The sequence below is a fragment of the Eschrichtius robustus genome, chromosome 3 (assembly GCF_028021215.1).
Source record: "Eschrichtius robustus isolate mEscRob2 chromosome 3, mEscRob2.pri, whole genome shotgun sequence".
In the NCBI taxonomy this organism is placed as follows: Eukaryota; Metazoa; Chordata; class Mammalia; order Artiodactyla; family Eschrichtiidae; genus Eschrichtius; species Eschrichtius robustus.
In genome coordinates, this window is record NC_090826.1 from 141,280,017 (window position 1) to 141,396,254 (window position 116,238).

The 116,238-nt window shown below is 41.2% G+C and overlaps 2 protein-coding genes across 2 annotated transcripts; both read left to right on the top strand.

The window, feature by feature from the left end:
* Nucleotides 1-1,296: 1,296 nt before the first annotated feature.
* Nucleotides 1,297-2,070, top strand: LOC137761485 (transmembrane epididymal protein 1-like). Its single transcript, XM_068538409.1, has one exon. The coding sequence runs from the start codon at nucleotides 1,297-1,299 to the stop codon at nucleotides 2,068-2,070; it is 774 nt and encodes a 257-aa protein (XP_068394510.1).
* A 1,291-nt stretch (nucleotides 2,071-3,361) lies between these two features.
* Nucleotides 3,362-104,124, top strand: LOC137760724 (regulator of G-protein signaling protein-like). The gene is given in 21 exon segments (XM_068537633.1): nucleotides 3,362-3,515; nucleotides 23,525-23,607; nucleotides 27,456-27,530; nucleotides 28,817-28,946; nucleotides 30,436-30,540; nucleotides 31,562-31,723; nucleotides 32,795-33,762; nucleotides 43,426-43,488; nucleotides 43,937-44,159; nucleotides 46,932-47,039; nucleotides 77,359-77,464; nucleotides 86,077-86,270; nucleotides 88,575-88,692; nucleotides 89,108-89,222; nucleotides 91,411-91,540; nucleotides 95,105-95,276; nucleotides 98,086-98,224; nucleotides 98,376-98,500; nucleotides 101,025-101,134; nucleotides 102,887-102,979; nucleotides 104,054-104,124. Coding segments are annotated over 21 exon segments (3,444 nt in total).
* Nucleotides 104,125-116,238: the final 12,114 nt, after the last annotated feature.

Genomic DNA, 116,238 nt, shown 5'->3' on the forward strand with positions numbered 1-116,238 from the left:
AGCACCCTTGTCAGTGAAAGCGCAGAGTACTAACCACTGGGCCGCCAGGGAATTTCCAAGGGAAGCTTTCATAATCAAAATGACAATAGATTTCTATCAGGACATTTCATTGAGAAAAGGCAATTAGAAAAGACAAAAATATATCTAAAAGGACATAATTAAAATCATTTGAAAATTAGTAAGAACAGTATATAAATGCAACAAGATGATTAATATAAAGAGCAATATAAAATTATAGTCTCATATCAGTAAAAATAATATAATAAAATGTAAGATCCATTCATAGTAGCAACAAAAGACAAATAAACCAATATGGAAATCTGTAGGATCAATATAAAACATAATTAATTAGAGACATTTCCTGTACTTGACAGTCATGAAGCGTAACATGACCATCACACTGTAAATAAATGCTTTTTTCATGAGAGAAAATATTTGATGTTTAATTCACATGAAGGTTACTAGCTGAATAGGATCTTCTTTGATACCAGTACCTACATTTTACTCAGTGATTCTCAAAATTTAGTGTGCATAAGAAAATTCCCTGGGAATGTTTACTGAAGTGCTTATTGCAAGACACTACCCCAAGAGATTTCAAATCGGTATCTCTGAGTGGAACCTATTTGCCTGCATAAGTTGGAAAAACACTGAAACTCAAAGGAAGGAACCTCAGATGGAGGCATTTCAGTTCTATCTGGAGATGAGGGGAAGAGATTGTCAGGAGTGAATATTTTTCTGGCCATCATCAAATAACATCAGAGTAATTGGGCTGTGTATGTTTATTTGTGGCTCTTAAGACTATTTATACCCGGAAGAGCATATTTGTACCTAGTATTTCTATGAGGTTATATGTGAGGAATCTTAAGGGATTTACCCTATATTGTGTGTTCTCCTTGCTGTCTCTGAGTACTCGCTTGTGTTCTGTGAATTTGGGAAGGAAGTAAGGAAGGTAGAAATGGGGAGAAGGGGGAGGAGAGGCAATGGAGGGCCTATGGCATTGTCTCTGAGAAAGAGAGACGCTCAAGGATGGTGCTGGTGAATATGCTTATTTCTTCATCTGGCAATGGTTGGTTAGCTATCAATGAACCAGAGCAGAAGACCAGAACGGAAACCATGACACCCACTCCACCGTAAGCTTGGGTTTTCTCCAAAACCATTTTCCTTCTGTATGTGGATGCAATGAGCTGAATAGAGAATATAAGTAGACGTCAAGAACCCCCCTCCACACTCTAGAGCCTGACGTGGCCACTCCAGAGCCTCTTGCCTCTGCCAGTGCTCAGACCTACCTTCAGTCTCATGGGAGGCTTTGAGGGTCATCTGTACCCAGGACTGTCTCTCTTCTTCTATGGACTTTATCACGCACGACTCGTCTCCAGGGCCTTGATATGCAACTACCCCGTCCAGTATCTGCCACGCCGTCCCTGGAGCAAAGGAAGATGGGCGAGGCTGCAGCAAATATACTATGTGGGACTGGCGAAGATATTGAGCTCCTTCATTTTAGTAGCCCAAGAACTGCATAACATTCAAGGGCAGTTTGTACTGATCAGCAAGATATATCACCAGAGAAACTTTTTGTACCACAAACAGTGGCAACATCTCACTCTCTACACGACCTTCTTCCTGAGTGGGTGTGTAGATGTGGTGAGCCAGAACCTGCTGCCCCAGAGGTCTCCTGCCCTGGAACAAGGTGCCCAAGCCCTGGGCATGTTTCTGATTCTGCCCCTGATGGTGTCTCACTTGCAGGACTCAGAAGGAGTGGAGCTGCGGTGTCACGTCCTGCTCATCCAGGCCTTGTTCCTGCTGCTGCTGGTGGTGATCGCAGAGCTGTGGGCTCCCAACGTGCGGCAGCTCTGGGTGATGAAGGCCTTTTTATATATGATTATAGGCTCTTGGCTCATCCAGATAGGCTTTATGCTTTACAAACCAATCTCTGGCCATAAATGGATGGATGATGACAAAAATGATATTTTATTTGTCACCATCTTCTTCTGCTGGCATGTGGCTTCCCTTGTCATTTTGATGATCTGGATCTATGGTGTCTCCTTTTTGTGGTATTGTTACATTTGCTGATGTCTGAACCAGGTGAGCCCGGAAGGGTACCTCTCACCTGCACATTCTGGAACAACTGGAGGAGAAGTTGTGGGGCGAGGAGCTGTCAGAGAGGGAGACCAAGTGTCTTTCCTTCAGAGGTGCCACCGAGGCAGCTCACTCCGCTGGGAGGGGCATACAGCTCTCTCCTCTTTTGGCTTCTTTCAGTCTTGTTTGCTAAGCAGTGAGCAGAGAAAAGGCAAATGAACCCAGGAGGCATGTTACTATGACCTTCACTTTCAACTCCCCAAGTATTTCCCCCATCTCCCCTCGACTCACCTCAGCTCCAGCCAAAGCAATCTGCTTGCCCTGCTCCTCTCTGCATTCCTCACCCACCACCCCAACCCAGTAGAAAGTGAAAATAAATGTACTATAATGTGCCTTTGGGTTTTTATAAATATCCCTCACCCACCACATAGAATACTTACCACGAGTCACTGACATTTAGTAATTATAATGATTTACAGTCTTTGGTGCAGCATAATATTTTACCCATCATAATAACCACCTCCTCATCCTTATTCTTTCTGGATCGCTTCTATACTCATACTAAATCTGAACTGTTATTTTGACCATCTAGAACTCATAGAACTGTTATTGAGGTCTTTCTTTTGATTACTTTATGGTTTATCAAACAGAAAGTCAGATACTTTTTTTATTCAGCTTTGTTGAGGTGTACTTAATATATAAAAAAATTGGACATAAGTTATACATTTTGATGAGTTTGGGCATAAATATATTGTGATACCATCACTACAATCCTTAAAGGCAATTTCCTCTTCAGGGTCTAGAAGAACAGAGCAGCAACCTGCACATAGTGAGGGCTCAAAAGTGTTTGTCTGCTTCCAGAATTTCTCCAGCCCCTTCTCGCCAAGTGTAGTGTCTGTCAGATTCTTCTACCTGGGTAGATCAACCCATTGCTGTGTACACACCTCAACGAATTTCCAAATAAGACTCACCTGCACCCAATCTTTTCTGGTTCTCATATAAAATAAAATCCAATGGCTTAGGGCTGAGTCAAGATGGCAGACTAGGAGGACACGGAGTTTGCCCCTCCTTACAACTAGGGCATCTACCAGGCACTGGTGGGGGACCACTGACACTTAAGGGGACAGGACAGGAGGAAACCCCAGGCCACCCAGTAGGATGTTTAGGAGAGGGAGTGGGGAGGAGAAGTGGAGGTGGGATGGGACCAGTGCCCCTGAGGGGTGACTGGGGGAGGGGAGGGTCCCACACCCAGAGAGGCCCACCCACGGTGAGGTTGTCAAGCGGGATGGGGAGAGATCCTCGGAAGATCGGATTGGAAGGGAACGCGGCCAGCATTTCCCCTGTCCACTTAGGCCCCAGGGAGCCTGCTGAGGTCCCAGGCCTGATCCTCTGCCCTCCGAGGCCCCTTCTGGCTGCATGGCTCCTGAGGGTGTGGGAGGGTGGGAGGCGGGGAGGGAAAGTAGATGCTGGATGCGAGCAGTGCCACTGAGGGGCTGCTGGGCGAGGGGAGGGGTTCCCACGCTCAGGAGGGGCATACCCACAGTGAGAGGATCAATGAGGATGGGGAGAGACCCTCAGGAGATCGGAAGATCAGAAGGGAATGCGGCCAGTGTTTCCCCTGCCCAATTGGGCTGCAGGGAGTCTGCTGAGGTCCCAGGCCTAATCCTCTACCCTCCAAGGCTCCCTCTAGCCACGCTGAGCCTAAGCTCCACACCCACACCCCCACCCAGGTCTTTACCTCCAGACTCGGCGCTCCGAGGCCCCCTCCCACCATGCTGCCGTTTCCAGCTGCGCATGTCCTCAGTCTAGACCCCGCCCCCGCCTAAACCCCACCCCCACCTAGACCCCGCCCCCAAAGCCATGTGTAAAATAGCTAGCTAGTGGGAACTACTGTATAGGACAGGGAGATCAGCTCAGTGCTTTGTGATGACCTAGATGGGTGGGATGGGAGGGGAGGGAGGTCCAAAAGGGAAGGGATATATATATATATCTGATATTCTTCACTGTACAGCAGAAACTAACACAACATTGTAAAGCAATCATACTCCAATAAAAAAATCCAATGGCTTGTTTATTCTGCATATTTTTCTTTTTAATCCTCACTACTATTCTATGAGGTAGACTTATAGATGATAACCTAAAACTCAAAAGTCTTAACAAAGTGGCTTAATGGAGGTAGACATTTAGCCATGTCACATAATGCTATAGCTGCGAGTCAAAGGGAATGGAATTCTGTGCGAGTAGAGTTAAAGTATTGGGGACTTGCAAAAGAATGTCTTTATGCCACCCGTTCTGCTTTTCTCCCTGCTGTCCCCAGGATGTGGAGAATCTAAGCTTCTCTACTTGCGGTCACAACTAAAATATTTATGCTTAGAACAGAGTGAGGCTGGGACAAGGATTCTAGAGAGCCATTATCCTTCTAGTTTCCCCCTTGCTTCTAGTTCCTAGGAAAACAAGATGTAACCCTTTTCCTTTGGTTCTGGCGCTATTCTTCCTTGTTTATTTTCTTGTTCAAAAGTTAAGGTGTAGCAGGGGTAAATTGTTGTCTGGCTGTTAAGAGCCTCTACTCTCTGGTTTTGGGAACTTGTGAGCATTCTGACGATTGCAAAGGAGGGAGGTACTTCCCAGTGTTATTTACAGGGGGCTCAGCAGTGTCTCAGAATGCAGGCTGGCATGCATGTGCTGAACGCCCAGTGTGTCAGCAGCGGGCAGCTCTCCATGGGAGGCTTACACCTTGCACCGGTGGGATGATCAGGTAATGATGCTGTCCACAGGACAGGAGCCATGGTCCCCGGGGTGGAAATAAAATATTCCCCAGACATTAGTTCAGCTTCTGTGCTTCTCCTTGCTCCTGGTGACCGTGGAGCTCTGCACTTTCCGCTGGAGGTTCTACTCTGTTCCTGGTTGTTACCTCTGGGTCCCATCCCCTTGTTTCTTACCCAGAACCTTAGGTATCTTTTCAGACCTTGCCCAGCCTTGCAGCTCCTCCTTCCTGTGGCCTCATTCAAACTCCTCTAGTGCCTTGAGTTTGGGGTGGCAGGGAGTCTGGTTTTCCTCTATATTCGTTCCTAGTGATTTGACAAAACTCTCTGTTTTCTACTTCATTCAGGCCTCCTTTTCTTCATATTAAAAGCATATTTTCAATTTTTTTTAACCTAAAAATTGAATTTTTTTTTTTTTTTGGTATTACAATCTGACCTCATCTTGAGGCAATGTCTTTCACTATAGGGAGAAAAGTTATATACAAGGGCAGAAAAGAACAGACAAAATATTACTATTTTAAGGTATTTTCTCTCTACAAATGTAAAAGTTGAAGAGATACCTAAGCCACTTTTTGACAGATCTCTCTTGCTTTTGAGTAGTTTTGAGATCAGATACTGATGAGCTCATCTCTTGTAGTAAATTAATGCCTCAAAATATTATTATGTCTCACAATGTGTACCTTTGAGGTAAAATAATAAATAGTAGCAGAGACCTTCAAAGCCACAAAGGATTATTACTGAGGCCTGATATCATGGTGGAATGGGCAGGGCTGCTGTTTGGGTGATAAGGAACTTTCTGCATTCCTCATATCACAGTAGTATGAGCACTCTGACAGTAATCCTAATGACACTGGAATGTAAAATCAACTGAAGAGAAATCTGGGAAAAAAAGAAAACTAAAAAGCCCAAACAGAATTCTGGAGACAAAGGTGTAATCTTTACCACCATCCACCAGAGGGCACCATCTTTGCATGAGCTAGGAAAGGGCCCTTGCTCTCCATTTGTGCTGAGGTATCAATTTTAAAAGAAATGAGGGAAGGATGAAGAGGAAGGTAGAAAAATACATAAGCAAGTGTTTTCTAAGCATCTAGTAAGCATAATGAAGGTCTGTTTGTTTCCTATTAAACTTAGATGTGTGGACATGAATAAGCATAAAATGCAGCTAATAGATATAGAGTATATATGTATAGATCTTTATCTATACGTAGATATATAGAGTATATATGTATGTATCTTTATCTATATATCTATATCTATATCTATATATCCGTATATAGATATAGATATATAGATAAAGATAGCTGTATATACATAAATATATAGATATATATGTTTGTGTGTCTCAAAAACACAGCAGTGTCAAAACACTTGAGCTAAAATGGCTGTTTTTTAGCAACTCTATAAAAGTCATCAAAATGCTCATTTAGCTCATCACATAGGCATACAATGAATAGTTGGTGAATGAGTAAATAAAGCATCTAGTACAGGTGTAACATGGATGAAATGTCAATTTAATTCTGATTTGGGTTTTGAGGGATACGCAGGAGTTTGTTAGAGGAGTCCAGGGCAGGCACTTTGAGGTCATACGTTCCTGTACTCATAAGCCCAGCAGTGCAGTTCCAGGGATGGGATTTCACGGCCCGATGGTACCAGAGAAAACTCTTGAGTTCCTGCCCCCTAGGAAGGGTGGCTAAGGAAGAGCCACACAAATTGTTTCATGGAAAGCTCATTAATTTGCATTTCAGGTGAAAGGTAGAAGATTATTAACGGGCTCTTCCAATGGAGCGCGGTGCCTACAACAAAATGCTTGCAATTGCTTGTGTTATAATCAATATTCAATATATTATGGTACACATTTATAAACTAATTGTTAAACTTTTAAACTTGGCATATAGAATTACTTTTAAATGTAATTGTATTTTAAATTGCTTTCACTTTTTCCTCTTTTTTCAATAAAATCATACATTTGATAAATCAAATTTTCCTAAACAGATACCACTTCCATATTTTGTTAACTAAAATTCCTTAGGCATTTCATATTATGAGCTGAAAATATGATTTTAAAAAATGCTTTACATACCTAACAAGGCAGATTTACAAACCTAACAAAGAAGTTTCTCCTAAGAACTTAAAAAGGCTCTTGTAAATTTAATGTCAGATTTTTAAATGCAAAACAAAATTTAAGCATTTTATTGTACAAAAAACAACATACACAAAACAGCACACATTTTTTTAAAAGTACAATATATTTGCATGTGTGTCTTGATGTTTCATGTGTTCCAAGATGAGTTTGTAGCCTACCATGTTTCTTCAATCATAAATTACCTCATTCATTAATCAGTGTAACACACACACATGCACACATCTTAAGACAATTCAGGGTGAAGCTCTGAATAGTTTAATAATCACATTTTATTCTTTAGATTATCTCTTCCTTTGGAAAAGAGAGATCATAGCCTGGGCAAAGGAAATTCTTTTAGTTCTCTTCCTAGAAGAGTGGTCTATACAGCACTGATATATACCCACATTCCTTAAGACACTATGCTTTTATTTCTATTTTTATGTTTTTAACATCTTTATTGGAGTATAATTGCTTTACAATGGTGTGTTAGTTTCTGCTTCATAACAAAGTGAATCAGTTATACATATACATATATCCCCATACCTCCTCCCTCTTGCATCTCCCTCCCACCCTCCCTATCCCACCCCTCTTGGTGGTCACAAAGCACTGAGCTGATCTCCCTGTGCTATGTGGCTGCTTCCCACTAGCTATCTGTTTTACATTTGGTAGAGTATATATGTCCATGCCGTTCTCTTACTTCATCCCAGCTTACCCTTCCCGCTCCCCGTGTCCTCAAGTCCATTCTCTACATCTGCATCTTTATTCCTGTCCTGCCCCTAGGTTCTTCAGAACCTTTTTTTTTTTAGATTCCATATATATGTGTTAACATATGGTATTTGCTTTTCTCTTCCTGACTTACTTCACTCTGTATGACAGACTCTAGGTCCATCCACCTCACTACAAATAACTCAATTTCTTTTCTTTTTATGGCTGAGTAATATTCCACTGTATATATGTGCCACATCTTCTTTATCCATTCATCTATCGAAGGGCACTTAGGTTGCTTCCATGCCCTGGCTATTGTAATTAGAGCTGCAATGAACATTGTGCTACCTGAATCTTTTTGAATTATGGTTTTCTCAGGGTACATGCCTAGTAGTGGGATTGCTGGGTCATATGGTAGTTCTATTTTTAGTTTTTTAAGGGACCTCCATACTCTTCTCCATAGTGGCTGTATCAATTTACATTCCCACCAAGAGTGCAAGAGGGTTCCCTTTTCTCCACACCCTCTCCAGCATTTATTGTTTGTAGATTTTTTATTGATGGCCATTCTGACAGGTGTGAGGTGATACCTCATTGTAGTTTTGATTTGCATTTCTCTAATGATTAGTGATGTTGAGCATCCTTTCATGTGTTTGTTGGCAATCTGTATATCTTCTTTGGAGAAGTGTCTATTTAGGTCTTCTGCACATTTTTGGATTGGGTTGTTTGTTTTTTTGATATTGAGCTGCATGAGCAGCTTGTAAATTTTGGAGATTAATCCTTTGTCAGTTGCTTCATTTGCAAGTATTTTCTCCCATTCTGAGGGTTGTCTTTTGGTCTTGTTTATGGTTTCCTTTGCTGTGCATAAGCTTTTAAGTTTCATTAGGTCCCATTTGTTTATTTTTGTTTGTATTTCCACCTAACCTTACAGCTAAAGCAATTAGAGAAAGAAGAACAAAAAAACCCCCAGGGTTAGCAGAAGGAAAGAGATCATAAAGATCAGACCAGAAATAAATGAAAAAGAAATGAAAGAAACAACACCAAAGATTAATGAAACTAAAAGCTGGTACTTTGAGAAGATAAACAAAATTGATAAACCATTAGCCAGACTCATCAAGAAAAAAAGGGAGAAGACTCAAATCAATAGAATTAGAAATGAAAAAGGAGAAGTAACAACTGACACTGCAGAAATACAAAGCATCATGAGAGATTACTACAAGCAACTATGTTGCAATAAAATGGGCAAACTGGAAGAAATGGACAAATTCTTAGAAAAGCACAACCTTCCGAGACTGAACCAGGAAGAAATAGAAAATATAAACAGACCAATCACAAGCACTGAAATTGAGACTGTGGTTAAAAATCTTCCAACAAACAAAAGCCCAGGACCAGATGGCTTCACAGGCAAATTCTATCAAGCATTTAGAGCAGAGCTAACACCTATCCTTCTCAAACTCTTCCAAAATATAGCAGAGGGAGGAACACTCCCAAACTCACTCTATGAGGCCACCATCACCCTGATACCAAAACCAGACAAGGATGTCACAAACAAAGAAAACTACAGGCCAATATCACTGATGAACATAGATGCAAAAATGCTCAGCAAAATACTAGCAAACAGAATCCAAGAGCACATTAAAAGGATCATACACCATGATCAAGTGGGGTTTATCCCAGGAAGGCAAGGATTCTTCAATATACACAAATCAATCCAAGTGATAAACCATATTAACAAATTGAAGGAGAAAAACCATATGATTATCTCAATAGATGCAGAAAAAGCTTTCGACAAAGTTCAACACCCATTTATGATAAGACACTATGCTTTTAGACTTGTCTTCAGTGAAGTTATGTGAAGCCACCCTCTACTCCTAATCACTGCCCCACTATCTTCCCTGCAGCTCAAAGAGGCTGATTACTGGAGCTATTAGCAACCAAATGGAGTGTTGTCACCCCAATAATAGCAAGGACTAAAAGCCAACAATGCTGGATAGAGGCTTGAATTACATGATGGTTAGATCCCTGATCCTTTCAAGACCTTCTAGTTCCCAAAGTGAAAGGGTACCGGATGTCTCCCGTACTTGTGTGATGATAAGAATCACCTGGGGTGCTTGCTAAACACATCCATTGGGCTTCCCTTGTAGTGCAGTTGTTAAGAATCCGCCTGCCAGTGCAGGAGACACAGGTTCAAGCCCTGGTCCGGGAAGATCCCACATGCCACGGAACAACTAAGCCCGTGAGCCACAACCACTGAGCCTGTGCTTTAGAGCCTGCGAGCTACAACTACTGAGCCCGCATGTCTAGAGCCCATGCTCTGCAACAAGAGAAGCCACAGCAATGAGAAGCCTGTGCACCGCAAGGAGGAGTAGCCCCCGCTTGCCACAAAAAGAGAAAGCCCGCGCGAAGCAACAAAGACACAACACGGCCAAAAATAAATAAATAAATAAATAATAAAACAAAACAAAACAAACAAACACATACATTACCATGTCCATGCTCTGACAACTCTAGCTTAGAAGAGCCTGGGTGAGGCTCAAGGGTATTGTATATTTTACAAGTGCCCCAGATGATTATTATTATCAGGCAAATATAAACTATATTGTTTTTTTAAAACTTATACCTAAGTTCACGTCTCAGCTCTACCACTTACCAGTTGTGTGTTGGAGCAGATCCAGTGTGCAATGATTTCCCAAAGCTCTGGGCATCTCCGTTACTCCAGTACACACTTACCTTGGAAATGGCAGATCTCTTTGGCAAAAGTTAGGAAGAGACTCCCAGGAAATACTTGCAAAAATATCGCAAGGTTCTTCCTAAGGGGCAAAATGCTTTCTTTTCATTTAAGAGCTTCTAGGTCCGACTCAGGACTGAAAATTGGATGAGGGGCCTGGAATGCTACATGACGGCTCATTTTTGGTTCGTATTCATATTAATTCATTCACTCAAATATTTATTGAGCACTTCCACGTGACAGAAACTTCTCTAGATGTTTGGGATGCATCATTTTAAAAAAGAGTACAAAATTCCTGTCACCATGTAGCTTATGTTCTCAAGTAGAATCTTAGTGAGTCTGCCACACATTGTTTCCAAGGGACCCTATGATCAATAGCCACCACAAAGAATCTGTGGGTTGGATCATTCTGATATCCATACACCATCCCTGCTATTATATCCACATATACTTTGGTGGTTAGCACCACCTCCCATTGCAATCAAAGGCAATTTTCAACTACAGCATCTCCTTTCAGCCTTTGTGGACATCTCCACTGGGCCACTACTGCTGGCACCATCACCAATGAGCCTTTGCTGTAATAAGCACCACCATGCATAATCTCCCATTGCCCCTGAGCTTTTTTCTTTTGCTTTTTAAAATTATTATAATTATTATTGTTTATTGGAGTATAACTGCTTTGAGTCACCCCTTCAAGATGAAGAGTTCTGGATGGAGGATCTGACTGCTGAGTCTAGGACAGGTGCCCGTGTCCTTGCGGCCAGGACAGGAGAGGGATTGTCTGGCCCCTCTGGGGGCCTCCCTCCAAGACTCACACAATTTTTCACCCCAAATAAGAAGGACGGTCAGAGACTGAGTGACCAAAACAAAGCTACACAAAACGCTAATAAATGCACTTGCTCCTGACCCACTCGGTGTTCAGGATCCTCTTTGGGCTGATTTACAGGTATCCTAGGACAGTGTAAGGAGGGATCTAAATGTGGCCAATCAGACCCAAACCCAGGACTACCCAAAATCATTTGCCTCTCCTTCAAGTGAACAAGAACTTAGTCTTCAAACCCATTTGAAGGCAATAAAAAATGAGTAACAAAAGTTAATTTCCACATTAAAATCTTCTGAACACTTGTCTTACAACAAGCTGTTCTCTGTGAGTAAACTCATGCTGAGTTCCAAATTTCCAACTTGCAAAACATGTTTTAGACCTTGCTAGAAATTACTTCTGCCTCCTTTCTCATTGGTTATTATTGTTCTTCATCTCTAATAAGATTCTTTCTATGTGGATAAAAAGTTTTCTGCTCTTTTCTTTGAGCTGCTCATGACCCCAGAAGTAGGCCTGGCCTGGTTTACAATAGAAAATCGTTATACCATCCTGAGAAAAATTAAAATGAAAGAATTATAACTTCTTTCCCGTATTGCCTCTTGCTTGCCTCTATTTTTCTGGAGTGATTGGTCTAGATGAATGAGGGATTGATCAGGATTAGAACATTTCTGGTCAAAGTTGGTCACAGAAAATCTGCAGTTCTTTTGTGTGTTATGATTTGATGAAAATATTAAATGACTTTTTCTCAGTTTTATGGTAAAATTCTTAGATATGTGGGGTACCTTTTTCTAAGTAGCTCCTTTCCATATAGATATTGTTTATGTCTTCCTTTATAACATTTGTGGGAAAGAAAGTCTAATTAAACATATAAGGATACACACAAGAAGTGGCAGGAGAAATTATACAGAAAAATACATCATCGTGAGAAAGTCCAAGAGAGTTATTTCTAAGCCCATTAAAATATGTTTTTCATGTGAAAGGGAGGTTTGATTTACTGGCACATTTGAAATGGCATGGGCTCTTGAATCAAATAGGCAGAGTTCAATCTCAGTGTTGCACTTATTAGCTTTCATTGAAAAGGAGGTGATGATAATCCCTATTTTGCATGGCTGAGAATTGAATGAGAATCAAGTATAAACACCTAGTCTAATTCTTCCTCATGGAAGGCATTCAGCTAATGTTTATTCAATCTTTTTTCAAAGCCAATGGATAGTAACCCACAGCCAACCAGAGGAAGCTATCTAGGAAGGAAGAGAAGGGGTAGAAAACAGCATGGATATTAGGTTGAATTTTCCAGCTTCTCTGAGAGACAAGTCAAGTCATTAAACATTCACTGTGTACCTGTTAAATTTCTAGAAGGATATTGGATCCAAAAGACACATGAGAAATAAATGAACAGATTCCTACTCCCTCGAAGCATAAAATCAAGTTAAAAAGACAGAACTTAAAATCAGGATCTAGAATTAGACAACAATTATAAAGAAACTGTTGAACCACACCAAATAGTATGGACTAAAGCCCTAAGTATGGGAAGAGTCTGTATGGTTAAGAGAATCCAGAAGATCAGGTAACATAAAGACTTATTTTCAGATTGAGGTCTCTACCAGAGGTATAGAATCTGGAACCCCTAGGAGAAGGTGTCATTGTGCATTCATAAGGAGCAGGGTTCTGTTGACTGGGGACTAATTCTGCTCCTAACCAATCACAGTAGCAGGAAGAGCAAGGCAACATGAGCAATGCTGGTGAGTCTCTGAGAGGGATGTCTCTGCGGCTTTGAGCCCCCCAAATAAGGCAAACCACTCACCTTCGTGGTCGTTAACAGGAATGAGTCATTCAGGGACACCACATGTAGATTTTATGTTATTCATACCAGTTGTTTTTCTTCTCTCTTCTCCCCTTCACCCACTTTATGCCACCGCATCTTTTAGGATCAGAAAGGGTCCCATTCATAAGACAACTAAGGTAACTAGGAGGGATAACTAAGAGGGAAGAATTAAAATGCATATTGGGCCATTGTATATCATACCTCCTCCAGGTAGAAGGCTAGCATGAGGTCTGGGGTTATCCAACAATTTCTTTGTTAGCACATCAGTATCACTATTGTGTGGAATGAATGTTGAAAGCCTGCTCAGATTATAATGAAGTTTGAAGCCAAAACAGGTGAGAATGGAAAAACAAGAATGGAGAAATAGGACAGGGAAGTGGAGGATATGGAGAGCCTTGTTCCTATATCCCATGAAGACTGTATTGTTAATGCCAAGCACTGTCACAGTCAAGCCCCTTGTCCCCAATAGTATGTGTGACTATAGAAAACAATCGATTGAGAAATTTATCCAAAACCTCACTTTCCTGCACTCAGATCATCTCAATAATCTTATGCAGCAAATCCATGCCAGGATTTATGAATAACAGCAAATGAACAAAAGTCCAAACGATTGAAGATCTTTTCTTGAAAGAACAATTCATTCAACATTTACAGAACTTAGACACTGTGCAAACACTCTTAGTGTCTAGAGGAAGAAAGATGAAAAGACAAAAATCCCTCCTCTCATGGAGCTCAGTCTGTTGAGGAAGACAGATGCATCAATGAGTGAAAACAGTGACTTGTTAATTGTTGTGATGGAAGTTGAACATGACCATGTGAGGTGGGGAGGAGGAGTGATCAATTTTACTATTGTGTAGATTCTACCATTCTTGGCTCACCAGGAAGATTAATGTAAACCGGTTCTTGACAGATAACTAATAATTTGCAAAGCAGACCAGAGCTGAGAGAACATTTCAGGGGATGGGAATGTGGGAACAAAGATATGGAGGTTGGATGTGAGAATGCATGGCATGTGCAGGAAAGAGCAATGTCTTGGCCGGTCGACAGGAGGCAGCATGATGTGGAGTGATGGCAGGTCAGAAAGAACCCAAAAGCTTGATTGGGTGAAGCCTCACATACTGTACTAAGAAATTTAGGCTTTACCTTGTAGGACATTAAAGAGTCTCTGAAGGGTTTTAGCAACAATGTGGTGGCAGTGACTAGAAACAGGGAGAACATTTGAAGAAACAGATGCAATAGTCTAGATGAGAGATGATACGGGCCTAAAATAAGAGAATGACTATATGGATGGAGATGCGAGAGTAGATTCCATAGATATGTAAAAGGAGAAACCACCTGCCCCTCCATTGAAAAGGGGAGTATTAAGAGAGAGAGAGAGAGAAACAGAGCAAGAGGAATCAAAGAAGATTTTCAAGTTTCTGGTTTAGACAATCGGATGGTGGTTCCAGTAACTGAGACTGGGAAAACAGGAAAAGGAGCAGGTTGGGAAGGTAAATTATCAGTTCAGCTTTGAAGACATTGAGATGAAAGTGGTTGATGGGTGTTCATGTGGAGATGTCCCATAGTTCACTGGATATTTAAAACTAGAGCCAAAGAATGAAGTCTGGACTGAGAACATAGATTTTGAAATTATCCATGTGGAATAGATTAATTAAATCAGGGAATTCTCGGGGAGGAGCTTCAAGATGGCGGAAGAGTAAGACGCAGAGATCAGCTTCCTCCCCACAAATACATCAGAAATACATGTACATGTGGAACAGCTCCTACAGAACACCGACTGAACGCTGGTAGAAGACCTCAGACCTCCCAAAAGGCAAGAAACTCCCCACATACCTGGGTAGGGCAAAAGAAAAAAGGAAAAACAGAGGCAAAAGAATAGGGATGGGACCTGCACCAGTGGGAGGGAGCCGTGAAGGAGGAAAGGTTTCCACACACTAGGCAGGCCCTTCGTGGGCGGAGACTGTGGGTGGCGGAGGGGGGAAGCTTCGGAGCCACGGAGGAGAGCGCAGCCACAGGGGTGCGGCGGGCAAAGCGGAGAGATTCCCGCACGGAGGATCGGCGCCGAGCAGCACTCACCAGCCCGAGAGGCTTGTCTGCTCAGCCGCCGGGGCGGGCGGGGCTGGGAGCTGAGGCTCGGGCTTCGGACGGATCGCAGGGAGAGGACTGGGGTTGGCGGAGCGAACACAGCCTGAAGGGGGCTAGTGCGCCACAGCTAGCTGGGAGGGAGGCCGGGAAAAGGTCTGGAGCTGCCGAAGAGGCAAGAGACTTTTTCTTGCCTCTTTGTTTCCTGGTGCGCGAGGAGAGGGGATTCAGAGCGCCGCCTAAATGAGCTCCAGAGACGGGCGCAAGCCGCGGCTATCAGCGCGGACCCCAGAGACGGGCGTGAGACGCTAAGGCTGCTGCTGCCGCCACCAAGAAGCCTGTGTGCGAGCACAGGTCACTCTCCACACCGCCCCTCCCGGGAGCCGGTGCAGCCTGCCACTGCCAGGGTCCCGTGATCCAGGGACAACTTCCCCGGGAGAACGCACAGCACGCCTCAGGCTGGTGCAACGTCACGCTGGCCTCTGCCACCGCAGGCTCACCCCACGTCCGTACCCCTCCCTCCCCCCGGCCTGAGTGAGCCAGAGCCCGCGAAGCAGGTGCTCCTTTAACCCCGTTCTGTCTGAGTGAAGAACAGACGCCCTCAGGCGACCTACATGCAGAGGCAGGTCCAAATCCAAAGCTGAACCCCGGGAGCTGTACGAACAAAGAAGAGAAAGGGAAATCTCTCCCAGCAGCCTCAGGAGCAGCAGATTAAAGCTCCACAATCAACTTGATGTACCCTGCATCTGTGGAATACCTGAATAGACAACGTATCATCCCAAATTGAGGAGGTGGACTTTAGGAGCAATGACATATATATATTTTTCCCTTTTTCTCTTTTTGTGAGTGTGTATGTGTATGCTTCTGCGTGTGATTTTGTCTGTATAGCTTTGCTTTTACCATTTGTCCTAGGATTCTGTCTGCCCATTTTTGTTGTAGTTGTTGTTTTTATTACTTCTCAAAAAATTTTTCTTAATAAGTTTTTTTATTTTAATAACTTTATTTTATTTTACTTTATTTTATTTTATCTTCTTCTTTCTTTCTTTCTTTCTTTCTTTTTTTTCTCCCTTTTATTCTGAGCCATGTGGATAACAGGCTCTTGGTGCTCCAGCCAGGCATCAGGGCTGTGCCTCTGAGGTGGGAGAGCCAAGTTCAGGACACTGGTCCATAAGAGACCTCCCAGTTCCACGTAATATCAAACGGTGAAAATCTCCCAGAGATCTCCATCTCAATGACAAGACACAGCTCCACTCAATGACCAGCAAGCTACAGTGCTGGACACCCTATGCCAAACAACTAGCAAGACAGGAACACAACCCCATCCATTAGCACAGAGGCTCCCTAAAATCATAATAAGGCCACAGACACCCCAAAATACACCACCAGACGTAGACCTGCCCACCAGAAAGACAAGATCCAGCCTCATCAACCAGAACACAGACACTAGTCTCCTCCACCAGGAAGCTTACACAACCCACTGAACCAACCTTAGCCACTGGGGACAGACACCAAAAACAACGGGAACTACGAACCTGCAGCCTGCAAAAAGGAGATCCCAAACACAGTAAGTTAAGAAAAATGAGAAGACAGAGAAACACACAGCAGATGAAGGAGCAAGGTAAAAACCCACCAGACCTAACAAATGAAGAGGAAATAGGCAGTCTACCTGAAAAAGAATTCAGAATAATGATAGTAAAGATGATCTAAACTCTTGGAAATAGAATGGAGAAAATACAAGAAACGTTTAACAAGGACTTAGAAGAACTAAAGAGCAAACAAACAGTGATGAAGAACACAATAAATGAAATTTAAAATTCTCTAGAAGGGATCAATAGCAGAATAACTGAGGCAGAAGAACGGATAAGTGACCTGGAAGATAAAATAGTGGAAATAACTACTGCAGAGCAGAATAAAGAAAAAAGAATGAAAAGAATTGAGGACAGTCTTAGAGACCTCTGAGACAACACTAAACACACCACCATTCGAATTATAGGGGTCTCAGAAGAAAAAGAGAAAAAGAAAGGGACTGAGAAAATATTTGAAGAGATTATAGTTGAAAATTTCGCTAATATGGGAAAGGAAATACTTAATCAGGTCCAGGGAACACAGAGAGTCCCATACGGGATAAATCCAAGGAGAAACACGCCAAGACACATATAAATCAAACAATGAAAAATTAAATACAAAGAAAAAATATTAAAATCAGCAAGGGAATAACAACAAATAACACACAAAGGAATCCCCATAAGGTTAACAGCCAATCTTTCAGCAGAAACTCTGCAAGCCAGAAGGGAGTGGCAGGACATATTTAAAGTGATGAAGGGGAAAAACCTACAACAAAGATTACTCTACCCAGCAAGGATCTCATTCAGATTTGATGGAGAAATTAAAACCTTTACAGACAAGCAAAAGCTAAGAGAATTCAGCACCACCAAACCAGCTTTACAACAAATGTTAAAGGAACTTCTCTAGGCAGGAAACACAAGAAAAGGAAAAGACCTACAATAACAAACCCAAAACAATTAAGAAAATGGTAATAGTAACATACATATCGATAATTACCTTAAATGTAAATGGATTAAATGCTCCAACCAAAAGACATAGACTGGCTGAATGGAAACAAAAACAAGACCCATATATATGCTGTCTACAAGAGACCCACTTCAGACCTAGGGACACATACAGACTGAAAGTGAGGGGATGGAAAAAGATATTCCATGCAAATGGAAATCAAAAGAAAGCTGGAGTAGCAATTCTCATATCAGACAAAATAGACTTTAAAACAAAGACTATTACAAGAGACAAAGAAGGACACTACATAATGATCAAGGGATCAATCCAAGAAGAGGATATAACAATTGTAAATATTTATGCACCCAACATAGGAGCACCTCAATACATAAGGCAAATACTAACAGCCATAAAGGGGAAATCAACAGTAACACAATCATACTAGGGGACTTTAACACCCCACTTTCACCAATGGACAGATCATCCAAAATGAAAATAAATAAGGAAACACAAGCTTTAAGTGATACATTAAACAAGATGGACTTAATTGATATTTATAGGACATTCCATCCAAAAACAACAGAATACACATTCTTCTCAAGTGCTCATGGAACATTCTCCAGGATAGATCATATCTTGGGTCACAAATCAAGCCTTGGTAAATTTAAGAAAATTGAAATCATATCAAGTATCTTTTCCGACCACAATGCTATGAGACTAGATATCAATTACTGGAAAAAATCTGTAAAAAATACAAACACATGGAGGCTAAACAATACAATACTTAATAACCAAGAGATCACTGAAGAAATCAAAGAGGATATCAAAAAATACCTAGAAACAAATGACAATGAAAACACGAAGACCCAAAACCTATGGGATGCAGCAAGGGCAGTTCTAAGAAGGAAGTTTATAGCAATACAATCCTACCTTAAGAAACAAGAAACACCTCAAATAACCTAACCTTACACCTAAAGCAATTAGATAAAGAACAAAAAAAACCCCCAAAGATAGCAGAAGGAAAGAAATCATAAAGATCAGATCAGATAAATGAAAAAGGAATGAAAGAAATGATAGAAAAGATCAATAAAACTAAAAGCTGCTTCTTTGAGAAGATGAACAAAATTGATAAACCATTAGCCAGACTCATCAAGAAAAAAGGGAGAAGACTCAAATCAATAGAATTAGAAATGAAAAAGGAGAAGTAACAACTGACACTGCAGAAATACAAAGCATCATGAGAGATTACTACAAGCAACTATATGCCAATAAAATAGACAACCTGGAAGAAATGGACAAATTCTTAGAAATGCACAACCTTCCGAGACTGAACCAGGAAGCAATAGAAAATATGAACAGACCAATCACAAGCACTGAAATTGAAACTGTGATTAAAAATCTTCCAACAAACAAAAGCCCAGGACCAGATGGCTTCACAGGCGAATTCTATCAAACATTTAGAGAAGAGCTAACACCTATCCTTCTCAAACTCTTCCAAAATATAGCAGAGGGAAGAACACTCCCAAACTCATTCTATGAGGCCACCATCACCCTGATACCAAAACCAGACAAAGATGTCACAAAGAAAGAAAACTACAGGCCAATATCACTGATGAACATAGATGCAAAAATCCTCAACAAAATACTAGCAAACAGAATCCAACGGCACTTTAAAAGGACCATACACCATGATCAAGTGGGGTTTATCCCAGGAATGCAAGGATTCTTCAATATATGCAAATCAATCAATGTGGTAAGCCATATTAACAAATTGAAGGAGAAAAACCATATGATCATCTCAATAGATGCAGAAAAAGCTTTTGACAAAATTCAACACCCATTTATGATAAAAACCCTCCAGAAAGTAGGCATATAGAGAACTTACCTCAACATAATAAAGACCATATATGACAAACCAACAGCCAACATCGTCCTCAATGGTGAAAAATTGAAAACATTTCCACTAAGATCAGGAAAAAGACAAGGTTGCCCACTCTCACCACTATTATTCAACATAGTTCTGGAGGTTTTAGTCACAGCAATCAGTGAAGAAAAAGAAATAAAAGGAATCCAAATCAGAAAAGAAGAAGTAAAGCTGTCACTGTTTGCAGATGACATGATGTTCTACATAGAGAATCCTAAAGATGCTATCAGAAAACTACCAGAGCTAATCAATGAATTTGGTAAAGTAGCAGAATACAAAATTAATGCACAGAAATCTCTTACATTCCTATACACTAATGATGAAAAATCTGAAAGTGAAATTAAGAAAACACTCCCATTTACCACTGCAACAAAAAGAATAAAATATCTAGGAATAAACCTACCTAAGGAGACAAAAGACCTGTATGCAGAAAATTATAAGACACTGATGAAAGAAATTAAAGATGATACTAATAGATGGAGAGATATACCATGTTCTTGGATTGGAAGAATCAACATTGTGAAAATGACTACCCAAAGCAATCTACAGATTCAATGCAATCCCTGTCAAACTACCACTGGCATTTTTCACAGAACTAGAACAAAAAATTTCATAATTTGTATGGAAACACAGAAGACCCCGAATAGCCAAAGCAATCTTGAGAAAGAAAAACGGAGCTGGAGGAATCAGGCTCCCTGACTTCAGGCCATACTACAAAGCTACAATAATCAAGACAGTATAGTACTGGCACAAAAACAGAAATATAGATAAATGGAACAGGATAGAAAGCCCAGAGATAAACCCACACACATACGGTCACCTTATCTTTGATAAAGGAGGCAAGAGTATACAGTGGAGAAAAGATAGCCTCTTCAATAAGTGGTGCTGGGAAAACTGGACAGCTACATGTAAAAGAATGAAATTGGAACACTCCCTAACACCGTATACAAAAATAAACTCAAAATGGATTAAAGACCTAAATGTAAGGCCAGACACTATCAAACTCTTAGAGGAAAACATAGGCAGAACACTCTATGACATAAATCACAGCAAGATCTTTTTTGACCCACCTCCTAGAGAAATGGAAATAAAAACAAAAATAAACAAATTGGGCCTAATGAAACTTAAAATCTTTTGCACAGCAAAGGAAACCATAAACAAGATGAAAAGACAACCCTCAGAATGGGAGAAAATATTTGCAAATGAAGCAACTGACAAAGGATTAATCTCCAAAATTTACAAGCAGCTCATGCAGCTCAATATCAAAAAAACAAACAAACCAATCCAAAAATGGGCAGAGACATTTCTCCAAAGAAGATATAAAGATTGCCAACAAGCACATGAAAGAATGCACAACATCATTAATCATTAGGGAAATGCAAATCAAAACTACAATGAGATATCATCTCACACCAGTCAGAATGGCCATCATCAAAAAATCTACAAACAATAAACGCTGGAGAGGCTGTGAAGATAACAGAACCCTCTTGCACTGTTGGTGGGAATGTAAATTGATACTATGGAGTCACTATGGAGAACAGTATGGAGGTCCCTTAAAAAACTAAAAATAGAACTACCATATGTCCTAGCAATCCCACTACTGGGCATATACCCAGAGAAAACCATAATCAAAAAGACACATGCACCCCAATATTCATTGCAGCACTATTTACAATAGCCAGGTCATGAAAGCAACCTAAATGCCCATCAACAGACGAATGTATAAAGAAGTTGTGGTACATATATACAATGGAATATTACTCAGCCATAAAAAGGAATGAAACTGGGTCATTTGTTGAGACGTGGTTGGATCTAGAGACTGTCATACAGAGTGAAGTCAGTCAGAAAGAGAAAAACAAATACCGTATGCTAACACATATATATGGAATCTAAAAAAAAAAGAAAAAAAACATGGTCATGAAGAACCTAGGGGCAAGATGGGAATAAAGACACAGACCTGCTAGAGAACGGACTTGAGGATATGGGGAGAGGGAAGGGTAAGCTGGGACAAAGTGAGAGAGTGGCACGGACATATATACACTACCAAATGTAAAATAAATAGCTAGTGGGAAGCAGCCGCATAGCACAGGGAGATCAGCTCGGTGCTTTGTGACCACCTAGAGGGGTGGGATAGGGAGGGGGGGAGGGAGGGAGATGCAAGAGGGAAGAGATATGGGGACATATGTACCTGTATAACTGATTCACTTTGTTATAAAGCAGAAACTGACACACCATTGTAAAGCAATTATACTCCAATAAAGATGTTAAAAAAAAGAATCAGGGAATTCTCATAAAAAGATGAGCAGGGGGCTGAGGAGGAAGACAGAAAAAAACACATAAATATTTACAACACTAGGTACCGAAAAAAAAGACATCTATGGAGCAGAGGGCAGGAACTGGCATAAGTTCTGTTATAATAGTGTTTGACTGTCTGGGTTTCTATTTCTATTTCTATTATAAGAAGACAATAACCACCAAAGTGTCATTAGGAAAAGTAATGAAAGGGATTGTTTAGTTTTCTTATGTTATTATAACTTCACCCTAGAGGAGTGGCACGTACTCTTCTCACCAGACGTTTAGCTGGACTGAGAGATAGGACTAGTGTATAATATTTAGGTCTCTCATTTTATAAGTGCTTTGGGTTTTTTAAAATAAATTTATTTATTTATTTATTTTGGGGTGTGTTGGGTCTTTGTTGCTGCGCGGGCTTTCTCTAGTTGTGGCAAGCAGGGGCTACTCTTTGTTGCGGTGAGTGGGCTTCTCAATACAGTGGCTTGTCTTGTTGCAGAGCACGAGCTCTAGGCGCACGGGCTTCAGTAGTTGTGGCACGCAGCCTCAGTAGTTGTGGCTCACAGGCTCTAGAGCACAGGCTCAGTAGTTGTGGCGTACAGGCTTAGTTGCTCCGCAGCATGTGGGATCTTCCCGGACCAGGGCTCAAACCCATGTCCCCTGCATTGACAGGCAGATTCTTAACCACTGTGCCACCAGGGAAGCCCTATAAGTCTTTCATTATACACTTTAGGTATGATGGGAAAATACTGGGCCATTGATAGAACAATTAAATTACTATTCAAGAGTTGACATTATACACTAAAAAGCAGAGACAGTGAATTAGAGTAAACTTAGAGAGACCAGCTAGTCTACCTGTGGTCTCTATGGTTGGCTTTGAGACAGTCAACACTTATTTCCTTAGATTAACTTGGGCAGCACAATGATCAAGCTTGAGAGAAATAATAAATATGTTACATTACCAATATATTCAAAAAACCTCTTTTGGGGCTTTAATGTTGGGCCCAAACCTACAAGATGAAATTTGACTTGGTTTCTGAAAAGTGACTGCATAAATTAAAGATGGTGGAGTTAATAGTGTAACGTGAGAAAAGCTAACCCCATTTCCGGCCATGCTAATATAACACAGAACATAGGCAATAGTTGTCTTATGCTCCTCGCTGGGAAGGATGTGGAATGCTTGAGTTGTGGGTGCCCCTACAGCCAAGAAGAGAACCAGACGGAAGGTAGGCCATTTGATGAATTATTGAAGAAATGCTTAGTGACTAGCCAGAGGGGGTGGAGGTAGGCAGAAGGTTGTAATGACTTTATAAATATGGGATCTTTGTCCATTAAAAGAGGACTTAGAAGAATTCAGTCAAGCTTCAGAGGGCAGAGTTTCAACAAACGGAAAGAAGGTAAAGGAAGGCAGTTCACAGTAGGAAAGATCTTGCGAAACTATTTTCTCTCTTCATAAACGGAATGGGCAGTCCTGTGAGGCGGGGAGCTCCCCACAGCTGGGAGTGTTTAAGCAGAGCGATGTTGCAGACGAGGGTCCTGGAGAGGGGAGAAATTGAGTTAGATGACCCTAAAAGCCATCGCCGTGCTGAGATTTACCCCTGTGAAATGATCTATTCCATTGCTTAATTTTCCCATCCTAAATGCAATCCTGCTTATGAGAGTTTTTTTTTCCTCCCCATATAGAGATAATTGGTTCTACAAATCTTATAATTCTGCTAGAGGATGAAGTCTTTGCTGATTTTTTCAACACATTTCTTTCTCTCCCGGTAAGCATTCTCAGACTTAAATCCAAATGTTTCATCAACAGCTGAATAGTGACTCTTACTGAGCTGAGTGCCTTTTTAAAAAATTTTATTTTGTTTATTTTTTATACAGCAGGTTCTTATTAGTTATCCATTTTATACATATTAGTGTATACACGTCAATCCCAATCTCCCAATTCATCCCACCACCTCCACCACCCTGCTACCGCTTTCCCCCTTTGGCGTCCATGTGTTTGCTCTCTACATCTGTGTCTCTATTTCTACCCTGTAAACAGGTTCCTCTGTACCATTTTTCTAGATTGCACATATATGCGTTAATATACGATATTTGTTTTTCTTTTTGACTTACTTCACTCTGTATGACAGTCTCTATATCCATCCACGTCTCTACAAATGACCATATTTCGTTCCTTTTTATGGCTGAGTAATATTCCATTGTGTATATGTACCACATCTTCTTTATCCATTTGTCTGTCGATGGGCATTTAGGTTGCTTCCATGACCTGACTATTGTAAATAGTGCTGCAATGAACACTGTGGTGCATGTGTCTTTTTGAATTATGGTTTCCTCTGGGCATATGCCCAGTAGTGGGATTGCTGGGTCATATGGTTATTCCATTTTTAGTTTTTTAAGGAACCTCTATACTGTTCCTCATAATGGCTGTATCAGTTTACATTCCCACCAACAGTGCAAGAGGGTTCCCTTTTCTCCACACCCTCTCCAACATTTTTTTTAAAATAAACTTCTTACTAAATCAAAACTATTTCAATTTGAGCAAATAAATATGAAGTAGAAAATCCTCTAAAATCTCCAGGAGTTCCCATTACTGATATAATGGAATCCTAAATGCCTAGTCTCCTTGATCGCCTTTGCCTGTCCACAATTATCTCTCATCACATCCTTTGCTGGTACCCAGTGCTGCAGTGATGGCCGCTCTACCCTTACAAAGCACACCTGGCATTTCCCCACCTCTACGCTTCTCCTTGGCTGTGTTCTTAGTTTCCATAGTTTCACCCACCAAACTCTTAACCATTTTTCAGATCTCTAGTTAAATCCTGCTCTGCTTAAGGAGTTCCTAGGTCCTCCCAATAGGAACTTATTTCTCCCTGCCTCTGTGCCCCTTGGCACTTTGCAACTCTCTTGTGTTATATGTGTGTATCTCCCCCACTGGACTGTGAAGTTGTGAATTCCTCCAGGAAAAGGACCATGGATTATTCACTCTGCTCTACTCCCCTCACCCGGTGTTTGGCAGATAGCAATTGCTGAGTTGTTAACTGGAACCAAATCTATATATGTTCTCAATCTATGCAACTAAAACAAACCTCAAACATCAAAATATTCTTAAACCCAAACTTACACTAATCCTGCTTCTTTTTTGGTTTAAATATTTGGTTACATCTGAATGCTGGTGCCTTATAAATAGTTGCTCATCTCAGTGCACCCTTTTCCATGGATGCTACCTGTTAAAATGTGAAATTTCACAAAACTAGGAAAAAACACTATTATTCCACAAACACCTATTGGGTGGCCGCTTTGTGCTAGACACTGGGCTTAGTCCTGGGGACACAGATATTAATGATACCATCTGTGTCTTCAAGGAATTCCAGTCTAATGTGAGAGACCAATATTTGAGGTGAGTGCGCAAAGGGTTGTGGGTAACATGATTGAAGTCTCTAGGAGGTAGTGGGGTACATCGGAGGAAGAGGCCACTCCTACCTGGAAGAGTCAGAAAGGTGCCAGTGAAGAGGTCACACAAACCAAGCCTGGAAAGAAGACTAGTTATTTGACAATTGGCTGGGGACGAAGATGGGGAGGGAAGGGTGGATAAAGAAGCAAGAGGAAAAGACTGGGGGGTTGAGTATCAAGAGAAGCAGAGGCCTTAGGGACAGAACAGAGTAAGTAAAGGCACCATGGAATACAGTCCTATGGCACCTTGGGGGAAACTCTAAGTAACTCAGTAAGGCTGAAGAAAAAGTTGTGAGAAGCAGACATAGCAGGAGATGAGGCTGCAGAGCCAGGCCTCCGAGAGCAGGGAGGCCGAGCTTAGGAGTTTGGACATCATTCTGCGGGCAATAGAAAATCATCAGAGGTTTAGGTAAAGGAGTGACACGATCAGACTTTCATCCAGGAAAATTATTTCTGCAGAAGTCTGGCCATGGATAGCGCTGTCAGGGGGCCACAGTGGAGGCAGGGAAACTAGTCAGGAGGTTGTTTCAAGAGTCTAGGTGAGAGGTGGTGAGAGTCTAAAGGCAAAATGATGAAGAGGATGGATGAATAGGAGAGATTTTTCCAAAGCGAAATGCAGGACCTATCACTTTGAATGTCACACAGAGGTGGTAACAAGAAGAGAGGGATCAGGGTAGCAGGCTTGGGTGCCTGGGTGGATGGCGGTGCCAGCGACATGGTAAAAGAGGGAAGGAGGAAAAGGCCTCGAAGAGCAGGTGTTTGGGGGTGATCCTCACTCATACTCCAGCATCTGCCACTGTCTTAACGAAAGGTTTCAGAAGTAACCTTAAGGCATTTTAGCTAATCAGTTTGTCAACTTAATTATGCAGCCCACAATAATGTCATGGAAATGGCGAATGTAATGTGGGAAGTAGAATCCTGAGAAAGTCCTGGCCATTTAGGTAGCTGTGGTCTATTTAGGAAGACAGTGGTATTTCATGTTGAATGCTGCTGTCAAGTTACAAATTTCTACCATTTAATTTCCATAATCACCCTGTAAGGTCAACATCACTCCCTCCTTACAGATGGGTCTCAGAAGTTAAATGACTTGTCTAAGATCACTTGACAAATCTGGGGCAGTCCTAGAGTTAACCAGGTCCTGTGGCTCCAGGCCCAGCGTGTTTTCCACATCAGCCTCCTGCCCTCAATGGCACAAATGTCACATGGTGAAAATGCTCCCACGCACTACTCCCACAAAATCTCGTGATTTCACAGTACCACCGCACATCCCATAAAGGTAACTTCACATGTCAGGCAGGGCGTGTCTTGTCCAACACTTAGTACAGAGCAGGGAGGGGTCACTAAGGATTGAGTCTCCTTCATAGACCGATATTTGTGAAGTGCAGGCAACACCATCACCTTCCATCAATACAGCCAAGGACAAAGGGAAGAGAAGGAGGAGGCTGCAGACTGACAAAAGTTTGGGGCTGCCAGTCTCGGGGAGATGGTCAGAATGATGTGATGTGCTGAGAGTTCACTTTAGCCCCTCTGGTTTATCACAAATACTTTAGGGGCACTTTGAGACATTTTGATGCCTACGGTGTGACGGCTAAGCATAGCTACCTGTGAACATAGAAGCCCTTTCACATTAATCTCAAAGCTGCCTAGGTCACAGACCCTTCTCTCTGACAAAAGAGGACAGGAGCCTAGAATTTTCTATCAATTTTGGACAGTCTTAATGCCCCCCTAAGTAATTTGTACCTTTAATCCTCACATCCTCTGTTCTCTCTACTTTCTCCAGTTAAAGAATTTAGGCAAATCCAAAGGTATTTCTCTTTATGAAAGGCTTTAAGGCTTTGTTCTTTCTAAGTCCTGTAGAAATGAATAATGCAATATACAAAATAAATACCTTTTAATGTCATGAGCTTTGGCCTTTGCACACAGGCAAGATAACTCCCAGGTCGGGGCAGGATGGAGCCAAAAGATAAATGAATCTTGCAATTTAATCTTTCTTGGTTGTTCTGCACAAAGCAAGTTGATTCAGTGGAATAAAGTTAAGAATTAATGTCCCTTGAAATAGGAAAACAATGGAACCTCTCTTCGCCTGTGGCTGCAGATGAACTGTGACATTTTCATGAAGAGAAACTCTAGACCCCTTTGGCTGTTTCTTACCTTTCTTTTGCAGGTCTTTGGTCAGACACCATTTTACACTCTTGAAAATTCACAGTGGAGCTTGTGGCCAGAAATACCCCATGACTTGGTGAGTATGATTCTTGAATGGTGTATGGTTTGGGATGGGGGAAGAGGCAGCTGAATTTGATGTGTGGATTGGAAGACGGGGAGGGACAGGAGCTCCTGAGGGTGACTATGGAAGAAACTATAAAGAAGGTAAGTAGGACAAACAGCATCAAGCCAAGTAGACATTTCTGCTTTTTGCATTTTTACCAATTGGGCAAGCAACTGCTGGTGAGTTCTTTCCTCTATATTTTAGTACATGGTTAGCAAAAGGGATTAACCTCTCGTGTCCACTGTGGTCATTTGGTAGTAGATGCTTGGAGCACTGTGTTGAGAAGAACTCTGAGGCCACACCGAAGCCAGAAAGAGTCTGAGAATTGATTGGCGATGCTTGCCATGGGTGTGGGATAGGCAGTGCATCCCATGGGCCACATAGCAATTATTTGCATAGTAAGGTGTAGCTCAAATCAAGATGACACTCAACAGTTCCTAGTTACTACTTGACCATGAGGCATATCTTTCTCCCAATTTTTTTTCCCTTTATATGTTTTTTCCTTGTCCTTTTCCACTGTCTTTCTCTTCTCCTTGTCCCCCCTTCCTGTTCTCCTTTTCCACTCTGTAGACCTTGGACTCATCAATGGCTTCCTCGTGCCCTACCTGTGACATGTGGCATCAGAAAGGTCACTCAGCCATTCTCACAACAAGGTTTTATTTTTCTCTGGGATCTGGAGAGCTGAGAAAGACACTCCACTCATATTCTTATATTTTGTTTTCTTAGGAGAACCCCAAGACTTAAAATTTTATTTTCTTTTCCTTTCTCTGGTAGTTACATCCTTCAGGGATCCGTTCCGTCTTCTAAATGATGTTATGTGTGAGTGTTTGTGCATTTTTGTACACGTTGTGTAGGTGATATGGGTTGGGAGCTTGTGAGAAATTGTAAGTGTGCTTACAAAGAAGCAAGTTGAGTAGAGTTATGACTTGACACAACAGACCAAAATCTCTCCTGCTTCTCTTCTCTCAAGCAAAACTTAGATTTTTTTTTTTTTACTTTGATCTTTTCTTAAACGACCTCACCCAGGAATGAGAGAGATTTTTCTGATGAAAAAACAAGCCTTTCCTTTCCTACCAATCAGCCCTTTGTGAGCCTCAACCCCAGTCTCCGCCTCCCTTAGAGACTATTTTTAATCAACACACTTCTCCTCTGGGCCAAATACTACAAACATGAGGTTATTTATTGCCCCTTGCTAAGCTGCATTTCTTAACAATTCAGCTCCATTTCTCTTTTCTGTTCCTTATTTGTTTGGACTCTAGGTTGCAAAGTACAAAGGATTATTGACCTGGTTGGAAAAATACCGGTTACCTTTCTTCTGTAAAACCGACTTGTGTTTCCATTACATTCTCTGTCAGGAGTTCCTCACTTTCGTTAAGTCCCCAGAAGGAGGTAAGCACGCGGGTGTGTGTGGGGAGAAACCTGGGCAGCTAGGTTGCACGGAATCCTGTGCCTGTCAGCCCTACAGTAAGGTACAAATATGGGCTGCCTTCATGGCCTTAGATGTACGGTTGGCTCAGGCTGTGTTGTGGAGAAATCTTAGGCTGAAAAATCAGAACCAAGAGCAACAAGCCGGAGTCTGATGGGCTGAGCTGTTTGTCTCACTGCAGCCAGAAATGAGAGTTAATGATGGCCAAATTCCTTACAATATGTTCAGAATCAAAGGTAGCACCACCTTCATTGTTGTCACCTGGCCTAAGCCACCATCATTTCTCACCTGGCTATTGAAATCATCTCTGAATCAGTCTCCTCACTGCTGCTCTTGTTCTCCTGCTCCCAGCAGCCAGGGTGAGCTTTTTAAAACTTTCGTTAGTTCATGTCACTCCTCTGCGTGCTGACCCTCCCCACCACCACCACCAATGGCTCCCATCTCAGTGTGACATCCAGCGCCCCTAAAATGCCTTTCCAGGTCCTGGAGACCTGGCTCCATTGCCTTTCCGACCTCATCTCCTGCTTCTCTCTTGCTCACTCCATTCCAGCCAGATTGGCCTCCCTGCAGTTCCTCAGACATAGGGACACATTCCCATTTCGAGGCTCTGCACTGGCTGTTCACTCTGCCTGGAACGCTCCTCCTCCATGTATTCACATGCACCTCCCTTCACCTCAAGTCTCTGGGCAGCTCTCACCTCCTCATTGAAGGCTACCCTGATGGCCCACAGCCCACTCATCCAACCCCTGCCCTAGCTCTCCCTACATCCTCCTTTCCTGTTTCATTCTTTCCTGTAATGCTTATAACTTTCATTCTCACTAGGGAATGTATTTACTATACTTATTGTTTATTGTCTGTCTCCTCTGCTAGAGTACAAGCTCCTTGAGGGTGGGGATTTTTGTTCTCTTTATGGATGTATCCTGAACACCCAGAATGGTACTCGGCACTTAGTAGGCATATAATAAATATTTGTTGAAAGAATGAATGAATAAGATTTCCATCTAGGGTTGATTGGACAACTTGATTCTCAGCTCAAGTAGCCAAAGGAAAAAGGAAACCAGGGAACATTAAGATTCCGGAGATCCCACTGAGTAAAATGTTGTAACAAATCTCCCATTACACTCACCTCCCTCCTTCAATATATTGATATATATTGGGAACATCGCTGTCAGGGGGGGACCATAGAAGGCAAGGGGCCTTCGTTGGAGGGTAACTTTGACCTGTGGATTGTACACATACTTCTATGTCCATCCCATGTCATTGATGAATGTCACTAGAGGGTCTGGTGCCTAGCTTCAAAAGCACCACATAATCAGGACCCAACTCATCTCACCGGTCACCATTTTTCCTCACTCACACTGAGCTAATGGGGGTCTGGCCATGTGCAAGGCTGAGAGAGGGACCGGGGGAAGAGCTCATTCTCAGTTTCTCACCATGGACTTTTCCTGACAGCCAAGATGATGAGATGGAAAAAGGCAGACCAGTGGCTACTCCAGAAATGCCTTGGCGGGGTCAGAGGGATGTGGCGCTTCTGTACCTACCTCAAGGGCAGTGCAGGTGGGTTCTTGGGGTTGTTCCTGGGGCCTTTGCAAGTTTTTAACAGCTTCCAGGATCCTCCGGAGCACTGCTAACAGTTCTGTATGTCTGTGGTGAATACAAAAAATATATTATAATGCAGTTTGGGTAAAAGTCTTTGAAAACTGGGGTCCATCGTGCAGGTTAGGGCAAAAGCAATCAGAGTCCCTTTCATTCATTCATTCATTCATTTAACAATGTTTACTGAGAACCACTGTATGGCAGCCACTGTGCTTGCAGGTGGGGATAGAAAGGTGAACAAGAGCCATAAAGTCCCTGCTTCCCAAAGCTGCCATGACAGTGGGGAGACAGACAAGGAACAAGTCCATAAGTAAATCCCTGTAGCAAAAGGTTGGGGTGTCCTGCTTTCTGTTCTATTGGGTCCAGTAGTTGGTGAGTCTAGGAGGCTGGCAGTGAGCACTGGCTGACATTCCAGTTCAGCATCATTAAATTTCAGGGGGGAACAAATCCTAGTTTAAAGGTGAAATTCTGGATCTCCAGGGATCAGGCAGGGAAGAACTAGACTGACTGTCTTACAGTTTGTCACTCAGACTTCAACCCTGGCAAAGTTGTGAAACAGGGAATGTAGTCTTTGGCACCTTTTGGCTCCAGTGTCCTTCTGCAGGCTGCTCTGGGCCATGATCTAGGAAATGTTCTTTTACCCCTGATCTTTATTTTTTGGACAAAACCTAAATGTCTAATGATTTATTCCCAGAGTCTCGTGGTTTTCCCTAAACTGACAGTTTTTCTAACAACCAAAAAAAACTCATGAAAGACTCCTATCCGTTAAGTCCCTTTTTTCCGTGCCTCCCATCAGTTCCTGCATTAGGACGTTTCTGGAGATGATGCCTTAAGCCAAAGGAGTGGCTGAAGGTGATGTTGGAGGCACTAGAGCAAGCTGGTGGGTGGGGGTCGGGGGATCAGAGGTCACATGCAGATGCAGCCGCTGAGGGGCAAGATTGGGGTGCAGCTCGGTGCCTATCCTATCCTGTCCGACCCGTAGGTGAAGAGCTGGTGGATTTCTGGATTCTTGCTGAGAAGATTCTGAGCATAAATGAGATGGACCTGGAAGTGAGAGACCACTACCTGTCCCTCCTCTTCATGCTGAAGGCCACCCATCTGCAGGAAAGCTCGCGGGTGGTGACACTCTGCAACATGAACATCAGTAAGAATTATAAAGCATATCTGAAGTGAAATCCCTGGGAGATATAAGAAAAAATCAGTCCAGTGTCTGATAGTCCTCAGTCTCTTGCCTTGCAGACTGCTACCCTCTCCATCAGGGATATCAGTGGGAACCCCAACCCTAAACAGGGAAGGGCTTGAGAGAGACCAGTTGTCTGAAGCTGGTATGTGCCTGTTCCTGAGATAGTACTTGTCAGTGAAGAATGGCTGGCAAGAATGAAGGGGAATTGGGACAGGGTAATTGAACAGCTCCTGCACTTCTAAGCCTGCATGGCATGTTTTTTTTTTGTTGTTGTTGTTGTTTTGTTTTATTTTTCAATTGGGATTCTTGAGAACAAACTACAGTCCACAGGCCAAATGCAGTACATGTGGCCTATGAGCTAAGAGTGTATTTGTATTTTCAAAGGCTTAAAGAAGAAGACTGTGCAACAGAGACTATATATGGCTCACAAAGCTTAAAATATTTACTATCTGGCTCTTTACAGAAAAACATTTGCCAACCCCTTCTCTAGAACATCAGATTCATTCCAATGTATTCATTTATTAAGTGAGAAGGCGTTCCTAACCCAAATACAAACGTGTTCCAGAAGATTCACTGTTTGGGCTTAGTCACACTCCTCTTTATTCAAATAGATAATTGAGAACTGATGACATTAAAACCAGGGCTAGTTGGGATTTTTTCAATTTGTCCAGTCCAAACTCTTTCCTTCAGTCAGATCTAACTTTGAGAAATCTCATTCAGAGGTACATGTTTCCTGTTCTTGAACATGTTTTCGTGTACCTCTTGCTTTTCTTTACAATAACTTTCAGTAGTCTAAAAAGTAACTAGAGGAATCCCACAAAATGGTTATTTCTCTGGGGAAGAAGGAAGGTAATCAGAGTAAGGGGTCACTGTGTGCTGAACAAACCCTAAAAATGTGTTCACTATATATCTGACCTGTCTACACCCCAGGATTGCGTGAGGAATGAATGAAAGGCTATACACAAAAACATTTGGAAAAATTCAAAAACTTCACCATCCCACATCATTTTCATCCTGTATCTTTCTTTCCAGAGGCCCTTCTGAACCTTTCTATCTGGCATCCCAACCAGTCAACGACCAGGAGGGAGATCCTGAGCCACATGCAAAAAGTGGCTCTGTTCAAACTCCAGAGCTATTGGCTCCCTAACTTTTACACCCACGCTAAGACCATCATGGCCAAGGAGGAATCCTGCCAGGCTGTAATGCAAGAATACGAGACTCGCCTGTACAGTATCTGCTATACCCACGTAAGAGGGCTCCCTCTGAGTATGAGCGTCAAGAAGGGCCACCACCCCCAGAAGCGGTACTCGAGCAGGAAGGCCAAGAGGAAGATGTGGCACTTGATAGACCATGGCTCTTGGTCTCTGGAAGTGGATACCAATCCAGATACCAACACTTTGCTCCCCCAGGAGCTGTTTCCTCAAGGCAAGTTGGTTATACAAACGCCTTCCCCGAAAGAGACCTCTTCAAAGGAGAGAATCATCAGTTCCCAGGAAAAGGATATTCTCTGTGCCAAGAAGTCCAACGTGAAGAACAAAGCCAAGAGCCACCTCCACATGGAGGGCCTTATTGAGACATCATTCTCTACCCACCTGAGGACTGTCACCCCCATCATCAATTACGCCCCCCACACGACAATCAAGAAGGCCGTGAAGCAAAACCTCTCCTTGGGGTACACCCACTGGGCCTTGTGTGCTGATGCCTGTGCAGGGAGTCCCTTCCGGGACCATCTGAAGAAGCAAAATTTGAAAGTGGAGGTCCAACTCCTGGACCTCTGGCAGGACCTGCACCATTTCCTCAGTGTCCTGATGAGTAACAGGAAGACTGGGAAAGCCATCTTTCGGCACATGCTGGGCAACCGGATCTGTGAGCTCTACCTGAATGAACAGATTTGTCTACGCCTACCACTAAAATCCCAAACCGTCAAAGGCCTGAAGGAGCTGCTGCCATCTGGGGATGTGAACCCCTGGATTCCCAGAGCCCAGAAGGAGATCTGCAAGGTAGGCCATACCTCACAGAAATGGGTTGGTATCTGGAAGATTAGGTCTTCTGACTGACCAAAAATCCTATCTGGTCCTCTATCCTGGCTAACTTAATGATATAAGTACCCACACAACCCTTTACATATTGAAGAGCTGGTTGGTTGATCTCTTAGGAACAAGTTATATAAATTCCCAAGAAGCAGCCAAAACTCCAAAGTAGGATGAAGGCGGAGGAGTAGTCTTCATTTCCCCCTTATACAGAGTCTCCCAAAACTGTGAACCTCGAACTGTTCTATTGAGGGAAGTTTTAAGAACTCTTTTCTAAACCTCATGTACTGAAATACAGGGTCTCCCTTTCCTAGACTAGCCATCACGGAAATGGCCAAGTGGGAGGGTTTATTCTTATCCCCAAACATTAGATAAAAGCACGGGACTATCCTGGTGACTCACAGGAAGTAATAGTTTGATGATTGTAAGTCAAGATATTGGCAGATAACAAATGGTGGAGCCAAATTGGGTAACAGATGAGAGCTTAATAAAAAGGCACTACTTACAAAGGAGGGTAGGGAAACCACAGTGGATACCCCGTGCAATACCGCAGGGCCAGTAAGGGTGGGCCACCTTCACCACTCTTAGGTCTGAAGAGTGGAAGAGTGGGAGCGGTTACCAGAACCAGGAGATAAAGAGCTGTGTAGAGTGGAGCACTTGGCAGGAGCTGTGATTGTCAGTAGAGGGACGTCTGGAAGGATCGGGGGGAATAGGTACTCCAAGCTCACTCTCCACCTTTTGTTTCCCTTTTCCTACCAGCTCCGGATATATCCAATGAGAGGTCAAGGGAGTGTGTTGATGTGTCCATACACGTTAATTTCCCCAGGCACAAGCAGGGTGAAGAAGGGTAGAGAGTGGATCTGGAGGGCAATGGCTATAAACAAAAAGCTATTTGGCACATTATAACATATTTACCTGATAAGCACACTCATTACCTCCTTTGGGCTTCTTAGCACCTCCAAGCAGCAGACAGGGTAGTGTTATTGACACTACTGTACAAATGAGGAAAATGAGACTTAGAAAGGGTGTGTGGATTAGCCCAAAGGCACGCAGCAGGCTAGCGGAGGAATCAGGGTCAGAATCCAGGAGTCCTTGGCTCTACGTCCAGCACAATTCCTAATGCACTTCAATTATCCAGGGTTGCACATCTGGGATGTGTAGGGATGAGATCAGTCCAGTGGGTCCACAGCCAAAGCTGTTTGCACAGTTCTTGAGTAGTAGAAGCTCCAGAGCCGTCCTCCCTCCCCTCCCTTCCCCACCCTTTGTAGAGGCATTTGGGGCTAAAGGCTTAGATAGGCTTTGCTTCCTGGAACAGCAAATCCACACAGCAAAGCTCTCTCTCTAGGCCTTTGGTCTTCAGCAAAGATATTGAAGGTATTTGTGTTATCGATAATGCTGGACTATCACAGTTTCTAAGATTAAAAATCTTGATATCATCTATGACTCTCCTCTTTGTCTCACACTCACGTCTAGTCTACCAGTGAATCCAGTTGGTTCAACCTTAAAAATGTATCCAGAGTCTGGTATTCCTCCCCTCACCCGTTACAACCACTCTCATCCAAGCCCCGTCCAAACTCTCCTGGATCACTACAGTGGCCTCCTATCTGATGCCTCTGGGTCTGCTTTTGGCCCTCAGCAGGTTTCTTCCCAGAGTGACTGCAGTGATTCTGCTAAAACATAAACTATGTAATTTAACTGAAAGTAAGTAAAAGAAAGTCAGTGAGGAGCTTGAAAAGAGATGGCTGTCTCCAGTAAAAGCCAAAGCCCTTGCTAAAACCAACAAGGTCTACACTATCTGTCCTCTGCCTCTCCTCTCTGGCTTCATCTTCCTCTGCCTCCGTGCTCATCACTTTGGCTAAGCCAGACACACCCCTAGCTCGGTTGTGCTGCTCCTGCTGTATGTAACGTGCAGATGCCTGCATGGCTGAGTCCCCCACTCCCTCAGGTCTTTACTCAAGTCATCTCAGTGAGGCCTTCCCTGCCCACTTTATATAAAACTTCAACCCCATCTCCATTTTACTTTTCTCCTGAGCACTTATCACGATCTGGATCCATGCATCCATCCTTCCATACATACATACATAGATACACACACTTTGTGTGCATTCATGTATAATACATGTATAATGCTTACAATGCACATGTATGCATTTGTGTATGCAATGTACATCTATCACATATACATATAATATACTTGTACTATATTTCAAATAAATACACTATATATATGTTATGTATGTTATATATATTGTGTTATATATATGTATATATAAATACATATATATTTAACTTAATTTGCTTATTTTCCTTCTCCCTATGAGGGCAGAAGTTTTTGTCTGATTCGTCAGTACTGTCTCCACAGCATCTAGAAAACTACTGGCAGTGCAGTGTTTAGTTCTCGATAGGGCTGATAGACAGGCAAATGTCAACAAACATTTGTTGAATCAATCAGTCCTATTTGGAGATGACCCTTCTATGGGCTTTGCCACAATCTTGTCTGGTCTGAGACACCTGTCTCGGTGAGAACTCTGATTTTCATCCACCTGTTCAACCATCCTCCAATTATACAATCAGCTTTTGTTGAATACTGATAGCATGCCAGCTAATAGGTCTATATCCTGACTTCTGACTCACTGATGTGGAAACAGAGTCCACGTGGAATAGAGGAAAAAGTTTTAAGTCCTGGCTCTGTCACCATTTGGCTAGGTGGTCTTGAACAAACTTGAAGTCAAAATTCTTTAGTTTCTCTATGTCTCTTTGTCCTCAGATGTAAAATGAGAATCGGGACAAAATCATATTTTGTTATTATATTTGTGAATTCAATAAGTTTATACTTATGTTGAGGATACTATACTGTAAAAAGTAAATAAGTAGAGAGAAAAGGGTGTGAACCTGGAAGACAGAACATCAGCCTTAAATTCTGCTCTTGGTTCTGTCCAAAGAGGGGAAGATTGAGAGATGGTGCTGAAGATGTCTGGGGTAAGGAGTTTCATAGACACTGGCAGGAGACCAGGTAGGATGACAAGAAATTAAACTAAAATTTCCTTAATTAAATAAAATCTAATGGAAAATAGATTCATTGTTACCAGGGGCTGGGAGGAAGGAAAATGGGGAGTTGTTGCCTAATTAGTACAGAGTTTCCATTTGGGGTGATAAAAAGTTTTGGAAATAGACCGTGGTGATGGTTGCATAATGATGCATGTAATTAATGCCACTGAATTGTACACTTAAAAATGGTTAAAATGGCAAATTCATGCTATATATATTTTACAACAATAAAAAAGTTTCTTTTTGACCGAGGGAAAGTAAGATTAAAGATACAAAGGACACTGAGTTTTAGTGAGGAGAGCAGACAGCAGTGAATTTGAATTCTAGTTTCTCCACTTTCACATCGTTTGATCTTAGGTAGAAGGCTGCTGGGCCCCTTTGATGCTTGTCTCCTCATCAGTACAATGGGGATTATAATGGCTCCCTCAAAGAAAGACACTGTGTGTATGGTGTTTGGCAAGTGGTAGTACACAAATGTTCATCCTCTTACAACCCTTAATCAGAACCATCGAACCTTAGAATAGGACGACGGCCTCGAGGTTCCCTCAGCCTCCCCTCTGTTTTTACAGATGATAGAGCAGGGTCTAAGGTCCCACTGCTGTTTCCTGACAAGTGTGGAGCCAGCATCCAGATTCCCTCAGCCTACTGCAGAGTCAGCAAACTTCAGTCCGGGAGCCAAATCAGCTTACCTCCTGTATTTGCATAGCCAGTGAGCTAACAGTGGTTTTGCATTTTTTTAATGGTAGAAAAATATCAAAAGAAGAATGCAACATGCCACATGGGTATTATATGAAATTCAAATTTCAGTGTCCATAAATAAAGTTTTATTGCAACACAGCTGTGCCCGTTTGTTTACATGTTGTCATGTGCTATAACTACACAGTTGAATCGTTGCAACAGAGACCATTTGGTCTGTGGCCCACACAGACTAAAATATTTACTATCTAGCTCTTTACACACTGTTCTGAGGAGAGGCCAAGATGGTTTACCAAGTGATGGACAAACTCAATTCTGAAGGAAACTCTAATACATTCTAACAAAAAAGTTATAGAAAAATAAAAAATAAAAATAGGTCAAATTTTAAAAAGCAATCATGGGGTTTTTAGATATTGTTTTATTTATTATTTATTCCTATCATTTTGCTTCATGTCTGATTATTTCTTCTAATGGAAAATGCTCTATTAAGCATTGTTTTTTGTGAAATCAACTTGATCATTTATTCATTAGTTGTTAGATAGAATCATAAATCTTTTATTTCCTTCCTTCAACTGACTTCGGGTTCTGTTTGTTCTTCTTTTTCTAGTTTCTTTATGTACAAAATTATATTGTTTATTTGAGATTTTTCTTGTTTCTTGAGGTAGGCCTATATTACTATAAACTACCCTCTTAGTACCACTTTTGCTACATCCTATAGATCTTGGTATGTCATACTTTCATTTTCACTTGTCTTCAGGTTTTTTAAATTTCTCCTTTGATTTCTTCATTGACTCAATAGTTGTTCAGTAGGATGTTGTTTAGTCTGCACACATTTGTGATTTTTCCAGCTTTCTTCTTGTAGTTGATTTCTAATTTTATACCATTGTGTTGGAAAAGATGCTTGCTATGATTTTAATCTTCTTAAATTTATGGAGACTTGTTTTGTGTTTCAACATATGGTCTATGATTGAGAATGCGCCACGTGCCCTTGAGAAGAATGTGTATTCTGCTCATTTGAATGGAATATTCTGTACAAATCTATCAAATCCATCTGTTCAGTGTTTCATTTAAGGCCATTGTTTCCTGGTTGACTTTCTGTCTGGGTGACTTACCTACTGATGTAAGTGGGGTATTAAAGTTCCCTACTGTTACTGTGTTGCTGTCAATTTCTCCCTTTGTGTCTGGTAATGATTGCTTTATATATTTTAGTGCTCTTATTTTAGGTGCATATATAATCATTGTTATGTCCTCTTGGTGAATTGTCCCCTTTATCATTATACAGTGTCCATGTTTGTATCTTGTTACCCCTTTTGGCTTGAAGTCTATTTTGTCTGATATGAGTACAACTACATCTGCTTTCTTTTGGCTGCCATTTGCTTGGAGTATCATCTTCCATCCCTTCACTTTGAGCCTGTGTTTGTCTTTAGAGCTAAGACGAGTCTCCTGGAAGCAGCATATAGTTGGGGCTTGTTTTTTAATCTGTTCAGCTACTCTGGGTCTTTTGATTAGTGAATTCAATCCATTTACATTTAGGGTGATTATTGATAAATAAAGACTTAGTACTGCCTTTTATCTTTTTTTTTTCTTGTTGCTCTGTATCTCCATTGTTTCTTTTTCTGTATTTTTCTGTCTGCTCTTTTAGTTTGGTGGTTTTCTATGATGCTTTCCTCAGTTTTCTCTCTTTCTTTTTTTTTTGTTTCATGTCTCTGCTCTAAAATAATGTTTTGTGGTCACCATTAGGTTTGTATAAAACGTCTCATAGATGATATAGTCTTTTTTCTGCTGATAGCATCCTATCTTGCTTATAAGGTTTCTGTCCTTTTCCTCTTCCCTTTTTATGTTTTTGTTGTCTCAAATGATCCCTTTTTATGTTGAGTTTATTACCAAACTGAAGTAGCTATAGTTATTTTTACTGATTTTTCCCTTTGACCTTTATGCTATAATTGTGTTTAACAACATATTATGATATAGAGTTGCAATTTTCTGATTCTGTCTATTTATCACCTCATACAAAGTTTTTTGTACTTTTACCTTTTCGTTTCAGGTAGAAGAGCTCCTTTCAACATTTCTTGTAAGGCAGTTCTCGTGGTGATGAAATCAGTTTTTGTTTGTCTGGGAAATCCCTTATTTTCCTTCATATCTGAAGGATAACTCTGCTGTATAGCATATTTTTGGCTGGCAGTTTTTAAGCTTTCAATATTTTGAATACGTCATTACACTCTCTCCTGGCCTATAGATTTTCTGCTGAGAAATCTGCTGGTCACCTGATGGGGGTTCCTCTGTAGGTTACCATCCATTTTTCCCCTGGCTGCCTTTAAAATTCTTTGTCATTGAGGTTGATTTTTGGTTTTTGGTTTTTTTAACATCTTTATTGGAGTATAAATTGCTTTACAATGATGTGTTAGTTTCTGCTTTATTACAAAGTGAATCAGCTATACATATACATATATCCCCATATCTCTTCCCTCTAGTGTGTCTTGGAGAAAGTCTTTTTGTGTTGAGGTAATTAGGTGTTCTCTTAACTTCATGGACTTGTATATCCAGCTCTTTTCCCAGGTTTGTATTATTTCTTTAAATAAACTCTCTGCTCCCTTCTCCCTCTTTTCTCCTTCTGGGATACCCATTATCCTTATGCTGCCCTTTCTAATGGATCAGATAATTCTTGTAGACTTTCTACTTCCTCTTCTCCTTCTCCTTCCTCCTCTTCTTTTTCTTCCCCTTCTTCTTCTTTTTCTCCTTCTTCTTCTTCTTCTTCTTCTTCTTCTTCTTCTTCTTCTTCTTCTTCTTCTTCTTCTTCTTCTTCTTCTTCTTCTTCTTCTTCTTCTTCTTCTTCTTCTTCTTCTTCTTCTTCTTTCTTCTTCTCCTCCTCCTCCTCCTCCTCCTCCTCCTCCTCCCCCTCCTCCTCCCCCTCCTCCTCCTTCTCCTTCTTCCTCTTCTCCCCCTCCTCCTCCTCCTCCTTCTTCTTCATCATCTTCTTCTTCTTCTTCTTCTTCTTCTTCTTCTTCTTCTTCTTCTTCTTCTTCTTCTTCTTCTGCTTCTGCTTCTGCTTCTGCTTCTTGTTCTGCTTCTGCTTTTCTCCTTTTTCTGCTTCCCCTTCATCTTTTTCTCCTTCTAGATCTTAGTTATCTTTCCTCTTCTCCCTGTATCATTTCTAGATTTCTGTCTCCGACCTTGCTAGTTCTCTTTTCCATCTGGTTGGCTCTATTTCCAGTGCCTCCTAATGTATTCTTCACCTCATTTACTGAGTTCTTCCGGTCCCGAATTTTTGATTGGTTCTTTTTTAGAGTTTCAACCTCTTTGGTAAAGTATTCCTTCTGTTTATTAATTTTATTCCTGAACTCATTGAACTGCTTTTCTTAGTCTTGTTGCAGCTCACTGAGTTTCTCCATGACAGCTATTTTGAATTCTCTATCAGTTAAATGGCAATATTTCATGACTTTAAGTTTGGTTTCTGGAGAATTGTCGTCTTCTTTTTGTGACACCGTGTCATTGTGTTTTTCATCGTGCTTGATGAGTTGTTCCTCTGCCAGTGCATTTGAAGCACCAAGCAACTTTTTTCTTTAGGTAAAGCTTTTTAACTTGATTCTAACAACTCAAAAAGTTAGTAATTAGAGGCTTTTCTTTTGTTTTTTAGTAGGTGGTGCTATAGCACAAGTTTTTGTTTTCCTTTACCTGAGCAGCCTCTACCTGTGTTTGAGAATTGGCACTTTTCATCCTCCACCACTTATGCTAGAGTTGTCACTGGTGCCCTCATGGTTGCTGCTTGTGACTCTGAGGTTGCTGATGCTTTGCTGCTGTCAGTGCCATTGCTGTCATGGGCCTCACCCCCTGAGGCACTGGGATGTTGGGCACCTCCACTGTGTCTGGGAGAACCTGGATCATGGGCTTAGCGACTGGGAAGGAGGGGAGAAAATGGGGTAAGAGCTGGGGATGTGGGTGCCTCTGCCAGTCCACCCACACCCCCAGCTCTAAAGATCTGTACATCTTTAGATGTACAGATGTGTGGAACCCTTCAGCATCCTGATGTGTTGGGCAGAGAAATATTTGTTGAATTATGGATGTTTTACTGGTTGTAAATTGAAGGAGAGAGGTAAAGAGAGCGTCTCATAATGCCATGATGCTGCTGTCACCACTCATAAATCTTTGAAAACAGAATAGACATTTCACAAGTCTATTTTTCATATTTAGTGTAGATACTTAGAGCTTATCCATTAGTCAATAACACTATATTACATTTTATATTGCTATTATTCAATCACTGAGTTGAATTCTTTCAGGAATATACTTCACTTTGGTTACCCCAGGAGTCTAGGAGATCTGATAAAGTTGCTAACTCATACTCTTGAACTCACTTTTAGCAGCATGACTTGGGCAGTTTGTGGAGACAATCTTACAATCCTTTAAAATTATTATTGGCAACTTATTGCCTGCAAAATAATGTCCAGACTACTTACCAAAGCATTCAAGTCCCTTATGTATGGTCCCAACCAACTTTCCCTGCCTCATCCCTTGCCACTGCCCCATCCCTGAGCTCTTTGCAGGAATGCTACACCTCAGCCATGCTGGAGTACTCATCATTCTCATACTTACATACATACATACATCCCTTCTCTGTGTCTTTGCTTCAGTTCTTCCCACTGCCTGGCATGCCCTTTACTCCATGTCCACGTGGTGAGCTCCTACTTATCCTGCAAGGCATAAATTCTGGTTTAAATCTCCTTGCCTTTATGAATTTTTCCTGGATTTCCTGAACTCAAAACATAGATAATTTTTCCTCCACTATGTTCCCAAAGAGCTTTGTTCTCACCTCTATCATAGCATAAGTCATACAGCTGTTCATCATGCTAGAAGGTGAGCTCCTTGAGAACCAGTCTTGTAGCATATTGATCTGTATATTTCCAGTCATGTGCACAGTGCCAGGCACATGGGAGGCACTCAGGAAATATTTGTCAGATAAATAAATGAATAGGGCTTCCCTGGTGGTGCAGTGGTTAAGAATCTGCCTGCCAATGCAGGGGACACGGGTTCGAGCCCAGGTCGGGGAATATCCCACATGCCACAGAGAAACAAAGCCTGTGCGCCACAACTACTGAGCCTGTGCTCTAGAGCCCATGAGCCACAACTACTGAAGCCCGTGCACCTAGACCCCATGCTCCACAACAAGAGAAGCCACTGCAATGAGAAGCCCATGCACCACAGCAAAGAGTAGCCCCCGCTCGCCGCAACTAGAGAAAAGCCCGCGCGCAAAAACAAAGACCCAGTGGAGCCAAAAATAAAATAAATAAAAAATAAATAAATTACAGACAAAAAAGAATCTACCTGCCAATGCAGGGGACAAGGGTTCGAGCCCTGGTCCGGGAAGATTTAAAAAAAAAAAAAAAAAAGAATAAAAGTGAGTACAGATAAACAAACTTAGCTAAGCACTGACTTGTAGGGGATTTTTTTGGTTGTTTGTTTGTTTGTTTTAAACTAATGAAATATTCATGTGGGTAAGTTCTTCAAGTGGGAGATATTAAGAGTAGACATACCAAAAGGAGATGCTTGGTTTCCAGGATCATTTTAAAAATCACATGAGATAGTACTTTGCAAAGGAAAAAAGAAGTATGTAGATGTCAAATAATTGTCCTTCAGTAAATGATTTGTTATATCCCTTCTTAAGTAAATATTGATTATTGTTCTCTGAGATTCAGAGAGGCTGTGGTGGGAGTTGTCATACTCACAGAGGCAAAGGAATACCTCCTGGGTGGTCATGGCTAATGTTTGTTGTTCCATTATATCTCCAAATTAGAGAATCCAGAACCTGCAGCCTACTCTTCTCCCACATGAATACTAACAGGAGAGATACAGCAAGCACCTCCTCATAATGCTTATGTTGTGTTTGGGTTTCAGATGCTTAGCCCCTTGTATGCTGAATTCCTGGATGAAGAGGACTACTGGTTTCTCATTTTTACAGTAAGAGGGACTTTGAGTTGGGGAGGAATCATGAGGTTGAGGAAAGAAAAGGCAGTAACTGCTCTTTTAAAAGTGCTGTTTGTTAAAGTAAATGAAATTTTGATTTTTCCTATGACATCTGGGGGTTGACATGGTCCCTGATGTTCTAAAGATAATCCTCTCAAGGAAAAAGATTCAAGTGCATAAGCTGAATTTGAAGAAGCCACATTCATATAGAATTTCTGCCTTATAGAAAATGAGTTTGATTTGAAGAGGGATGGGTGTGTGTGTGTGTGTGCATGTGTGCATGTGTGTGCGTGTGTGTGTGTGTAAAGGAGCAATAGTTCTTAACAAATTGTAAATAATCAGACTCCATGTGCCAGGGAGGCACAGAAGGACTGGTGTAAAAATCTTGCTTCTGGTCTAGTTCCTGTAGCAAATGCTGTCTGGCCCCATCCCCTTCTCTTAGACTCAGAGCAGGCTCACCAGAACCAGGTGGCATCAAAGAGAATCTATAAGCAAAGAAGAGACCATTCTTCTTTATAAGAGATTTGAGGAATCTCTGGAGTTAAGCCAGGGTTTGGCTATCATGGAAGAAATGGAATCTATGCAGTGGCAAAAGATAGCTACTGAGGACTTGAAGCAAGGCGGGTCTCTCCGGCTAGAAAGGACGACTCCAGTGTTTCTGGCAGGTAAGGTCAGTCCCATAATTTTTTTATCTTACACGTAAGCCACTGGAAATATTAGTATTTAACATTTAGTGAGTATTTACTATGTGTCGGCACTGTGCAATGCCAAGATGACCTCGTTTGATCTTCAAGATAATTTATGAAGTAGGTACAGAGTAACTGAGGCACAGAGAGGATAAATTACATTCCCAAGGTCACACAGGAAGCGGCAGAGCCAGGACCTGGATCCAGACTGACTGACTGCCGAGGCCCCCACTGGATCTGAAAGGAGCCAGAGCTCTCAAGTTTGGCCAGACTCCTGCCCACCAAGCAAAACCACAGTTACACTGACTACTTCATTTCATGCATCTGAAAAGCACGTTCCACCTCAGCACACCTCCCCCAGAATCAGGTCCAAAACACTTTCTTGAATATATTTTTAACGGCCACCTTCCTCTCCCAACATAACACACCAGTCACCCAGGCAGTGGAAAGAAGTGATTAGGAGCACAGGCTCTCCTGTCCCAGAGATCTGGGTTACATCCTAGCTCTACTAGCAGCTGTGTGAACCTGAGCAATGTATCTAACCTCTCTTGAAGCCCCAGTTCTCTCATCTGTAAGATGGGAATAATAGGCTTGTTGTGAAGATGACCCAAGATCATCTATGAAAGTCATTAGCACAACATTTGGCAACAGTAAGAGTAGCCATTATTATTCAGATTGAACAAACAGCTTTAATTATCAATGCTGAGGTAGTCAGAGTACCGCAATATTTCTCAAACTTCAATGCACAATAAATACATTTGACTTCATGATCCAGAGAACATATACCAGTGTATATATGTGAGCGTATATATAAAAAAAAAAATTTCACAAAGCAAAACCTGCACTTATCACATAAGATGATATACTCTCATACTCTGTATTTTATTCCATTTTATTTTGTAAAAGCTGGTGATGACTCTATTTTTTGGCATACTATTGAGTCATGACCTTCACTTTGAAAAATATGGATACATATTAGTAAGCAAAAGCTTTGAATATTCATTTCCACCACTTCCTTGCTCTGTGAGCTTACTTGGCAAGTCACTTTATCTCCCTGAGCCTCCTTTCCTCATCTATAGAATGGGGATGATGGCACCATTGAAAGGACTGGAGGTAATCCATTTACACAGCAAGCAGGTCCTCAATAAGTAGTACTTGTTAGATTACACTAAAAAATGTAACCCTCAACTCTTAAAACTTTGATGTGCACTCTGTATACAAAACAGGATGCTTCGGATGCTTGTTCCTCAGAGCATGTTTGGGCATGAGTTATTTAAATCTAGCATGAACAGGCCTTCTGTTTTACCTCAGGATTTCACCTTTTCTCTAATTCCCAAACATTCCAAATCCTCTCCTAGGAATCAAGAGAAAAGTGAAAGAATGGATGGCTGGTAAATTTGACCACATACATACTGGGCAAGGGACATTCCCTTGGTAGCCATGGAATGCCAGGGGTGGTCAGGAAGAGTGGGAATCACCTCCATGGAGATGCCCCCTCCCTCCCCCCAGCACACCCCATTACTTTCTCCACCAGTGCTTTTTGGAAATGCAAGTCTAACCCGATAAAAGGCCTCCTGTGCATTTGTCCAAGCTGGGGCCCTGACTCCCAGGTAGGCTGACGCCTCCACTCAGACTATCCCATAAACTCACTGAGCATCAGAGCTAGAATACTCTCATCTTTCATGTGGAGAAACTGAGCCTCAGAGTGGTAAGAAGACTTGCTCATGGTTTCTCCACAAGGGAGGGATTGAGGCAGGACTAGAAACCTGGATTCTTTACAGCAATAATCCACTGCTCTTACCACCACAGATTCCCCTGGTGAGAGATGGTAATGATGGCAATGACAATGCTGGCATAGGGACAAATGACATTCACAGGGCCACACCCCGTATTCCTTCTAGACTCCACCAGTATAACCTCAAAAAGTACTGGACTGCCCTGGAGAGCTCCAGGGGAGCTGTGTGTGATTAGACTTACTCTAAACCCCAGAACTCACAACACAAATGAGTGTTTTGACCTTGGTAGGCAAGGCGCTGCTATTCTGCCATTGCCCAATACGTCATTAAAACTTCTCTTGCTGCCTCAGTCTTACTGCCCCATCTCATTTTGGATACAAAAAGGCTTTCCCTCTCAATTCACCATGCATGCCTAGGAACGATGTATAGCTACCCCTAGAAAAAATAATTCACTCTCAAGGGACAATGATTCACAACTATGTATGATATTCAGTTATATATACGAGTTGTCAATTCTGAAAGTAATTCCCAAAGACAGAGCCAAGAAAGAGAAAAAGGTCTTAGCATGTTATTTGCCATCTGCTATCCATAAGTGCATCAAATTCTTTGATGCAATAGCAGAATATGTGAAATGCATTTGCAGCTCCTCCCTATAATAGACGGGGTTTGAAGGGGCCAATATTCATTTGGATGAATTACTTCTTGTGTATGTGTTAACAATAAGTGCTTCTTTCAAAGTCATATCAGTTACCCGAGTATACCTTAGGCAGAAAATCTCCATGGGTCAGGTGTCTCCAAGAAGGGCAGAAGCCCCCATTCTGGAGGACAGGGGAGGCTGTGTTTTCTTATTTCTAATTTGGCCTAGGAAACTTGTGTCCCTGTGTAAACATTCCATTAAAACACTATTGTCCTACTAAAATAACATTTTAAAAGCAATGCCTTCAAAAAAAGTACATGAATCTTTGAAATCAGAGTGGGCAACTAGATTCCATTCCTGTTTTTCCCTACTTGATAGACATAGAGAAAATGTCCTTTGAGGAACTCTGCTGTAAGTATCCAAAGGTGGCCATAGAGAAGATCAGTGATGACTACAAAATATATTGTGAAAAAGGACCTCAAATAGGTAAGTGTTTAAACTCAGGGATAGATTTGAGACAACCAGGTAAGAGAGAATCTCCAAACTCAAGAGGCATAAGCCAAAAGAAGGATGGTCAGCAGAGAATGACCATGTCTTTATTCTCTCCTACAAAGCCAAAGAAGGGCATCATGAAAATCAGATGCAATTATAAATGAAGGAGGATGAGGATGAAATCATTAATTCCTACCTTCTTACCTAGTTATCACTCTGGGGTTTTAAATAATGCAGATTTGTCTTCTGCCAAGATTCCTGGAGTCAGAGATTTGTGGAAGGAGGTTTGTTGGGGCGTGTCTTAGAAATAACAGCCATAGGGAGTGAGGAAAGCAGAACTGGGCAGATGTAGATGCTGAACTGTGAGGTAGTTATAATAAATGTCAGCAGATCCTATAGGAAGCTGTAAAGCTAGGATGGGCCTTCAGAGTTGTCCCTCACTGAGGCAAGAAACTTTTGTATCTTCTCATTGACTCAAATGTGGCTGCCTTTGGGAGGACATAACCTCAGGCTGGGCAGTGCCCTTTGGCCAAGACCACTTCCAGAGGGGACCTGAGCTGTGAGTGTCAGCAGCCAATGACTCCAGGCAGCTGGGGGAATGAGTGCTTTGCTCCTAAAGAAAGGAGCTAAGCCATGCCCACAGAACTCAGTACTGTCCACTTGCTTTGTAAGGAAATTTTACCCATCTTGGAACAGTTCTTCCAGGAGTCTGATTGGTTTCTTTTCCTAGGCAACTTATACAAGAAAGGCTGGCAAACTTTACTACAGCTTGTCTGGAGATCACAACAAATACTTCTCCCTGCTTTGATACCCATGATAGATTCCTTTTATGCTCAGCTAGTGGCTCTGCTGGTCTTGGGGGTCTAACGTGGCAAGATAACATAGACTTTCATCCCTGAGAACATGAGCCCCTGGTTATCATGACTTCTCAGGCTGTGACTGCTCACTTGTTAATTTATCATTAAAATTGGACAAGGGAATACTAAGAGTGCCAAATGAAAGCTCCCCTGCCGCTGCTGCATAACTGATGACCCTAATGATTATAGTCAATTGCCCTGCCAGGGCGGTGACTCCTTTGCTTGTCTGCTAGCCTCTTGGCATAAGAAACTTGAAGTGATTGAGCTCCTACTGTGTCCCTAGTAGAAGCATTCCCACTCTGGGAACCAGGACCTCTAGGCTGGTTCTGTCCTACACAGGAGCCACTAGCCCCATGTGGCCATTGAGCTCTTGATGTGTAGCTGGTACCAATAGGTTAAATAAAATATACGGCTAAAATTAATTTCACTCTTTTCCTTTTAGCTTTTTAAATTTGACTACTAGAAATTTTTAAATTGTATACATGGTGCACATTATATTTCTATTGGACAGTGCTGGTCTAGACCCACAGAACCTAAAGTTGTAAGGATTAAAAATTTCCCTAAGTAAATCACTGTTACTGATGGTAAATGGATCTCTTCTACTTTCATCCCTTGATTCTCATACTCAATATTCAACTTACTGGGGCCACAGCACCATATAATGTTCTTCAGTTTATCCTGGAGGACGTGGCCCAAGGTATCATCTCCAAGCTGGTTTCACAGCTAGACCTTCAAAAAAATGGTTGTTACTCTACCAGGCTAGCAGCTCTCACAGGTGACAAAACTAGTGGACCCCGTTACCATATGCCCATTGCCGACCCCCTTTACTGTAAGTGTATCCCTTGATCAGAGGCAATGTTATGTGGGATCCTATTCAGGAGATCAAACACTTGTAAGCCCCCAAACATCAATGCTGACTGAAGCCTTGAAGTTAGAAATACATGTCAGTTCCAGTCCAGGTGAACAGCTCCCCCCTCTGGAGTAAAAATGTCCAATGTCATCAACTTGTTACCAAGTGGGTAGTTGGTTTTCTACAAGCAACGTTGAAAAATGTGAGTTTAGCATTTGTCTTTGTTGCTGGCAAGTTGAACGTTTGGCCACCTTGGTAGCTAAGTCAGCCTTGGTGAGTGTGGGGCTCATGCTACTGGGTCCATACGCAACCTCCATCCCTGCAACCTACATGCTCTGTTCATGAGCTCATTGTGCCAATGCTAGGGTGGATTATGACAGAGACTTGCTGATCTCAACTGGCTAAGTCACTCTGTCTTCTTGGCTGTTTGGTGCCTCTTTCATAGTTGTTGTTTATTGATGGGCTTTATGATATAATACAAGGGTCTTCATACTTCAAATACATATATATTCAGATCATCTATTTCTTCTTGTATGATTTTTGGCAAACTGTGTCTTTCAAGGAATTGATCCATTTCATCTATGTTATCAAATTTGTGGGATAGAATTGTTCTGAGTATTCTTTTCTTACCCTTTTAATGTCCAGGGTATCTGTAGTGATATTCTTGCTTTCATTTCTGATATTACTAATCTGTGTCCTCTCTCTGTTTTTCTTAGTCTAGCTAGAGACTTACTGATATTATTGATCTTTTCAAAAAGCCAGGTTTTGTTTTCATTGATTTTCTCCATTGATTTCCTGCTTACAATTTCATTGATGTCTGCTCTAAGTTCTATTATTTCTTATATTCTGCTTGCTTTGGATTTTAATTGCTCTTCTATTTTGGGTTTCCTAAGGTGGAAACTTAGATGATTGATTTAGATGATCTTTCTTTTATTCTAATATATGCATTCAATGCTCTAAATTTCCCTCTAAGTACTGCTTTTACTGCATCTCCCAAGTTTTGATAACTTTTAATTTTTATTTAGTTTAAAATATTTGTAAGATTTCTTCTTTGACCCACGTGTTATTAGATGTCTATTTTTAAGTCTCCATGTGTTTTGAGATTTTCCAACTATCTTTCTGTTATTGATTTCTAGTTTAATTGCATTATAGTCTGACAGCAGATGTATAATTTCTATTCATTTAAAAATTTTAAAGTATGCTTATGGCCCAGAATGTGGTCTGTGTTGGTGAATGTCTTATGTGAGCTTGAGTGAAATGTGTATTCTGCTGTTGTTTGGTAAAGTAGGTTGTAATTATCTAGTTGATTGATCTATTTGATTGATGGTGTTGTTGAGTTCAGCTAGGTGCTTATCTATATTCTGCCTGCTGGATCTGCCCATTTATCATAGAGGGGTGTTGAAGTCTCCAACTATGAAAGTGGATTTACATATTTCTCCTTGCAGTTTTATCACACCTAGAGCTCTTGTTCTGGTCACATAATTTGACACTCCATTATACATATATACGTTAAAAATTGTTATATCTTCTTAGAGAATTGACCCCTTTATCATTATGTAATACTCTTCTTCATCCCTGATAACATTCCTTTCTCTGAAGGCTGTTCTGTATAAAATTAATACTCTTTTTTTCTTCTGATTAGTATTAGCTTGGTGTACTTTCTCTATCCATTTACTTAGAATCTATGAGTTTTTATTTGTAAAGCTGGTATCTTGTAGCTAATATATAGTCGTATCTTGTGTTTTGACTCACCCTGACAATCTCTGTTCTTACTTGATGCATTTAGACTGTTAACATTCAAAGTGATTATTGATATAGTTGGTTCAATATCTACAATATTTGTTACTGTTTTCTATTTCTTGACCTTGTTCTTTGTTATTATTTTTTTCTTCCACAGTTTTTCTGCCTTTTGTGATTTTAATTAAGCATCTTATATTATTACATTTCCTCTCCTTTCTTAGCATATTGGTTATACTTTTTTTTTTTTTTTTTACTTTTTTAGTAGTTGCCCTAGAGTTTGCAATATACATTTGCAACTAATGTAAGTCCACTTTTAAATAACACTATACCACTCACAGGTAGTGTGAGTACTTTATAATAACAAAACAATCTAATTCCTTCCTTCAGTCCCTGATATCATTGCTGTCATTCATATATATTTGGCCCACCTAGGCATATATATAATTGAATACATTATTGCTATTATTATTTTGAACAAACTGTTATCTATTAGGTCAATTAAGGAAAAGAAAAACAGTTTTTATCTGCATTATTCCTTCTTTGATGCTCTCCCTTTCTTTATGTGATCTGAATTTCTTATCTCTATTACCTTCTTCTTTCTAATGAGTTTCTTTTAACGTTTTTTGCAAGGCTAATCTACTGGCAACAAATTTCCTCGTTTTTGGTTTGTCTGAGAAATTCTTTATTTCTCTTTACTTTTGAAGGATAATTTTACAGGATACAGAATTCTAGGTTGGTGGGTTGTTGGGTTTTTTTTCTCAAAACTTTAAATATGTCGCTCCACTATCTTGCCTGCATGGTTTCTGAGAAGTCAGATGTATTGGGTTGGCCAAAGGATTCATTCAGTGTTTTGCCCATAAGATGGCTCTAGTAGCACATAGATGTCTTTAACTTCATTCAAAACAATTTTGTTAGATTGTATATGACAGCTGTCATATCAGCGTGCATTTTAAAAAAGACATCAATATTGATGAATTTTTGTGTAGCCGTTTTAATATTGAAGATGGAATTTTAAAAGCAACATTTTCAGCATATTTAGCTTTATTATTTCAAGAAAGGTAAAAACGCAACCGAAAAGCAAAAAAAGATTTGTGCAGTGTATGGAGAAGGTGCTGTGACTGATCAAACGTGTCAAAAGTGGTTTGCAAAGTTTCATGCTGGAGATTTCTCACTGGACGATGCTCCACGGTCGGGTAGACCAGTTGACATTGATAGCGATCAAATTGAGACACTGATTGAGAACAAATCAACGTTATACCACACAGAAGATAGCCAACATACTCAAAATATCCAAATCGAGCGTTAAAAATCATTGCACCAGCTTGGTTATGTTAATCGCTTTGATGTTTGGGTTCCACATAAGTTAAGTGAGAAAAACCTCCTTGACAGTATTTCTGCCTGCAATTCTCTACTTAAACGTAATGAAAATGTTCCGTTTTTAAAACAAGTTGTGACAGGTAATGAAAAGTGGATACTGTACAATAATGTGGAACGGAAGAGATTGTGGGGCAAGTGAAATGAACCACCAACTACACCAAAGGCCAGTCTTCATCCAAAGAAGGTGATGTTGTGTATAGGGGACTGGAAGGGAGTCCTCTATTATGAGCTCCTTCCGGAGAACCAAATGATTAATTCCAAAAAGTACTGCTTCCAATTAGACCAACTGAAAGCAGCACTCGATGAAAAGCGTCTGGAATTAGTCAACAGAAAACGCATAATCTTCCATCAGGATAACGCAAGACTGCATTTTTCTCTGATTACCAGGCAAAAACTGTTACAGCTTGACTGGGAAGTTCTGATTCATCTGCCATATTCACCAGACATTGCACCTTCGGATTTCCATTTATTTCAGTCTTTACAAAATTCTCTTAATGGAAAAAAATTGCAATTCCTTGGAAGACTGCAAAAGGCAATTCTTTGGTCAAAAAGATAAAAAGTTTGGGGAAGATGAAATTATGAAGTTGCCTGAAAAATGGCAGAAGGTAGTGGAACAAAAATGTGAATACTTTGTTCAATAAAGTTCTTGGTGAAAATGAAGAATGTGTCTTTTATTTTCACTTAAAAACCGAAGGCACTTTTTGGCCAACCCAATAATTCTTATGTTTATTCCTCTATAATTAGGATGTTTTTTCCCCTGGCTTCTTTCAGGATTTTAAAAAATCTTTGCCTTTCTGTAGTTTGAAAAATGATATGCCTGGGTGTAGTTTTTTGGCATTTACTTTGCTTGGTGTTCTCTGAGCTTCCTGGATCTGTGGGTTGGTGTCTGACATTATTTGACAGGAGGGATTCTCAGTCATTACTGTTTCAAATATTTCTTCTGTTTCTTTCACTCTTCTTCTTCTTGTATTCCCATTAAACATATGTTATACCTTTTGTGAAGTTGTTCCACAGTCCTTGGATATTTTGTTCTGTTTTTTGTTGTTGTTGTTGTTGTTTGTCTTTGTGTTCTTTGTCTTTCAGTTTTGGAGTTTTCTATTGAGATATCCTCAAGCTCAAAGATTCTCTGCTCAGCTGTTTTCAGCTTTCTAATGAGCCCATCAAAGGCATTCTTAATTTCTGTTAGTGTTTTTTATCTCTAGTTTTTCTTTTTGGTCCTTTCTTAGGATTTCCACCTCTCTGCTTATATACTCATCTGTTCTTGCATGCTCTCTATTTATTAGAGCTCTCAGCATATTAGTTATAGTTGTTTTAAATTTTTGTTCTTTTATTTCCAACATCCCTGCCATGTCTGGTTCTTCTGCTTCCTCTTGTCTTCAAATTGTGAGGTTTTTTTTTTATTTTGGTATAACTTGTAATTTTTTTCTTGATAGCCAGATATGATGTATTGGGTAAAACAAACTGTTGTAAATAGGCCTTTAGTATTGTGATAGTGAGGTGCGGAGGGAGGACAAGCATTCTATATTTCTAGTTGTCAGTCACAAAGCCTACGCCTCTGGTTCAAAAGAATCAGGAAATTAACTCTGATACATTACTACCATTTAATTTTCAGGCTGTATTCAAGTTTCACCAAATGTCTCTTTAGTATCCTTTAGTATGAAGAGTTCCTCAGATTTTCTTTGACTTTTATATCTTTGACACTTTTGAAGATTGCAAGCTGATTTTTTTTTTTAAAGATTTGATGAAAGTTCATAATAATGCAGTTGAGAAGAAAATTAGTTATTTCTGAGATATACATTTTAAAGTAATAACTAGGATTATTACTTATAACATTATACCAGAACATATAAGATTTTTAGAAATTTCATGTAATGTCTGAAACATTTATATTATCATATTTCCATACATATTTCCATACAAATACAAATATAAGATTTTTAGAAATTTCATGTAATGTCTGAAACATTTATATTAACATATTTCCATACAAATACCCCAGTGAAAGTTTAGTATTAGTTGTTTTATTTGTTTGTTTTTTTATACTGCAGGTTCTTATTAGGCATCAATTTTATACACATCAGTGTATACATGTCAATCCCAATCGCCCAATTCAGCACACCACCATCCCCACCCCACTGCAGTTTTCCCCCCTTGGTGTCCATATGTCCATTCTCTACATCTGTGTCTCAACTTCTGCCCTGCAAACCGGCTCATCTGTACCATTTTTCTAGGTTCCACATACATGCATTAATATACGATATTTGTTTTTCTCTTTCTGATTTACTTCACTCTGTATGACAGTCTCTAGATCCATCCACTTCTCAACAAATGACTCAATTTCGTTCCTTTTTATGGCTGAGTAATATTCCATTGTATATATGTACCACATCTTCTTTATCCATTCGTCTGTTGATGGGCATTTAGGTTGCTTCCATGACCTGGCTATTGTAAATAGTGCTGCAATGAACATTCGGGTGCATGTGTCTTTTTGAATTACGGTTTTCTCTGGGTATATGCCCAGTAGTGGGATTGCTGGGTCATATGGTAATTCTATGTTTAGTTTTTTAAGGAACCTCCATATTGTTCTCCATAGTGGCTGTATCAATTTACATTCCCACCAACAGTGCAAGAGGGTTCCCTTTTCTCCACACCCTCTCCAGCATTTGTTGTTTGTAGATTTTCTGATGATGCCCATTCTAACTGCTGTGAGGTGATACCTCATTGTAGTTTTGATTTGCATTTCTCTAATAATTAGTGATGTTGAGCACCTTTTCATGTGCTTCGTGGCCGTCTGTATGTCTTCTTTGGAGAAATGTCTATTTAGGTCTTCTGCCCATTTTTGGATTGGGGTGTTTGTTTCTTTAATATTGAGCTGAATGAGCTGTTTATATATTTTGGAGATTAATCCTTTGTCCGTTGATTCGTTTGCAAATATTTTCTCCCATTCTGAGGGTTGTCTTTTGGTCTTGTTTATGGTTTCCTTTGCTGTGCAAAAGCTTTGAAGTTTCATTAGGTCCCATTTGTTTATTTTTGTTTTTATTTCCATTACTCTAGGAGGTGGATCAAAAAAGATCTTGCTGTGATTTATGTCAAAGAGTGTTCTTCCTATGTTTTCCTCTAAGAGTTTTATAGTGTCCAGTCTTATATTTAGGTCTCTAATCCATTTTGAGTTTATTTTTGTGTATGGTGTTAGGGAGTATTCTAATTTCATTCTTTTACATGTAGCTGTCCAGTTTTCCCAGCACCACTTATTGAAGAGACTGTCTTTTCTCCATTGTATATCTTTGCCTCCTTTGTCATAGATTAGTTGACCATAGGTGCGTGGGTTAATCTCTGGGCTTTCTATCTTGTTCCATTGATCTATGTTTCTGTTTTTGTGCCAGTACCATATTGTCTTGATTACTGTAGCTTTGTAGTATAGTCTGAAGTCAGGGAGTCTGATTCCTCCAGCTCCATTTTTTTCCCTCAAGACTGCTTTGGCTATTTGGGGTCTTTTGTGTCTCCATTCAAATTTTAAGATGATTTGTTCTAGCCCCGTAAGAAATGCCATTGGTAATTTGATAGGGATTGCATTGAATCTGTAGATGGCTTTGGGTACTATAGTCATTTTCACAGTACTGATTCTTCCAATCCAAGAACATGGTATATCTCTCCATCTGTTGGTATCATCTTTCATTTCTTTCATCAGTGTCTTATAGTTTTCTGCATACAGGTCTTTTGTCTCCCTAGGTAGGTTTATTCCTAGGTATTTTATTCTTTTTGTTGCAATGGTAAATGGGAGTGTTTCCATAATTTCTCTTTCAGATTTTTCATCATTAGTGTATAGGAATACAAGAGATTTCTGTGCATTAATTTTGTATCCTGCAACTTTACCATATTCATTAATTAGCTCTAGCAGTTTTCTGGTGGCAGTTTTAGGATTCTCTATGTATAGTATCATGTCATCCGCAAACAGTGACAGTTTTACTTCTTCTTTTCCAATTTGGATTCCTTTTATTTCTTTTTCTTCTCTGATTGCCGTGGCTAGGACTTCCAGAACTATGTTGAATAATAGTGGTGAGAGTGGACATCCTTGTCTCGTTCCTGATCTTAGAGGAAATGCTTTCAGTTTTTCACCATTGAGAATGATGTTTGCTGTAGGTTTGTCATATATGGCCTTTATTATGTTGAGGTAGGTTCCCTCTATGCCCACTTTCTGGAGAGTTTTTATCATAAATGGGTGTTGAATTTTGTCAAAAACTTTTTCTGCATCTATTGAGATGATCATATGGTTTTTATTCTTCAATTTGTTAACATGCTGTATCACATTGATTGATTTGCGTATATTGAAGAATCCTTGCATCCCTGGGATAAATCCCACTTGATCGTGGTGTATGATCCTTTTAATGTGTTGTTGGATTCTGTTTGCTAGTATTTTGTTGAGGATTTTTGCATCCATATTCATCAGTGATATTGGTCTCTAATTTTCTTTTTTTGTAGTGTCTTTGTCTGGTTTTGGTATCAGGGTGATGGTGGCCTCATAGAATGAGTTTGGGAGTGTTCCTTCCTCTGCAATTTTTTGGAAGAGTTTGAGAAGGATGGGTGTTAGCTCTTCTCTAAATGTTTGATAGAATTCACCTGTGAAGCCATCTGGTCCTGGACTTTTGTTTGTTGGAAGATTTTTAATCACAGTTTCAATTTCATTACTTGTGATTGGTCTGTTCATATTTTCTGTTTCTTCCTGGTTCAGTCTTGGAAGGTTATACCTTTCTAAAAATTTGTCCATTTCTTCCAGGTTGTCCATTTTATTGGCATAAAGTTGCTTGTAGTAGTCTCTTAGGATGCTTTGTATTTCTGCGGTGTCTGTTGTAACTTCTCCTTTTTCATTTCTGATTTTATTGATTTGAGTCCTCTCCCTCTTTTTCTTGATGAGTCTGGCTAATGGCTTATCAATTTTGTTTATCTTCTCAAAGAACCAACTTTTAGTTTTATTGATCTTTGCTATTGTTTTCTTTGTTTCTATTTCATTTATTTCTGCTCTGATCTTTACGATTTCTTTCCTTCTGCTAACTTTGGGTTTTGTTTGTTCTTCTTTCTCTAGTTTCTTTAGGTGTAAGGTTAGATTGTTTACTTGAGATTTTTCTTGTTTCTTTAGGTAGGCTTGTATAGCTATAAACTTCCCTCTTAGAACTGCTTTTGCTGCATCCCATAGGTTTTGAGTCGTCGTGTTTTCATTGTCATTTGTCTCTAGGTATTTTTTGATTTCCTCTTTGATTTCTTCAGTGATCTCTTGGTTATTTAGTAACGTATTGTTTAGCCTCCATGTGTTTGTCTTTTTTACGTTTTTTTCCCTGTAATTCATTTCTAGTCTCATAGCGTTGTGGTCAGAAAAGATGCTTGATATGATTTCAATTTTCTTAAATTTACTGAGGCTTGATTTGTGACCCAAGATGTGATCTATCCTGGAGAATGTTCCGTGCGCACTTGAGAAGACCGTGTAATCTGCTGTTTTTGGATGGAATGTCCTATATATATCAATTAAATCTATCTGGTCTATTGTGTCATTTAAAGCTTCTGTTTCCTTATTTATTTTCATTTTGGATGATCTGTCCATTGGTGTAAGTGAGGTGTTAAAGTCCCCCACTATTATTGTGTTACTGTCGATTTCCTCTTTTAGAGCTGTTAGCAGTTGCCTTATGTATTGAGGTGCTCCTATGTTGGGTGCATATATATTTATAATTGTTAGGTCTTCTTCTTGGATTGATCCCTTGATCATTATGTAGTGTCCTTCCTTGTCTCTTGTAACATTCTTTATTTTAAAGTCTATTTTATCTGATATGAGTATAGCTACTCCAGCTGTCTTTTGATTTCCATTTGCATGGAATATCTTTTTCCATCCCCTCACTTTCAGTCTGTATGTGTCCCTAGATTTAAAGTGGGTCTCTTGTAGACAGCATATATATGGGTCTTGTTTTTGTATCCATTCAGCCAGTCTATGTCTTTTGGTTGGGGCATTTAATCCATTCACGTTTAAGGTAATTATCGATATGTATGTTCCTATGACCATTTTCTTAATTGTTTTGGGTTTGTTTTTGTAGGTCCTTTTCTTCTCTTGTGTTTCCCACTTAGAGAAGTTCCTTTAGCATTTGTTGTAGAGCTGGTTTGGTGGTGCTGAATTCTCTTAGCTTTTGCTTGTCTGTAAAGCTTTTGATTTCTCCATCAAATCTAAATGAGATCCTTGCCGGGTAGAGTAATCTTGGTTGTAGGTTCTTCCCTTTCATCACTTTAAATATATCATGCCACTCCCTTCTGGCTTGCAGAGTTTCTGCTGAGAAATCAGCTGTTAACCTTATGGGAGTTCCCTTGTATGTTATTTGTCGTTTTTCCCTTGCTGCTTTCAATAATTTTTCTTTGTCTTTAATTTTTGCCACTTTGATTACTATGTGTCTCGGCGTGTTTCTCCTTGGGTTTATCCTGTATGGGACTCTCTGCGCTTCCTGGACTTGGGTGGCTATTTCCTTTCCAATGTTAGGGAAGTTTTCGACTATAATCTCTTCAAATATTTTCTCTGGTCCTTTCTCTCTCTCTTCCCCTTCTGGGACCCCTATAATGCGAATGTTGTTGCGTTTAATGTTGTCCCAGAGGTCTCTTAGGTTGTCTTCATTTCTTTTCATTCTTTTTTCTTTAGTCTGTTCCGCAGCAGTGAATTCCACCATTCTGTCTTCCAGGTCACTTATCCATTCTTCTGCCTCAGTTATTCTGCTATTGATTCCTTCTAGTGTAGTTTTCATTTCAGTTATTGTATTGGTCATCTCTGTTTGTTTGTTCTTTAATTCTTCTAGGTCTTTGTTAATCATTTCTTGCATCTTCTCAATCTTTGCCTCCATTCTTATTCCAAGGTCCTGGATCATCTTCACTATCATTATTCTGAATTCTTTTTCTGGAAGGTTGCCTATCTCCACTTCATTTAGTTGTTTTTCTGGGGTTTATTCTTGTTCCTTCGTCTGGTACATAGCCCTCTGCCTTTTCATCTTGTCTATCTTTCTGTAACTGTGGTTTTTGGTCCACAGGCTGCAGGATTGTAGTTTTTCTTGTTTCTGCTGTCTGCCCTCTGGTGGTTGAGGCTATCTAAGAGGCTTGATGGGAGGGACTGGTGGTGGGTAGAGCTGACTGTTGCTGTGGCGGTCAGAGCTCAGTAAAACTTTAATCCACTTGACTGTTGATGGGTGGGGCTGGGTTCCCTCCCTGTTGGGTGTTTGGCCTGAGGCAACCCAACACTGGAGCCTACCTGGGCTCTTTGGTGGGGTTAATGGCAGACTCTGGGAGGGCTCACGCCAAGGAGCACTTCCCAGAACCTCCACTGCCAGTGTCCTTGTCCCCACGGTGAAACAGAGCCACTCCCCGCCTCTGCAGGAGACTCCCCAACACCAGCAGGTAGGTCTGGTTCAGTCTCCCCCAGGGTCACTGCTCCTTCCCCTGGGTCCCGATGCGCACACTACTTTGTGTGTGCCCTCCAAGAGTGGGGTCTCTGTTTCCCCCAGTTCTGTCGAAGTCCTGCAATCAATTCCCACTAGGCTTCAAAGTCTGATTCTCTAGGAATTCCTCCTCCCGTTGCCGGACCCCTAGGTTGGGAAGCCTGACGTGGGGCTCAGAACCTTCACTCCAGTGGGTGGACTTCTGTGGTATAAGTGTTCGCCAGTCTGTGAGTCACCCACCCAGCAGTTATGGGATTTGATTTTACTCTGATTGCGCCCCTCCTACCGTCTCACTGTGGCTTCTCCTCTGTCCTTGGACGTGGGGTATCCTCCTTGGTGAACTCCAGGGTCTTCCTGTCAATGATTGTCCAGCAGCCAGTTGTGATTCTGGTGCTCTCGCAAGAGGGAGTGAGAGCACGTCCTTCTACTCCGCCATCTTGGTTAATCCTCCACAAGCTGATTTTTATAGATGTCCCTTAGTTTGTGTTTATCTGATGTTTCCTCATGATTAAACTTGGAGTACGCATTCAGTTATTTAGAAATTTCATGCAGTCCATTTCAGTACAACAGGTGGTACATAATTTTGCCTTTTTCATTACTGGTGATGTTTCGTTTGATCACTTAGTTAAGGTGGTGCCTCCCAGTGCTGTCCACTGTGAATTTAATCTTTTCCCTTTGTAATGAATAAATATTGTGGGGGCCAGTTACTTTGGAATTATGTAAATATCTCATTTTTCATCACACTTTCAATTTATTCGATAGATAGATAGGTAGATAGATAGATAGATAGATATCTGTATGGGCTCAGTGTTTACTGATTTTATTCAATGGGTTTAATCCATTACTACAATTATTTATTCTGATGCTCAAATTGTCCCCAATTTGGTCACTGGCAGTCCCTTCAAAGCTAGCTTCTGTTTCCTTTTGACATGTCTCTTGATCATGTTCTTGCTTTCTTCTATGAGATGTACTCTCCCTGCTCAAGCCCTAGAATCAGCCATTTCTCCAAAGACCATGGTTTCTTTTCTCAAAGATTGGTATTTTGAAGTCAAGATCCAGGAATTAAGGTTAACTTTTTGCTATTGTGGTGTCACTGCAATCAGGTTTTCTCAATAGACAGAGCTAGAGAACATACGTGCATGTGCATGTGTGTCTGTGTGTATGTGTACACACAGACACACACACACATATAACCATAACCATATATACATATATATATATATAACCATATATATATATAACCATGAGATCACACCAATTCAGTCCAACACCACTGGGTTCATTCTACTTTTCTCCTTTTCCATATTTTTACCTCTCTTCTCTGACAATGTGAAACCTGACTTCCATTGTCCTATATTTAATTACTTATTTGATTAACCCTCTCTATGTAAGTAATCTCCTAACTCCACTGTCACCCCATTTCCTTCTCCGGTGCTCTCCTACACTTACTTGGGCTCCAACACCTTATACCAGGCCACCTCCATGCATGGGCACCCTCCTCACCTTGCTTTAATTTCTACACCACTTTCAGGATGCTCCTTTATGGGGAAACTTTTCTCACTCTGCTCTCTCTGATTACCTGTGCCAAGATGCTGTTACATGTGGCCACCCTCCTCATGCCATTGGGGCTCTGACTCCCCACCTGGCTATCTTTCCATAAGATACCTGGCTATCTTTCCATAGGAATGTCTTCCTTATCCTTTTTAGGCACTGATTTTCTACACAGGCTGCACCCATTCCCTGTGTAGACTCCCTTCTCATCTTGCTTGGACTGTGCCACCTCCTACAAGGTAGTGACTTTTTTTTTTTTTTAACATTTTGGAAATTCTTTTTTTTTAATTTTTAAAAAATTTTATTTATTTATTTATTTATTTTTGGCTGTGTTGGGTCTTCATTTCTGTGCAAGGGCCCTCTCCAGTTGCGGCGAGCGGGGGCCACTCTTCATCGCGGTGCGCCGGCCTCCCACTGTCACGGCCTCTCCCGTTGCGGAGCATAGGCTCCAGGTGCACAGGCCCAGCAGCCGTGGCTCACGGGCCTAGTTGCTCCGCGGCATGCGGGATCCCCCCAGACCACAGCTCGAACCCGTGTCCCCTGCATTGGCAGGCAGACTCCCAACCACTGCACCACCAGGGAAGCCCCGGTAGTGACCTTTTAACATGGACATCTTCAACCTGCTCAGGTTCTGACATCCTATCCTTGGCCACATCTGATAGGATTATCTTCCTCATTCTGCTCAAGTTCCAACACTCTATGCTGGCCTGTTCCCCTGTCCCCCAACATGGATGCCCTTCTCACCCCACGGGGAGTCCCCATGCTGGGCCACCCTTTATGTGGATGCCATACTAATCCTGCTTAAGTTTGGAGTTCTCCAATCCAAATTTCCCTTCATGTGGATACCCTCATCATTGAGGTTGGGTTTCAGCACCCAGTGTAGGGCAGTGCTTCCGTGGGGAAGTCCTCCTGACCCTGTTTGAGATCTGACTTCCCACAGGGCCATTGTGACTCTTTCTACCTTTTGGTGCTAACATCTCCCTGTTGTACCCTTACTAATGGTTTTAGAACTTAATTGTGTGGGGTATGATGCCATCACTTCAGTCTCTTAAGGGTGGCACTAGTCTCTGCCATTATCCTCAGGATATGATAATTGTTTTTAACATCTTTACTAAGGGGTGGGGGAGAGTTTCAGGGACTTCCACTTGATCTTTCTTGCCATGATAACTCTTATTCCTCAGGCTAAGAAAATAATGTGACAATCCTGTCAACTACCAAGTAATTCCAAATATATATTTAGGGATTGGACAAATGACTACTGGGTGGATCTGTGGACCCAGTGGACCAACTGTGAGCTGGACCTGGGCCAGGATTCCATTTATTACCTAACCCTCATAAACACCTTCTCTAGTTAGATCAATGATGGCATTCTGGGGATCCAGATAATAGTGCTAACTGGCACCCTGTGTCCAATAGTCCTTGAAATGACTGGATCTTTCCCTTCCACAGGTGCACAGCTAATGGAGTAAATGGCCAAAGATGCCCTTGGAGAGGGACTGTGGGGTGTCATTAGCATACACTTTCCATAGTGTCATAGGGTCTTCATGGAGACCTTTTTTAAGTCAGTGGATTTCAAGTCTGAAAATTGACTCAGGTCTAGAAACTGGGCAAGGGATTTGACTTTTTCTGGTACAACTGCTCTCAGTCCCTAATTCATCCTCGGTGTCTTTTAGTTGTATATATTAAGCATAATTTTGTTGACTGCCCATCTATTTAACCTCTAGGAACAGCATGTTCTATTAACCATACGCACACCTGAGGGTCAGGTCCTCCTAGCTGCCACTCTCACTTTATTGCCTACTATAATAATAGCACCTTCCTTACTTCTGATAGTAAAGTGCCTCAACCTCTTTGATTTTGGGATTCTATCCCCGTTGCTATTAGAGAACTCAATTTGGTAATAGTCATCTGTGACCTACAGAAGCAAGTGTGTTGGAAAACTTGGAGCTGGTGTGTTAAGAATATGTACATTACAACCTGCTGAATGAGAAGGCACAAGCCACCCACACGGGGTAGCAGGCAGCTCCCTGGACATCCAAACTCCCACTTTGGTGAAGTGAAAACCCCAGAGTCATTTTGACTAAAGATGCAGGATCAATACACTCACATAAAGGAAGTAAAGTTTATTACTTACAGGTTTATTACTCACAAGTCCCAAAATGGGGGCACAGTGAGCCAAGGGAAGGGCAGTCCTCTGTGCCAGGTCACAAGCAAACAGGAGAGAGAGCAAGCAGGGTAACAAATATCTATTACTTACAAGGAGGTTGGGGGTGGCAGTCACTAATTTTTCTCGGGCCCAACTCCAAGTGGTCACTTTTAAAGGTCCCCTGGGGAAAGCAAGGCAGGAACTTGGGACAGGAAACCTAAGCTCAGGTCCTTATTTAAATGTCCAGATTCTGAGTGTAACCGGGGTTGTCATACTGCACAGTGTCAAGGCAGCAACTCAAAATGACTGTTTTCTTATCACAATTGACCCTGTGATGCCTAGGCATTACTCTTTAGGGAAAATCATGGGTACTGTTTTGAGTGATGGAGATATTAAAAGCCACTGGCATGGTTTTGGTCACCCAATGGATGAAACATTTGAGCCAAACAAAAATGCCAGTCAACAATATCAATAGGCAAGTGATAATTTGAAATCCTGTCCATAACCATTCCCTCCATTTGTTGGGGTCCATCCAAGAAAATAAATCAAAACCACTGGATAATGTTAAGGTAGGTATTGATTGAAAACTTGGATGGGGTTATGGAATATTTGTACCTGTTGGGCCGTCTTTTGTAAATTTGTCTGAATTGGTGTGGAATTATTAACGTACATACAGCAAGTGGTACCCTTTGCAGCACCTATACCTCCTTCCTTGGCCAGTAGGTAAATGGTCATCCAGAACCATCTGCGCCAAAGAATCACGTTGTCGTTGCATTAAGGCTGGGCTTTGGTATAGCAGCCCATTGTGCTTGGCCAGGGTGGCTGACAGGTTGGTGTTTGCCTTAATGATTTGTTGTTGCATTTCTATAACAGTGTTGCCTAACCCAGTTCTTGGAAGGGATAGTAGCAGACCTACTCCCAACTTAATGGGGATGAATACCACTCACTTTTGACGTGAGGGGGTAGGAAGTCAGACTGGGGTTCCTGCTCCATGATTTGTGAGGGTAGTCCCGGGGAGACTAAACTACATTGGTATGAACAGACAGGACTCCTGGGGGCCAGCAAGGAGGCAAACACGTTGGAAGTTGAGGGAAGGAGAAATGCATAGGTGGAAACCCACTTACATATGACAGCCCCAGGGCACCGGACCCAGAGTGCACGCCACGGAACACAAAGTAAGCTGGGCTTCTCCTGGGCAACTGGGCCTTGAGCCCCAAGACCATGGGAGTCCTGCTCCTTGGGACAAGGTGTAGGCATATTCATTTGTGCAGTCTTGGTGTCTGGGCAGATATGGAGAATTATAGAGGACATGTGGGGCCTCCTGCCAGGCGCTATATGCTGTATTGCAAAGTGTCCTGTGTAAGAGCAACTGAGCACCACAGAGATCAATCGGGCAAGCTGCAGGGATCTGTGGGGCAAATGCGGGCAGGGCCAGTGAGTCAGCCGGCTAGGCCACTAACTCTGGCAACAGCCTTTGTTGAGCCCAGTAACATGCCCAGCAATGACAATGGCCCCCAAAATGATCCCTAGTGTCTGCCCATTATATTAAAATATTAAGACTACTGGAGGGTTTCACAGGGAGGATTGTGGAGCCCTGAGTGGTGATGATGGGAAAGGGTCCTTTCAGGGTGGCACAGGGGTAAAGAGGTGACCCTGTGGCTGTGGTCCTGGCGGGTATTGTTGGGGGTTGCTATGGTGGTGGCGGCATCCACAACCGAGGAGGAGTCCTCCCAATAGAAATTAAACTCACGACCCACCATAGGACCAGTCTAATTGGTGGGGTGAGGGCAAGCAACCAAGTGAAGTGTTTAAAGGGGCCCCATAAGGTGATGAGACTCAACACATACCTTGGTCTTCCGAAGCTCAAAGGCTCTCCAAAAGCAGAGAGCAGCCTGGCAGTCAGTACTGCCTCACACTAGAGCAGCAAGCATTGCAGTCAGCAAGGAGGCCCTGGGGTAAACACACAGTTAACTCTGCATAAAGTCACTCAAGGGGGTTGTCAGCAGGGAATTTAGATAAACAAGCATGCAGTTCAGCAACCAAGTCCTGGGTCCTGAGGCACGCTCACCATCATCAGCCACGTGTCTTCCTGGGTGTCCGCTCTGCTATAGTGGGAGGTGGTGGAGGTGACATTCGGGATGAAATCATGTCCTGCAGCGTTGTGGGTTGGGGCACAGTCATCTCCAGCATTGTCGCAAGTGGAGGGGGACATCCCAGAGAGCAGGGCTCTCCCAGGTAGCCACCCAGGAGGAGAACTGAGGGGCCAAGGGGCCTCACAGGGTCGCATGGGTTTAGGACTCCCTGATCAAGGTTTGCTTGCACTGTCAGGAGTGTCTACAGGTATTACAAATTCTCAGGAAATTTTGGGGGTTCTCAAGGGTGTGCCTCGCAGATGATTGGGCAGTGCTCTCCTTCGAGGTGTAGGAGGTCTCCATCCATAAATAATAAAGTTGGAGGCACACGTGTAACCTTGGTTTAAAAAAATTTTTTGTTATAGGCTCCTGACAACCTAATGTTTGGCCCTGTATTGCCAGAGATGGGTCTGAAGTGCATAAGGCCATCAGCCAATCAGGGTTAAAATTTGGGCAGTGTAATGGCCAGTGCCCAAACGTCAGGATGTTGGTGACTGTTTGGGCAGGGCTGGTGGTCTTGAAACATTTGTGCCCTTGGTCTCATTTAAGATAGAGGGAGGGAATCACCCAGCTGGTATCCATACCTGGTGGCATCTCGGATGTAGCCCCTCCAGGACTGACCTTCAATACTTGCCGTCCCCCTATCCTGGGTGCAATTGCTGCGAGTGCTGTGCGGTTCCAGCACCTTTGTAGTGTCACCTCTCCAGGTTCAAGGAGAAGCCCCCTGACTCAGATGGCACAAAAGGTACAGAATAAGGCCAACAGCACCTAGGATTTGTATTTTGTAGTTTCGTGCCTGCCCACTGACTGCCCTACGTGAACATTTTCTATAAGGCCTTGTGGGTCAGCTTGTTGGGGGCCTCCTCAAAAGTGGGGTGGGCCAAGTCTTGTAACTGTATCACCATGTTGTCATCATCTAATGTTGCTGCTATCAACAAAGCTGAGTGCCGTTTTCCCCCTTTTTGAGATCCACACCGTTTAATTCAGTGGGCCCAGGAACGATTATTTCCACTTCCTGTAGGGAGGTATGGTTAGGAAAAGTGAGCCACCCACCAAAGCCACTATACATTTGGAATTTCAGCTGGAATTTGCATATCAAGCATTAAGCGTGGCCCAGCAGCAGCATAGTGGTCTGTGTTCTCATGGGCCGGGGGGTCATAGCTGACCACCTTCCCTGAGCAGGTTGACAATGAATATTGGAAGGCGAGATGACCAACATTTTAAATCTTTAAGGGGACTCCAAATTGTTGGGGAAAATGTAAATAATATTGTCCTATATGATGAAGGCATCAGATTCCCCATGTTAACAATCATAAGCAACATCGCCTAGAGTTGAGAGTGGGAAGTGGCCCTGGCAGCAAGAAAGTTCATTTAGGCATCCTTATACCACCCTGTAACTTAAGGAGCAAGGATTCTAGAAGACCACTGTGGCATTCAGTAATGCCAGAGGCCTTTGGCCAGTATGGAAGATGAAAGTTCCCTTGGATGTCCTGTTGGAGAGCCTGTTATGTGGGCAGTAAAATGAGATAGATCCTTGATCTGAGTCAGTGATGTCAGGAGGGCCAAATGGGGACACTTAGAAACAAATACCTAGGAAAGAAAGAGATTACCTGCTCAGCAGAGGTGTTCCTGGTGGGTGGAGCAAGCAGTAGGCCTGTGTAAATATCCACACATGTAATGGTGAAGCAGGTAGTGCCTGCAGATGGAGGCAGCAGCCTTATGAAATCAACTTGCGAGTGGCTGAAGGGGTGGCCCCCTTATGGAGCTGCAGTATGGCAAGGCAGTTTCCAATGTTTGGTTTGAAGCACAATTTGCAATTTCATACCATGTGTTTTTCAAGGGCTGCTGTAAGAGGAACACCGATGCAGCAGGCCTGGTCACTGTGGGCAGCAGCTCCCTCATGACTTGAAGAGATATGGGACCACTTAGCCAGAGAATAAGGAGTTAAGAAGTGTTGACTAGGAAAGGCCAAAATGGTGGAAGGGTAGGGGTTGGTGCTGTGTGGGGTTTTGCTGGTGAGTGGAGCCGATGGACTTGTGGGTGAAGAGTTGGTGGTTGAGAGCCCCGAACAGGAGGTGACCTGTATTTGGGCAAGGGTCCCAGCCTCGTGGTTAAAGACAGCCTCTGGAGTGGTAGCATTTATGTCTGCTGAAACATGTGTAACCTTAATTGTGATTGCTGCCTGGGCAACATCCCTCCAAATTAGGGGACTCCAAATGAGACAGCCTTGAATGTAAAAATCGTCCCGCTACCATTGGCCTTAACAAACCACTAGCTAGTTAGCAAGTGCTTGTGAGTCAGTAGAAATATGCACAAGAGGCTTGTCACGGGCAGTGGCATTCTGCACGGCCATCTGTACCACCACAAGCTCAGGAAGCTGAGCTGACCCCAACCTGCTGTCTTTGATAAGCGTGGTGCCACTGGCAGGATGGGACACTGCCATCTCCAACAGGCTCCACCACGTACGATGGTGGTGCTGCCGTGCATGAAGTACACGGTCTGATCTCCTTTTCTTGTTCCGTCAGCTTTTCCCAGGGGCTACCCCAGGTCACCAGAGGCCTAGCGATGGGCGCCATCACTGGTTCTTCAAGGTCTGTGGGCAGGGGGTTAAGGAGTGGGGAAGCCACATCCTCCTGTATTTGGAAAGACCTGCCAATCCTGTCAGGTATCATTTTCATTTAACAAGGAGGTGGATGTGGTAGTGCTGAGCTGCTGTTGGGAGACGTCCCTTATCCACAGCATAATAGGAACAACGGGCACGTAGGAGAACAGGTTCTCCATTCCCGTGAGGGCCTCTGTTTCTAACAAAGCCCAGTAAGCAGCCAGAGTTAGATGCTCTATGGGGGTGTAAGGGGTGGCTGTGAAGAGCAGCCATCTGGTCCAGAAGCCCTTAGGCAACCAGGAAGAGCTGTGTTTAGTCCACAGGGTGCTGGATGCATAGTCCATGGTGGTCAGTGCCTCAACCCAAAAGGAGGAGCCAGGGGAATCAGGGGGAGGCCTTGATGAATTGACCTTTGTGCCATCTATAAAGCTTGTTGTTAAGCTTGTCTCCAGTAAAATGTGGATTTCCACGTGACTGCATAAATGGGTCTAAGAATGATGGACAAGCGTGGTATGCGTTGAGATTAAAATGACAGTGGCCTAAATGAAGGGGCCTAAGACATGTTGTGTGAGGCTGAATTGTAAACAATTGACATTTAACTGCAAACAAAATGTCCCATCCTTTAGAGGACCAATTAATGCCCAGAAATTTCACATATGTGGCTTGCTCTTGAACTTTATGTGGGGCAGTAGCCCCACCTCTATGTTGTATGTGTTAGGGTCTCGTGCACCACATCCTCCGAGGGGCACCAGATTAGGATGTCATCAACATAGTGCCAGATGAGAAAGAGGACACTGTAAGGGTGTCCGGGTCTTGCTGGCAAATTGTGGGCAATAGCCAGGCTGTTAATATAGCCCAATACACCGGGCAACGGTATGTTGGGTGCCTTCAAAAATGAAAGCAAACTGCAGTCAATATAGAATAGGACATATTAGCTAGATTCACGGCAAAGTGAATCTAGAGCCCTTTGGATGTCCTTAGTTAACGGGACATTGTTGGAAATAGGAGCCTTCATGGAGGCACCTGAGTGTTTATATTTCGGTAGTAAGGTAGTGAGGTGCCACTCATTAGCAGGGGGCTTTAATGTCAGCCAAATGGGGAACTTGAATGGAGAAATGGTGTATTTAATGACTCCTTCCTTTAATAAATCTTGAATTATGGGCTGCAATCCCTCAGTCCTATTGTAAACTGTATTAGGTAGCATTTACCATCTTAATCAGGTGTGGCCGTCTTACAGGCTCCCAAAGTGCAGTTCCCACCAAGAAGGCCAGGAATTTTGGTTTTTTCCAAATGCTGTGGTGACACATCAAGGGATCCACACCTGTCACAGGAAAGGGTAGGACCAAAAGGGCCACCACCACTAAAATGTTTTTAATAAAGCATTCCAATTGCGACATTCAATGGAAGTTGAATGCTGTCCACTACCCTTCCTGTTATGCCTTGTAATTTAAAGGGTACCCCTCATTTATGCTTGGAGGGGTTCCTGGGAAGCACTGTAACTTGGGCTCCAGTGTCAATGAGTGCCATAAAATGTTTGTTGTGTGTGTCCCAATGGATAAAATATGTGGGTGATTGTCCTCTAGAGAAGGGACAAACTAAGGGAAACCACCAGGACCTTAGAGCAGGAAGTCAGGGTACAGGATCCTGGGTTCCACTGCCAGGGTTGCGGTGTTCTGAGGGGTGATGACATTCTCCCACAGAGCGGGGCTGGCTGCTATTGACATGGCTTTTTACAAAAATCAAAAGGAAATCTTTCTCCACAGAAATGCATTTTTCTCAAACACTAAAAATGGAAGACATTTTTTTATTTTGAAAGGCTCAATATTTAAGCCACTTGCATATGATAACATATTTTATAATAAAGACATAAATGCCATGTGCAAAGAATTAACATGGAAATTTAAAGTATTTTCAATCTTTAGACTTGGTACAGAGAATTTTGCATTTCTATCACACTATAGTTAGGTGTCTCTTTCTCTTTCACATTTGTTGTTGTTGGACAATTTTGTACAATGGATAGTGATGGGGAACACCTGGGGAGGAGGTTTTCTCTTCCCCAACTCCTATGCTGCCACCTTCCCTACTAGGGTGTCTCAATCAACCTCCAAGGGGTCGGGGTTCACCTCCTCCCAATAACATCAGCAATGTTAGCTAATGTATTAGGAAATCTCCCAAGCACCAAGCACCAGTGATTAGGCGTGTTGATATACCACTTCACTCAGTAAGGCCCAAGCCATTTGAGCAGGGGGTCTTACAAGCATCTGGTAGTTTTTGACCTCTTCTGGGGACATGCGAGGCACTGGTACCATGTACTTGGGGGTCCCATGTTTAGCCAAAATCTGTTTTGCTGCACCACACGAGGGGTGGGATTCCTGATATCCCACGGGGCCAAGGGACGATTTGGGACAGCAGCAAGGAAGGCAGCAACATAGGAGGCACTTGCTTCACCAGTGTTTGCCCACCTGGGGTGCCATGATGCCCCTGGTAGAGTTTCCTCTGTCAGGGGTTAGAGCAGGTTCTCCAAGCTTAAGACCCTAGTCTCAACTACTGATGCAGTAGGTCCAGCAGCCAGTCTCCCCTTCCAGTGCTAATCTAGGGGAACTCTCCTGGCCTTCCAGGACCTGCTAGCCCATACCCTGGTCCTTGCCTGAGGGAAAGAAGCAGAGACCTACCATCCCAGTTAGCTCATCTTGCCTCAGTGCCAGGACTTTCACATATAATATAGCCAATCACTTCCAGACCCCATACCCAGTTTAATGGGGAGTCTGACTTTTCACACCACCAACAATTTAGGGTGGGGATCCGCAGTAACACCCAGCAACAGCATACTCAGCAGCACAAAGCGTCGCCGCAGACCGCCAGCCAGCAGTGGTTCCCTCCCAGAGACTGGGCAGCCTGGAAGAGGAAGTTAGTCAGCCAGTTGTAGCTAAAAGCCATGCTATGAGAGTTCAAACTATGTCCACCGTCCCATTCTTGTCACCAATTGTGTTGGAAAACCCAGAGATAGTGTGTTAAGGATATGACCTGCTGAATGACAAGGCACAAGCCACGCACATGAGGTTGGCAGGCAGCTCCCTGGACACCCAAGCTCCCACTTTGGGGAAGTGAAAACCCCAGAGCTGTTTAGATTGAAGATGCAGGTTCAATACACTCACACAAAGAAAGTAAAGTTTACTACTTACTGGTTAATTTCTTACAAGTCCCCAAACGGGGGCACAGTGAGACAGGGAAAAGGTAGTACTGTCCCAAGTCACATATGATCAGGCAGAGAGAGAGCAAGCAGGGTAAGGAGGTTGGAGCTGCAGTCACTAATTTTTCTTGGCTCAACTCCAAGCGGTCACTTAAAAAGGTGCCTCAGGAAAAGCAAGGCAGGAAACCTAAGCTCCGATCCTTATTTAAGGAATAAGGATTATTTTATCTTATTATTATATCTTATCTGTCTTATTTTATGCTCCGATCCTTATTTAAAGAATCCAGACTCTGGGTGTGGGCAGGATTGTCATACTGCAAAATGCCAAGACAGCAACTCAAAATGGCTATTTTTTTCATCACAGAAAGTCACCATTAAGCTTCTCAGTGATGCTAGTTTGCTCTCAACAATGCTTTTTTCTTTTCTTTAGTAAAAGGATTGCTCTCTGGGACCTCTGTGGAACATTGTTGGCTACTGGATTTTGGGACATTATGTAATTTATCCTCTGTAGCATGCTCAGTTCTATGAGTCTTTTGATGTCTTCCTGAGCCGTTTATTTACCTCTTTGGCCGCTGGAGTGTCTACTAGTGTGGGCCATTGTTTTACCCAAACTTCGAAGAACCAGCCTAGCAACATTGTACTAACTCCCAGATCCTTGCCAGGCTCTGAAACCCTAAATCCTGGAAGCATGTGCCCATATTGATCAACTCTCCCTTAACCAACTTTATATTTTATCCCCTTTGATCCAGCACCCTCAGCATCAATCTCATACATCTTCTCGTAGCGTATGCCAAGCTTATGTTGGCTGGTCCCGCTGCTTCCTGTGGAAGAGGCATTTCCCTGAGTGAAGCACCTTCTCTTCCAGCTGAGGGCAGTATATGATATTTGTCTTTCTCTGTCTGACTCACTTCACTTAATGTAAGTATTAAGGTCCATCCATGTTGCTGCAAATGGAATTATTTCATTCTTCTTTATGGCTGAGTAACATTCCATTGTCCATATATATATCTATCTTACATGTTCCTTATCCATCAATGGACCCTTAGGTTGTTTCCATATCTTAACTATTGTAAGTAATGCTGTGAAATGCTACAATGAACATGGGGGTGCATATACCTCTTTGAGTTAGGGTTTCATTTTCTTTGGGTCAATATTTAGAGTGGAATTGCTGGATCATGTGGTAGTTCTATTTTTAATTTTTTGAGAAACCTCCATACAGTTCTGTTTTCTATAGTGGCTGCACCAACTTACATTTCCACCAACAGTGCACGAAAGTTTTCCTCTCTCCAAATCCTTACCAACACTTGTTATCTCTTGTCTTTTGGTTAGTAGCCATTCTAACAGGTGTGAGATGATATTGTGGCTTTTGATTCACATTTCCTTGAGGATTAATAATGTTAAGCATCTTTTCATGTACCTGTTGTCCATACGTATGTCTTTTTTGGAAAATTTCTATTCAGATCTTCTGCCCATTCTTTAATCAGGTTGTTTGTGGGTTTTTTTGCTGTTGAGTTGTATGAGTTCTTTATATATTGTAGATATTAGCCCCTTATTAGATATATGATTTGCAAATATTTTCTCCCATTCAGTAGATTGCTTCTTCATTTTGTTGATGGCTTCCTTTGCTGTTCAGAGTTTACAAGAAATAACAAGTGTTGTTGAGAATGTGGAAAAAGACTTTCAATTTTTCCTTCTTGTTATTTGAGGCTATACCACTAGATGTAAGCAAATTTTGGAGTTGTTATAGCTTCCTGGTGGAGTAATTATCTCTGGTAATGCTCCATACTTTATGGTCTACTTTGATTTTTTTTGTAGTTATCACCTTTATTTCTGGCTAGTGTTTGCTTGTTGCATCATTTTCCATTCTTTTACTTTTTAATGCCTTCTTGTTTATATTTAAGGTGAGCCTCTTTTAAGCAGAATCGTTTTTTGTATTTGTTTACTTTTGTTAAGTCCAATTTGACAGTTGCATTTTAATTGAAGTAGTTAGTCCAGTTACATTTACTGTAATTTCTCCTATTTTAAGTTTTAAATGCTGCCTTACCATTTTCTACTTCTTCCTTCTGCTGTTTGTTCCTTTTTCTCTGCTTTTGGCTTTCTTTTAGATTCTAAGGGCTTGGGTTTTTTCTGTTGTTATTGTTAATAATTCTATGTTCTTTCTGTTTGTATGTTACTTTTACATGTTTTCTTCTTCTAGTGGCTACTCTATGATTTCAAAATGCATCCTTGTTACATTAAAGTTTAATGCAAATTAGTACTTTTACTGCATATGTGTTATTATTTTATAAATCAATATTAACTTAGGCTTACTCACATATTTACTATTTTTTTCTTTTTCATTGCTTTCTGCTCCTCTAAGCTGCCATCCAGACTTATTATTTTTTCTGCCTAATGAACACCCTTTTTTATTTCCTTTAGTGTTAATAAAAGAGTCTTTATTTTTATTTTATTTTTGAAGAACATAGTCTCTGGATGTAGAATTCTTGTAGTTATTTTCTTTCAGCACTTTGAAGCTATTATTCCATTGTCTCTCGGCTTTCTTAGTTCATCTGGAGGAGTCAGCCTTCAGTCTTCACTCACATTAGTTAGTAGAAGGAAGTGTTTCTTTTTTCCCACCCCCTTATTTGTCTTTGTCTTTGCCTCTGCCTTTGTGCAATTTTACTGTGATGTGCCTAAGTATTTATGCTATTTGTGGCTTTAGGACTTCTTGTGGTTCCAACTTGATGTCGTTTGTCAGTTTTAATTTCAGTTATTATCTCTTCAAATATTTGATCTCTTCCCTCCTTCTAATAATCTTACTACATATATTTTGTTTGTTTGTTTGTTTTTTTAGGACATACCACATAAGCAATGTAGAATAAAATAAACTGAAAGCATAATACATATTTCAGAATGAACTCAAAAGTTTCTAGTTACTTAAATTGTCTCTTTTTTTTGTTTGTTTGTTTGGGATTATTTTAATCCTGTAAATTAAACTGGGAAGAAGGTAAATCTTTATTATATTGCCTTTTAGCCAGAAACTTGATAGATAGATAGATAAATCCATTTATCTTCAAATCTCGTTTTTTTTTTTTTTGTTTTTTTTTTTTTTAGAGGGTTCTGTGAGCTGAGAAGCTGTTGTGGGGCTTTTCAGATCTTTTTTTTTCACACACACACACTGTATTTTATTTTTACAAGAGATAAATAGACTGACACCAAGCATTGTACATGGATGACCACAACAAAAGCAACAATGATTGCAATTACCAAACATGAAACACACTCATACTATGTCATAATATTGACATTCAGTCCAGTAATCCTCCACTGTAACAGCTCCTTTACTTTGCAGTGAAAATTGATTTGTATATTCTTTGCCTCTGAGTCCTTGTGGGATTTTTTTTTTTTTAATTCAGACAGAAAGTCACAAAAATTATACTCATCCTCATCAGTTCACTCAGTCCCATGTAATTAATTTTTTTTTTTCATCTTGATCTTTTGTTAGCACTTTTATGAGTTCATCAGTTTTTCATTAGAGTTCTGAAAATGCTTATTCATTCAGTTCAGCAGTACAGTCAGTTACCAGAAACCTGTACTTGTCAGAGTCTTTTCCATGAATTTTTTGAAGATGAAACCCTTTTATAGGAACATATTTGCAAAATCATCAGAGTACACCCAGAACTGTCTGTAAATGACAAAAGACTTAAAAATGACCATGGTTAAAGATTTGATGAAAGTTCATAATAATGCAGTTGACAAGGAAATTAGTTATTTCTGAGATATACATTTTAAAGTAATAACTAGGATTATTACATATAACATTATACCAGAACATATAAGATTTTTAGAAATTTCATGTAATGAATGAAACATTTATATTAACATATTTCCATACATATTTCCATACAAATACAAATATAAGATTTTTAGAAATTTCATGTAATGTCTGAAACATTTATATTAACATATTTCCATACATATTTCCATGCAAATACAAATATAAGATTTTTAGAAATTTCATGTAATGTCTGAAACATTTATATTAACATATTACATATATTTTTGACATTTTAATCATATGTCTTATATGCTATTCTCTGTATTTTTCATATTTTTTTCTATATGTTTCAATCTGGATATTTTATTTTGATCTAACTCCTAATTCAACAATTCTCACTTCAGCAGTGTAGTTTCTCATTAAACCTTTTATTCTTTTATTTTTTAATTAATTAATTAATTAACTGATTTATTTATTTATTTGGCTGCATTGGGTGTTCGTTGCTTGCACGGGCTTTCTCTAGTTGTGGCAAGTGGGAGCTACTCCCCATTGCAGTGTGCGGGCTTCTCATTGCAGTAGCTTCTCTTGTCGCAGAGCATGAGCTCTAGGCTCGAGGGCTTCAGTAGTTGTTGTTCGCAGGCTCTAGCATGTAGGCTCAGTAGTCGTGGCGCATGGGCTTAGTTGCTCTGTGGCATGTGGGATCTTCCCAGACCAGGGAACAAACCCGTGTCCCATGCATTGGCAGGTGGGTTCTTAACCACTGTGCCAAGGGAATTCCCAAACTATTTTTCTTAATTTTCTAAATTTTCGTCATTAAACTTTTTATTTTTAGAATTTTCATTTTTTTCTTTTTGTGATGTTCAGTCTACACTGATATTTTTCTTCTCTTTTGATTCCTTCAAGTATATTGATAATAGTAATTTTAAAGTCTGTATTTGGATTTCCTATGTCTATTGGATATATCCATATGTGTCTACATGTCAAATGTCATATTTTCTCCCCTTGGTTTTTGGTCAAATTTTTTTAAGTAGCTTATTATTTCTGTTTTATTTGTGAACATTTTTGGTACAAATTTGTAGAGATGATTTGAGGCTCTCTCTGGGTGATGTTATTTTACTCTAGAGAGGATTTTATTTTACTTTGGGCATACACTGAACTAATAACCTTAATCCACTTAGGGACTGAGTTGGTTCAAAGCTAGCTTTCATTCCTTTCGATGGATGAGCTATTTCTGGTTTCCCTTACTCCTTGGGGTCCCAATTGAAATCCTGGGGTGTTTAACAGAGTCTCCTCTCCTTTACTGTTTTGCAGTTTTTTGTCCCCTTCTGCCCTGAAAGTCTGCCAAAGCTTTGCTAAATTTCTCAGTAGAAATTGTCATAGTTATCAAATGCCCCAAGAGTAAAAGCAATACTAAAAGGTTTTTTGCCCATTTTCCAAAGGTCTATGGCCTTGTCTTCTGTCCTACTGTGGCTTTAGCACTGCAGATGCCTCTAAGACAACTAAATCATTGGTGTCAGCTTATGTTTCTGGTTTTTAACATTCTCTTTTTTCTAATCTCTATGTTTTTATTTTTGTTTTGTCTTAATTTCTTACACACTTATGAGTTTAAAAGTGTGTGTGTGTGTTTATGCAGAAATTTCTAGGTATTTTGTATTGGGAGATGTTTGGGGTTTTTTTGTTCATTTTTTGTTTTGTTTTGCTTTGTTTTTTTTATATCTAATTTTCCACTGTTTGGATTCAATTGGATTTATTTAGATTGAGTATATTTTTCTATTGTTTTCAGTCATTTTTGTATGTTGTCATTAAAAGCGTTACCAAACCACACAAAAATTTCCTGTGAGGTACATTCTATTTAACAAATATTTTAGAGGATAAACTATGCCATGTTCTAATTTGGGGTGGTAGGATGAGTAATATCATCCCTGCCCATAATGAGTTGATAGTCTATATATTCTTCTACAATATTAACCTCAAAGGGCTCTTCTAATACTGAGATCCTTGGAATCTACTATTCTTCAATAGTAATGTTTTCATGTATTTTTGAAATAATGGTTTCTAAATGACAATAGGGAGCCAGACACCCATGCTAAATTCTGTATGGTGTGATAGAATACCGCTTGAGAAGCTTCCGGTTGAAGGAGTGTCCTCAGATAAGAGAATGTTTCAGTTAAAGCAAGAAGATGGAGGGAACTAACTCTTAATAAAGAGGTCAAGAATTTGTGAGTGTTTGCTGATTACAAAGTAGGAGTTCCAGAGGGCAAGTGGAAGGGTTTAGGATGGGACAGCAGACGTGCCAAGGGAGACTGAATGTCATACGGAGTACGGTCTAGTAAAACATGGCTGACTGAGGGAGGGATGACATTTGGAGTTCAAACGAGAAGGACTGCTTGGTCTCAGCAGTCTTCTGAGGAAGGTAGGCTCTGTGTCCAATGGCCAGAAGACTTAGAAACACCGTCTGGACTGATATTAGTGTTAGGGGTAGAAATCATCCCTAAGTCTCTTCTCACACTAATGGCCTGAGATGGCAGCAGTTATGGGGACTGGGGTTTTTCTACATGCACTCAGTGTATGATAAATGTCCTCACTACTTTGTTCCTTCTTAATGTCTGCAAGTTTCTTTATAACATGGTGTTCCCCAATTTTGTAATTTTTTTTAGATTTTACGGTAGAAACTGTCAGAGAGCCAAGGAAGATTTCTCCCTCACATAGGAGAATGTCATTCTTTAAAAGGACTAATGTAAGGAAGCCTTTGATAAGACCCAGGTAAGACATAGGATCTGACCACAGCAACACATCCAGGCACAAGCTCTCCTTAATCATACGTACATGCACAGGCACACTTTGTGTTTTAAATCATTATTTATTTTCTAAAATTGGCACCATGCAATATATATTATACAATAACTTTTTACTTTGTTAATTTTCATTTTTTTTAACTTTTTAAAACTTAATAAACTATCATAGCTATCCTTTCATGTCAGTATGAATAGGTCTACCTTCTTCCACAGTATGGATGTTGCATGGTTTATTTAACTATATATTTATAATGGACATTTATATTATCTTTAACTTTTCATTGCTACGAATGTTACCCCAAGAAACATCTTTGTACATATGTCCTTGCCATTTGTGTTTTTCTGGATTGCATACTGCTGTAGTAGTCTCCTTTCTGGCTCCTTACTTCTTGTCTCTCCCCCTTATAATCAGTCTTAGAGTCAGCCACTGGTAAGTTCCCATGGCTAGACAACAATTCTGTGGCCCCTTCCTTCAGGAGTGCCCACTCACCACCTTTCTTTCCACTTACCTTAGCACAAGTTCCAACTCTACATAAAAAGTTCTTCAATTTTATATCTGCTATGACTTCCATCTCCTCTGAAATACTAAACCCCAAAATACAGCACCAAGAATTACCATGCACTATTTTTTACTGCTCTTTATTTTTTAGGTATGTTTTCCACCTTATCGACTTGACTATATTTTTCTTATAATCCATGTCATTCATTCAGCCACTTATTTTTTTAATTCAGTATTATCTTTTAATGACTCTGGCTATATAAAAAGTCCTCTTATAGATGATAGAGATATATTAGCACATACCAGTTTGGAAGTCAATGTCACTGGCAGAATATTGTGCATAGATAAAGCTTCCAGAAGTATGCTTTCATTTACTGATAACATTCATTAAGTGTTATAAGTCCTCTGTCTCTTCTAAATACTCTAGATGGAGCTTCCTCTCCTTCAAGGAACTAAAATTATTCCCTGAAGGGCAATCATTTATCCCTTTAAGGAACTGAAATTATTCCCTGAAATTCAGTCATTTATTCCTTTTGCTGTTCCAATTTATATTATTCACCACTCTCCACTATGTCTACAGAAATACCTATTTTCCAATTTAGTTGAGCATGAGTATCACAGAAGTCTTTTCTAAATCATATATTCACAAGATCATTACATTCTAGAGAGAATATACAAGGTCATGTAGTCCAATTTCATGCCTTCACTTAAGACCACAACAGAATGGCTCAGGGATACCACAGTTGCAAATCTCTTAATCCTTGTTCCTAGCCCTCATTTAATGTAATATACAGTTTTTGATCATATACTATGTCCCAGACACTGTAGTTACTAATGATACAAAAACTAAGACACAGTCCTTGTCGTTACTCTAATACATAACTAAGTAAAATACAATAGTAACCTTAAAATATTAGGATAAAGTATTGGAAAATTACTATGAGAGCATAGTGGAAAGAGAAGGAAGTCTTAAGTGAGGATTAGGAAAATTACAGTATCAGAAGGGGCCCTGAGCTGCATGTAGAAATTTAATTACAAAGCAATGGGAGTATTTTGTGGGTATTTTCTAAGCTGAAGAAATCACACAAAGATATAAACTCATAAATATGAAAATAATATTCAAAGACTTGAAAATACCAGTGGTATTAAAGCACAGAATGCATAGGGTGAAGGGACATAAAACATAAGATTAGAAAGCTAGATTGAGACTAAATAACTGAAAGAAAGTCTTGAGCGAATTATTAAAGAATTTGTATTTATTAAATGGCAATAAGGATTCACTGGGGTTTGCTGGACAGGGGTAACAGAGATACCTATTATATGTATTTTTAAAATATTACTGTGGCAGAAATAGCAATGATAGTATAAAGGGTCAAAGACTTGAAGATTGAAGGCAGAATATTTGGAAGTTTGTTGCTATTGTTTGGACAAGTGATATTAAAGGCCTGAAGTAAACAGTGGCAATAGAAGTGGAAAAGAAGTTACAGCTTTTAAAAACACTGACAAGGAAGAGATAAACTTCTGGAATGGTGGAGTAAGAACTTCACAAATTGTCTCCCCAGAAAATCAATGATAAAACTAAACAAACCTATCAAAAAATTTCAGAACTCTGTAAACTCGAAAAATTTTACTTAAAATAATTATGAGACATACCCCATCCCTCAAAAAAAAAAAAAAAAAAGCCCCACAGGAAAGTATGGCTTATACACAGAGGGAAAAAAGCAGTCAATAGAAACTGTGCCTGAGGTGATTCAGATATTGGAATAAGAAAGACTTCCAAGCAATATGTTCAGTGAACTAAAAGAAAACATGTTTAAAGAACTAAAGGAAAATATAATGACAATGACTAATCAAATAGAAAATATCAATAAGATAGAAATTATAAAATAGAACCAAATAAATATCTGCAGTTGAAAACTACAACAACTGAAATGGGAAAAAAAATCACTAGAACAAATCAACAGCAGATTTGATTTGGCAGAAGAATCAGTGAGCTTGAAAATAGGTCCACAGACATTATCCACTCTGATGAAAAAAAGAATAAGGAAACATGAGCATAAACAGAATCTCAGAGACCTGGGAGACACCATCAAGCACCCCAACATACAAATAATGGGAGCCACAGCAAGAGAGGAAAGAGAGATAAAAAGGCAGAAAAAAATTTTTAATATCTAATAGTTAAATACTTCCCAAATTTGAATAAAACCCCCTAATCAGGACATACAAGAAGCTTAATGAACTCCATGTAGGATAAATTCAAAGAGATCCATCCACACCTAGACACATCATAGTCAAACTGTTGAAAGATAAACAGAAAAAAAATGGTGCAAGATAAAAAATGATATCATTCAACGAACTACAACCAGCTTAAAATTTAATTCACATCAGAAGCAATGGAGAGTAGGAGAGAGATCAAGATGGCAGAGTAGGAGGATGCAAAACTCACCTTCCCTTATGAACACATCAGAAATACACCTACATGTGGAAAAATCCTCACTGAAAACTAACTGGACACTGGCAGAAAGACCCCTGTACAACTAAAGCTGTAAGAAAGATCCACACGGAATTGAGTAGGAAGGCAAGAGAAGCACAGGCCCTGGGAGGAGACTCAGAAGAGGGAGGGGATTACACAGGTGGAGATCCTCCCAGTTCAAGCCGCATATTGGGCACCCCAGCCCTGGGCTCTGACCCTGGGAAGACAAGTCCCCTTGGCTGGTTGGAGGGCCAGTGAGACTAACAGGAGGGCTTTGGGGAGCCTGGACTCTGCTGGTGAGGAACATGCACATGTTTGCTTACTCCCAAAACAGGGCAGAGAGGGTGAATTGAAGCTGTACAGGTTGCTGGCTGATTTCCCACAACTGCCTGGGCACACACCCCAGCCTGAGCTGAGTGACTGCACCGGTCTCACTTGCTTCAAAACACAATTCCACACTGGGGCAAGGGCTGCCATGACCGAGGAGAGAGTTCGGCTGTTTGCCACACAGGCAGCTCAGACTCGGAGAAATGGCTGGGCAGGACAGGGGCAGCCATTACTGGCACTTACACAGGCAGTGCATCAGAAGCTGTCTGGTCTCGGATGGAAGCCAGATTGCCACAGCCCACCCAAGTGCCTGCATCAGCCCGTCTTTCTCCAGTATTGATTTCCTCTAAATAAAGATACCAGTGCTGGGAGGAAGGACAGCACACACTTAAAGGGAGTGGACCCGATTCAGACCTGACCATCAGGACTTCTGCTCCAGCAACGTGGAACTCACCTCTGCTCCTGACAGGGTGGTGGTGGCCACTGAGCATAGTAGCAGCCCTGGCTCACACCTGGTTCTGGACCTAGCCCTTTCATCTCTAGCCCCACCTCATACCAAAGTGATAGTTCCCAACAAACCCTGAAGAAAGACATAAATTATGTTCACATCAGATCCAGTGCTCCCACCAAAGCCACTGGGCACATGCAGACTGTATAGGGACACTCCCAAATAAGGACAGCCCTTCAAGACTCTAATAGGTAACTGTTTCACCTAATTTTGTAGAGAGAGAGAAAGCTAAGCAAAATGAGAAGATAGAGGAATTTGTTTCAATTCAAAGAGCAAGACAAACCCCCTGAAAAAACAACTAATCATACAGAAATAAATAATTTACCAGATAGAGTTCAAAGCATTAGTAACAGAATGCTAAGTAAATTAGGGAAAACAATAGATGAACACAGTGATCATTTTAACAAGGAACTAGAAAATATAAAGACCTAGTCAGAACTGAAGAATACAATAACTGAAATAAACACACTATAAGGAATGAACAGCAAACTAGGTGGTACAGAAGAACTCATAAGTGATCTGGAGGATAGAATAACAGAAATCACCCAATCAGAAGAGCAAAAAGAAAAATAAATTTTAAAAAATAAGAACAGTTAAGGGAACTCTGAGACACAATCAAGTGTACCAACATTTGCATTATAGGGGTCACAGAAGGAGAAGAGAGAGAGAAGGGGGTCAAAAATGTATTTGATGAAATCATGGCTCTAAAATTCCCAAACCTGAGGAAGGAAACAGATATTCAGGTGCAGGAAGCACAGAGGGTCCCAAACAAGATAAACCCAAACAGACCCATACCAAGACAAATCATACTTAAAATGGAAAAAGTTAAAGATAAAGAGAATTCTAAAGGCAGCAAGAGAAAAACAAACAGTCATATACAAGGGAACTCCATTAAGGCTATCAGCCTATTTTTCTGCAGAAATTTTGCAGGACAGAAGGGAGTAGCATGACATATTCAAAGTGCTGAAAAGGAAAAACCTGCAACCTAGGATAATCTACCAGCAAGATTAACATTTAGAATTGAAGGAGAGATAAAGGACTTTTCAGACAAAACTAAAAGAGTTCATTAATACTAAAAACTGAAAGAGTTTGTTTATACTAAACCTGCCCTAAAAGAAACATTAAAGCATCTCTCTAAGTGGAAAAGAAAAGGCTATAACAAGAAGTAAGTATCTAGAGAAAAGGAAAAATCCTTTTAGTAAAGGCAGCTATATAGTAAAGGCTGATGATCAACCACTTAAATAAGCTAGTACAAATATTAATAGACAAAAATTTGTAAAATCAACTAGAACTACAATATCAGTAAGGGACACAAATAAAGATGTAAATTATGACAGTAAAAATATAAAATGTGGGAGAGTAAAAGATGTAGATCTTTTAGACTGTGTTTGAACTTAAAGGACTACCTGTCTAAAAGTAGAAATAGTTCTAAGGAAACATATATGAATCCCATGGTAACAACAAATCAAAAACCTAAAATAGATACACAAAAACTAGAGAGAGGAGCACAAGCATACCGCTAAAGAAAAACATCAAACCACAAGGGAAGAAACTAAAAGAAGAAAAGAACAGAGAAGAGCTACAAAAACAACCAGAAAATAAGTAATAAAATGGCAATAAATATATACCTATCAATAATCACTTTAAATATCAATGGACTAAATGCTTCTATTGAAAGACATGGTGTGGCCGATTGGAGAAAAAAAAGATCCATATAAATGCTGCTTACAAGAGACACATTTCAGAGCTAAAGACACACACAGACTAAAAGTGAGAGGATGGAAAAAATAAATATTTCATGCAAATGGAAACAACAAGAAAGTGGGAGTAGCAATATTCACATCAGACAAAATAGAATTTTTTTTAAAGCCTATACCCAAGACAAAGAAGGGCATTATATAATGATAAAGGAATGAACACAGGAAGAGGATATAACACTCTTTAACATATATGCACCTAATACAGGAATAGCTCAATATATAAAGCAAATATTAGCAGACATAAAGGAAAAAATTGACAACAATACAATAATAATAGGGGGGACTTCCCTGGTGGCACAGTGGTTAAGAATCTGCCTTCCAATGCAGGGGACGCAGGTTCGAGCCCTGGTCAGGGAAATCAGATCCCACATACTGCAGGGCAACTAGGCCCACGTGCCACAACTATTGAGCCCGCACACTCTGGAGCCCACACGCAACAACTAGAGAGACCGCACGCCGCAACTACTGAGGCTGAGTGCTGTGGAGCCCATGCACCACAACTAGAGAGAAACCTGCGTGCCGCAACAAAGACCCTGCTCACTGCAATGAAATATCCCGCGTGCTGCAATGAAGATCCCATGGGCTGCAACTAAGACCCGACACAGCCAAATTAATTAATTAATTTTAAAAAATAATAGGGAACTTTTAACACCCCACTTACATCAATGAACAGATCATCTGACATAAAATCAATAAGGAAATAGTGGTCTTAAATGATACATTAGGCCATTGGACTTTACAGGTATCAACAAGACATTTCATCCAAAAACAACAGAATACACATTCTTTTCAAGTGCACCTGAAATGTTCTCTAGGATAGATCACATGCTAGGCCACAAAGGAAGTCTCAACAAATTTAAGAGGCTAGAAATTATATCAAGCATTTTTAAGTGTCCATTAACAGATGAATGGATAAAGAATTTGTGGTAAATACATATACAGTGGAATGTTACTCAGCCCTAAAAAAGAATGAAATTCTGCCATTTGCAACAACGTGCTGTACCTAGAGGGTATTATGCTTAGTGAAATAAGTCAGACAGACAAAACAAATACTCTACATTCTCACTTATATGTAGAATCTAAAAAATAAAGCAAATGAATGAATATAACAAAACGGAAACAGACTCACATATGTAGGGATCCAACTAGTGGTTATCAGTGGAGAGAGGGAAGGGGGAAGGGACATGATAGGGTTAGGGGATTAAGAGATACAAACTACTATGTATAAAATAAAAAAGCAACAAGGATATATTGGACATCACAGAGAAATATAGCTATTATTTTTTAATAACTTTTTAAATTTTATGGAGTATAATCTATAAAAATATTGAATCACTATGTTGTACACCTGAAACTAATATAATATTGTAAATCAACTATACTTCAATAAAAAAGAAAAAATGGAGATTAAAGGTGGTGAGATGATACTTTCAAACTAAACTCAAGAGAAGTAGAAGGAAGTAAATAATAAATATTAGATGGAAATCAATAAAATAAAGAGAAAAAATAGAGAAAATCCAGGCACAAGTAGGTTTTTGTAAAGATCAACAAAATTGATAAACCATTAGCTATACTGACAAAGGGGGAAAAGTGAGATGACACAGATCTCCAAAATCTGGATCAAAAGAGAGGACGACTGACCCTACAGAAATTAACAAGTTTATAAGAAAATGCAAGGAGTAACTTAGACAATTAGATGAAATAGAGAAATTTCTAGAAATATCCAAATTTCTGAAATTGACTCAAGAATTAGAAAATGTGAGTAAATCTCTAAAGCAAGAGAAGAAACTGAATTCATAATTTAAAATCTCACAGATAAAAATCTAGATACAGATGGCTTCACTGGAGAAACGTATGAAATATTTAAAGGGTAAATAATACCAATAGTCTATGAACTCTTTGAGGAAATAGAGGAAAAAGGAACACTTGCTAACTTGTTTTATGAGGCCAGCAAGTATTATCCTGATCTCAAAGCCAAAGTTATCATAAGAAAACTACAGACCAATATCCCTCTCAAACCTAGATATAAAAATTCTCAACAAAATATTAGCAAACCAAATTCAACCACATATAAAAAGGATTATATAGCATGACCAAGTGGGATTTATTCCAGGAATGCAAGGTTGATTTAAACATCTGAAAATAAATTAATACAATGTGCCATATTAATAAAATAAGGGGGATTACTTCACATGATTATCTCAATTGATGAATTAAAAGCATTTTACAAAATCCAGCACCAAGTTATGATAAATATTCTCAATAAAATTAGAAGGGAATCATTTCATCCTTAAAAGGGGCATGTATAAAAAACCTATAGCTAACATCATTCTTAATGAGATAGGTATGTAATGGAGGAAGAACAATTTGGACAACTTGTGCATTTGTATAGAGAGGTTTAAACAATGACAGTGACATAATGATGAGGTTCAGTGGGCAGCTGAAAGTTTGAAGTGGAGCTCACAGAAACTAGAGATATAGTTTCACCATATCAATGAAAATTGAAACCACTTCCTCCTATGAATGAAAACTGAAACCACAGAGAATGCAGAGATTACCCAGCAGGAAAAAATCATAAGGCAAAAGTAAAGAGGATTGAGTTGAAACATTAGGGACACCTGTATGTAAAGAACAGTGAAAGAAGAAATCAGCAATGGAAATTTAGAAATACTGATCAATAACTGCTGATCACTCATGCTCTGCTTCACTGAAATGACTGCCAATGAATCCATAATGTAAAAAGAAGGTTTCCTTAGGAAAAAAAATTGTCCCCTTTAAAATACCTCTTTTCTTCTTTCACTGGAGTTGTCAAATGATTACACGAAGCTTACGATGGGTACATAGAAGTTAATCTTCAAGGAAATAAGGAGAGTAACCAATTCATACACCCCACTCTTCAATCACGGTTAAAGGCTTCACAGCCTGGGAGGTGCCATTTCCCATTCCCTAACTGGAGCAGAATCCAGAGTCACCATCCCTTTCTCTCCACAAATGATGATTTCTTGTCTTCCAGAAACTTGACAGAAGTCCTCCTAAATACACAGCACTTAGAGTTCTTCAGGGAGTTCCTCAGAAAACGGAAGGCTGAAAGCCCATTGCAATTCCTGGTAGCCATAAAGAAGATCAGCGTTGAGACAAATGAAAAGATTTACAAGTCTCTCTTTGAAGACATGATCAAGACTTTCTTCCACGGCAAAAACTGTCCTGGTATGCATTCTCTCCTGATAATGTTTCCTTCCCTTTTGGAGTCTTAGGAGAAGAGTTTGGGAAAGAGCCTGCTCTCTCCCTGAGAGAGCAGAAGAAAGCAGCGTCCACATGGGGCAGTACTGAGACAAATATCAAGAGGGACAGTGAAAGCAGAGAAGAATAATAAATCCTTTTTTTAAAACTGAAGTATATTTAATAAACATTATATTAGTTTCAGATGCAGAACATAGTGATTCTGTATTTTTATAGATTATACTCTATTTAAACTTAGTATAAGATATAGGGTATATTCCCTGTGCTGTAAAATATATCCTTGTATCTTGTTTATTTTATGCGTAGTTCGTATCTCTTCATCCCCTACTCCTATCTTGCCCCACCCCCCTCCCTCTCCCCACTGGTAACCACTAGTTTGTTCTCTATATCTGTGAGTCTGTTTATGTTTTGTTATATTCATTCATTTTATTTTTTAGATTCCACACATAACTGATAACATACAGTATTCCAAGAAAGAAAAAAATCAAATTTATCATTCTTTTTCTTAAAGAAAAAAAGGAGAACTGAAAGAAAGAAGCATGGTTTAAAAAAACTGTATGTCTTCTTGTTCTTTTATATGTAACCATTCTGAAGTATAATGTTGAAAAGACAGAATGGCTGGTTGGTTAAAATCAGAATGTGCTAATAATCCTGAAGCAGGAGTTTTATTTAAATTCTCAACATGTGTTAGTATTTCGTTTTTTATAATAATTAAGAAAACTGTTGTAGAAAAACTAAAATAATACTACAATAATAAATCCAAAATATAATACTACTAGTAAAAGAAGCCAAGTGCAAGACACTTGCACTTAATATGTGAAATACATCCTCTCATTTAACTTTATTCAATCCTGAAAATAGGATTTTATTTAATCCTTAAAAGGTAGGGATAAACAACTCCATTTTACTAATGAGGAAGGTAAAACACAGAGAAGTTAACTAACATGTCCAGTTGGTGGAACTTGAATTCAAACTCAAGTCATTTGATGTTCAGATCAAGTAGACTGGAGTTAAATACAAAAGCAAGAGTTAGCAGCATGCAAAGCTGGAGTGTCCACCATCCATGGGTTGTAAAGAGTACTGAAAAGTACTGAAAAGGAGAACTGTCTCCCTGAAAATGTTTGATAGGTTTTGTCTCATTTTCTTGCCTAAGGCGGGAGGGTAAATCTGACCCATGTAAATTCACCTTGTCCAGAAGTAGTTGCAAGTAAAATACTGATCTATAATTCTAGAGGAAAACAAAAGGGGGTGAGCATGATCCCATCCTGGAGGTAAACAAAACTTATTGCAAAACAATGAAGATAAAGCCTCCTATTTTGGCACAGATGAACAGATAGGTTGTGTGTGTGTTTGTTTTGCTTGTGGTAAACCAAGATAAGGTTATAAACTTTATGAAAGTAGAAAAAGAGGTAAAATTGACAAGTCTTTACTTGTAAGTAATATTTATTTGTTGGGTCTCAGGATATCAAGTCCTGTGCATCATTTTTTTTTTTTTTTTTTTTTTTATGGCTGTGTTGGGTCTTCGTTTCTGTGCGAGGGCTTTCTCTATTTGCGGCAAGTGGGGGCCACTCTTCATCGCGGTGCGCAGGCCTCTCACTATCGCGGCCTCTCTTGTTGCGGAGCACAGGCTCCAGACGCACAGGCTCAGTAGTTGTGGCTCACGGGCCTAGTTGCTCCGCGGCATGTGGGACCTTCCCAGACCAGGGCTCGAACCCGTGTCCCCTGCATTGGCAGGCAGATTCTCAACCACTGCGCCACAAGGGAACCCGCCCCGTGCATCATTTTGAATGAGCTACAAGTGAAAGAAGAGTATGCAGATCCGTCCTCGATAAGTTTTTAAGTCTCATTAATGAACACAGTAGTCTTTGAACACCTGAAGAATCAAATTGCCCTTAGAAGATCTATTGGTAATCTTGGATTTCCCTCTGCCTCAGCCATTTAACTTGAATCCTTTATTCTTCTGCTCTCTTCCTAAACTGAAAACTTCAAACTAGCTGCAGAAATGAAGTCCTTTAAACATTTCTTTCCCCTTAAGCACTTATCTTTGAAATTCTAATGGAACTAAACCAGGAAAGTATTTGCTCTACAAGTATGCTTACACATAACATTGCAAATGTGCTTTTGAAATTTTCAAACAAATTTTGGAGAGCTGAGTCTAGGCAGATTGAGAATAAGGAACTGTAAGGCCCTAAGATGAAAAACACCCCCAGTTAACTCAGAAATGGTACCCAAGAAAATGATGACTTTTCTTCTCTCTCTTGCATTTTTTAGAAGAAATGCTGCAGTGTGATGCCCCTATTATCAAAGAAGTCTCTCACATGCATCATGTCAGCACAACAACATTGTTAATGCTCCAGGGCTATGTCATGAAATCTCTGGAAGAAAAGTGGTGAGTGTTGCTGGGTGAAGGCAGTTTTTCCCTGGAGCTGCTCATTGGCTTCTGAAAGCCACGTTGGTCTCTAATCCACACTCACGGTTCATTGCCAGAGCTTCCCTGCAAAAGAAAAGCCAAACTTATCCTGAACCCTCTTACCTACCTGCCTACCTGCACACACACACACACACAAACACACACACACACACACATTTCTGTTCACCTGCCTGAGCAAGGAACACTACAGTATTGATCAGGAAGAACAGGTTGACATGAGCAAAGGATTGGAATGGTAAGAACAGTATTTTTGAGTATCGCACCATTCCCCTAATCCCCCTTCCTCCAAAGGCTGTGATACTTTTTCCTCGACTGTTACCTTTTATGTGCCAGGTTTTTGCCTTCTTTGATAGTCTTGGTCTCCTGCTGGCAGGTTTAAAGATTACCAAGATCTCTTTCCACCTCATCCTCCAGAGAAGGAAACTGAAATACCACTAGCTTCGCCCAGGAAACCCTCAAAGACAGCAACTTACCTGCAGGAATCCCAGGTCAGTGAGGAAGTTGGTGAAGGCAAGACATTGTGGACAAGGAAACCACTGCCTCGGCATTGTTGACCACACAAAATGTTTCACCGTTAGCTTATTTATTCACTAAAACAACTACTCTTTGGGATAGGCTTTCAAATCCCCATTTACAAAGGAGGAATCTGAGGCTCAGAGGAATTGTTGCAGTGAGAATTTAAGGAAATCCCTGTCTTCACTATCTGTGATTAGAACTAATTGAGTGATAGGCACAGGGGCTGGTCACATGGAGATCAAAATGTCAGGGTTTTTTTACTGCTGAAAACTAGTTTGGAGGACATGGATTGGCTATGAAGCCAAGTGGGTTTGATAATCCTCTCTGCACCCTTACTTACTTCCATGTCCAGTCACTGACATAGAGGAACAATTAGGCCTCCACTTACCTGGGTGAACCCCTTACAACATGACAAAGGGCAGGCCTGAGCATAGGTGTCTGCAGATAAGCAGCTCCCAGAGAGAATGCAAAAGTCTAAAGAGCAAAGCATGCCCATTTCCTTCTTCCAAACTCATCAATTATCTAACTCATTCTTTCTCTCATGGGAGGAGAGAAGAAGAAAAGAAAGAGGAGACAGGAATGTTATCAGCAAAGTCTCTTCATATGGTTTGAGAAAAAAAATACATGTTCCTCTTAAATAATCACTTGCTCAATGTGTTGTAGAATTGGTCAACAGAAAGATATGAGCCCAGCTCTATCTGACTCTAAAGATCATGCTAAAGTATCTCTGAAGATAATGCCTGTGCCACTCACAGATATAGAGAACAAGCTAATGGTTACCAGGAGCAATATAGGGGTGGGGGGGGAAGTGTTATTATGGGATTATATGACATCATGTGTGTGAGACTTTTGAAAATTGTAAAGCACTACAGACTTTAAAGAATCTTTCATTCAATTTAAAAAAAAGACGTGAGAAAAAATTTGTTTAAACCCAGCAGATCCCCAAATTGTATTTTTATAATCACAACATTATAAAATTATATACGCACTAGGTGAAATAAAAACAATTATATTAGAATAGTGAAAAAAAATAACGCCTATGCCCACTGACACAATACCCCAGATATGAAAATATGCTGCTCCCTCCTTTCTCTTTTTCCTTTCCTCCATATATGGATCAGCTCTATGTCAGGGTACCATGAATGATGATGTGGGAGAATAAAAAGAATACTGCACCCCGCATCAGGATGCTTTGTTTTAATTTCAGGTCTTCCAGTTGCTCTTAATTAAGAAAGTATAAAAAGGATTCAGCATGTACTTAGTGCCTACTTTGTGCCAAGCACTGCACATAGTGATTTACATATATTATCACTAACCTTCACCATAACCCTGAAGGCTGTTGTTTCTACCTTCAACATGGAGACATTGAGACATAGGTTAAGAAAGTTGATCCAAATTACCCAGTTAAGGTGAAGCTAGGCTCCAGACTCAAAGCTTCTGATACTAAATCCAGTGGTTTTTGTGCTTTACCACTGGCTCTCTAAAGCCATGCTTACACTGAGGTTCCCTCTCTATAGAATGAGACAATTGAACTAGTTGATCAACTAGATCTTTCTGGCTCTAAGTATCAGTTTATCAAGGGGTAAATAAACTGGAGAATGATCACTGGGTATCTATTAAGAAACAGATGAAGAAACATAACATGCATTTTTGTGTGTCCCTGTGTGTGTGGCGGGGGGTTGTATGAGTGTGTGCATGTAATTATATTTTTCTTTTATAATGCTTAGAAATGGTTTACTCATTTCCTTATTTCCTCAACATTTAAAAATCTGCCTGAGCCATTATTCCCTTCCTGTGAGTCATGCTTATCTCTGTCCTCTGTTTCTTTCTGTTCTTAGCTCTCACACGCTCTCTCCCAATCATGGCATCTCAAATCTTCACTGTAGAAAGACTATGGTAGAAAGAGCATTGTCAATGGCCCAAGCCATGCCTGGGTGAAGCCAGAATCTTCCACTTACCAGCCCCTTATTCTGGGGAAGATTATACAAGTTCTTTGACCTGAGTTTCCTCACCTTTAAATTGGAGCTAAAATTTATTCTTTTTAAAAGAGATGTTGTGAGGATTAAATGTAATGAATGTCAAGTTTCTGGCACATAGTAGACTCTCAGTGAAGAGCAGGCTATGCTAATGAATATGTCATACTCCTTCCTCTTTCCCCAGAAGAGAGGCTGGCTGAAGATGATCAGCTTTATCAAGAGATTTTGTAAGTACCGCAGATTTATGTCTAATCCCCAAAAGCGCCGGGAGTTTGAAGACTATCTTCACCTGGAAGTACACAATAACAAGGAAAGTAAGTCACTTCTCTACTTACTCCTCTTCCCTGTTGATATTTTAGCTACAGGGGTTAACCCAGGTAAGAAGCTGCAGAGCTTACTGCTTTGTGTCATGCTGTTATGGAACCAAACCTGGGCCCTCTCACCTACCTGCAGTACAGCCAGTCTACTGACACTGTGTTGTGGTGAAGGAAAGTACAGCCTTTATTGCAAGGCATCCAACATAGAGCAAACAAGGAGAATGGGCAGCTCATGCTCAAAAGACCTGAACTCCCATTGGCTTTCAGGGAAGGATTTTTAAAGGCAAGGTGAGGGAGAGGGTCGCAGGGTACCTGATCAGCTCATGGACATTCTTCTGATTGGTTGGTAGTGAGGCAATTGGAGTCAACATCATCAACCTTCTGGTTCCAACTGGTCTGGGGTCTACGTGCTGGTGGTCAGCATGCAGTTAACTTCTTTCACCTGGTGGAGGGTTTAGTGTCTGTAAAACAACTCAAGGATATGGCCAGAATATTATCTATAGCCCTTGAAGAAGAATAAATAGTCCTTGACTTTGTTGTATGGATAAACTACTATTATTTTATCTTGCTTGATTCTTTTCCTTTGTTTCTGCATTGTGTCACTTCTCTGATTAAATTTGTTCTTTGGAACTCAGGGAAGGCCTAGGATGCTAAAACTTTTCTACAAACAAGAGGAAGGGAACATGGGGTGGAGGGCGGTGTCTGTCCCTAGGAAGGCCTCACAGGGTTCTGTTTGGTTTCAATGCTTGTGTTAGCCTGGGGTCTAGCAAGAACTCCAGGTCCTGGGTGCAAAGCCAAGTCCAGCAGTCCCACCTAGAAAGGATGTGAGCCCAGTGCATTCTGTTCAAGGAGCCAGAAAATGTAGGTAATGATCAGTCTCAAGCACTTTGAGATCTCACATTTTACAAAACTACTTCCTTATGTTGTTTTTCCATAGTATAGATTTATTCAACTACTTCATTCATTCATTCATTTGTTTGTTCAAGGCACTTTTCGAGAATACAGTGTGTGGCAGGCACTTTGCCAGGTGCTGGAGATACAGTAATAACTATGCAGCATATGATATGCTCTCATGAGACCTACATTTTTGAGGGCAAGACAGAAAATGGAGTCACAGATGTTGGAGCCAAATTGCCTGGATGTGAATCTGCCAGTTTCTAACTGGAGGATCCTGCATAAGTGACTTTGTGCCTCATCTGTAGAATGGAAATAATAATTGTGCCTGTTGCATAGGGTTGTTGTGAGAATTGTCTTAATACATATAAAGCATCTTAGAACTGTTCTTGGCAATAGTAAGTGCCATAAAAGTGTTAGCCAGTATTCTTGCTATTTTTATAGAATTGTGATGAGTGATCCCAGTGATAACTGCAGAGAGACCCTAATTAGTCAAGGAAGAGGGTAAGGGAAGACTTCTTCCAGAAAATGACATAAAATTGAGTTTTCAGAAATGAGCAAGTTAGGTAGGCAAAATAGGAGGGGAGCAACTTCTAGGTCTGTATAGAATCCTAAAACAAGAAAGAGGATGGTGCAATTTAAGAACTGCAATCAGGCAAGTTGGACTAGAGGTTAATAAGATGGAGAAAGTGCCTGAGATAAGCCTGGAGGGGTTGATAGTAACAAATCTCATCTCCCTTGATGACTTTTGTGTTGTTCCAACTCTCACTTTAACAAACAAAATTTTTTGTATGTAAGTTTTATGAATTGCTTCACAACCAAACATTTAGGATTTAAGAAGAGTTCTTTTGTTTCTTCTTTTAAATAAAATCAACTCAAACCTTTATGCCCCAGAATGGTGGGAAGTCCAATTTTACCCTCCTTTGACTTTCCACATCCCCAGCTTTGCATGAGAACCAACAACAAATGTACTACTGCAGCTCAACGGGAGATCTACTTGACCAGTGGTCTTCTTTCTATCACTATAGTTAACCTTTTCCAGGATTGTCATGTCCTTCAATTAATTGACCCATTTATCATTATGAAAGGACCTTCTTTATCCTTGGGGAATATTCTTTTATCTGAAATATACTTTCAGATATAGTACATTTATCTGAAACAGCCACTCCAGCTCTCTTTTTGTTAGTGTTAGCATGAATACCTTTTTTCATTCCCTTACTTATAACCTATTTATGCCTTACATTTAAAGTGCTTTTCTTGGGACTTCCCTGGCAGTCCAATTGCCAGGTTAAGACTGAATGCTTCCACTGCAGGGGGCACAGGTTCAATCCCTGGTCAGGGAACCAAGATCCTGCATACCGCGTGGCGTGGCCAAAAAATAATAGTAATAATTTTTTTTAAAATAAAGTGCTTTTCTTGTAGCCAGCATATAGTTGGATCTTGCTTAAAAAAGAAAAACACCCTGACAAACTTAGCCCAATTGAGAGCCAATTGTGAGGCTCTCAGAAATTTTTTGAGCCAGTTGATAAACTACCGATAGCTTGAAATCAACCGTGGTGGGAATATTTACTACAGAAATCAGCAAATAATCCAAATTGGGTTTTCCCTTCCCTACCAGAGCCGGTTTACAAGTATACCACTGCTTCTAGGTTTTTTGGGGTAGATTTAGCACGCTCTTTTCCTAAAATGCCTGACCATCATATCAATTTCCACTGTTATCCAGACTTTTTTCCCTTCAAATTTAAGTCTAAGAGATAAAGATAGAGCGTAAGGTAGTAGAGAGGGACCTTATGTCATTCAGTGCTGTAACCCTGGGACCTAACACAGTGGGATATAAGAGGTGGTAGGTATTTGTTGAATGTTGTAGTTACCTTCCCATGCTATATGTAATACTGCACCAAAAGGAATCCTACTTACACGATAAGGAGCATCATGCCCATGCCAGTTATGCCATTCTGGAGCTGAATTAGACAGTTTTCCTAAACCAGGCAATTAACCAAGGTCTACTTGTCAGATCCTGCCCCAAACTGTTCTCAGCCCTGAATCCCTATGAATGGATTTCTTTGGATATATCTTATTTAGTCAAGAAACTTTCTAAAATAAGCGTCTTATTTTTCTGAGACACAGTCCAAACCTTCTAGAAGCTTCTATGCTTTTCTTTACCCATTTCTGTCACTTTCCTACTCAGTTTCTTTAATAAACTTCTTTACTTTTTGTTTTAGCTTTTATTTTTGCGCTGTTTTCCTAGTTTACTTCTAAATTACTTCCCTGATAAACCTTGAATAAGCATTATCAGAACCACACACTCCATTTTGAGAGTCACATATGCTGTTTCTGCAGAAATGTTAGGGATTAACCTAACTACTGTGTTGATTCTACTTCTATTAGTCAAGCACCAGGAAAACACCTTTCAGTACTCAGTTGATTTTTTTTTTTTTTTTTTTTTGGTACGTATGTTGTCATACTAATCTGAGCAAAAGGCTTTTTAACAGCGTTTCAAATCTAAGTGAAAGGTTGCACCCAGTGGTAGGAAACCACTATTTCAAAAAGCCCAAAGGTGGGTCCACAGTTTCCTTTTTTCATTTTGGTCATGCCCAGGTGGAAGGCTTCAGGCTTAAGAGTGACTTGATCAAACTAGATGTTAATTCCTTTCTCTTTCTTTCTCAGATTTCTCCACATCACCAAACATATCAGGACTCCCAATCACAAATCCCAACATCCAGAGCGCAGATCACGAGAATGGAGACATAATCCTTATGAAGCGCCGGATATTTGGCCACAGGATTATTACTGTCAACTTTGCCATCAATGATTTATATTTCTTTTCTGAGATGGAAAAGTAAGTTTCCTATCTCTCTTTCGCCTCATGGCTTTCTATACTTAGTTCCTCCCAGCAAAGACTGGAGTGGCCTGGAAGTGATACAGGGATTTCAGCTCTGCCAGGCAGGAGTCTCCACCTGAAAATGTCACTGAATGCTGTCCCTGTATCCATGTCCACCATTTTTTCCTTTGGATCCTAAAAGCTCCTTAGTATTCTGCAGTTCCCAATATTGAAATGCACTTACTTATACCCAGGAAGTGGAGCAATTTTCTTCCTATTATTTATTAATATGATAGAAGTCCTCTTATGTCACACCACTGAGCCAATAGTTCTTTAGTTAAAGCAAGGAATTATAATAATAAAAATTGTGTGTGTGTATGTATGCATGACATTAAACAGATATTTTTAAGTTAAAACGTATTAACGTACATTCACACACCTGTCAAACTTGAAGTAAAGCCAAAACCATTCCACTAATTGGAGGTCCACATATTTTTCTTGTGTAAACCATACCTAAAATGCTATCTACTATTTCTAATTTCTTCTCTCCTTATGGTGGAGGGAGAAACTATAGTTACTGCAAAGCCATTTAATCCTTCTGGATTTTTATACTTGTTTTTACAATGTTTTAAATTGCCTTGCCACACCTATCTAACTCAGTAGCAATTTTTTAAGGAACTCGCCTTTATTGGAACATCCCAAAGCATTCAAGTTTGTTTTCACAGAAACAACAAATTCCTTTTCTTTTCATGTTCCTAGTTTGTCAATTTTCATAAATTACAAATTAAAGTAACAACAGGCAAAAACATTTGGGAAGAGATCTGAATAACTCTCAGTAAATATTTACCTCAATTAGTTACAGAAAAGTGAGAGAGTTCATGAAAAGGTACCACCAGTGTGTATGCTGGGCGTGCCATCCATATCAGGCAATGTGTCCTTCAGACATGCAGGGCAACTGGTAACTCCGCACACCAGTTAGGAGTGTTTGGTTAAGAGATCTTCCATGGTACCCTAAGGAAGGATTTAGCTCAGTTCCACAAATGTTTAGTGATTGTTTATTGTTTCTTAGGCACTGGATTTAGCATTGCAAATATAAAAAAACCAGCTAAGACATGTTCTCTATTCTCCAAGATCCCACAGACCAATGGGGATGGTAGACAGAACACACAAATGAAAGTTAGGAAGTAGGACGACAGTTGTCAAGTCAAGCCCAGGAAGTATATTTAGACAACTGAGTGCTTAGGAATGGTTTCTTAGGAGACAGGTCACCTAAGCTGAACTTTGAAGAATGAATAGGGGTTAGTGAGATTTTTTTTTAAAGTGTGCAAGGGGCAGGCGAGTGAGAAGCAGAAAAAAGTACCAGAGTGAACAGCCCTTTCTGCCACTGCTCCAATTCCTGTCACCATCATCTCTGCTTTCTCATTTGCCCTCTACAAACTGTTCTCTGCACAGCAGCCAGAGCAGCCTTTTCTCAGTGTAAACCACATTATATCCCTCTCCTGCTTAAAGTGTGCCAGCAGCTTCCCATTACCGCTGGGATAAAGTCCAAACCTCCTCTCATTGCCTAAAGGGCTCTACATGAGCAGGCCCTGCCTGCATCTCAGAGCTCACCTCGTGCTACTCGCCACTCGCCCCATGCTCTAGCTATGAGGGTCTCCAGTCTGTCCCACTCGTGCCCCATGAGCTGGTGCCTGCCTCAGAGCCTATGCACTTGCTCCCCTCTCTGTAGGAAGAAGCCCCTGCCCTCAAGTCTTCAGATGACTGTCTTTTTCTTTCTCATTGTTCGAGTTTCAGTGCCCACCCCCTTCCCAATCACTCATCCTCTTTTGTTGTCTTCATAGCACTCTACTGCGTATTGAATTATTCATCTATTCACTTATATGTCTTCTTCCTCTCGTTGATTATGAGCTCCTGGAAAGCAGGACTTTGTTTACTGTGTTCAGTGCCGAATCCCTGCTCCTGGAATGGCGCCTGCACAGAGTAAAACCGTAATAAATGTCCGCTGATCAAATATATGAATAGACATGCAAAACAGGCTTTTAATGGGAAACCCTTGGTACTCCACTCTTAGGAAGATTTTAAATGGTTAAGATTTAAAATGGCCTGAGAGAAGTACATTGTGTATTTAAGGTAAGGTATAACTGACAGATATTTTGGTTAGTAAAAGAACATGTTGCTAGGAGACAAAGTAGAATGGTGGTTGCCGGGGACTAGGGGAAGGGAGGAATGGGAGTTAGTGTTCAACGGGTATGGAGTTTTAGTTTGGGAAGATGAAAAAGGTTCTGGAGATGGATGATGGTGATGACTGCACAATTTATGTGGATGTACTTAATGCCACTGACCTCTACACTTAACAGTGATTAAACTGGTAAATCTTATGTTATGCATATTTTACTACAGTAAAAAAAATTTTAAGAAAAAGAATATGTTGCTTCAGAAAGTGGTGGTAATTGTGAGAGGGTCAGCACAGGAGGGGAAAGAAAGAGCAAGATAGCCCTTAGCCCTTGAAATAGTCAGAGGCACAACTGATGAAGGGGCCAGGATGTGGGTAAAGAAGGGAGGATGGGATAAATAAAGGAGTTTATGGTAAAGAAATACACTTGAAGAAGCACTTAGCATATCATCTGACATGTGGTAGGTGCTCAGTTAGTATTTGCCGATGGATGAATTATGATTGAATGAACGAAGTCACAACCTGGCCCAGGACTGGCTCTTGTGTTTTTAGGCCAGAAATAGGTCTGAGCCAGCCACACTATTTAGTCTTCCATTTTCTCCTTGAAAGACTAAAATGATTTAGTCTGATTTCCTCTTTACTACCTCTTTTTAGATTTAATGGTTTGGTGAGTTCAGCTCATGTGCTACAAGTCAACCGGGCATATAACGAGAATGACGTGATCCTAATGAAGTCCAAAATTAACATCATCCTAAAGCTCTACCTGCATTCAGAGGTCCCTCCAAGGCTGAGGGTAAGGGGAACCCCACTCCTTTACCTAGCAGCCCCATGAGAAACTTCTGCCTTCTGGGGAGGAGGTGGTCTTGAAAGTTCTGGGGGGCCAAAAGTGTTTTTCTTCCTTCCCTGGAGCCTCTGCCAGTGACAGGCTCCCACTCTGTGGGTAGGTAAACATCTCTGAGTCCCAGAAGGATGCCATCCTTGCTACCATTGCAGAGGGCCACCTAGATCGGAGCATCTTCCACGGGGCTATCATGGCTCTCTTCCCCGTCATTATGTACTTCTGGAAAAGGTAACTATCTCCCTTCACCTGAGGACCATGAAGTCAGGAAAGCACATTTGACTTTCTGGAGACTTTCTGTCTTCTTCTAGCCCTCTGTTTCAGTTTCCAGTTTCATGGGAACTCAGATGGTGTATTCTTATCCTGCTCACCCACTCTGTCCCTCACACTCTCACACTGAACACTGAATCAGAGAGTAAAAGGCCATGTAAGACTGGAGATCAGGATGCCTAACTCCCACCTCTCCCCGGGGCTTGCTTGGAACAGGTGTTAGGTTTTCTTAGGTGTAGGTTCCTCACCTAAGGATGAGGATAGATCACAGCTACTTGGGAGACATTCTGTCAAGACTAACACAACTGTACTTGGGCTTAAGGAGCTTCATGGAGGCAGTAATCAGAAAACCTTTGCTCTGTTAGGCTCAGATCCCATGATTATCACTAGGGCCACAGTTGCTAGATATTTCCATTTTCAAAAGGAGTTAGACAGTCAGATTTGCATGCCATATCTCCCAAGATTAAAGTGGCAAATATGGCAATTAACTCAAGACAAAAACATGGTGAGGAAGCTGTGAAGGCCAAAACACAAACATAAAACAAACAAAATTTTAAAAATAAATAAATAAATAAATATAATAAAAATAAAACAAACAAAATGGCACAACAGATGCAACCTGAGGCCCACTGGTTCCAAACCTACCTGTCAAGGTTTGGGCTGAGAGACTAGCCCAAGTCTTCCCAGCCGGTTATTGACTCCTTTGATCTACTCCAGATCCAGCTCATACCCTACACGTAGTGACTGGCAGTGCCCTGGGTGATAGTGACCAGAGGACAGCTGGCTGAAATGTTCCCAGACCAGGCTAATTTGGACACTGTGAGATTCTGGCCCTTAGGGATTCCCCTCTCCTACAAAAGAAAATGTTGCTTTATTAAAATAGAAGTGTAAAGGTTGCTTACCCATAACCAACTTTTAGTTTAAAATAGCTAAGATAATAAATTATTTAATGTAAAATGTTTTAAAAACATAAAATTTTTAAAATGTAAAACTTTAAAAATTTTAATGTAAAATTTTTTAAAAATATAAAAATCTAAGATCAAGATCATCAGTTTAGACTTTTGTTTTATTTATTTATTTTTGTGGTGGTGCCGTGCAGCATGCAGGATCTTAGTTCCCCAACCAGGGATCGAACCCGTGCTCCCTGCAGTGGAAGCACAGTCTTAACCAGTGGACCACCAGGGAAGTCCCCAGTTTAGCCTTTTGAACACCAGTTGTTACCTAGCACTTAATTCTAGACTTGATTCTGGTTCTCCGAACAAGGACTCAATGGAAACTCATCCTGAAATTTTCTGGAGGTTCAGAAGCCCCTGAGAAATACACACTGCTCCTGGTTGGAGTCAGTGCTCAGCTCTCCCTCAGACCTACTGAGGAGTATAGCGGTGCAGGCTTTGAATTCCTAATCCTCATGCAGCTGGTTCTTTACTTCCCTTCCTATATACTTATAAAAAGTTTCATATTGTGCAAACCCTGTCCATGCATATTATCTCAGATGAACCTCTCAGCAACACTGTGAGCTGGGTGGGGCAAAGTATTATTATCCCTATTTTATAGATGAGGAAACTGCGGTTCAGAGTGATTAAGGGACTTGCCTAGGATCACTTGGTAAGTGGTAAAACCAGGATTAGAAACGAGGTCTCTTGGTCTCTTAAGCACCCTAAAGAATGCATTTGTGGCACATTGCATGGCTCATAATGAGAGGGAGACCCAGTTCAGTAAGTGGAATGAGAGAAACCAACTGTAAATGAACAGAGTACCCCCTCAGTGAGGAGGAGGGAGGGTGGAACTCAAGACACCAGAGCCAAAGCAGGATAGAAAATAAATCCAGTCTTAGCCAAGACTGACCTCCAAGAGGTCCCATCCAAGGGCAGGCTGAGGGATAGCAAAGGGTTAGAGGCCAGGGAGGAAAAGATGGGGAGTGTCACAGGGCTTCTAGGGAGTGAGAGTTCCCAGGTTGCAGTGAGTCTGCATGAGGAACCAGGGTCTACTCCAGGGAAGGGGCTGTTAGGAATGAGGTGAGGGGATCATGGCCCTCAGTTAAGGGACAGGATGGAAACCAAGGATCTGGTCCCTAGAGGAGGCCAGTCAGACACTCTGGCTGCACCGGGTGGGATCAGATAGTGATCTCATCTCCTAGTCCAAGGCTGAAGCGAGCACCCCAGCAGTTAGCCCCGCCCAGGCCTGAGTGCTGCACATTCTTTACAGACTCCATTCACTGGTGGTTCCGGAAGGAAGTCCCAGCGTACTGCCCAGGCCAGGCCCTCACTGGAGCCAGGCCCACACTGGAGCCAGGCCTGGACAAAGAAGAGGCCTCAGATGAAGGGCCTCTGACAGGCAGCACTCTGAGGCCAATGGCTCTACTCCGCTTTGTTGGACAGCCCCCTCTCTGTGCAGACTGGTCCTGACCCCATTCCCCGGTGCTCAGTGGTCCAGCCCTTTCAGCTAGTGGTTTTCTCCCTGTGACCAGAAGCCATTTTTCTCACAGGTTTTGTTCCTGGAAGGCAATCCGCTCTTACGTCCAGCACAGGGGGCAGAAGTTCAAGGACAAAATAGTTTCTCCTAAACCTGTGTACAAGTACCCTCCTTGGAGTGGAGGTAAGCTCCACCATGACCCACAGCCCCATTCTCTAGCAGACGAGACTCACAGAGGGAAGAGAGAGGTCCGGAAGGACCAGCTGTAAGACTTCACAGAAGGTGTTTGCTGGAGGGGTGACCATCTCATTAACTTGGCCCCCAGAGAAGCATTAACGCATACTTTATCTGTGGCTATCAGTGCTAGCAAAAGGGTACCCCACCCATGCATTGCTCCTTGGCAGTACCTCCCAGGATGCCTCTGGGTATGCAGGTCACAGACTCCGTGGGGGGTAGATGGAGGTGGCAAGCTGCTTTACTGCTGTTGATGAAGCCTCCTGCTCCAACTGTCTCCATTCAACCCTATCATTTGAAAAGCATCTATTGTATAGTGTTAAGTGAGAAGATGAAAAAACTGGATGTAGAGTGTGATTTTAGTGTGGTAAATATATATAAATCATTATGTATGCATGTAATTTTTATGAACCATGGGAAGGAACTTAGAAATAAAGTATTAATGAATTATCTCTGGGTAGTGTGATTATGAGATGTTTATACACTTAGTATTAACATAAATATATTACTAATATATTTATAAATAAATATATACATATATATGTTTCCTTAACACAGAGCAGTTAAACTCAGCCCCTTTCCTGATACCTGCGCTGAGATCAGTACTTGAGCAAAAAAAAGGGAATTTTAAAGAGAGGGAGGAGGAGGGTGCACAGGGAAGTGCCTGACGAGGGCAAGGCTGGATGTCTCTGCAGTGGAAATTTGGGTGAACCAAAGACAACAGGTCTGTGAATCTGGGAACAGTACCAGCATCAGAACAAAATATGGAGATAGGACAAGAATCTTAAAAACAGCAGCTAACTGTCCCGTGATGGAGCTGAGCGTTCTGTTGTTTCAGCTCAAACCTACCCCATTCTCGTGTCCATTTCCCCGGATACTCACCCCTGCCCCCATCCCAGCCCTCACAAGCAAGCACCCCACCCCCTGCTTGGAGTGCAAAGGGCCCTTGAGACCTCAATCCATCTCTGGCTGGCCCGAATGGTAGGGGAAGCAAGGCTGGCTGGCTGTAGAGTGTCCTGCCCCTCTAAGAGGGTCCTCACCTTCGTTTGAAACAGATCACCTACCTTTTTGGCTGCAGCCACCCCAAGGGTCGATGAACATTGTTCATTATCCTTGCCTCAGCCTTGTGGAATGTCACATCAGCAGGCGGAAATCAGCAATCTATTTAGTATATGGGGCAGAATGTCCCTGTGGGTGCAAGGGCTTATTTAGGATGCCGGTAGGTGTAGGGGAAGAAGAGAGTAGTAAGAGGAAAAGGAGGGGGAGGAGGGCAGGCAGGGCGGGCAAATGATATTCACTCAGAGGAGCCAGCAAATGTCCCTTAGTGCCTGCCCCAGAGCTTCCAGCCTTTGGCTCATTTCCTCCTGCTGAGCTCCAGGGACGCAGATCCCCAAATCTTTTCTGGTGTCTGAAGTTGGAAGAGGGCAGCAGGGTGTCCTGAGCTAAGGGGTCAGGCCACTTGGGTTCTCAGCCTGGAGTGTCGTGGTGTGGGACTGAGGGACCTTGACCATCTTGCTTCCCCTCTCTCAGCCTCATACCCCTTATCTCAGATACCAAGGTTTGGATTTACATAATGTTCTAACACTAACATCCTATAGTTCAAAGAATGTTAAACAGGGGCTTTCTTGCTTACTTACAAAGATTTATTTTGTTGGGTGTCACTGTAAGGGTTTTTAATGTGCCTCCATCTTCCTTCCCCAGGAGACCACACTGTCTTAAGATTCACCTTGCTCAGAGGTATTGAGTGGTTGTGACCTCAACTCCGGGATGCAGCAGGAAGCCCAGTCCAAAACTGTGAGTTGGAGTTGGAACCCCACTGATATCAAAAGTCTACTACTCAATTAGAGGGTGACTGGACGGCCGGCTCGGCCAATCTCCTTACTGACCATGAGGAGACCGACACCTCCAAAATATGAAGTGACTCTGCCACTCACAAGAGATGGGGTGAAAACTGGGTCTCCTGGCCATCCTTCAGGGCTGTGTGCACAACTCCCATTTGAATAATCGTGTCTTCCTGATTATGGCCCCTGATAGAGCCCCTTGAAGGGGGGCGTGCCTTAAGCTTCTCTGTATCTCTCCTGGCTCCTCGGCCTATTTCCAGGAGTGGTGTATGACCTTTATTGAGACAATCTTAACATCCGCTGGTTACTTCTTCCTCCCACTGAGAGCACCCGCTGGCTGGAACAGGACCTCCGTCCCACACCTCCTACTTCCCAGATGCTCCTGCTACTGACCTTCTTATCCTTGTAATAAACACTATGGCCCTAGCTTCGCATTTTGGAGTCCTTGTTATATCCTTTTTCTTCCCCATCTTCAGCCTCAAGGAGTCAATCCCACTCCCAAGCACTAAACCTGCCTCTGTTTCTGCATGGTCTCTCCCAACTAGCGTTTCCTGTCTATCCCAATTATCAGCATCTATTTCTAGGTTGGGGGATACTGCTTCTCTGCTTCTCGAAGGCATGAGATGCCAGCTTGCCCCGCCTGCTTGTTTGTATGTGTCCACTCATTGCTTAATGGCGGGGAGGCCACTATAGAACATTGCCCGTGATCTGTAAGATCCAAACAGCCCTAAAGTCTTGTGATTCTAGTGTTCATCTGGCAGATTAATCTCCTTATTTTACTTCCTTGGGTCTATGAGGTTGGCAACATGACCTCTGCATCCAGATGAAATGTCTCCTAGGACAAAAAAAAAAAAAATTGCAGCATATAAACCAGGCCTCCTGAATGTCCCTGGGGCATTACTGCTTCCCCTTCCCTCTCCCAACTCCTTCCCTAGAGGCATTCCCTGGAAGCTGTCCTGGGCTGACCCTCCAGTGAGCGAATGTGCCATGAGTGCTGATGCATTTTTTTCTCTGTATTTGTCTTTAGCTTCATCTAGCATCCTTACCCAGTCAAGACATGCTCTCTCCGCCATGCAGTTGTACCCTGTCCCAGGGTAGGCATGAGACAGAAGTCCTCTTCTTCAGTGCAGAGTTGCTTTGTCCAAGTGTATGATGGGAGATGGGGGAGAAACTTCCCTGAGACCTAGCTCCATATCCTGACACCCCTTGGCATACAGAAGCAAGAAGCCTCTTGAGCTTGCTGTTTCTCAAGAGGCGTCTAGTCAGGGCAGCGAAGGAAGGGCTTTTCTGTGCGTTAGTGTCCCCCTCCATCAAGACAGCCACTTTGAAGAAACTGAAACCCCTGACCCACCTCCCAGTAGAATGCTATTGTCGGGGGAAGTGTCCTGGATGATCTTTTATTGCTAGCTTCCCTAATACTGCAGTCCTTCAGGGCAAGATGAATAAGATGGGAAAGAAGAGCTATTCTTCTGCTTGCCAGGATATTGGCAATAAGGATGCAAAGGATTTGAGACTGTTAAAATCTGATTTAGCCTAATCCACTTCTGTACAAGCATCAGAGTGGGACTGATGCTAAGTTAGGGATATAGGAGAATCCCCAGGGGGTCGTGGAAACAGTGCCAAAACGCTACTTGAAGGTCAAGGTTATAGACAGCAGACTCTATGAATGGCAGGCCTAGTTTCTCACCAGCCATCCCACCTTCTCAGACTTGCTGCAAGTCCAACAGGGGCTTGGAGCTGCCCAGGCATTATTTGCCAGTGCTGGTGCCTGGAAGACAAGCAACTTGGGAGCTCTTTGCACAGAAGGGCAATGCATTGCTTCACAGTTACAAGTTCTTGAGGAAGAAGATGAGAATAAGAATGAGGGGGCCCTGTCCTGAAAGCAAAGGGTTTGAGCTTTGGCCATCGCCATACTTAGAGGGGATGACAGCAACCAACCAGTAGAGAATACAATGCCATTTACCTCAATGCCATTGTGATAACTGGCCACTCTTCTCCCTTCCTTCAGGCCAAAATTACCCAGCACCAAAAAGGAGAAGAAGTAATCAAGTCAGACCCCCCAACAGAGGCACATCATCTCTCAGGCCTCCTCTCACTGACAGAACTTTTTCTGGTCAGAAATGAAATGCCCTGAAGCCATCTGCCCTGGGAAGATCAAAGGGGTGGTAGCCCAGACCTGGCAGGAACAGACTGCAGTGGCTAAGATGTGGGCGGAGAGCACGAACAGAAGCACCTCTGCCCCCACTGATCCCAGAGGTTCTATCAGAGATGGTCTTTCCATGGTGGGTGTGTAACAGAACACCTACGCTTGGGGTCAGGACACCTGGGTTCTAGTCTCACTCTGCAGCTGCATGGCTTTGAGCAAATCCCTGACTCAAGGTTGTTGAAGAGTCCCAGGAGAACTGTATGTAGATGGCATTAAACACCCTAGGAAGCAAGGTACTGTTTTTATTGGATGGGATCTTTTATTGCTAGGATCCCCTCATTTGGACGATGACTCACACCCATTGTCTCAGCAAATCCTCACAACCCTGTGAGTAACCATGTCTGAAATCATTTATTTTTAAATAGATGAAGAACTGATACACAGAGATGGTAAATGACTTTCCCAAGATCACTAGGTAGTAAATGGCAGGGTCTGGACTCGAACATACCACTTCTGATTCTTTGGCCAGTTCTCATTGCATGGTCACCATCTACACAACTCTTCACACAAAAGGAATAGTTCTTCCCTGGAATTCTGTCCATTTGCCAATTAATAGATAGAGAGACTCGGGAAAATGTTTGACCTAAAAACCAAATTATTGTCATCATTTTAGAGTGACTTGGCCCATTTTCTGCCCTTTGAAGAAAATCGGGAGTAAAATGACAGTCAGAATATCCTAAACAAGCCCTCCACTTGGCTCATTGATTCCATGGTTTGCAGGATGATGAGAGACTAGAAAGCTTATTGGAGAATCCTTTCCAATTTCCAGACAAAGTTTCCTGCTATGCGGATGTCCTTTATTTCCTAGACTTTTCTCAAGATGATAAGTGTTGAGATGTCCGGACAGGGCTCACAAACACCCGGGACTGTGGAATCATCTGGGTGGGGCTGTGCCTGTGACAGGTCCAGGAAGACTGAAGGCAGACATGACTAGGGGAGGTCTGGATGTAGGCAAGGTATGGGGAGCCTCTCAGGCACGGACAAGGTCCGGCGAAGCAAGCATTCAGCATAAGGGGGGCCCAGAGGAAGGGAGTAAGCCTTCCTCCCCTAACAGGGCCAGGGCTCCAGAAAAGGACTTCAATTAACAGAAGCAGCAGAAGGCATGAGACAGAATTACAGTTCCTAAAAATCAGGCAAGAAACTAAGGCAACATTCCAGGAAAAGAATGGAGAAGAGCCCTATTACTGGAATTGAGGTGCCAGGAATGAGCTTGGTCAAAAAGGAACAAGAGTCGGAGCGTGGAACTGGAGAGGATGTCAGGCCAGCAACAAGGTGACGGACGAGGATCTAGTAAAATACCGGGTCAGGGTCATTGCCTACCTACCCTCGCAGTGGAATGAGGCAAGGCTGAATCTACAGACTGGCAATAGGTGGGTCCCACTGAAGGAAGAGAAAGATTGTTCAGTGGACTCATTTGAAACTGTGATCTTTGCCCGTTTCTTAATTCTCTCTCTCTGTGCGCTCACCCATGGGTGTATTCATGCACAGGTATGCAAGCACACGCAAGCATATTATTTAAAAGGCCTCACGACACTTATGAGGACCACTCTGAGTAGAAAAAAATTCTGCTCTTTTATTGAGTCTTGCTGATTGCTTCCCACAGTTTCTTATGCTGTCACTTCAGAGATCCCAGATCTAGCATGTTCTAACACCAGAACTCAGTGAGTGTTCCAAAGTCAATCACCTATAGGATGCAGGCAAGTAATGTAAGCTAGTAAAGTAACCCCTGAGAGATAACAGGGGATGGTAGAGACTGTGATGAGCTGGAGAATACAGCTCAGAGGGTCAGCGACAGTCAGCTCTAGCCGGCCAACCCAGTGCTGCCAGAGCTGCTTACTTGAAAAAAAAAAAAAAATGAAAGAAAGAAAAGGAAGGAGGAAGAGAAGGAGGTAGGGAGGGAGAGAAGAAGGAGGGAGGGAGGGAGAAAAAAGGGAAAGAAGAAAAAGGAAAAAGAACAAAGAACAAGATGTTTAGAATTTTTCTAACACATTCAGGTCAAACAAAACTTGGCTGTGGGTGAGCTTGGTCCACAGCCCAACAAGTTGCAGTCTTTGCTTTAAGCTGTTTCTTTCCCTGTGAAATTGTGTTTGGGTCCTGGGTCATCTTAGACAGAATGGAGGAAGAGACGTCCTGACAATGGACCCAAAGGGGCCACAGACAGACCTTTAAGGAAAGGGCCAAGAAAGAAGAACCAGGTAAGGAAGCTGGTCTACTCTAGTCCCTTGTATTCATTTTCTGTTGCTACCATAATGAATGAGCAGAAACTTAAGTGCTTAAAACAACATCAAAGTACTGTCTTACAGTTCGGTAGGTGAGAAGTCTGACCTGGGACTCATTGGGCTAATGTCAAGGTGTGCAGGACTACATTCCTTTCTGGAAGCTCTAGGGGTGGATCCGTTTCCTTGCTCATTTAGGTTGTTAGGAGAATCCAGTCCCTGTGGTTGGAGACTGAGGTCTTGTTACCTTGCTGGCTTGTCGGCCTTTCTTTGCCTGGTTGAAAAAGCCTCCGCTCCTTAGTGGCAGACACAAGACCATTGACAACTCGACCGCGGGCTAGGTTTCCACGTTTATTTCTTGCCTCTCCCCCTCATGGACTTCATCCTTCAGCCACACCATTGTCTAAAATGCCCTTCCCTTTCTTCTCCACTGGGCATTAAGAAACATCACAGTGGTGATGTTTTCTGGTTATCCCCTCTCTCTCACCCTTCTGTTTCTGCAACATGTTTTTCCCCCTTTTTGGAGATACCTATTCGTGTATGTGCCTCACCTACTAGACTGTATACTTTTATAGGGCAGAGACCATTTCCTATTGTTCTTCATACCTCCAACACCTAGCACAGTAATGCATGTAATAGTTGCCCCACAGATACACAATGAATGCATGAGTAAACGAACTGTGCCTGGCGCTGGGAATGGAGTGGAGAAAACAGAATACACAGCTCGTGGCTGCCCTGACCTTACAGCCAGTTACGCCAACCTCACAGGCCATTAGAGTAGATGGTGCTGTTGACCAGAAAATCAAATCAGTAACCAATACAATTGTGACGAGCCCAATAAAGAAGAAATAGCAAATTTTCCTTATGAAACATTTTTATACTCCAATAATGCTTTATGCTTTCAGAACTTTCTGTTTTTTAAGGAAGCTCACGTAACCCATTCAGACTAAAGGTTGACAGAAAGAGGCAGAGGAAAACAGAGCAAGAGAGCCCAAGAGAGATCTGCCTTCCACGTCAGGAGCCTTTTCAGTTCTGTGTGCCTGGGAGTGATATAAATCGCCCCTCTTTCTACAGCAAGTGTGTCCCTCATTTTGAATGCCTCCAAATGATCCAGGTGTCACTGCAGAAGAGAGGCGGCTCTTGTGTGCAGCACCTCAGGGGGCCAGTCCTCACCCCTACACCTCAACCAGCACTGCATATCATTAGTCAGAATAAAAGACGTCCATGTTCACAATCGTGGGCCTCCCATACTCTCATTAAAGGGCACAGGGAAACAGTACGTTGCTCCCTAGGGGGCTCCTAAGGTCACTTCCAATTCAAGAGCTTAGTGGAAATACTACTCCCCATCCTGGATCAAGACCAGGGGCCAGCCAGCGTTGTCCAGAGGCTCAGGAACATGGGCCCTCCCCTGACCAACAGAGTTCCTTCAGAGCTCCCGCTTTTCCCTGGAGCAGACTGGTTTTAAATCCTCTCTCCACTCCTTAGTAACTTTGTAATCACCAGCAAATTACTTAACGTCACTGAGTCCCGATCTCAACACCCTTGTGTGTGAAACAGAGGTGATAAGGTCTACCTCACAGGGCTGTCTGGAGACTAACTTGAAGTCTTGCAGGCCAAGTGCACGCCATGGGGCCAGGAACAGAGCTGGGGGCAGGGACATTAGTTGCTGCCCCTCTTTCCACCTTGTCCCCTAACTTCTCAGAACATGAAGAAACTGATTGACCGGGAGTGGTATACTGGAAGTGCTAAATCCTGAGAAAATTCTGAATGCACTTCCTCCAACAAGATACATGGTCTGTGGGGGGTTGAGTGGCCAGGAATCCACAGGTCCATTTAATTCCTAATGTATATGTAGTCGTTTGGAGGATTTCTATATGTTATATATTTACTATTAATAGGAGGTAAAAAGATTTCCTCCTGTGCCCATGGATTTCCTCCATGCACACCCGGAGCCCCTAGCCGATACTTCAAAATATTTGTGACCCTTTATTGAGCGCTTAACTATGTGACAGCTGGGATAGGAATTGTAAGCCTTATTTCACAGGTGAGCTAATGCACATGTAGAGAGGGCAGGTCTCTTCTAGCTTCTTGCTTACATGATTTCTAAGGAGAAGCCAGATATAAATCTTATCTTTGCCCCTTTATAGGTAAGGTGTTTTATTCCTCTGGCTTCTTTCAAGATTTTTTCTTTGATATTCTGCAGTTTGAATACGATATGCCTAAGTGTAGTCTTTTGGTAGATATTCTTCCGGATGTTCTCTTAGTTTCCTGGATCTGTGGTTTGGGAAATTCTCAGACATTATTTCTCCAAATATTTATTTTGTTCCTTTCTTATTTTTCTGGTTTTTCCATTATTTGCATGTTACATCTTCTGTGTTGTCTCACAATTCTTGGATATTCCGTTCTTTTTTTTTCCAGTCTTTTTCTCTTTACCCTTCAGTTTTGGAAGTTTCTATTGACAAATCCTCAAGCTCAGATATTCTTTCCTCAGCCATGTCCAGTCTACTAATGAGCCCATCAAAGGCATTTTTCATTTGTTAGTCGTTTTTATCTCTTCCACTTCATTCTGATCCTTTCTTAGAAATTCCATCTCTCTGCTTACATTACTCATCTGATCTTGAATGTTGGCTGCTTTCTCCAGTAGAGCCCTTAGCATATTAATCATAGTGTTTTTAGAGTCATGGCCTGATGATTCCACCATCCCTGCCCTATCTGGGTCTGGTTGTGATGCTTGCTCTGTCTCTTCAAATTGCATTTTTTGCTTTTTAGTATGCCAGGTAATTTTTTGTTTAAAGCTAGACATGATGTACTCATTAAAAGGAATGTGGTAAATAGGTCTTTTGTAAGGTAGTGGTGAGGTGCGAAAGGAGGGTTGAGTATCTTATAGTCTTATGATTAAGTCCTAAGCTTTTAGTAAGCCTGTGCTGCTGAGCTGTCAACTTTACAAGTGCTTCTTAGGTTTTCCTTTTCTTCACCCCTTTAGGTGGTACAAGATGACCAGAGGGGCCTGGAGTTGGGTATTTGCCTTCTTCCACATGGAAGGCTAGAGAGGACCACAGTTGAGTATTTCCCTTCCCCCACACGGAAACCAAGGGAAGCTGAAGTTGGCTATTTCCCTTCCCGGACATTGGTTAGACTCTGATAAAACCCCAGTGTGTTAGGCCTGTTAAAATAGTTTCTTTTTCAGAATGCTCTGGTGTATTTCAAAATGGTTACTTCCCCCCCCCCCCCCCCCCCCCGCGGCAAGTCCAAAGGGATTTTTCTCTAATCTTTTCTCTAATCTCTAATCTCTAATCTTTACTGTGAGAGCCTGGTTTTTACCTCCTGGAGGTAAAACTCACAAAAGTGTGAGCCCTCACCACCCCTTTTAGCAGCCAGTCTCCCTGGAGTTTTTCTCTCTCAGACTTGTCCACACTGAGCCTCCAGTAATTTGTTAGTTACAGTTTAGGTTTTCCTGCTCCGTTACTGGTTCTCACTGAGGTGGGTTTCTGTTCTGGAAGTTGTGATTCTCTGTATTCACCTCTCTCTGTCTCTGTAGTTTGGGGAGTAGTAGTTTGTCCTGTGACTTCATTTCTCTGACAGATCCAAAAAGAGTTGCTGATTTTTCAGTTCAGCTTTTTACTTACTGTTAGGACAGAGTGATGACTTCGAAGCTCCTAATGTGTTGGATCGGAAGCCTGAAGTTTCCAGGAGATTTTTTTTAAAGCTTAGGCCTGGGCCCCACCAAGGTTCTGACTTGATTGGTCTAGGATGGGGCCCAAAAGATTCTAACATACATGCAGTTTCAAGAACGACTGATAGGTGCCATATACACTTTACTGCTGAAGGAGAGGTAGATAATGAGCGCAGAGGGCTCTCTCCTCTGATCACCCTATTCAAATTTCACTTATCCTCCCTAACTTGCAACCCCTTACTCTGCCTTACTTTTATCCCTGGTCATTGTCACCTTCTAGTGTGCTGTATCTTTATTAATGCTTAATTCCATCTTCCACCTCTCTAATTCCCCACGAGGATAGAGATCTTGGGCTGGTTTGTTTACTGTAGTATTTCCAGTGCTTTAATCACTGAAGATAGCAAAGCACTGTGTTCTCCATGACTCATGGGGAAAAATTGCCTACTTCCTGGACTGCTGGCCACTGAGGCTTTACCATGAAAGAAATACAAACCTATCTTGCTTAAGTCACTTTCATTTGGTCTTTATTAAAAGAGCTACTAAGTAAAATCTTACTTGATTATCTCAATTTTACAAAATCACAAAAACAAAATCCCACCTAATACTCCAGGAGAGGAGAGAATTTTCAAGAGTGAAAGAAAATGAAAATCTCTAAGTCAATAGTTCTCACTGCTGGGGTTCATCCCTTCTGCAGACATGAAATCACTTCAGGATTCCTGTGTTAAATTTCCATAGGCTTCTATTAGGGCTAAAGATACTGATGGGCACATACTAATCTTTAAAAACAATAAAAATAAATATTATTAACATCTAATCCTGTTAATGTTTCTCTAGAGCCTCAGAAAATCCAATCCCCCTGTTTTTTCCACCCAGTTCTCTCCATTTCTTATTAGCCTCTCTTGTCCTTAAGCTAAGCAAACAGGCAATAAAGCAATTAAAGCATGACTTCACTCTTTTTTCCCTTGATATTTCTGTTTCCTGTAATAGGAGAAGAGAGAAGGAGGATAAAACATTTGCTGCAAGCCTGTCATGAGCTAGGTGATGAACAAGAGCAGCAACTGATATTAAGTGCCTACTATATGCCAGGCACTGTGCTGGGCATGTTGGCAATCCTGAGAGCCCCACAGAAAGGAAAAGGGAAAATTGTATTTCCCAAGGTCTCCTCTGGAGGGAGGTTCTGATGCACTTTACACAAAGTATGTTGAAACCCCACTGTCCTAAAGTGGAGGTGAGTGGGGAATGGGAAGAGTCTGCCTTTGGAATCAGCTCCAAGACTTACCTCTCTCCCAGGCTGCAACAGGAACCTTCCAAAAATCAATTCCAGTGAATTTAAGAAGCATCTCCTATGCACCTATAACGTGCCAGGCACTGTACCAGGCTCTGGGGAAACAGGTATAAACGCCACCCACTACTGAATACAGCACATGGGGTAGAGCTGTTGCCTTAACTGTCTGCAAGCTGACACCAAGAAAGTTTCATCTGGAAACTGAAACTTCAGAGGGAGCTGGGCTTGTGGGAGGAACCACAGACTGTGAGCCCAAGAGCCTGACTCTATTACTTCTTGGATGTTCCACAGGCCAGGGGAAGTTAGGGACCTAAAATCTGCTTGTCTTATGGGCAGATGTCTAGAAATAATTTGAGAGATACCAGAAAGCATCCTAATGTCCTTCCCTACCTCCCACCATGACACCTGCAATCACACATTTCAATTGTATTTTATTCGGGCTTTAGAGCCTCTGCATTCATTGAGAGACCCATATTAATATAACAGAGCCCCCTAGGGGCGGGAGGATCAACCAAACACAACAGATTTTATCAAGCCACCTATTCAGTGCCAAGCACAATGAACAAGAAAAAAAATCTTAACCTTCTAGATGCTTGTATTTTAAAGAAAGGTTTATAATGAGATAATTATAACTCAGTGAGATATTACACTCATAGAAGCATTTACTTCTCCATTCAGTAAAAATGTATTGAAATTTGCTTTGTTCCAGGCACTGTACTAGGTATCAGAGATGGAATAAAAGGCTGAAGAAGACAGACAACATCACTGCTGTCATGGAGCTTATGTTCTCATCATCATGAGGAAGAAATACAAATTTTTTTTAATGTGGAAAAACTGATAATTTCAGATAACGTTCAGATAGTGCTCTGGTGTCATCAAAAATAATGACAGCTGTGAACAACTTTGGATTAGGAAGGCCTATCAAAGTACGGACATTTATTTTCAAACATAAAACAATTGAGAAAATAATAAAGTTATAAACAATTTGCCAGTCTCAAATCATATACCTTCCTCAACTTTTAAAAATATTGTTTTAAAGTAAATACAAAAGAGAATACTATCTTTCACATCCTGTATTAATATTGGGCTTCCTTTTAGTTATTTATTTTTAAATTTTTATTGGGGTATAATTGATTTACAATGTTGTGTTAGTTTCAGGTGTACAGCAAAGTGAATCTGTTATACAAATACCTATATCCACTCTTTTTTTAGGTTCTTTTCCCATATAGGCCATTACAGAGTACTGAGTAGAGTTCCCTGTGCTATACAGGTAGGTCCTTATTAGTTATCTATTTTATATATAGTAGTGTGTATGTGTCAATTCCAATCTTCCAATTTATCCCTCCCCATCCCCCTTACCCCTCGGTAACCGTGGAGTTTATTTTCTACATCTGTAACTCTATTTCGGTTTTGTAGGTAAGTTCATTAGTAGCCTTTTTTAGATTCCACATATAAGCAACATAATACTATATTTGTCTTTCTCTGTCTGATTTCACTCAGTATGAGAATCTCTAGGTCTACCCATGTTGCTGCAAATGGCATTATTTCTTTTTATGGCTGAGTAATATTTCATTGTATATATGTACCACATCTTCCTTGTCCATCCCTCTGTTGATGGACATTTAGGTTTCTTCCATGTCCTGGCTATTGTGAATAGTGCTGCAATGAACAATGGGGTGCATTAATCCTTTCGAACTATGGTCCTTTCGGGATATATGCCCAGGAGTGGGATTGCTGGATCATATGGTAGCTCAATTTTCAGTTTTTTAAGGAACCTCCATACTGTTCTCCATAGTGGCTGTACCAGTTTGCATTCCCACCAATAGCATAGGAGGGTTCCATTTTCTCCACACCCTCTCCAGTATTTATTGTTTGTAGATTTTTTGATGATGGCCATTATGCCCAGTGTGAGGTGATACCTCATTGTAGTTTTGATTTGCACTTCTCTAATGATTAGTGATGTTGAGCATCTTTTTGTGTCTTTTTTAACTATCTGTATGTCTTCTTTGGAGAAATGTCTATTTAGATCTTCCACCCATTTTTTGATTGGGTTGTTTGTTTTTTTCATATTCACCTGCATGAGCTGTTTGTATATTTTGGAGATTAATCCTTTGTCAGTTGCTTCATTTGCAAATATATTCTCCCATTCTGAATGTTTTCTTTTCATTTTGTTTATGGTTTCCTTTGCTGTACAAAAGCTTTTAAATTTAATTAGGTCCCATTTGTTTATTTTTGTTTTTATTTTCATTAATATAGGAGGTGGATTGAAAAAGATCTTGCTGCGATTTATGTCAGAGAGTGTTCTCCCTATGTTTTCCTCTAAAAGTTTTATAGTATCTGACCTTACACTTAGGTGTTTAATCCATTTTGAGTTTATTTTTGTGTATGATGTTAGCGTGTGTTCGAATTTTGTTCTTTTACATGTAGATGCCCAGTTTTCACAGCACCACTTATTGAAGAGACTGTCTTTTCTCCACTATATATTCTTGCCTCCTTTGTCATACATTAGGTGACCATAAGTACGTGGGTTTATCTCTGGACTTTCTATCCCGTTCCATTGTTCTATATTTCTGTTTTTGTGCCAGTACTGTACTGTTTTGATGACTGTAGCTTTGTAGTATAGGCTGAAAGCGGGGAACCTGATTCCTCCACCTCTGTTTTTCTTTTTCAAGATTGCTTTGGTTATTCATGGTCTTTTGTGTTTCCATATAAATTGTAAAACCTTTTTGTTCTAATTCTGTGAAAAAATACCATTGTAATTTGATAGGGATTGCATTGAATCTGTAGTATAGTCATTTTCACAATATTGATTCTTCCCATCCAAGAACATGGTATATCTCTCCATCTGTTTGTGTAATCTTTGATTTCTTTCATCAGAGTTTAATAGTTTTCTGAGTACAGGTGTTTTGCCTCCATAGGTAGGTTTATTCCTCTAGGTATTTTATTCTTTTTTGATGCAATGGTAAATGGGATTGTTTCCTTAATCTCTTTTTCTGATCTTTCGTTGTTAGTGTATAGGAATGCAAGAGACTTCTGTGCATTAATGTTGTATCCTGCAACTTTACCAAATACATTGATGAGCTCTAGTCATTTTTTGGTAGCATCTTTAGGATTTTCTATGTATAGTGTCATGTCATCTGCAAACAGTGACAGTTTAACTTCTTTTCAAATTTGGATCCCTTTCATTTCTTTTTCTTCCCTGATAGCTGTGGCTATGACTTCCAAAACTATGTTGAATAAAAGTGGCAAGAGAGGACACCCTTGTCTTGTTCCTGATCTTAGAGGAAATGTCTCACCTTTTTGCCATTGACTATGATGTTAGCTGTAGGTTTGTTGTATATGGCCTTTATTATGTTGAGATAGGTTCCCTCTATGCCCACCTTCTGGAGAGTTTTTATCATAAATGGGTGTTGAACTTTGTTGAAAGCTTTTTCTGCAGCTATTGAGATGATCATATGGTTTTTATTCCTCAATTTGTTAATGTGACGTATCACATTGATTTATTTGTGTATATTGAAGAATCCTTGTATCTTGGGGATAAATCTCACTTGATCATGGTGTATGATCCTTTTAATGTGTTGTGGGATTCAGTTTGCTAGTATTTTGTTGAGGATTTTTGCATCTATGTTCAAAGTAATATTGGCCTGTAATTTTTGTGTGTGTGATATCTTTCTCTGGTTTTAGTATCAGGGTGAGGGTAGCCTCGTAGAATGAGCTTGGGAGTGTTCCTTCCTCTGCAATTTTTTAGAAGAGTTTCAGAAGGGTAGGTGTTAGCTCTTCTCTAAATGTTTGATAGAATTCGCCTGTGAAGCCATCTGGTCATGGACTTTTG

What these genes read in the sequence shown, in the direction of transcription:
- LOC137761485 (XM_068538409.1), top strand. Translation starts at nt 1,297, where the DNA reads ATGGGAGGCTTTGAGGGTCATCTGTACCCAGGACTGTCTCTCTTCTTC.